General features: G+C 43.7%; 5 protein-coding genes across 10 annotated transcripts; 1 reads left to right on the forward strand and 4 right to left on the reverse strand.

Annotated features, from left to right (window-relative positions):
- Positions 1-1,974: 1,974 nt before the first annotated feature.
- On the reverse strand, positions 1,975-4,290 carry LOC110496207 (ladderlectin-like). Of its 2 annotated transcripts, none has more exons than XM_036952759.2 (7): positions 3,963-4,290; positions 3,760-3,838; positions 3,560-3,601; positions 3,239-3,366; positions 2,683-2,817; positions 2,378-2,489; positions 1,975-2,235 (listed from the first exon to the last, which is right to left on the reverse strand). In XM_036952759.2, exons 2-7 carry the CDS (start codon positions 3,818-3,820, stop codon positions 2,150-2,152), a joined length of 564 nt encoding a protein of 187 aa, XP_036808654.1. In that variant the 5' UTR covers positions 3,821-3,838; positions 3,963-4,290; the 3' UTR covers positions 1,975-2,149. The 2 variants fall into 2 exon arrangements, with proteins under 2 accessions (XP_036808654.1, XP_036808655.1); XM_036952760.2 differs by having other exon boundaries at positions 3,760-3,852; positions 3,963-4,095.
- Positions 4,291-6,944: 2,654 nt separating this feature from the next.
- LOC118941156 (ladderlectin-like) lies at positions 6,945-9,488 on the forward strand. Of its 2 annotated transcripts, none has more exons than XM_036952763.2 (6): positions 6,945-7,240; positions 7,365-7,443; positions 8,130-8,257; positions 8,679-8,813; positions 9,007-9,118; positions 9,277-9,488. In XM_036952763.2, the coding sequence occupies exons 2-6, from the start codon at positions 7,383-7,385 to the stop codon at positions 9,360-9,362; spliced, it is 522 nt and encodes a 173-aa protein (XP_036808658.1). In that variant the 5' UTR covers positions 6,945-7,240; positions 7,365-7,382; the 3' UTR covers positions 9,363-9,488. The 2 variants fall into 2 exon arrangements, with proteins under 2 accessions (XP_036808658.1, XP_036808659.1); XM_036952764.2 differs by having other exon boundaries at positions 7,075-7,240; positions 7,351-7,443.
- Positions 9,489-13,074: 3,586 nt separating this feature from the next.
- LOC110496208 (glycogen synthase kinase-3 beta) lies at positions 13,075-29,016 on the reverse strand. 2 transcript variants are annotated; one of them, XM_021571978.3, is made up of 10 exons: positions 28,565-29,016; positions 24,451-24,638; positions 19,942-20,025; positions 19,615-19,725; positions 19,269-19,399; positions 17,906-18,110; positions 17,475-17,570; positions 17,162-17,348; positions 16,779-16,850; positions 13,075-16,201 (listed from the first exon to the last, which is right to left on the reverse strand). In XM_021571978.3, the coding sequence occupies exons 1-10, from the start codon at positions 28,989-28,991 to the stop codon at positions 16,134-16,136; spliced, it is 1,569 nt and encodes a 522-aa protein (XP_021427653.2). In that variant the 5' UTR covers positions 28,992-29,016; the 3' UTR covers positions 13,075-16,133. The 2 variants fall into 2 exon arrangements, with proteins under 2 accessions (XP_021427653.2, XP_021427652.2); XM_021571977.3 differs by having other exon boundaries at positions 13,075-16,204.
- Positions 29,017-30,042: 1,026 nt separating this feature from the next.
- On the reverse strand, positions 30,043-73,505 carry cica (capicua transcriptional repressor a). Of its 3 annotated transcripts, none has more exons than XM_036952767.2 (20): positions 73,255-73,505; positions 66,042-69,971; positions 56,305-56,436; positions 55,649-55,817; positions 54,856-54,955; positions 54,378-54,560; positions 50,158-50,290; positions 49,382-49,557; positions 48,936-49,074; positions 46,580-46,662; positions 45,851-46,286; positions 40,452-40,591; positions 40,044-40,204; positions 37,827-38,374; positions 37,382-37,590; positions 37,042-37,187; positions 34,891-35,042; positions 33,516-33,659; positions 33,079-33,204; positions 30,043-32,848 (listed from the first exon to the last, which is right to left on the reverse strand). In XM_036952767.2, exons 2-20 carry the CDS (start codon positions 69,808-69,810, stop codon positions 32,562-32,564), a joined length of 7,233 nt encoding a protein of 2,410 aa, XP_036808662.2. In that variant the 5' UTR covers positions 69,811-69,971; positions 73,255-73,505; the 3' UTR covers positions 30,043-32,561. The 3 variants fall into 3 exon arrangements, with proteins under 3 accessions (XP_036808662.2, XP_036808661.2, XP_036808660.2); XM_036952766.2 differs by having other exon boundaries at positions 45,830-46,286; XM_036952765.2 differs by having other exon boundaries at positions 45,386-46,286.
- Positions 73,506-82,353: 8,848 nt separating this feature from the next.
- Positions 82,354-108,285, reverse strand: LOC110496209 (ETS domain-containing transcription factor ERF). The gene is made up of 5 exons (XM_021571979.3): positions 107,594-108,285; positions 90,462-90,696; positions 88,385-88,497; positions 86,531-87,417; positions 82,354-86,424 (listed from the first exon to the last, which is right to left on the reverse strand). The coding sequence occupies exons 1-5, from the start codon at positions 107,613-107,615 to the stop codon at positions 85,864-85,866; spliced, it is 1,818 nt and encodes a 605-aa protein (XP_021427654.1). The 5' UTR covers positions 107,616-108,285; the 3' UTR covers positions 82,354-85,863.
- Positions 108,286-136,450: the final 28,165 nt, after the last annotated feature.

The following is a 136,450-nucleotide window of genomic DNA, read 5'->3' on the forward strand; positions in this document are numbered from 1 at the left end:
GCCTGTCTCATTGTGGAGCTAGAGGAGTTAGACAGGGCTCTATGTTCATAGATAAGATGAAAGCACCCCTCCGGCTAGGATAGAGTCCGTTATTCCTCAGCAGGCCAGGCTTGGTCCTGTTTGTGGATGAGTCCCGGAAATCTTTTGAGAGGGGCAAAAAAACAGTTTTCAACCAACAATTGACTTGTGAGACTCTGCTGCAGAGCTCATCACTCCACCTAACTGGGAGGGGGCCAGAGACAATTACTCGATGCCGACACATCTTTCTAGCTAATTTATACGCTGTAGCTATGTTGTGCTTTGTGACCTCTCACTGTTTTATCCGAACATCATTGGTGTCGACGTGGATAACAATATCCCTATACTCTCTACACTCTCCAGTTCTAGACTTAGCCAGCACCTTCTTCAGATTAGCCTTAACGCCAGTAGCCCTGCCACCTGGTGAACAGTGTATGATTGCTGGATGATTATTTTAAGTCTAATACTGCAGGTAATGGAGTCGCCAATCACTCTTTTTTTTTTCTCAAATTGTCACAGCTAATGGTGAGAGGCTTCGGTGGCACAGTCCCTGTAACGGGTGGAGGAGAGATCAGAGAAGGCTCGGCCTCTGACTCCGACTTGTTGCTTAATGGGGAGAACTGGTTGAAAGTTTCTGTCGACTGAATGAGTGACACCGGTAGAGCATGCCGACAGCATTTAATTCCAGAAGCCTTGAGAAAATTGTCTGGCTGCGGGGACTGTGCAAGGGGAATTATACTACTATCTGCACTTACTGGTGGCACAGATGCTGTTTCATCCTTTCCTACACTAAAATGACCCTTGCCTAACGATTGCATCTCAAGCTGGGCTCGCAGCACGGCTATCCTGACGTGCAGCTACTGGTTGCCATAGACGAGCAGCTACTAATAGCTAGCTGGTGGCTATCTCTCCTTGTATTTATCCTGAAGTTGTTTGTATGTGTAACGATTCTCGTCTTCTTCTGATGAGGAGTAGCAAGGATCGGACCAAAATGCAGCGTGGTATGTATCCATAATGATTTAATGATTTAATGAATACAAAAGAACAAGCGAATCAACATGAAAACCGAAACAGTCCCGAATGGTGCAAACACTGAGACAGAAAAATAAACACCCACAACTAAAAAGTGAAACCAGGCTACCTAAGTATGATTCTCAATCAGGGACAACGATTGACAGCTGCCTCTGATTGAGAACCATACCTGGCCGAACACAGAAAATCCCAAATTATAGAAAAAAAGAACATAGACAACCCACCCAACTCACGCCCTGACCATACTAAAACAAAAGACATAATAAAATGACTAAGGTCAGAACGTGACAGTATGATTCTTTGTGAGCGCTGTTCAGATGAACTTTTAAGTTGGTTGGGTTTTCCCTTTTATCTCTGTTCCACACGCTGCCATCTCCTGACACTACATTTGCTTTTGCTACTCAAAACAATCCCATACAGCACTTTTCCTTTGTTCACACCTATGGTTCACATTTGGAGCTTGCCCTCGGATGTCTTCCCTGTTAGCTACGGATGGCTAGTGATAGTGATGCACAAGCCTATTTCAACCATTGCCATTTACTGGCAGCATTTACCCGTCAGATTCAGTAGCTTGAAAACCCCATTCGATTGTTGCCCGATGGAGGAAAGAAAACGAAAACTAAACAATTTATGATGCTTTTCATTTTATTTTGCAGTCAAAGACAATAGTTTCAGTATATTTTTTTAATTTTTGTAAATGTTTTTATTCAGTATTTTATTTCATTTATTAAATTGTTTATCCAAATTGCATTTTTATCTTAGTATCAGTTTTTGTTGACTGTAATAACCTTGAATCGACGGATGAATATCAAGAATTTAAATGACCATTGAGTAAACTCTGAGATCCTAGACTGTACCTTTAAGAATCCTCTTACAATTATGGCAGTATCATTCATGTTTAATAATGACTCTTAAGAGAGAACACAATGTCTACTCCCGTTTTATTGACAATAAACAACAAAAGCATCACTCAACATATATGAACAACCACTAACTCAAAGTTACAGTTGACAGAAACAACTCATCTTTACAAAAAATGTGACTTTGCCATAAAGAGTGTTCAGTTGGATGTTGGCACTATGGAGTATCATTGTTGGTTTCAGTTCTTCTGGATTTCACACATTCTTTTGGAGCACACCGAGGGAAAGCTGTTTCCACAGTTTATATCATTCCAGCGATATTCATCTTAAAAGGAAACACAGCACAGAAATGACCTCTCAAATAATCTCAGGTGTTCACACAACAATAGAATAGTGTGTTTGCGGTGTGTGTGTGTGTCAGCTTTATTTGATGAATGGATCAGTGAATGATACTGGGCCTACTGTACCTCCCCAGTTGATCACTATACATGGCTCTCTGCCACCGCTATTATTGGGATCTCCTTTCTTCCAGTTCTGGTAATCAAATTCAGAGCCGTCACTCCAAAACCATAGTCTGTCCTGTGGTGAAGAAGTGTGGTCTCAGTATCCCATGTTATCATTATAATAGTATGCCGATAGATACTGCAGTGACCTTTTTGTTGTTGTTGAGTACATCTATAAGATCTTGCAAACCGAGATCTGACTTTATCAGTGACCCTTGAGATATTGATTAGTTTACCAAAGATATTACTGATCTGTGAGTATACTCCACCTGAACAGCATCAAATCCTCCGATCCAGGGAGTTGAGAAACCGCCAGTCTTGCTCGCCACCACTTCCTGTAGAAATTGATACTCCGCAGAGCTGTGCACAGACGCCAGGTTTGCTCCAAGGGACACACAGTGGCGCTACAGTGAGAGGTAGACAGGGACAAAGACATTTCATAATGTAAGTATTAGTCAGTAGTCCAGTCTGTGATAACTTATCTTCTGGACTCTCACAATCAAATATTGTCCATCGCAATTAATGCTCCTTTAAAAAAATGCTCTAGGAGATATTAGATTATCTCTGTCTTAACCAATGTCCTACAGGTTTCAATATACAGTGTAGGCCTTAATTAACATAAATATATTTATGAATATGCCACGCTTAAAGAAAATTCCAATGAAACAATAACTTTAAAGGGGAGGTTCAGTATTTTACATGACACATGTGGTGCTTATACAAATATTAGGCCAAATCAACTCTAAGGGTAACCTCAAACCAAATAAGCAAGTTGATTTCGATCGAACTTTCCCTTTAATTCACAGTAGAGAGTAACCATAATACCTCTGCTAGGGGCCATGACCTTGCAGTCTCGACGAACATGAAGCAGCGCGATCCAAATTGGAACCAGCCTGTGGGGCATTGGTTCCTGTTCTCTGCTGCCACTACTCCCTCCTCTTCCCCCTTAGCTCCTGGAAGAAGGACAGACGGGCAGGAATTCAAATGGACAAGTCATAGCAATGTTGTTCACAAACAACCGCCCCTGCACACAACTGTTATTCTGATTAGTAGAATCATCAACCTGTGAGAGGTGTCTACCTAGTAGTACTGCGGATTAATCTACTGACATAAGTTTCATGGACAGAGATTAAAAACTACAATTACCCAGATGCAAAGCCTGCTCAAAGTCCTGGAACAGTTCTAAAACTGGAACACAAAATAGAGTGAAGGTAGGGCCTCAGCGCCCGGACAACAAAAACTTCAACAAGCTGGAGTTCCAGGGATCGACAGGAAAGGAGTGTTTTGTAAAGAATGCTGTAAAGTGTGAACTAAAGTGTATATTCTTGGTTTGCTGTGTGTCCTACCTGTTGCTCCATTCAGAGCAACGGCAGCACAGAGCAGCAGAGATATGGTCAACATTGCCATGGTGGTGATGATGGTCTCCTATAAACAAGGTACTGGAACAATCAGAGGGCAATAATGCTAGAAACATCCAGAATTCTCTGAAAAACAGCATAACAGCAAATTAAACAGTTTATTACGTAATGTACATGAATTGAGGTCTTACCTGTTAATGTGAATCACTGGTAAGTTCTGCAGGTTCTGTTCATCTGGAGAAAGAGGAGCACTTTTACACTGTCAGCTACAAATAAATAGCAATTTCAAACAACTGTTAGCTGGTAATGGTGTTCCATAGAGCTGATTTGAGGCGTGTTCAAATTCCAGATATGAATGGCTTTTCATGGCAATGTCCTTTGGAATGTTTACCTATCGTGTGAGCTATTAAAGATTATAAAAAAAATTAATGGTTACCTAGTAAATGGTTTTCCATGGAACTAGTATCCTGTTGAATAAAGTTCAAATGCCATATTCATGATAATGTTATTGGGAATAGTGTTGCATCCAGAGTTGGGTTCAACTAAAATAGAAAGTCTTGACATCAAATAAAATCAAGTCAAATTTGATTGGTCACATGCACATATTTAGCAGATGTTATTGCGGGTGTAGTGAAATGCTTGTGGTCCTAGCTCCACCAGTACAGTAATAAAATAACAATTCACAATAATACACACAAATCTAAAAGTAAAAGAATGGATTCAAGAAATATCTAAATATTAGGACGAGCAATGTCAGCGTGGCAATGACTAAAATACAGTATATACATATGAAATGAGTGAAGCAGTATGTAAACATTATTAAAGTGACCAGTGATTCCATGTCTATGTACATAGGGCAGCAGCCTCTAAGGTGCAGGGTTGAGTAACCGGGTGGTGGCCTTGGGATGTGGTGGCCCTGTTCCCTGATTTAAGAGGTGACGACCACTCCACTCCACTACCATTGTCAACTCTCTCCTGACATGAACTGAAGCCACGTCTCATGTGCCCGCTGATCCACTGACAAATTGAATGTTTCCTCTCCAAGTACTGTGAGTACCCCTATCAGTTTTCTCTCATTCCTGTATGTAGAGTCAATCACAAACACAATCACATGATGACACATCAATGATTTTACTCCTTGCTTGGACTAACTCATTCTTAGCTCTTTTGTCTAACTGTTTTGTGTGTTGTGTTATTGTTTTTTGTCTTCCCAGTCAAACCCTGTCCTGCACTGGCCAAGCCTCTGAACACCTCAACTCACGCCTCATACCCTCATTCAATCACTGCTGTGATCCCTTCCCAACACTATGTAAGTAACTCATAATATTGTAATTTAAATGTCTTTATTAAACTCTTTAGGTTAAAATAATTAGTCTTTGATGATTTTTGAAACACACTTTGTCGTCTCCGTGCGTTCCGTGCCTATACCCTGGGTCTCCCATCCTCCTCAATTTTTCAAGTCCCCAGCCTCCACTGGCCCAGTAATATGGTCAAGTGCCACAAAAAGGAAAATTACAGTTGGCCCAGAACAAAGCAGCTGGTCCTTAAAGCTCACATTAATAATATGCATGTCAATCTCTCTTGGCGCAAAGAAGAGGAGAGATTGACTTCATCACTACTTGTATTTGTGAGAAGTATTGACATGTTGAAAGCACTAAGCTGTCTGTTTAAATGACTAGCACACAGCTCAGACACCCATGCATACCCCACAAGATATGCCACCAGAGGTCTCTTCACAGTCCCCAAGTCCAGAACAGACTACCCGAAACACACAGTACTATATAGAGCCATGACTACATGCAACTCTATTCCACATCAAGTAACTCATACAAGCAGTCAAATCAGCTAAAAAACAGTTAAAACTACACCTTATGGAACAGTGCGGGCTGTGAAGAGACACACACACAGGCACAGACACACGCATAAGCACACACACTCTACCACATAAGGATTTTGTATTGTAGATATGTTGCAGTAGAGTAGTGTGTAACAATGTGTTGTGAAATGTAATGTTTTATTGTATGTAATTGCCTTAATGTCGCTGGACACTTGGAAGAGTAGCTGCTGCCTTGGCATAATGAAATAATAAATACAAATACAAGGCATTGGTCAACCTCCATCGGATTTAGCATCCCCACGCCGGACGCACATTGAACACATGGGACATGCCAGAGGAGAAGATCCTACTCTTCGCAACTGACAACGGGGCGAACATGGTCAAGGCTATTACAGTATAGACAAGAGAATACCTGTGATCAACAACAACCAGAACTGGCCTTCGCTTTGAACGGTGCGGCAGAAATGTCTGAATCTGAGTCGGACACCAACGATTATTCTTATAAGGCTAGGCACCACAGCCTCATTTTTCTCCCCTTTACCAGTTGGATGTAGACACAAATATCATACTTTATTGTATTGCAATGTTTCTGAAATATATTTAAAAAAAATATGCAAATAAAGTAATATCTCGTTAAATATGTGCATATTGTCATTTCGCGCAAAACCATTTTTCTTGACACTGGATGAAGTCAAGTCTATATTTTGGTTTCATTTTGTTAAGACACTCCAGGACCGGACTTGTCCAGAGAAGATTGTGGAGAAATCCTTTTTTTCATCTTTCTATCTGTTAAATACTAAAGACTTGCACGTGAATAGCATTTTTGGTGCATTTCCCCGCCCCCCCAAAAAAATGATCTACAATACCCTCCAGGATACCTACAGCACTCGATGGCACAAGAAGGCCAAAAAGTTAATCAAGGACATCAACCACCCAAGCCACAGCCTGTTCACCCCGCTATCATCCAGAAGACGAGGTCAATACAGGTGCATCAAAGCAGGGACCGAGAGGCTGAAAAACAGCTTCTATCTCAAGGCCATCAGACTGTTAAATAGCCTTCACTAGCCGGCTACCACCCGGTTACTCAACCCTGCACCTTAGAGGCTGCTGCCCTATGTACATAGACATGGAATCACTGGTCACTTCAATAATGTTTACATACTGTTTTACTAATTTCATATGTATATACTGTATTTTAGTCAATGCCACTCATCCTAATATTTAGATATTTCTTGAATCCATTTTTTTACTTTTAGATTTGTGTGTATTATTGTGAATTGTTATTTTATTACTGTACTGGTGGAGCTAGGACCACAAGCATTTCACTTCACCTGCAATTTGAACTTTATTCAACAGGATACTAGTTCCATGGAAAACCATTTACTAGGTAACCATTATTTTTTTTTATAATCTTTAATAGCTCACACGATAGGTAAACATTCCAAAGGACATTGCCATGAAAAGCCATTCATATCTGGAATTTGAACACGCCTGAAATCAGCTCTATGGAACACCATTACCAGCTAACAGTTGTTTGAAATGGCTATTTATTTGTAGCTGACAGTGTAAAAGTGCTCCTCTTTCTCCAGATGAACAGAACCTGCAGAACTTACCAGTGATTCACATTAACAGGTAAGACCTCAATTCATGTACATTACATAATAAACTGTTTAATTTGCCGTTATGCTGTTTTTCAGAGAATTCTGGATGTTTCTAGCATTATTGCCCTCTGATTGTTACAGTACCTTGTTTATAGGAGACCATCATCACCACCATGGCAATGTTGACCATATCTCTGCTGCTCTGTGCTGCCGTTGCTATGAATGGAGCAACAGGTAGGACAAGAATATACACTTTAGTTCACACTTTACAGCATTTTTTACAAAACACTAATTTCCTGTCGATCCCTGGAACTCCAGCTAGTTTAAGTTTTTGTTGTCCAGGTGCTGAGGCCCTACCTTCACATTTTTTTTGTGTACCAGTTCTTGTTTCAGAACCTTTGCTGGAGAAAAACACTGAGAAAAGTGTGTGCCTAGTTAGTTGCACTTGTATTGAATTTGGCCAGTACGATAGTAACTTTTTCACACTACTGAGTCGAGTCGAACTGCACTGGGCTGGCCTGGTTACGAATCCACCGTAGTTGCTGGGAAAGGCAATGTGAAAATAAAATATCTGAGCCAGCACATGACAGTTCGGGTCGGCAAAGGGTATAGAACAGTCCCATGAACTTTGCAAAGGCAGCGTTGATTTCATGTGTTTTCTTGTCTTTAACTGCATTCTCTATAGAGTCCCTTGAAAAGACAAATTACTTTGAGCAGGCTTTGCATCTGGGTAATTGTAGTTTTTAATCTCTGTCCATGAAACTTATGTCAGTAGATTAATCCGCAGTACTACTAGGTAGACACCTCTCACAGGTTGATGATTCTACTAATCAGAATAACAGTTGTGTGCAGGGGCGGTTGTTTGTGAACAACATTGCTATGACTTGTCCATTTGAATTCCTGCCTGTCTGTCCTTCCAGGAGCTAAGGGGGAAGATGAGAGAGTAGTGGCAGCAGAGAACAGGAACCAATGCCCCACAGGCTGGTTCCAATTTGGATCGCGCTGCTTCATGTTCGTCGAGACTGCAAGGTCATGGCCCCTAGCAGAGGTATTATGGTTACTCTCTACTGTGAATTAAAGGGAAAGTTCGATCGAAATCAACTCGCTTATTTGGTTTGAGGTTACCCTTAGAGTTGATTTGGCCTAATATTTGTATAAGCACCACATGTGTCATGTAAAATACCGAACCTCCCCTTAAAGTTATTGTTTCATTGGAATTTTTCTTTAAGCGTGGCATATTCATAAATATATTTATGTTAATTAAGGCCTACACTGTATATTGAAACCTGTAGGACATTGGTTAAGACAGAGATAATCTAATATCTCCTAGAGTATTTTTTTAAAGGAGCATTAATTGCGATGGACAATATTTGATTGTGAGAGTCCAGAAGATAAGTTATCACAGACTGGACTACTGACTAATACTTACATTATGAAATGTCTTTGTCCCTGTCTACCTCTCACTGTAGCGCCACTGTGTGTCCCTTGGAGCAAACCTGGCGTCTGTGCACAGCTCTGCGGAGTATCAATTTCTACAGGCAATTGCGGGGTGCAAGACTGGCGGTTTCTCAACTACCTGGATCGGAGGATTTGATGCTGTTCAGGTGGAGTATACTCACAGATCAGTAATATATTGGGTAAACTCATCAATATCTCAAGGGTCACTGATAAAGTCAGATCTCGGTTTGGAAGATCTTATAGATGTACTCAACAACAACAAAAAGGTCACTGCAGTATCTATCGGCATACTATTATAATGATAACATGGGATACTGAGACCACACTTCTTCACCACAGGACAGACTATGGTTTTGGAGTGACGGCTCTGAATTTGATTACCAGAACTGGAAGAAAGGAGAGCCCAATAATAGCGGTGGCAGAGAGCCATGTATAGTGATCAACTGGGGAGGTACAGTAGGCCCAGTATCATTCACTGATCCATTCATCAAATAAAGCTGACACACACACACACACACACACACACACACCGCAAACACACTATTCTATTGTTGTGTGAACACCTGAGATTATTTGAGAGGTCATTTCTGTGCCGTGTTTCCTTTTAAGATGAATATCGCTGGAACGATATGAACTGTGGAAACAGCTTTCCCTCGGTGTGCTCCAAAAGAATGTGTGAAATCCAGAAAAACTGAAACCAACAATGATCCTCCATAGTGCCAACATCCAACTGAACACTCTTTATGGTAAAGTCAAATATTCAGTAAAGATTATTTGTACTTGTTTTGTTGTTTATTGTCAATAAAACGGGAGTAGACATTGTGTTTTCTCTTTTGAGTCATTATTAAACATGAATGATACTGCCATAATTGTAAGAGGATTCTTAAATGTACAGTCTAGGATCTCAGAGTTTGTTCAAAGAATCATACAAACAATTTCAGTATAAATACCAGGTGAGATAGCCACCAGCTAGCTATTAGTAGCTGCACGTCAACCAGTAGCTGCACGTCAGGACAACCAACTTTAGCAGTTTGCATGAAAAGAGCAGAAACATAGCAACCATAGCAACCTCAAATGAGTTTGAAAAAAAGAGAAGAAGCACTGGTTAATTCATTCATCCAGTCTGAAAATTCCACGAGACTGCGATGAGCCAGCCTTCAGAAAATTCAACCGAACACTTGATACCAAATGTAAAACTCCTGCTGCTGTTAGAGCAAACGGCTTGATTGCTTCGCAAAACTATACCCCACCTCCATCAACCTCCATCAAGGAAATTGAGCAAGCTGAGGAGACTAAACTGCTCGGTGTAACCTTGGATTGTAAACTGTCGGGTCAAAACGTATTGATGCAAAGGTAGCTAAGATGGGCAGCGGTCTGTCCGTAATAAAGCGCTGCTCTGCTTTCTTGACAAGGCTATCAACAAAACAAGTCCTACAGGCCCTAGTTTTGTCACACCTGGACTACTGCCCAGTCCAGTGGAGGCTCTGCAGAAGAAGAATGAGAGGACCATCCTCCTCAGTCAAATTTAATTAAAAAAAAAAATAGTGAAACAATAAAGTTATCCTTTTTAGATTAAACTATACTAAATACATTCATATGTCAGCAAATAATTGATTAAAACACATTGTTTTGCAATGAAGGTCTATAGCAACAGTACTCTCTGGGGTAGCACCATGGTGTAGCCGGAGGACAGCTATCTTCTGTCCTCCTCTGGGTACATTGACTTCAATACAAAACCTAGGCGGCTCGTAGGCCTCAACCCCTTCAAGAGATATACATGGTAATTATGACCACTTCCGGAGGACGACCTCCATCCAGTCAAAGCTTTTGCAGTATGAACAGACATGCTGTTCATCCAATCATAGGATTAGAATTAGAGAATGAACCTAGTGTGTTGTATTTGGGTTGTGCCGAATACAGGAGATGGAAGAGGTAGATTATAAATTGTTTTCTTGGTTTTAGAACTTTATTTTTGTGTCCAGTTGGTTGAAATAAATTGCACTAACTGGTATCAAATGTATAGCTGGTTAACAGGGAGCCTTTCATCATGCAGCGTGCATTGCAGGACTTGCCTGCTTTTTGGAAAGTCTGAAACTTGGGCGAAAGGGGGGTACAGTGACCTGAAGTACATTGATCGTTAGGCTAAATGCCAAAACAAAATCATGGCGCATATAAATGCCCACATCAGATCTAAGCTGGGAAAAAGCTGAATCAATCATGACGAAGGTCTGCGTATTCAAACCTCGCAACACAACGGGAAAGTAAGAAGAAACAGGGATGTTGTCAAGCGGCATATCATAGCTGGAGTTCCAGGGATCGACAGGAAAGGAGTGTTTTGTAAAAAATGCTGTAAAGTGTGAACTAAAGTGTATATTCTTGGTTTGCTGTGTGCCCTACCTGTTGCTCCATTCAGAGCAAAGGCAGCACAGAGCAGCAGAGATATGGTCAACATTGCCATGGTGGTGTTGATGGTCTCCTAAAAACAAGGTACTAGAACAATCAGAGGGCAATAATGCTAGAAACATCCAGAATTCTCTGAAAAACAGCATAACGGCAAAGTAAACAGTTTATTTTGAAATGTACATGAATTGAGGTCTTACCTGTTAATGTGAATCACTGGTACGTTCTGCAGGTTCTGTTAATCTGGAGAAAGAGGAGCACTTTTACACTGTCAGCTACAAATAAATAGCAATTTCAAACAACTGTTAGCTGGTAATGGTGTTCCATAGAGCTGATTTCAGGCGTGTTCAAATTCCAGATATGAATGGCTTTTCATGGCAATGTCCTTTGGAATGTTTACCTATCGTGTGAGCTACAAAAGATTATCAATTTAAAAAAAATGATTAACTAGTATTGGTGTTCCATGGAACTACAGTAGTATTCTGTTGAACAAAGTTCAAATACCATGTTAATGGCAATGTTATTTGGAATGGTTTTGCATCCAGGGTTGGGGCCAACTAATATAGAAATCACTTATGAAGTGGAGATTTTACGTGGTATTCAATTTGAATTCCAACAAAAAATACATTAAAGGGGCAATCAAACAGTCGAAACAATAACAAAGCATCCTAACACTAACCTCAACCCTACCTTAACCCCTAACACCTAGCCTAGCTAATGTTAGCCACCTAGCTAATGTTAGCCACAAATAATAGGACCGATGAGTCAGAAGTATAACTTTTTTGGATGACATGGGTCCCATTATGTCTGGCGAAAACCAAACAGTGCATTCCACAGTGTCAACGGTCAAGCACGGTGGTGGTAGTGTGATGGTTGGCTTCCTCAGGACCTAGACGACTTAATAGAAGGAAGCATGAATTCTGCTCTGTGTCAGAGAATCTGATAAGAGAATGTCAGGCCAACAGTCTGTGAGCTGAAGCTAAAGCGCAGCTGGGTCATGCAGCAAGACAATGATCCAAAACACACAATCAAGTCTACATGAAAACGGCTAAAAAGCAACACATTTGAAGTTTTGGAATTGCCTAGTCCTAATTCCACTTGAGAGGTTGTGGCAGGACTTGAAATGAGCAGTTAATGCTTGAAAACCCACAAATGTCGCTGAGTTTAAGCAGTTCTGCATGTGAGAGACTGATCAACAACTACACAAAACGTTTGGTTGGAGTCATTGCAGCTAAAGGTGGCACAACCAGTTGAGTGTAAGGGGGCAATTACTTTTTCACACAGTGGCATTGGGTGTTGCATAACTTTGTTTATTAAATCAATTAAATAAGTATGTCATTGTTGTGTTATTTGTTCACTCAGGTTCCCTTTATCCAATATTAACTTTTGATTTGATAACATTCAGTATCAAAAGTATGCATAAGTAGAATTGCAAGACATTTGCTTTGCAACTGCACATTTCAATCTCAGCCTGATGTAAAACTCTAAAATTGCAGGAAATTTGTATTAAAACTGCAAATTCTCTCAGCCCCATGACAAAATGTGTAGAATTGCAGAAAATGTGCTTTAAAACAGCAAAACTATCACTGCGTCCAACAGGAGGACCTCAAAATAATTTGGTCGGCAAACGCACCATTGGCCACGGCCACCACCTAAGCCCCATTTCGATCCAGAATTTGAGTGTCCCAGATTTACATTTATGTCCACCCCTTCGTCGAGGTTGCAGCAAGAGTTGGTCCAAGTGGCTGCATAGCACGATTCCTAATAAACACTGTTCGATTGTTGGACCTCTGCACATGTGTAGTTGTTGACCAAAAACCACTAACTGATAATGAAATGGTACATAGGCAGAAATACACTGCCATTGGAGCTGCTGTCTTTTAACAATCAATACTTCTGGATTTGTAGGATATGTTTGTTCTTTTATCAAAAATGACCAAAAGGTGACATGTGAAAGTGATGTTTCAAACATGTTACTCAATCTGACACAATAACAACAAGGGCTCATAGGAGTTATCACTTTATTAAATGAGCTCATTTCATACAGACAAAAACAGACAGTTGGGTTCTCTCCCTCCTTCTCTCTCCTCCCTCTGTCCCAAAAGCACACCAGGTCTCCTGACCAGGAAGATACAAAGGATCGGATTGGAATGAAAAATTACTGATAACAATTTTACTCACAGAACATTAAAAAGTGACCTCACTTGGTTTGCTATACACAGAACAGGGTACTTCTAGTATAATTAGCTAGTAGCCTGATCCTGCTGAGATTTAGTTATGAAACCAGCAAACAGGCATGTACATCAACACACAGAAAAGGAGGGAGGGAGGGGGGTTGATAACTGGTTCGTACTGAAGTCGCTGCATTTTGTCCGTGGCTGACATTTTGAAAGCAGCAAGTCGGAATCGTCCGTGATGGGCGTAGGCAATGTCAGGGGAGGGAGGCTGGCTGCACCATCCGACCCCGTGTCACCATCAAGGCCCTCAGATTTACCCTTCACATCCAGCGGGTATTTTTAACATTTATTATGGCTTCTCTGCAGTACAACATGACACTTTCACACAATTTAAATCTCTTACATTGGGCGCCCATTGTAATAAATGGCTACAGGGGCCGTGCATTGGCCAAATGGTTGTCTGGTAAACTCACAGCCCACAATCACATTTCCCTGTCAAAAGGTCAGTACGTAGGTGACTTAAGGTAAAAAAATATATTAAAAAAAACAGGAAATGTATTAGTTGGAATCGTACCACAGATATAGTCTGATCAAATCTGGATATATCCAACCAAACATTTTCAGTCCAACTTTCCAAACATACCAATGTCGTGGGTTCCAAGTACAGTACATGTATTCTGGACCACTCTACATAATGCCCACAAAACAGTCGGTGCCTCAACCTCTCCCTACACGAGAACACCAAGTGAGGTAATAAATAAAGCCGAGAGACACAGTACAATCACACGTTATGGAGGCGCACGACCAGAGAGAGACGGAGAGAGAGACATCAACAAACAGGGAGGGAAAATGTGGTCTTTTTTTTGTGGGGGGGGGGGGGGGGGGGGGTATTTACATCTTGAAATCAGGCCATTGAAACTGATTGTATTTACAGACTTGAATGGAACTGAAAGTGGTCCGTGACGAGTTCAACAGGTAACGGAAAAATAAAACACTGTAATAAAAATAATGAGGGGAAATTAAAAGTTGGTGATATTTACAGGGCGGGAGAAGAAGAAAAAGAAGAAAAGGAATCCAAACCAATATGCTCCATTTCACACAGGAAGAAGATGGCTTCAGAGAGATAAGAGGAAAAATGTGTTCTTTAAATCAACGTCAGCACATATGACGGTTGTTTCTACAAGTGGGTGGTAGAGGTGGTACAATATCATAACACGCTTGCACTAGAAAGCTTTCAAGTGGTCAGTACTGAGAACTGATCTAAATCTACAACACTGGCTTTTCAAAACGGTGCAGATTGGATTCGGAGTACGATTATTCACATGGAACAACACATTATCATCACACACACATACACGCACACACACAAAAAAACTCTGCCATTCCCTCACCCGCTTCAATTTCTCACTCATTCTCATTCACTCCCACAAGCACAAGACTGTAGGGCTACTATGAACTCGCTATCGGCCACACTACACCAGTAACAGAGTACGCGTCTTCACACACACACACGACCTCGACTCCATTTGAGAATTAACAGAACGGAACTGGAATCATGGTCTGTTTCAAATGTCCAAACTGGAGTCAGCTACTCCATGTAGGATACATGTATGTGCACATGTCTGAACCCATAGTTGATAATCCCTTGGTCCTCTACAATCTAGATGGGTGCAACACTGACAAAGATTCTAACAAGTGTGCTGTGAAAGTCCACTTTCTATATACACGCCGTCAAGCACTGGAGAGTTCATGCTATGAATGCATGAGTGCCAAATTAGCCAGAACCAGATTTTGAAATCAAACATGTAACCTCACCATACAACATTTTTTATGGTATGCCATATATTGAAGCCAATAGGAAGGTGACATTTCACTACCACAGCAGTCTTGAATAGAGGAATGAAGGTCCTATAGATGGTTGTCTTCCCATGGACAGTAAAGGGAGGCTCAGTTTGGGACTGTCTGAGAGATGCTGCTACACAGATGTGAATCATGGATGTCTCAGTCTCCACACGAACACCACCAGCCTCACCATCTGTCAAACCCTTTCCTTCAGATCCTCAACACACACACTGGAAATTTGCTAGCAAGTATGGCTACCAATTATAAACTTGAACCCTCCCCTTTCCATGTAAAAATTCACAGTGCCTTCGAAGCAAAAAAATAAAATAAATGAAGAAAAAAAAATAAGCAGCTGTCATTTCATATTTTTAAATATAATTTTATAAAAAGTATTAAAACAAACACAGCATCTTCCTCCCTCCATCTGGCAACCAGAACCATTTTATCCCATTTGTCTACAAATGACTGTAACAGGGAAACACCTCAACTAGCTTGTAGAGACAAACTCCTGTAGAATTTGTGTGTAGTTGTGGCAGAACTCTTTATGAAGTCTTCAGTTAAATAAATACACAGAATAAAAAGACAAAAAAAAAAAAAACTTGATTTAAAAAAAAAAATAATCTAAAAATATTATAGAGAGAGGACCTGCCCCACCTACTGAACCTTCGAATGCCACCCTCAACAGCAGGAACATGAGTGTTATAAACAGGCAGAGAGAAAGAGGGAGCTGGGCCAAAGGAGATGCAGCCAGGGAGTGGAATAATACTTAAGGTGTCATCAATACATGAGAAAGTGTGTGTGTGTGTGAGAGAGTGTCGACCTCTGCCTGTAGTGCTGATCTAGTTTCAATTGAATGTAACAAAACTACCTTGTCAGCTAATGATACCCTCTAACGCTATAAATGGTTTGTTCAATGTATGTACAGTACAAAAAGGTATGTTTGTAACCAATGGGGAGAAATAACAAGCAGCGAAGTAGAAAGAAGCAATATAGTGTGTGTGTGCGGAGGGGGGGGGGGCTGGCAGACAGAGGGTTTGCAGGGATGTTTCAGGTGCTGTTGTTGAGTGATCCAGGTACGGAGCTGTGCTGAGAGGAGCCGTCTAACCCAGAGCCATCTACTGAGGGATAGAGGATAGAGAGGAACAGAAGTGGTAGAGAAGAGGACAGTGTTAGATATTTTGAACGGGTATAACAGATTGATTTTGCTAGTCAAGTATAAAGTGTAAACATATGCCATTACGCAGCCAAATTGTAGTAAGACCTCAACTAAAACGGATCAGAAAACATTTTCCAGATTTCCAGATAGAGACTAAACATTTACAATGCACAAAGGTGTGGTTACTAAAACATAAAAGGAGACAGACGTGTGGTTATCAGGCTAGTGCCCCTTTGGTTGGCTGCTGTCTTATACAGAAAGGATTACAATGACCAGAAACATGGACAAATAATATTTGAAGCGATAATGGAAGAGCCATTATTTTTGCCATTTGTAAGAGCAGTCATCTTACTATCCATTTCATGTGGATTTAGCCTAGAACTCCACCGAACCTATGTCTGCAAGCCAATTACTACTCCATGACGCTAGCTGCAGATACGGGAATGAATGATTGACAGCTACTCTATCCACTGTGTGGCACTGAAGTGACATGGGTAGCCAATTACTATGTTTGGGATTGGGGGGGGGGGTCGTACCAGATGAACTGGTCTGTGCACGGGCATGAGGAGGAATTAGGGTGGAGTTCAGTTGGGGCTGGATTGACAGCTCTGGAAGGATAGGAGAGAAAAAAAGCATTAGATTTATAAGAAAGAACTGGTACAAGACTGTGGCAATTTTAAACACCCCAACACATAGTTATACAACATTACACATGGAAAACAAACAAATATATTTAGAAACTTTATATTGTAGATATCCTAAAAGGACATGCAGAATATATGCATGGGTCACAAAACAAAGTTGGGGGTCAGGTCCATCTCAATTCGTGAATGGGAGTTTCAATTGATTCCCTGAATTTTAATTGAATCAACCACTTTTGGGTAACAAAAAGGTCAGGGGGTCAACATGGTGTACAGACCGGTGGTGCTGAAGTTGAAGAGCAGGGGCAGCTGTCGGCCGCTAGGCAGCCGGGCGTTGGGCTGGCGCAGCTCGTCGAAGAAGGCGTGAGCGCAGGCCTCCAGGGGTGAAAAGCGGGTGACCGGGGTGTACTCCAGCAGGCGCGAGCACAGGGCGACGGCCTCCGGAGGGGAGCGAGGCTTAAACACCTGCGAGAGGAGGTACAAGTACACACACAACATCAAACAGTTTCAGAAAAAAAATAAAGACATTACTTGAAAGACAAAAACATAACCTGGTTGACATAACTATTTATTTTTTTTAGAACCATTTACCTTTGTCCAGGGATGTGCTTTGATTTGGGGGAATTTGAACTCTGTGTAGTTGGGGTTCATTTCCCGGATCTGTTCCCGTGTCGGAGTTCCCAAAACCTAAGTAGCAGACATACAAGTACACAGTTAGTAGCGTACAATGGTTGTCATTTTGAATCTCCCCACGTCACTGATTATTATAAACTGGGTGGTTCCAGCCCTGAATGCTGATGCCCTGAATGCTGATTGGCTGACGGCCGTGGGGCTGTTCTTAGGCACGATGCAACGCGCGCCTTATTTCACTGATTATTACTCCCCTTGCTTTCCCCCACCACTCACACAAAACATTCTCATTAGTCAAATGCTCCTAATGTTGGTATGCAATCAGAATGGCAGGTATTTTGTCCCTGTTGTGTAAACCACATACAAAACACACATTCCTCCTATTTACTCACCTTGATGATCTCCACTAGCTGGTCCACTCCGCTGTCCCCGGGGAAGATGGGCTGTCCCAGTAGCAGTTCGGCCAGCACGCAGCCCGCCGACCAGATGTCGATGTTGGCCGTGTAGTCGGTGGCGCCAAAGATGAGCTCTGGGGCGCGGTAGTACCGCGAGCAGATGTACGACACATTGGGCTCCCCGCGAATCAGCTGCTTCGCGCTGAAGGTAGGGTAAACCGCAGAGGTTGAAGGTTAGACTAATAGTCTTCGAAGCTAAATCTAGGTTAGGCTAATACAGTCTTCTAAGCTAAGTCTAGGTTAGGCTAATACAGTCTCCTAAGCTAAGTCTAGGTTAATACAGTCTCCTAAGCTAAGTCTAGGTTAGGCTAATACAGTCTTCTAAGCTAAGTCAGGCTAATACCAAATACTTTTTATAACTAACCCAAGATAGAACAGAGCCTGTCGTTTCCAATGGGAGCAAATTAATCAGTGGGAAGAACAAGCAAGGAGATAGGCAGAGCCAAGCACGAGCTCGTGAGATCCTATTGGTGCGTTCTAGCATTTATTAGCATATTTGCATAAGGGAACACCTACTCTGTGAAGTGTGCTTGTGCAATAACTCAATTTGTCCTAAAACCCCAGCATTTTTTAAGGAAGCTTTGGCAAAGGCTAAGGTCTACAAAACGCAATCCACTCTGTTACAGATTCTAGTCCTAAATCTAGCTTAAGCTAATGCAGTCTTCTAAGCCGAGTCTAGGTTATTCTAATACAGCCGTGTTACAATACTTTCATCTCTACCCACTGCAACAGTTGTCGCTGGTAAGACAAGCAGTAGATGCTCAGCAGTAGAGGCTAATACTGAGCCCTGCAGGTCTAACCATGTGGTATAGGATTATACCCGACCACATGAGACCACCTGACCCATTGACATTTGGTGGAAACTGTGTTATACAGTGCTTGATAAACCCGATGAATGAGGGGTGGAGCTCACGCGTCTCAGTGTAAATTATTTTTTCAATGCTGAAGTAAATATCTTAAGTGAGATTTATACTTATCGATTTACAATTAAGACGGTCAAAGTATACTTTCTATAGAAAAGCAGCCCTGTGTCTGCACGGTAACAGCAATGGATGTAATATGTGCAAAATACACAATGAAAAGGGTGTGAGTAGGAGATTGTAACTAAGGATACAACTGGATCAGTGTTACAACCCCATTCACATTGTGTCTGGTTGAGCCCATTTATTCAACACATTCAGTCAGGACACATATGACCCAGGTTTACTTCAATATTTCGGTACCAGTCAGTCATTTCGGTTCAATAGTATATAAAACACTGTCTATGTGGAGGGAAATGGGAAATACCTGACCAGCTTACCTCCCAAAGTCACAGAGCTTTAGGATGGCAGTTTCAGGGTCCACCAGCAGGTTCTGGGGTTTGATGTCTCGATGGCAGACACCCTGGGAATGGATATAGGCCAGGCTGCGAAAAAGCTGGTACATGTACACCTAAGGAGACACAAAATGACCGACGTAGACCAATTAGAACCATAAACAAATCAATAACGTGGGTTATTTTGTGTCAATGCCAAGCCTGTTTGGGAGAGTAAAAAAAAAAAGTATAGTTCATAGTTGAATGACTTATACTAGACAATCAAAGTCTAATGAAAAGACGTTGAGGCAAGCGAAAGTTGGACAATGAAAGAGAAAGGGAGGGAGTTTACCTTGACGTAAATTATAGGAATGATGCTTTTGGCCTTGTTGAAATGCCGGGCCACCCTGTACACGGTCTCCGGGACAAAGTCCAGCACCAGGTTGAGATACACCTCATCCTTCTGTATAGGGGGGGGGGGGGAAGAACTGACAATCATTATACGCCAAATGACTGCACCAGTCATAACTCGATATGTACTCAAGTTATTCATGCGTTTTGAAAATCCCAACTTTGTAGTGGGAAGAATGACTCGTATGAAGAGGAAACAGACTGTTCAGGTCCTCAGCATTCTCATTTCTGCATTAAGGTGTGCCAAAAACAATGGATGGCAACCTACCTTTTCTCCACTAGAGTAGAAGAAGAAGCGCAGCCTCACGATATTGCAGTGGTCCAACTTTCGCATGATCTGTAGCTCTCGGTTCTGCATAGGAAAGGTATTAAACAAAAGAACAGTTCTGGAATTGAACAGTGGAAAAGGGTTTCTAATTGCCCTGTAAGTGAATTGATCTTTACAATGCGTGAGATATGTGTTTGTTCAGTAAGGTGATGGCAAAGTGTCCATTTCGGTCACAGAAAAACGTAGGCTAAAAATACAAATTTCCTCCCACAAAGTCATATGGAAATGTTTCTTCTAAAATGACAAAGGTGTGTCCTGTATTCAGAAAAACAAAGTAGCCTACTCATAACATTATAGGAATTTACGAGACCAATCCAAAAATTGATATTCCTCATCTCATGACATAAAGGATAAGACAATTTAGTGTTGCCATGATACAGTATCACGATACTACATTTTCTATGGCAATACCCACCAAAGCAGACTCAGAGTTATGGTCTGTTAAAAAACAGATTTATATAGAGTACCAGTCAAAAGTTAGGACACCTTCTCATTCAAGGGTTTTTCTTCATTTTTGTACTATTTTCCACATTGTAGAATAATGGCGAAGACATCAAAACTATGAAATAACACATATGGAATCATGTAATAACCCCCCCCCCCCAAAAAAAGTGTTAAACAAATCAAAATATATTTGAGATTCTTCAAAGGTAGCCACCCTTTGCCTTGACAGCTTTGCACACTTTTGGCATTCTCTCAACCAGCTTCACACGGAACACTTTTCTAACCATCTTGAAGGAGTTCCCACATACACTGAGCACTTGTTGACTGCTTTTCCTTCACTCTGTGGTCCAACTCATCCCAAACCATCTCAATTGGGTTGAGGTCGGGTGATTGTGGAGGCCAGGTCATCTGATGCAGCACTCCATCACTCTCCTTGGTCAAATAGCCCTTCCACAGCCTGGAGGTGTGTTTTGGGTCATTGTCCTGTTGAAAAACAAATGATAGTGGGACTAAGGGCAAACCAGATGGGATGGCGTATCGCTGCAGAATACTGTGATAGTCATGCTGGTTAAGTGTGCCTTGAATTCTAAATAAATCACTGACAGTGTCACCAGCAAAGCAACACACACCATCACACCTCCTCCGTGCTTCACGGTGGGAACCACACATGCGGAGATCATCTGTTCACCTACTCTGCGTCTCACAAAGACACGGTGGTTGGAACCAAAAATTTCAAATTTGGAGTCATCAGACCAAAAGGACAGGTTTCCACCTGTCTAACTAATGTCCATTCCTCGTGTTTCTTAGCACAAGCAAGTCTCTTCTTATTGGTGTCCTTTAGTAGTTGTTCATTTGCAGCAATTCGAACATGAAGGCCTGATTCACGCAGTCTCCTCTGAACAGTTGACGTCGAGATGTGTCTGTTACTTGAACTCTGCAGCATTAACTTTGGGCTGCAATTTCTGAGGCTGGTAACTCTAATGAACTTATCCTCTGCAGCAGAGGTAACTCTGGGTCTTTCCTGTGGCAGTCCTCGTGAGAGACAGTTTCATCATAGCGCTTGATGGTTTTTGCGACGGCACTTGAAGAAACTTTTTTTTTTAAATCTTGAAATTTTCCACATTGACTGACCTCCATGTCTTAAAGTAATGATACTGTCGTTTCTCTTTGCTTATTTGAACTGTTCTTGCCATAATAGGGCTATCTTCTGTGTACCACCTCTACCTTGTCACAGCACAACTGATTGGCTCAAACGCATTAAGGAAAGAAATTCCACAAATGACCTTTTAACAAGGCACATCTGTTCTTTGAAATGCATTTCAGGTGACTACCTCATGAAGCCGGTTGAGAGAATGCCAAGTGTGTGCAAAGCTGTCAAGGCAAAAGGTGGCTACTTTGAAGAATCAAACATATATTTGGATTTGTTTAACACTTTTGGTTACTACGTGATTCTGTGTGTTATTTCATAGTTTTGATGTCTTCACTATTCTACAATGTAGAAAATAGTACAAATAAAGAAAAACACTTGAATGAGTAGGTGTGTCCAAACTTTTGATATATACACATACACACTGACCCAAAATATAAACAACATGTAAAGTGTTGGTCCAATGTTTCAGGAGGTGAAATAAAATATCCTAGAAATGTTCCATACACACACACACAAAAAAAAAATCTCTAAAATGTTGTGCACAAATTTGTTTATACCTGTTAGTGAGCATTTTTCCTTCACCAAGACATACAGGTGTGCCATATCAAGAAACGGATTAAACAGCATGATCATGAAGTTGTCACAACATAATGCCAAAGATGTCGCAAGTTGAGGGAGCATGCAATTGGCATGCTGACTGCATTTATGTCCACTAGAGCTGCTGCCAGAGAATTGAATGTTCATTTCTCTATCATAAGCTGCCTCCAACATCGTTCTAGAAAATTTGGCAGACCACGTGTATGACGTCGTGCGGGCGAGTGGTTTGCTGATGTCATCGTTGTGAACAGAGTGCCCGGTGGAGTGACGGCATGGGCTACGGACAACGAACACAATTGCATTTTATTTTATGACAATTTGAATGCACAGAGATACCGTGACGAGATCCTGAGGCCCATTGTGCCCATGTTTCAGCATGATAATGCAGGTCCCCATGTTGCAAGGATCTGTACACAATGGACGCTATAAATGTCCCGGTTACCAATCTATTGCATCTTGCCTATGCCGCTCGGTCATCCATATGTACTGTTAGGTTCTAATTTTCAGACAAAAAAAAAAAAAAAACTCTATGGACACTACAGAAGCTTAACCAAGTTGATTCTTCCCAGAGGGTCCATACAGCTGCATTCAGACAATAACATGGTTTCACCTGAGGTAATATGCAAACCCCACTTTGATAAAGAGGAGACTCCCCCCGACTAAACATTGCATCATTATTGCGTATTAGGTAGTTGTGGAATTGTTAGATTACGTGTTAGATGGTACTGCACAGTCGGAACTAGAAGAATTTCACTACACTCACATTAACATCTGCTAACCATGTGTATGTGACCAATACAATTTTATTTGAGTTCTTCCATGGCCTGCATACTCACCAAACATGTCAGCCATTGCGCATGTTCGTGATGATCTGGATCGACAGCGTGTTCCAGTTCCCGCCAATATCCAACAACTTCGCACAACCATTGAAGAAGAGTGGGACAACATTCCACACTGGTATTTGGGGAGTGTCTCCCATTCTTCTCTGCAGATCCTCTCAAGCACTGTCAGGTTGGATGGGGAGTGTCGCTGCACAGCTATTTTCAGGTCTCCAGAGATGTTCGATGGGGTTCAAGTCCGGGCTCTGGCTGGGCCACAAAAGGACATTCAGAGATTTGTCCCGAAGCCACGCCTGCGTTGTCTTGGCTGTATGTTTAGGGCTGTTATCCTGTTGGAAGGTGAACCTTCACCCCAGTCAGACCCTCAGCACTCTGGAGCAGGTTTTCGTCAAGGATCTCTCCGTACTTTGCTCAGTTCATCTTTCCCTCGATTCTGACTCGTCTCCCAGTCCCTGCCGCTCAAAAAGATCCCAGCAGTATGATGCTGCCACCACCATGCTTCACCGTTGGAATGGTGCCAGGTTAAAGAGTTCAATCTTGGTTTCATCAGACCAGAGAATCTTGTTTCTCATTGTCTGAGAGTCCTTTAGGTGCCTTTTGGAAAACTCAGAGTGGGCTATCATGTGCCTTTTACTGAGGAATGGCTTCTGTCTGGCCACTCTACCATGAAAGGCCTGATTGGTGGAGTGTTGTAGACATGGTTGTCCTTCTGGAAGGTTCTCCCATCTCCACAGAGGAAGCTCTGGAGCTCTGTCAGAGCGACCATTGGGTTCTTGGTCACCTCTCTGACCAAGGCCCTTCTCCCTCGATTGCTCAGTTTGGCCGGGTGGCCAGCTCTAGGAAGACTCTTGGTGGTTCCAAACTTCTTCCAGAACGATGGAGATGATGAGGCCGCTGTGTTCCTGGGGCCCTTCAATGCTTGATAAAATCCTGTCTCAGAACTCTACGGACAATTTGTTCGACCTTGTGGCTTTTTGCTCTGACATGCATTGTCAACTGTGGGACCTTATATAGACAGGTGTGTGCCTTTCCAAATCATGTTCAATCAATTGAATATATGACAGGTGGACTCCAATCAAGTTGTAGAAACATCTCAAGCATGATCAATGGAAACAGGATGCACCTGAGCTCAATTTCGAGTCTCATAGCAAATGGTCTGAACACTTATGTAAATAAGGTGTTTCTGTTTTTTTAAAACAGTTTTCATTTGTCATTATGGGGTATTGTGTGTAAATGGAAGAGAAGAAAAAAAAACATTATTTAAAAAAAATAAGGCTGTAACATATCAAAATGTGGAAATGCAGGTGTCAGAATACTTTCCAAATGCATTGTAAATTATGTGCTACAGATTTAAAAATAAACAAATGTGACTCTGGGTGACAACACGGCTGTATTTCTCCAAGAGACTGGCCGCCATACCTTGAACCTCTTATCCTGCAGCACCTTCTTTATGGCCACCATCTCCTGGCTGTCGATGAGGCGTGCCTGGTACACCACACCGAAAGAGCCATTCCCGATCACCTTGATGTCCGTGTAGGACACCTCCTGTGGGCGGTCGGGACCCTGCCCAGATGTGGCCACCACCGTAGTCACCTTCCCACTGTCCCCTGGGAAACAAGGACACAAGTCGTGTCAAAAAAAATTGTCCTCTTTTTAGATTTGAAATAGAGGAGATTAAGAGGGTTTTGTTCAGTAGGTACAAAACTGAAGAAAACAGACCAAAACGGGGTTGTAGGCCTATTATCTGAACTCTAAGAAAAGCTGTTTTGCTACGGTGTGACATAATGAACATGACCAAGGACATTGTTGCTAATATATGGTTAATTTCTACGTAAACAAGGGCTCACGTGTATTGACATTTTTGGCCTGGGGTGGTGTAGTGGTTAACATCCCCGCCTTCAACAGCGTGACGGCATGGGTCGGAATGCTCTACCCACCGCTACTTTGTCACATACCCTCACTGACTTCCTTACTTCTAGACGCCCTGTCTCTTCAATAAAAAGTCTGAAAATGTCCTACTCTTAAAAAATATATATCTGAGGCTTATGGCATTGACAGCATTTAGGGCAAATGATAATAGGCCTTTACATAGCCAAAACAGGCAGAGTAAGCAATTGCTCAGCATAGAAAATAGGCCTACAGGGTCATGTTAAGTAAGGGAGAACATTTTTAAAAGTGGGTGAAATACCATCTAGACTTGTTTCAATAAATTATTTGTCGTTGAAAAATGAGTTACTGAATGTCCTACTGAACTCAACCCAGGGCTCGTGTTATTAACTACCTCTTGTTTGTGTAACCACTACAGTAGCCGCCTGCCTTGTTGGAGGACGAACAGGGCTATTTTGTGCTCCTTTGAACATCATTTGACCTAAGGAACACGAGACTTGCGATCCTCCAATAGGCCCATCATCGACCTCATCCAATACACTTGAACTCAAAACAACGGTTACCTACAGGCCACCTCAAACAACTGTGTGTTTGGTGGCCTGGGACAGAGAGTTCTGAGGCAGGCCTACTTCATGTGAGATTCATTCCCTGTATGAGGACAGTTGGCTGGTTGAACTGGAGAACTTAGCACTTTGCACGGAGAATGACCCCGCTCTAACTCTGCTCAGATCACTCAGCCTCCCACAAACAAATGATGTGTGTGTGTGCACAATCACCATGGTGATGACATAATACAGTGTGCTCCTGCAGAATGACATGTCCAGGTGTATCAATTCCACACCCTCGCGTGCAGAAATAGAGGGAGTTGTTTTTAAAGAAATGGTGGAATTTATGGACCTGTGAACTTGTGCCATAAATACCAGAGATCTGAGACAAAATTCGACTTTGGTTAATTTAGTCAAACGCAATCAACGGCTAGACCAGTAGCCTATATTCTTGCTAGTGTCAAATCCAAACCACAGAAATCTTAATGACTTGTCCCACATGAAGCATGAAAAAACCTGGACAAAAAAAGGAGACCGGTCATCATTTGGAACGCCACTTCATCATTTCAAAAGCATCAGCATGTCCTGTTGTCCACATCTTTGCTTAGTGTTTCACCAATATTGACTTATACCATTAGGTTTGAGCTCCAACTTTCATCATCACATATAATACGATGTGGCTGCAGATCAGACTTGCCCCAGAACTTGTTTCCTCCGGACTAAAGATCCCAAAGCTTCTGCGCATGTGTTTATTCTCTACTTTACACACACAGTCTCTGCTCTAGCCGTAGAGAACAGGCTACTTTGGCAAATGGAGGTCATTTATTTAATAAAATATGGATAAAAGCTGAATCAATGTCTGCAAGATCACACAATGATAGGTAGAATACTAACAGAACCTAATATTATAGCATAGTATAACGTTACTGTAAGACAGGCAAAATTCGCTCACTGTATATCACTCAAAACAACACTGCAGGCTACTGCGAAAATAACACTAACTCAGAAAGATCTAAACGCATACGGACATTTCACCAGTAAAACTTGAAAAATTATCATTCACCATTGACAGTGAGAAATGTGCAAGGGACCACAAATCTGTGCAGTAAAGACACACGTGCAGAACGTGATCTGCACATACGCTGAAGCTTCGAGACCTTTAGTCAGGGGGAAGAAGGTCTGGGAAAAGTCAGATCCACAGCCAACAAAATGTACTCTGCATGACAAACGTTGATCATCATGGTGGATAAAGCCATCCAATTCCAATGTGCACTACAAGGAACAAAGTGGAAACATGCTCTAAGAAAACAAAACGTGCAAAGGACACATGGAAGTTGTTGATGTGCAATGTAAGCAAGTATTTCAGCTGGTCATCTTCCTTCTGTATATCTACTAGCCTACTTCTTGGAGAATTACTAGCTCATGATATATTATACAGCTGGCTAGTAGTTACATGTTTCACCACTTTTTATCAAGTTCTGTCTCACCTGTTAACAGTCACTTTATAACTAGATATTTCTTTCTAGGCTGGTTACTTATCTGGGCTACTGGATAGATACGTATCCACTATCGACCTAATTTGAACAATAGGTAAGGGTGTGCTTAACATGAATCCGTGTTGGGAAGCACAAAGCTAGTTGTTTTCTGGCTAGCTTACTTGTCAGCCGTTATGAACAAACAATTAGGCTACCTTGCCTATGCCTACCAAGTCTGTGACAGCTAACGTTAGCCTGTCGTTTGTAGTGTCACATAACTAGCTCGTTAGGTAAAGAATTGTTTGAACTAGCTAGTTATCACTGATTCGTTTGATTGTTAAAACATAAAAAGCACTACTACTACTGTAGCTAACTAGATTGAATATCCTTGTAAACTAGTTAACGTTACCACATAGCCATCTAAAACCCATCTGGGATGCTAGTTATCCATCTGCTATAGCTGCTGCTTACAAGTTAGCTGGCATGCCTTAGCACACGTAGCTAAGGTTGTTTATGTTGCTAATGCTTTCTTTATATTTAGCTAGCGTTACAGTATGGTACCGCGAGGTCATTAATTAGCTAGCATGCTAATATACACGGAACAAAAATATAAACGCAACATGTAGTGTTGGTTCCATCTTTCATGGGCTGAAATAAAAGAGCCCCGAAATGTTTCATACAGACATCCTCAAATGTTGTGCACAACATGTGCTTACATCCCTGTTAGTGAGCATTTCTCCTTTCACCTGACCGGTGTGGCATATCATGATCCTGATTAAACAGCACGATCGGTACACAGGTGCACCTTGTGCTGGGGACAATAAAAGGCCAATGTACAGTTGTCTCAAGTTGAGAGAGCGTGCAATTGGCATGCTGACATGTCCACCAGAGATGTTGCCTGATAATGTATCTACTATAAGCAGCCTACAACTTCGATTTAGAGAATTCGACTGTTTGCCCAACTAGCCTCACATCCGCAGATCACGTGTATGGCGTCGTATGGGCAAGCAGTTTGCTGATGTCAATGTTGTGAACAGAGTGCCCCGTGGTGGTGGTGGGGTTATGGTATGTGCAGGCATAAGCTATGGACAACGAACACAATTACATGTTATCGATGGCAATTTGAATGCACAGAAATACCATGACAAGATCCTGAGGCCCATTTTTTAAAGGTATCTGTGACCAACAGATGCATATCTATATTCCCAGTCATGTGAAATCCATAGATTAGGGCCTATTGAATTTGTCAATTGACTGATTTCCTCAATCATATGAATTGCAGCTCAGTAAAATCTTTGACATTTTTACATTAATATTTTTTGTTTAGTATAACTAATCTAGACCTAGCAAGCTAGCTAGCTAACGCGAACTACTTAGTTTTTGTCGTGGGTTAGCAAGTTACAGTAACTAGTTTGCTAACTGACAACTCAACCGTTCAGACAACGACAGTTAATCAAGGCAGTTAACTAGCTAACTCGTTTTTTTAAACTAACGTTACAACAATGTTCGCCCTGGCAATCGTGCAAAATTGACCACATTCGCTACGACACTGGATTGTAGCTACAATGTGTGTCTTTCAATCATCCAAGGCAATATTTTTCAGAAAACACATCATAATAAACTTACTGGCCAGCTTTAAATTTGAGCATCCAGACGAACTGCTCCCCGAGGCCTGCTGGACCCCGGTCTTTCCTGTGCTGCTCCCCACCGCAGCGGCTGATCCGGTGGATGCTGCAGCGGCTCCGGGATTACCTTGTGGCTCAGCAAACGAGCTAGTTCTGGGCCGCCCGCTGCCGCTCATATCTCTGTGCAAGGGTAGCGGGCGGGGGGCTAGGGATTCACACCAAGTGAGTTTAAATGTTGCCTCTTTTGACTGCAAATGCAATAATCGTTGTAAAACAGACAGAATTGACACCGTTCCGATGAGTCCTCCCTTGCACTGCCTGTCTGAGCTCGTAGACAGTAGAAACTGACAAATTGCATTTTCTCCTGGGAAATGAAGTTCGATTTGGCTGTGGCTCACGACTGTTCCCTTGTCTTTGAAAATACCCATAGAACTACACTGCTAAAATAACAGTGTTGAGTTTCACCAGAGGTGGCGCTTCCGTCTGGGATTTCTTGATTTCTACCGTGACAGTAAAAATGATGTATACACGAAAGGGAGTACAGACATGAAAACTACAAATCCCATTATGTTTTAGATAAGAGGAGAGTAAGAATTTCACATAAAATAAGGGTCATTGCTTTCCGGCATCCTTTGGACGTCCCTACCCTAACTGCAACCATTTTTACATTTAAATGGGGTTATAGTTAAGGTTTCAATGGGGGGGGGTAAAGAATCCCAAATAGCAGATTTACAAAATAATCCTTAATATTTATTTCAATACCCTTCACATGCCTCTGGTGGCCTTACAGCAGAGCCCTCCCATTTCTCACACCATTGTAGCAAATTCTGGGGTTTCCTGACCTGGCCTTGAACCCAGGTGTCTGTTTCAGAGGCAAATACACAGTTCACAACAATGATGTCAGAAGTGGAAAGTGACTCAAATGTAGTGCCTGATGTCAACTAAAGGACAAGCAAATAGTGTCACCCAGGTATTGGTTCTTTAAATCAACACACTGCCCAAGATCTCTGAATGGTCTGGTACACCAAGTTTTGGATTGATGAGCATGAGATTGAGTTCATATCTCCACCTGCCTTGGCAGGAAGGATCTTGACATTGTAATTGCAGGTAATCCCACTTTAACATGACTGATGGACAGGTGTGACGTGTCTACTTGTGTATAGAAAATCAATCAACAAAGGGAATCTCAAAATACTGGGGATTTCACTTCGTGGAAGCAGCCATAGTCGACTGTGTGGGGGAGTCACAGGTTCGCGTTCTCTGAATTCAGATTCTCTTCCAGTCATCATTTCAAGTATCAGTACTCGCTCAACCTTCAGGCATAACATCTACATAGGATAAAGTAGTTATTTGTTATTACCGACCTTACAGGGGCACTTCCGTTAGAATCTTGGGTCAGTTGTACAGAGATGGATTCCATCAAACCAGCACACTCACATTCACTAATCTGACTCAGAACAAAGTCAAAGACCAAGGATATTGTGTTAGGTCTTTTAATATTTTCAATATTTAGTTGTTTATTTTGCTTAGAAATATTGCACATGGTCAACATGCCTGTTTATGAGCTCACACTCATCTCTCTCATTCTAAAATTCCTTCTCCAAGGTATGGACAGTTTATTTTAAGCACAATCATACAGTGTACACGCATTCGTGTGTGTGTGTGTGTGTGTGTATGTCTGTCTGTGTGTTTGCGTGCGCACATGCATGTTCACGGAATCATTTCAGGCCTCACCTTTGCAAGACTCAACAAATCTTTGATAAATTCTATGCGTTTGATCTTGGACTATCTCATTAATATAACAGTCAAGGTGGCATATAATAGTCCTGGTGACTGTAAAAAAAATACTGCCTCCAGTATATGTGAAGAACATATGATTGATAATGTCTTATTGTATGGTATGTGAAGGGTGTGGCCGAGTCCATACATGCATGTGCGCAAACACACACACAACATCTATATGCACATATGGAAATATAGATATTTTTCACACATCCAACTGTATACAGAGAAATAAAGGTACACCCATAACTACCCCAACTCTTCCCAAAACAAGTGAAGAGGCAAAAAGTGCTATTTGAATGTCTTTGACTTTAGTTAGTTAGCTATGCTCTATCTCTTCAAATATAGCAATCTCAGAGAGTTCTTCTTATGCCATAGTTGTTAGAATGGGTCTTCTGACTGTACTGTAAATATCTATGGCACAGACCCACATAACCCACCCATTCCAAATGTCCTATTGCACCATTTAATAAGGAAAAAAAATAAAGTGGCAGAGAGGGAAGAGAGAGGGCTCCAGAGAATGCCCTACGGGGCTGGTCTAGGATCTGTTTTCCCTGAACTAAACTCTAACCAGAGCCATCCTGAGCTACGTAACAGAACTGACCCTGGACCAGTGCTTAAGGGCACTTTCTAACAACACTTGGTTAGAGGGGCAGGGAAAGGAAGCAAGGGGGAAAGGGGCTCCAAATGGAAGAAGGGGGGGATTGATAACATTGAACAACAAGGTTATTTCTAAGAAACAATCTCTAAAAATAATACTTTCCTGATTTAAATTGCAGTCACAAGACCACACATTGTGCAAACACCTGATTTCAACGTTTAAAAACAAACTGCCTGCCCCCTCCACTATGTGTCTACTGAGCAGTCATGGGAGAGGGGGAATGGCCCAAAGTAAAATTTAGAAGAGGGGTTGCGTGGGCTGTTTCCAAACCCCTTTTATATAAGTTTACGCTGGAGAAACACCAATGAGAGCCACAAGAGAGAAAACAGGCCACAGAAAAAACGTGTTATTTCCACTGCAACAATACAAGATAAAGCAACATATCCACTGGGTGACTCCTAGACGTTGGTTATAAATCTACTTTTGCTTGTCAACTGTCACTTGGGAGCCAAGTGAGCCATGTCACATCATCTGCTTCCGGCTTCCTTGGTGGAATCCGCAGCCTCTTGAGTTGACCAATGAATGGACGATTTGTCTCGTTCAGCCTTTCTCTGTGCTCGTTTACAGCCAACCAATGTTGAGTTTGTTGCTTTGTCACGCATCACCCTTCAATCTTTACATATTTCATATCTCATAACGGCGTCCACAAGGGGGGAAACCTCAATATACAACATCCTCTCCAGCCAATAGGAACTCAGCCTGTCTGTGACGTTGATTACTGATTGGGCCAGGGATTGGTCAATGGTCACGCTGAGTCCAGCCTCCCTTTTTCGGGAGCCAATGGTTGACTCACTTTCTCCAATCTCTAAAAACTGTGCAGGCCAAAGGCTTGGTCAGGCGAGTGTTGAGTTGACTGGCAGACTGTGTGTGTGCAGTGTGTGTCCAGTTCAGTGCTGTCTGTTGTTGCAGCATAGAGGGGCTGTGGAATATCAGTGGATGTTACATTGGATACATCCCAACCACTGTGCTGAGGAGTGGAGGGAGGGAAGTCAATGGCAACAGAGGGCTGCAAACTGAATCCACACAAATTGTTACAAAGTGCCATTGTGTACATCTGTGTGACAGTGCTCGTGACTGCCACCCAAGAGTAACAGTCTGAGTTGGTGGGGTGTGTGTGCGCGAGAGAGAGACAGTAAGAATGTGTGTACCAGTGGAGGCTGGTGGGGGGGAGCTATAGGAGGACGGGCTCGTTGTAAGGGCTGGAGTGGAATAAATGGAACGGTATCAAACATATGGAAACCACGTGCTTGACTCCGTTCCTTTTATTCCATTCCAGCCATTACAATGAATCCATTCCAGCCATCCCCCTCTCCTATAGCTTCTCCCACCAGCCTCCACTGGTGTGTACCACAGAATGTTCTGTGTCAAACTACAAATGTGCTGAGGGTACAGCCAGTACAGATCTGTGCCGAAGTGAAACTGATGTCCTGTTACTACATGTACAAGGACATGCTGTGGGACACAACAACACTCCTCTCTCTCTTTTGACACTTTCTCTCCACCTTCTCTATTCTCTTACTTTTCTCCTTCTTTCCATCTCTCCTTCTTTCCATTTCTACAATTTGCCCACGTTCCTGGGCTCCTCGGGACTCCGCCCTCTTTCTCCTGGCTCTGTCCCTGTACCATCTCGAGTGTTGGTATTGGAGGAGCCGATGGCGGCCGAGGCGGAGTCCGTTGAACCCATGACCCCTGTTGTTGCCCCGCCGGGCTCAGAGATTCCGGGGGTTCCAGGTGTGGCTGTCTGCATGATCTTCTGCCTCACCTCCCTGATCTTCAGCTGCAGACACAGTTTGGTGGGGAAGGTGTCTGAGTATCGTGCCTGGAAGGCTGCAGTGGCCTGAGCTAGATGGGGGGGGGGGGGGGGGGGGCAGAGGACGAGAGGAGAGGGAAAGAAGATGAGCCCTCTCTGAAGAAAAATAATTGCAGTGCAACCTTTGCCTGGTTGTATCAGAGACTAGTTGGTTGTAATCTGGCCTTGCTCAACCACAAAATCAGTATACAAGGTGACCAATGACAGTCAACAATTTGGCTACATGAGCCAATGAGAGAAGCAGATGGTGCCGGGTGGTTACCTGAAGGGAAGAAGCCGTGTTCCTGGAAGAGCTGCATAACGAGAGCCCTGCGCTGGTCCAGAGTCCTCCGGAGAGAGGAGTACGGCACTTTGTCCATCTCCCCCAGGACATCCTCAGACTCAGCACCTACGGTAGAGAAATGACGGTGATTGAGAGAAGGGAGGGATGAGAGATAGTTGAGAAGCATGAATAATATGAAGAGAGAGTGAGAGGAGAGGGTGGTGATTGAGAGAAGAGAGGGATGAGAAGAATGGAGAAAAGAGGAGGCACCGAGGGGAATCCAAACTGATGAGTGAGAAAAGAATGTGAGGAGGAAGGGAAAACTAACTAAGGAAAACGCTACAGGGGCCTAGCCAAAAGTAGTGCACTGCATAAGGCACCATTTAGGACACAAGACATCACCTATAACAGACCTCCGTACACTCCACACTACATACCGGCTCTGTCGAAGGTGAAGATGTCCCCCTCACACTTGACCTCGCTCTTTGGTGTGTTGGGCTCCGAGCTGCAGCTGGAGAGACGGCTCCGAGCGGCAGCCTTCCTCCTGGGAGAGCTGGGGTCCTCTGCAGACGAGTCCAGGTCTGAAGGGGAGAAGGAGAAGAGGAGGAAGAACAAGAGAATGATACAGAAGAGGGGGAGGAGGAAGATACAGAGGAAAAGGAGATGGGAGTGAGTGAAGAAGGAGGCGGAGGATAGAGGATGAAGAGAAGGTGTTTTAACCACAGAATCCAATAGAACACGCAACCACAATACATCCTACCTCTGTTTTCAACGGAGGAAAGAAATCTGTTCAAATTCATTTTAGCGGCCGTGCTAGATTCTTAATACATTTTCTTTTGAATATGTTCGACAACTCTCTCCCCAGTCATGCTTGTTTCAGGATAAGGTTTAACCCGACAGTGCAGCTGAAAGCCTTAATCTTGAAACTGACCAAGACAGCAGGGAAGAGTATTGGCATGACACTTCCCTCCTCTCTCCAGTTCATTTTCCAGGAGACCGTCATCAGACAGGCCAGAAAGGTCATATCGGACCCCATACGCAGAGTTCCAGCTAATGCCAGCGATGAGGCGTTATATGGTGCCTAGATGCAGGCTGAACAGTTATAAACGTTAGTTTGTCCCCCTGTCAATAAAAGTGCTTAACAGCAGGGGAGACATAGAGGCAGACGGCAATGATGTACTGCAGCTGGCATGTACTTAAAGGGATACTTTGGGATTTTGGCAATGAATCTACTTCCACAAAGTCAGAAGTATGAAGGGAGTTACGTTTTGCGAGCTAATCCTAAATCTGTTTTTCATTTAACCCTGGCAAGTCAGTTTAAGAACAAATTCTTATTCACAATGACACCGGCCAAACCCGGACGACGCTGGGCTAATTGTGATACAGCCTGGATTCGAACCAGGTTCTCTTTAGTTACGCCTCGAGCACTGAGATGCAGGGGCCTGAGACCTCTGCGCCACTCGGGAGCCGCGAAACTGAAAGCGTTATACAGCGTTAGCGCAATGACTGGAAGTCTATGGGTATGTGCTAGCATTGCCAGAATCCCAAAGTATCTCTTTAATCGTGTGGAACTGCCACCTGGTCGCAGTCTTGTCTGACATGAACTTATGAGCTTTTTTGTGTGAGTGGGGTTGATGGGGTGTTCTTCAACTGATTCTATGTATTTATGTGGAAGCAGAAGCACTTTTTGAACATTTTGTTTGATTTAACCAGGCAAGTCAACTAAGAACAAATTCTTATTTACAATGACGGCCTACCAAGTGGCAAAATGTAGGACAAACCTCACAGCACGACAAAATCTCTCTCTCTCACCTGTGGAGTTCCTCCTCTTCTTCCGGTAGCTGCCCAGTATGGCTCGGGGGGAGGTGGCCAGACTCTGGAGGGTGGGAGAGGGCAGCACTTCTTCTGGCCTGAACTCTGGCAGCTCGGCAAAGCGCTCCTCGAAATAGGACCCCGACAGGACCCTGTACAGTTGAAATATAGTTTGATTTTATGACACCCATGTTGGGACCCAACCGTACCCGGTTCCACGAGTGGGCTAAAAAAAAGGGCTTGTGCACCTCAGTTTTATTTTCACTATATAAAAATAGTGTGACAGGTTGGGTCAAAAAAAAAGATGCATCTCCACTGTGGAGAGAGCGCCGCGGTGTGTGTAGGGGAGCTCTCGAAAGCCACTGGGGCGGTTAGGTATGACTCCTCTGGGTTTCCATAAAAAGCAGGGGGGAAAAACACTTCTCATCTTTGCGGTAAGCTAAGTAAATAATGTGATACGCCACCGCCTGTCATTTTTTGATTTATACTGTAAGGGCGGGTTCAAGTTTACCAGTCTGGCCCTGGTGAGGACGCCGTGTTGGAGACTGAACTATCTCCTTCCTGGTTCTCTCCTGTTCCTATAGGGGGGGGGGGCTCTGCAGGAGTGTCTCCGGAGCCTGGAGAGGATGTGCTCTGACCCTTTCCCCGGGAAAATGACTGCACCGCAATATGTTCCTGGGTGTGGCATGGAAGTTGTGTCACTGCTGGTCCGTCTGGAGACAACCCCAGTGTCCACTGTGCATCTTTCAGGAGAGAATGCTCCCTTAACTTGCTTCAACAAAGGCCCATGCGTGGAAGTTTGTGCCCCATCGCCAAAATATTAGTGGATTGTGTTTAGGGCCTGGGCAAAGTGTTCATCTGCCCAGGGGTCAACCATATGGAGTGTCATCCATACCATGTTGGTCAATATGCAGCATGTGTCCAGTGCTCACTTGGAATGTGCCATTCTGCCTCGCCGTCACATGTCCATTAGTTTGGGTAATGTGTGCGTTTAAAAGGGGGGGGGGGGGTAGAAATACTGAACCGTATTCATTTCAGTTGAAGGGAGACTGACCACTGCTACATCCTGGCAATGTTATTGAGGTTCCTGCCGACGTGGGAGGAACGTGTCTCGAGCATCATTTAAAAATGTTGAGACCAGAATAAGCAAAGACGCTGTATAGCCACGTCTCTCTCCACTATTAGAGCACTGACAGGGGCTAATTTGTGAGCACTATTTGTTTCATTGTGTCAATTGGTTGTCCCTGTTAATCAATGCTCCGCGAACTACATATATTCATCAGTGAAGTTACTTTTAACCCCGAAATATACTCGCAAAGTTACTTTTAATCCCAACATACTCCCCCATTAATTTAGGTTGGTTAAGGAAATGCGGATAAGACATTCAGTATAATACGGATTCATACCATTCTCCAAGTGGAAACGTTGTTTTGGAGAGCACACAAATGTTTGATTTACTTCATTGCATTTACCAGTTTCCTGTCCATTTCTCGTTCGGAGGGCATGCGTCCGGTTCCTCCGTCATGTTTAACGTTGTGTGAACGAGCGAGAACATGTGTGGCCAAATGTATTTAAGTGCCCGTACATTTGTAAATATCATCGTCATCTCCGAAACACCAGCGCTGTGTAAATAAATCCAACACTCATTTGCATTGCTACCTGCATGCCTCCTGCTGAATCGTTGTCCTTACGACTGCTAGAGGGGACCCTATTTGACGTTGATGCAGTGCAATGGAGAAAGGCTACCGATCGCGCCGACCGGTCACTTCAAAAGCCCTCAATGATCTCAGAGTCTCTGCATTTGAGCTTCATGTTTATTATGGTGCAGCATGATATAAACAGAATCCAACGTAATTCCAAATGCAAGAAACCCCCCCCCCCCCCCCCCCCCCCCCCTCCCCAAAATGCCAATTTCAACTGCCCCCTTAGTCACGTTATCCTGTCGCCGGGTCTGGATCGAACCCTCAACGCTAGTGATGTAAGCACCAAGCTCCAACCAACTGATTCCCTGGCTACAAATTATTCTCCACTTGATCTTAACTGTCAACTGTCAAAAATGTACCACATAGTGACCACAGAGAGAAGCAACGTGATGGTGATGTGTTTTCATATCCTCCCATTGCACCCATCCCCCCCATCCCTGTCACTCACTTTTCAATGGCGTCTGAGGGCTTTTTGAGCGGCGGGGGGCGGAATTTGGTCTTCTTGGCTGAGGGGGGCGCGTCCCTGTCAGTCTGTGGGGGAGGCGGAGGAGGGTCCAGTCCTGTGGTAGGGTGGAGAGGTTCCCTCGGTCCAGCCTGGAGAGAGAGAGAGAGAGAGAGAGAGAGAGAGAGAGAGAGAGAGAGAGAGAGAAAGCCTTGTCCTTGATAAGTGCTTGTGATAATTGTTTACATCGCAATAATCCAATTGTTTGCATTGCGTTTTGCAATCTCTACAGAAGTCATTGTTTTCGATGGGTGCTTAATCTTCAGCAAAACCCAGAGTCTCGTACCTCTTTGCTGTGGCCCCCATTGCCACTGTCCCCTTTGTTGTGGCCCTCATGGGGCCAATCCTCTGCCTCCCTGGACTCCTCTGGTTCAGGCGTCCCACTCTCCTTCTTTATCTCCCTCTCCCTCTCTCCATTCCCTCTGGCATAATCTCGGTCATCGTCCGTATTCTCTTCTTTCATGTGGCTGGCTCGACCACCGTCTTCTTCACTCCCTGCAGGAAAATGCACAATAGTGGCTCATGATTCCTAGTAATAATATATTGTAACATAGCTAGTTATAAAAGAGGCAACTATAGCAAAAGAGATGCACTGAAAGTACATTCAAAAAGGCCATAACCAGAGAAGGGAAGAGAGGGGAGGAGGAAGGAGAAATGGAGGCGATAGAGGAGGGGGGGGTGCAAAGGTACAGCGTGAAGGTGAGGGGAGGCGGACTACAGTTTCGACGTACCTGTTGGTATATTGCTGCTGGACATAGCCATTGAGTTAGCACCAGGTTTGCTATATGCCTCGACATCCTCCGTCGTATTCTCTTTCTTTATCTGAGCCTTGTTCTTCCGTTGGGCCTGGCCCTCCACCTGTGACTTTTGCTCCAACTCTGCAGTCAGGTGTGGCATTCCCTCTTCAAGTGACCGGGTAACGTCCTTTGAACCCTGCACGCCGACAGCCGAGGCTGATGATTGGCCAGACACTTCTTGAGCCAAATTGGGTGGCACGGAGGTCATGGCGACCACACCTGACGCTAGGGTGATGCTTGGGGCCGGGTAGATGGCGGTGAGGAGTTGACGTCCCGTCCCAGGGGCTCCAGGGGAAAGGGCTGGGGCTAGCAAGGGCGGTTGGCCCGCTACGAGAGGCTGCATCAGGGCTTGGCCGGCCGGAGCAATGGCGGTGAAGCCCAGAGACGTCAGGGACGACGGCAGGTAGGCGGGTCCTGGAGAGAGAGGGGCCTGGACCGTTGCTGTGGAGACCACTCCAGTGCTGGATTGGACATAAGTGATCCTAGAGTGAAGAAGAGACAAAAAGCAGATGGGTTAGCTATGAACACACTGTTCTGATGAAGGTCAATTGACCAGCCACAATAAACTAAAAGCAACTGCCATGTGAAAGTAATAGTGGGACATACAGTGCATTGGAAAGTATTCAGACCCATTGACTTTTTCCACATTTTGTTATGCTACAGCCTTACTCTAAAATTGATTAAATTGTTTCCCCCCCCCCCCCAATCTACATACAGTACCCCATAATGACAAAGGAAAAACAGTTTTTTTAGAAATTGAAATATCACATTTACATAAGTATTCAGATCCTTTACTCAGTACTTTGTTGAATCAGCTTTGGCAGCAATTAAAGCCCCGAGTCTTTTTGGGTATGGCACTACAAGCTTGGCACACCTGTATTTGGGGAGTTTCTCTCATTCTTCTCTGCAGATCCTCTCAAGCTCTGTCAGGTTGGATAGGGATCGTCGCTGCACAGCTATTTTCAGGTCTCTCCAGAGATGTTAGATCGGGTTCAAGTCCGGGCTGTGGCTGGGCCACTCAAGGACATTCAGAGACTTGACCCGAAACCACTCCTGCTTTGTCTTGGCTGCGTGCTTAGGGTTGTTGTCCTGTTGGAAGGTGGACCTTCGCCCCAGTCTGAGGTCCTGAACGCTCTGGAGCAGGCTTTCATCAAGGATCTCTCTGTACTTTGCTCCATTCATCTCTCCCTCGATCCTGTCTCCCAGTCCCTGCCTCTGAAAAACATCCCCACAGCATGATGCTGCCACCACCATGCTTCACCATAGGGATGATACCAGGTGTCCTCCAGACGTGACTCTTGGCATTCAGGCCCAAGAGTTCAATCGTGGTTTCATCAGACCAGAGAATCTTGTTTCTCATGGTCTGAGAGTTTTTAGGTGACTTTTGGCTCAAAGCAGGCTGTCATGTGCCTTTTACTGAGGAGTGGCTTCTGTCTGGCAACACCACCATAAAGGCCTGATTGCTGGTTGTCCTTCTGGAAGGTTCTCCCATCTCCACAGAGGAACTCTGGAGCTCTGTCAATGTGACCATTGCGCTCTTGGTCACCCCCTTCTCCCCCGATTGCTCAGTTTGACCGGGTGGTCAGCTCTAGGAATAGTCTTAGTGGTTCCAAACTTCTTCCATTTAAGAATAATGGAGGCCACTGTGTTCTTGGGGACCTTCAATGCTGCAGAAATGTTTTGGTACCCTTCCCCATATCCCCTATGCCTCGACAATCCTGCCTCGGAGCTCTACGGACAATTCCTTTGATGTCAAGGCTTGGGTATTGCTCTGACATGCACTGTCAACTGTGGGACCTAAATATAGACAGGTGTGTGCCTTTCCAAATCATGTCCAATCAATTGAATTTACCACAAGTGGACTCCAATCAAGTTGTAGAAACATTTCAAGGATGCTCAATGGAAACAGGATGCCCCAGAGCTCAATTTCAAGTCACATAGCAAAGAGTCTGAATACATTTGCAAACATTTCTAAACACCTGTTTTCACTTTGTCATTATGGGGCATTGTGTATAGATTGATGAGGACACTTTAAAAAAATCCAGTCTGTAACGTAACAAAATGTGGAAAAAGTCAAGGAGTCTGAATACTTTCCAAATGCACTGAACATACTGTATAATCAGACATTTATTGTAGGTTTAAAGTGAGTACCTTGTTGGAGGCGACGTCAGCAATACAGTCTGAGGGGGTTTGATGCCCGGAGTCATCACAGTGGCTGTTGCCATGGATACAGGGAAGGGACTCCCAGCATGCACTGCTCCAGCAGGGTGGACATTTGTCTGGACCATTGGCATGGGGGCGATGTGGATGATCTGTGCAGGACAACACACACACAGGTCAGCCAGGAGGCTAGTGGTCCACATGCATACTTGCACCATCAGAGTTGTGGTTTTATTCCCGCAGTAACAACAAATTGAACTGTAGATCATGTTTGCTTAATGCCTATATTGTGATCATCACAGTGTGTGCCTATGTATTTGACCAATGTTCAAGCCTTTTTTCCGGAAAGAGGTCTACAAGTTGCTGTTCTGTGGTATGCTTGTGTGTAATAACCACTACCTTGTTTCCTGGTAGAGCACCATTTTGCACAGGAAGGGGAGGGGCCACGTGGGAGATGGGCTGAGGAGGAGTAGAGCCTGTTCTCACTGTTGCCATGGGAACCAACATCTTGCTCTGCAAGACTGGAGACTGGGCTTGGGCTGATGAAAGAGAGAGAGAGAGAGAGAAAGAGAGAAAGAAAGAGAAACAGAGAGAGAGAAATTAAAGAGAGAAACAGAGAGACAGAGAGAGCAGTTGAGGTAAGACTGTTGACATGACAACTAATGACAATCATAAGGTGATGAATTCTCTCTCACTGAGTATGCAAATATTGGAGATAGTTAGATTAGCATAACAGTTTGATGAAAACATTTACATGCTTTGCAAGAAGAACGATTTCCCTAATAATCCTGTTCACACATGGACACATCTGAAATCAGGCTACCTGATGGCACTCTAATAAATGCAGGAAATCACCAATCAAAATAAAATGTTCAACCACAGCGAATCATTTGGTTTCACCTTTTGGTTCCACCATTTGGTTCCACCGCTGGAACGTCGATTAAGGTTTTAACATGTCCTAATCATTTGAAAGATTGTTCTGAAAACCAGCTGTTTTAATCTGTGTATGCTCACTTCTATGTTGACCTTATGCTGATGAAGATAAGCAGCCTAAAGTGTTGCATAATCTGTCTACTGCCATAATCCGATTAATATTGAATTATTTGGTTGCATGTAAATGTACTCACTTACAGGTAATATTAAAGAGCAGGGATATGCGAGACTAAATAGAAGGTTACACGTATTCTGGGATTGAAGGGGACTTCAACTAATTTCCCCCCCAAAAATAACACTTAGATAACACTTAGAACACTTAGATTTCAACATTCAGTTGAAGTCGGAAGTTTACATACACCTTAGCCAAATACATTTAAACTCAGTTTTTCACAATTCCTGACATTTAATCCAAGTAAAGATTCCCTGTTTTAGGTCAGTTAGGATCACCACTTTATTTTAAGAATGTGAAATGTCAGAATAATAGTAGAGAGAATGATTTATTTCAGCTTTTATTTATTTCATCACATTCCCAGTGGGTCAGAAGTCTACATACACTCAATTAGTATTTGGTGGCATTGCCTTTAAATTGTTTAACTTAGGTCAAACTTTTTGGGTAGCTTTCCACAAGCTTCCCACAATAAATTGGGTGAATTTTGGCCCGCTCCTCCTGACAGAGCTGGTGTAACTGAGTCAGGTTTCTAGGCCTCCTTGCTCACACACTCTTTTTCAATTCTGCCCACAAATGTTCTATAGGATTGAGGTCAGGGCTTTGTGATGGCCACTCCAATACCTTGACATTGTTGTCCTTAAGCCATTTTGCCACAACTTTGGAAGTATGTTTGGGGTCATTGTCCATTTGGAAGACCCATTTGCGACCAAGCTTTAACTTCCTGACTGATGTCTTGAGATGTTGCTTCAATATATCCACATCATTTTGCTTTCTCATGATGACATCTATTTTGTGAAGTGCACCAGACCCTCCTGCAGCAAAGCACCCCACAACATGATGCTGCCACCCCCGTGCTTCACGGTTGGGATGGTGTCTTCAGCTTGCAAGCCTCCCCCTTTTTCCTCCAAACATGACAATGGTCATTATGGCCAAACAGTTCTATTTTGGTTTCATCAGACCAGAGGAAATTTCTTTAAAAAGTACGATCTTTGTCCCCATGTGCAGTTGCAAACTGTAGTCTGGCTTTTTTATGGCGGTTTTGGAGCAGTGTCGATATAGGACTCGTTTTACTGTGGATATAGATACTTTTGTACCCGTTTCCTCCAGCATCTTCACAAGGTCCGTTGCTGTTGTTCTGGGATTGATTTGCACTTTTTGCACCAAAGTCCGTTCATCTCTAGGAGACAGAACGCGTCTCCTTCCTGAGCGGTATGACGGCTGCCATGGAGTTTATACTATTGTACTATTGTTTGTACAAATGAACGTGGTACCTTCAGGTGTTTGGAAAAAATGTTTCTGAGATGTTGGCTGATTTATTTTGATTTTCCCATAATGTCAAGCAAAGAGGCACTTAGCAAAGAAGGTAGGCCTTGAAATACATCCACAGGTACACCTCCAATTGACTCAAACTCAATTATCCTATCAGAACCTTCTAAAGCCATGACATAGTTTTCTGGAATTTTCCAAGCTGTTTAAAGGCACAGTCAATTTAGTGTATGTCAATTTCTGACCCACTGGAATTGTGATACAGTGAACTATAAGTTAAATAATCTGTCTGTAAACAATTGTTGGAAAAATGACTTGTGTCATGCACAAAGTAGATGTCCTAACCGACTTGCCAAAACTATAGTTTGTTAAATGCCGAGCTGTAGTCGATGACCAGCATTCTCACATAGGTATTCCTCTTGTCCAGATGGGTTAGGGCAGTGTGCAGTGTGGTTGAGATTGCATCGTCTGTGGACCTATTTGGGCGGTAAGCAAATTGGAGTGGGTCTAGGGTGTCAGTTAGGGTGGAGGTGATATGGTCCTTGACTAGTCTCTCAAAGCACTTCATGATGACGGAAGTGAGTGCTACGGGGTAGTCGTTTAGCTCAGTTCCCTTAGCTTTCTTGGGAACAGGAACAATGGTGGCCCTCTTGAAGCATGTGGGAACAACAGACTGGGATAGGGATTGATTGAATATGTCCGTAAACACACCAGCCAGCTGGTCTGCGCATGCTCTGAGGGCGCAGCTGGGGATGCCGTCTGGGCCTGCAGCCTTGCGAGGGTTGACACGTTTAAATGTTTTCCTCACGTCGGCTGCAGTGAAGGAGAGTCCGCATGTTTTAGTTGCGGGCCGTGTCAGTGGCACTGTATTGTCCTCAAAGCGGGCAAAAAAGGTCTTTAGAACCTTGCTTGATGATTCTACTGTGAAGTAGGGGGGAATGGGAGCTGAATGATTAAGAGGTCTGCCGGAGGTATTTGGACATAAATGATTAACCTTTAGCGTCGAGCAATCCCGTATCCGGGAGCGTAATCATAGCCTCAAGCTCATTACCATAACGCAACGTTTCCTATTCATGAAAATCGCAAATGAAATGAAATAAATATATTGAAACACAAGCTTAGCCTTTTGTTAACAACACTGTCATCTCAGATTTTCAAAATATGCTTTAACCAAAGCTACACAAGCATTTGTGTAAGAGTATTGATAGCCTAGCATAGCATTAAGCCTAGCATTCAGCAGGCAACATTTTCACAAAAACAAGAAAAGCATTCAAATAAAATAATTTTCCTTTGAAGAACTTCGGATGTTTTCAATGACGAGACTCTCAGTTAGATAGCAAATGTTAATTTTTTCCAAAAAGATTATTTGTGTAAGAGAAATAGCTCCGTTTTGTTCATCACGTTTGGCTAAGAAAAAAAATCGAAAATGCAAAACTTTTTTCCAAATTAGCTCCATAATATCGACAGAAGCATGGCAAACATGGTTTAGAATAAATCCTCAAGGTGTTTTTCACAATTCTATTTGATGAAAAATCATTCCTGGCAGTCGGTTTCTCATCAAAGGCAAACGGAAAAATACTGCAGCTGGAGATTACGCAATAATTGCGACGGAGGACACCAAGCGACCACCTGGTAGATGTAGTCTCTTATGGTCAATCTTCCAATGATATGCCTACAAATACGTCACAATGCTGCAGCCACCTTGGGGAAAACGTGGAAAACGTAAGCTGACTCCTAGCTCCTCCACAGCCATATAAGGAGTCATTGGAATGAAGCGGTTTCAAAAAATGTGGCACTTCCTGATTGGATTTTTATCTGGGTTTCGCCTGTAACATCAGTTCTGTGGCACTCACAGACAATATCTTTGCAGTTTTGGAAACGTCAGTGTTTTCTTTCCAAAGCTGTCAATTATATGCATAGTCGAGCATCTTTTCGTGACAAAATATCTTGTTTAAAACGGGAACGTTTTTCATCCAATAATTAAAAGAGCGCCCCCTATATCGAAGAAGTTAACTTTATCGAACAAATCAAACATTTATTGTGGAACTGGGATTCCTGGGAGTGCATTCTGATGAAGAGCATCAAAGGTAAGTGAATATTTATAATGCTATTTATGACTGTTGACTCCACAACATGGCGGATATCTGTATGGCTTGCTTTGTTGTCTGAGCGCCGTACTCAGATTATTGCATGGTGTGCTTTTTCGGTAAAGCTTTTTTGAAATCTGACACAGCGGTTGCATTAAGGAGAAGTGGATCTAAAATTCCACTTGTATCTTTTAGCAATGTTTATTTTGAGTATTTCTGTAAATTGATGTGGCTCTCTGCAAAATCACCGGATGTTTTGGAACTACTGAAAGTAACACGCCAATGTAAACTGAGATTTTTGGATATAAATATGAACTTTATCGAACAAAACATACATGTATTGTGTAACATGAAGTCCTATGAGTGTCATCTGATGAAGATCATCAATGGTTAGTGATTCATTTTATCTCTATTTCTGCTTTTTGTGACTGAAAAATGGCTGTGTTTTTCTGTGACTAGGTACTGACCTAACATAATCGTTTGGTGTGCTTTCGTCGTAAAGCCTTTTTGATATCGGACACTGTGGCTGGATTTACAACAAGTTTATCTTTAAAATGGTGTGAAATACTTGTTTGAGGAATTTTAATTATGGGATTTCTGTTGTTTTGAATTTGGCGCCCTGCACTTTCACTGGCTGTTGTTGAGGTGGGATGCTACCATCCCGAATATCCCAGAGAGGTTAACAAGAAATTTGTGGAGTGGTTGAAAAACGAGTTTTAATGACTCCAACCTAAGTGTATGTAAACTTCCGACTTCAACTGTATGAATCTTGGATGGTTGTAAGCATATCCCCTTGTATATAGCAAAGTACCCTCCCCTTTTCCATAGGTCCACCCCTTTTCCATCCCTGTCAGCCAATCACTCCTCTCTCTCACCTCTTGCTCCAGGACTGACCCCTCCCACTGCGGCATATCTTATTCCCGCTCCTGCCCCCGAATGTATTCCATTGGCCTGGAAGACATGGGTGGGCGGAGTGGAGGGCAGCGTGAGGACGCCGGTTGGCTGCTGGGTTAGCTGGGGGGAGGGGCTCTTGGGGTTGGCACTGACAGAAGACAGGATGGGCAGGATGTACTGCACCTGGGTGAGGCCAGGCTTGGCACCGCCAGCGGAGGTGAGAGAGGCGGCAGGAAGGAACTGGGGCTGCAGCAGGGGGAGGGGAAGTGGCAGGGTGCTGTGGGTGGGGCTTAAGAGATGCTGATGCGGGGCTATGAGCTGTATAGACTGGTTGGGGAAAGCTCCTCCCAGCACTAGACTGGTGACCTGCAGCCCCCCCGGCCCCACACTCACGGGATTGGGAGAGGACGAGGACAAGTACCCACCCCCTGCTGTGATAGGCCCACCTACTGCTCCCGGTCCACCAATCAGAAGCGTGGCTTTCTTCTCCCCAGGGAGGGCACTGAGGGCGATGGGGCCTTCCATTGGCTTGCTGGTGATAGGGATGGGCGTGCTGGCGATGGGGCATACCACATTGGTCACCATGGTGGGGGCCATCCGGACTGCACCGAGCACCTGGGTGAGTCCATAACCCAGAGCGGCGGTCGAGGTGAAGGGCACCGATCCAGGGATGGAATTAGAGGGAACCTGCCCCCCTCCACCTCCTCTTTTGGATTCTCCACTTCCCTCTTCTCCTCCCTCCATCCCTCGTTTTCTCTTCCTCTCAGAGCTCTCTCCAGTGCTCCCCCCTGTGTTCCCCTTGGTAGAGTCGGAGTGAGAGTCGGCGTGGGAGGTGCTGGTGGCATAGGGGAGAGAGGAGCGGACCACTGGCTGGAAGACTCGCTGGACGGGGAGAGATCAAAGAGAAACATTAACTAAGGTCCCTCCTCAATTAAGTCTCTCAGTGCACCAGTGTAGAATTCAAAACTGGTGGGGGAATGAAACGGATCAGACTCAAACCATCTTAGCATGGGTGGGAGGAAAGAGTGGGAATTGAATATATATCTGTTCAAATTCAGTATGGCTATGCTACTTCATTTGGCAGTTCCATTACCCATGAAATCTAAATTGTAGCTAGTTCATAGCACCTACAGTCCAAAGGTCTAAGAGGCTATACGGCTAAACGTGTAGGGTACCTGTCCATCCGGCTCATCCTCGTCACTGTCAGTCACTCTCTCTTTACACTTGAGGTCTATGGATCCCTCAGGGCACGAGTCCTCTGGAAATAAAGAGGATCCGATAGGTCCAATCAGACATGATAGGACAGTAAAGACATGGAAATAAAACAATAGTGAATGTGCCATTAAAAACGGACCAATATGAAACAGACAAGCAACACAGCAGCTATATGAGTTGTCTCTAGGATAGTTACTGTAGTAAAACATATAGATACTAAATGTGCAAGACATTGAGTTGCCACAGAACAGCTATAGAGCAGCATTAAGACCATATACAGTGCATTCGGTAAGTATTCAGACCCCTTGACTTTTTCCACATTTTGTTAGGCTACAGCCTTATTCTAAAATGGATTATCAATCTACACCCAATACCCCATAATGACAAAGCAAAAACTGTTTTTTTATATATATATATATAGTGGCATATATATATATATATATATATATATATATATATATATATACATTTTCATAAGTACTCAGACCATTTACTCAGTACTTTGTTGAAGCACCTTTGGCAGCGATTACAGCCTCGAGTCTTCTTGTGTATGACGCTACAAGCTTGGCACACCAGTATTTGGGGAGTTTCTCCCATTCTTATATATTAATTATTTTCTCCCATTCTTCTTCTTTTTTTTTTTTTTTTTTTTTTTAACCTTTATTTAACCAGGCAAGTCAGTTAAGAACAAATTCTTATTTTCAATGACGGCCTGGGAACAGTGGGTTAACTGCCTGTTCAGGGGCAGAACGACAGACCTTGTCAGCTCGGGGGTTTGAACTCGCAACCTTCCGGTTACTAGTCCAACGCTCTAACCACTAGGCTACCCTGCCGCCTTCTCTTCTCTCAAGCGCTGTCAGGTGGGATGGGAAGCGTCACTGCACAGCTATTTTCAGGTCTCTCCACAGATGTTCAATCGGGTTCAATTCCGGGCTGTGGCTGGGCCACTCAAGGACATTCAGAGACTTGTCACTCCTGCCACTCCTGGGTTGTCTTCGCTGTGTGCTTAGGGTTGTTGTCCTGTTGGAAGGTGAAACTTTGCTCCAGTCTGAAGTCCTCAGCAAGTTTTCAGCAAATATCTTGCTGTACTTTGCTAAGTTCATCTTTCCCTCGATCCTGACTAGCCTCCCAGTCCCTGCCCAGGCCAAAGAGTTCAATCTTGGTTTCATCAGACCAGAGTATCTTGTTTCTCATTGTCTGAGAGTCCTTTAGGTGCCTTTTGGCAAACTCCAAGCGGGCTGTCATATGTGCGTTTTACTGAGGAATGGCTTCTGTCTCCAACTGCACCATAAAGGCCTGATTGGAAGAGTGCTGCAGAGATGGTTGTTCTTCTGGAAGGTTCTCCCATCTCCACAGAGAAACTCTGGAGATCTCTTAGAGATCTCGCTTACTCCAAGCGGGCTGTCATATGTGCGTTTTACTGAGGAATGGCTTCTGTCTCCAACTGCACCATAAAGGCCTGATTGGAAGAGTGCTGCAGAGATGGTTGTTGAGATGGTTGTGGTTGTTGGTTGTTGAGACCATCAGGTTCTTGGTCACCTCCCTGACCAAAGCGCTTCTCTCCCAATTGCTCAGTTTAGACGGGCAGCCAGCTGTAGGAAGAGTCTTGGTGGTTCCAAACTTCTTCCATTTAAGAATTATGGAGGCCAGTGTTTTGGGGGACCTTCAATGCTGCAGAAATGGTAGATCTGTGCCTTGACATAATCCTGTCTTGGAGCTCTACGGACAATTCCTTCAACCTCATGGCTTGGTTTTTGCTCTGATATGCACTGTCAACTGTGGGACCTAAATATAATCATGTCCAATCAATTGAATTTACCACAGGTGGACTCCAATCAAGTTGTCAAAACAGGATGCACCTGGGGTCAATTTTGAGTCTCATAGCAAAGGGTCTGAATACTTATGTCAATAACTTTTTATTTTATTTGAAAAATTTTATAATTTGAAAAAATATATAAAAAAACAGTTTTATAAACAAAAATAATATTATTCCATTTTAGAATAAGGCTGAATAGTTTCAGAATGCAGTGTAAATAGAATAGGGAATCTACTACTTTATTTCAGAGAATGAGACAGTGGGCACCCAGAGTAGTCACCATAGAGATCCTATTAAATTACTAGAAAGGCTATGTCATTAACCTTCCAAGTTCCAAAATGGAACGATAACGGAGGCCATTTCGGTCAGGGAGAAATCCAAACCAGTCTAATTGAAATGAATGGCGGTAGAGGCATAGGTGATGCATTTCCTGCTTTTATTTTTTTTAATTCTACTTCCTAATTCTATGGTAGCCACACTAAATATGACTGCGACCTCACCCATGACATCATCGTCCCCCTCTTCCTCACAGATGACCATGCGCTCCTCGTCGCTGGTCACGTCCTCGCTGGCCCCACACTGTGTCAGGGAGAGAGTAGGGGGGCGGCTGCGGAATGAGCCTGCCCCATCTCGACACAACTGAGAGTGAAACACAGAGCTAGAAGTTAGCTCCACTGTGATAGAAGGTTTGGCTCAAAATAGCCGCCGTGCAGGACCTGGGTGTGGGTGCTAGACATTGGTGGTGAAGGTGAGGGAGTTTCCTATTTACTATGCTAAGTGCTTACAGATATAATGCAGTATTTTACTGGAAAACTATTACTAAACAGAGAGAGAAGAAAGATGGAGAAATAAGAAAAATGAAAGACAAGAAAAATGAAAGACAAGAAAATGGCGTACAAAACAGGTAGAACAGAAGAAAAAGTGATGCCACCAACTATATCAGTACCTTCTCCACATCTCTGGCCCGCTCCCTCCTCTCCAGGCTGTGTACTGCACTCTGGGAGAAGGCCCGGGGGCGAGGTAACTGACCACTGTAGGCCCCCGCATGACTCTCAGAGCCCCCAGGCCAGTCCGGGCCTGCCACACCCTTCGCCTCCATTCCCTGAGAGACTGACTCAGGCTCTACGGCGTAGGAGGGGGGTAAAATAGTCTTAGTAAAATCACATTAAACAGGGCTGTTCTCCCAGACACAGATTCACTCCTGGACTAAAAAGCACATTCAATGGAGATTTTCAAATGAGCTTGCCATTTAGTCCAGTGTCCGGGAAACAGGCCAATAGAATAGAGGACGTTGTATACAAGACATACCAAAATAGCAAATACACTCATACAAGCACACAATCACACAATTACACACAACCAAGAAGCTTAAAAATAGCTTGCACAAGCACAGGAAAAAACAAACCCACCCACATACATGCACCCTCAGAGGAGTGGAGCACGGAAATATACAAATAAGTATGTAACACTTTTCATCAAAGTGCTCTCATTACTATGTACATTTTCCTGTAAGTAAAGTGTAAGACCTTAAGATGATAAATAAGCACACACAAAACACACCTATAGTAAAAAGACATGCAAACACACACACGCACACACACAAAACACACACACACACACACACACAAAAGACACCTATAGTAAAAAGACATGCAAACACACACGCACACGCACACGCACACACATACACATACACACACGTTAACACACACGCACTCTGACCTGTGCTCTCCGACATGCTCCTCTCGCGTGCCTCTTTGGCCCCTGGGGTCTCTCGGCCCTCAGAGATGGACTTCCTCCTGTCCTTGTTGCACCACTTCCAGTCTGGGTGGGCCTTGAAGTGAGCCTCTTTCACCTGGGAGACAGTGAGGGAGGGAGGGAGAATGGAGGGAGAGAGAGAAAATGGAGTCAGACACGGAGTCATAACATGAAAAGGATAGAAGGAAGGATGGAAAGAAAACATAATATCCTATTCTCCGGTTTAGAGTCTTTGGGTGTATTGAAAGGCACAATAAACAATACAATCAATTGATATAAACATAATTATTATAGCCTGGTCCCAGATCTGTTTTTTTCTGTATGGTATACAGTGGAGCAAAAAAGTATTTAGTCAGCCACCAATTGTGCAAGTTCTCCCACTTAAAAAGATGAGCGAGGCCTGTAATTGTCATCATAGGTACACTTCAACTATGACAGACAAAATAAGAAAAAAAATCCAGAAAATCACATTGTAGGATTTTTAATGAATTTATTTGCAAATTATGGTAGAAAATAAGTATTTGGTCAATAACAAAAGTTTATCTCAATGCTTTTGATATACTCTTTGTTGGCAATGACAGAGGTCAAACGTTTTCTGTAAGTCTTCAGAAGGTTTTCACACACTGTTGCTGGTATTTTGGCTCATTCCTCCATGCAGATCTCCTCTAGAGCAGTGATGTTTTGGGGCTGTTGCTGGGCAACACGGACTTTCAACTCCCTCCAATAATTTTCTATGGGGTTGAGATCTGGAGACTGGCTAGGCCACTCCAGGACCTTGAAATGCTTCTTACGAAGCCACTCCTTCGTTGCCCGGGCGGTGTGTTTGGGATCATTGTCATCCTGAAAGACCCAGCCACGTTTCATCTTCAATGCCCTTGTTGATGGAAGGAGGTTTTCACTCAAAATCTCACGATACATGGCCCCATTCATTCTTTCCTTTACACGGATCAGTTGTCCTGGTCCCTTTGCAGAAAAACAGCCCCAAAGCATGATGTTTCCACCCCCATGCTTCACAGTAGGTATGGTGTTCTTTGGATGCAACTCAGCATTCTTTGTCCTCCAAACACGACGAGTTGAGTTTTTACCAAAAAGTTATATTTTGGTTTCATCTGATCATATGACATTCTCCCAATCTTCTTCTGGATCATCCAAATGCTCTCTAGCAAACTTCAGACGGGCCTGGACATGTACTGGCTTAAGCAGGGGGACACGTCTGGCACTGCAGGAATTGAGTCCCTGGCGGCGTAGTGTGTTATTGATGGTAGGCTTTGTTACTTTGGTCCCAGCTCTCTGTAGGTCATTCACTAGGTCCCCCCGTGTGGTTCTGGGATTTTTGCTCACCGTTCTTGTGATCATTTTGACCCCACGGGGTGAGATCTTGCGTGGAGCCCCAGATCGAGGGAGATTATCAGTGGTCTTGTATGTCTTCCATTTCCTAATAATTGCTCCCACAGTTGATTTCCTCAAACTAAACTGCTTACCTATTGCAGATTCAGTCTTCCCAGCCTGGTGCAGGTCTACAATTTTGTTTCTGGTGTCCTTTGACAGCTCTTTGGTCTTGGCCATGGTGGAGTTTGGAGTGTGACTGTTTGAGGTTGTGGACAGGTGTCTTTTATACTGCTAACAAGTTCAAACAGGTGCCATTAATACAGGTAACGAGTGGAGGACAGAGGAGCCTCTTAAAGAAGAAGTTACAGGTCTGTGAGAGCCATAAATCTTGCTTGTTTGTAGGTGACCAAATACTTATTTTCCACCATAATTTGCAAATAAATTCATAAAAAATCCTAAAATGTGATTTTTTTCTCATTTTGTCTGTCATAGTTGAAGTGTACCTATGATGAATATTACAGGCCTCTCTCATCTTTTTAAGTGGGAGAACTTGCACAATTGGTGGCTGACTAAATACTTTTTTGCCCCACTGTATGTATGAGAGGTCGACCGACCGGCATGGCCGATTAATTAGGGCCGATTTCATAACAGTTGGTAATCTGCCGTTTTGGACACCGATTATCGCCGATTACATTGCAATCCACAAGGAGACGCAGGTGTGTGGCAGGCTGACCACCTGTTACGCGAGTGCAGCATCAAAAGGACTTGTGGCTGCAAGGAGTCAAGGTAAGGTGCTAGCTAGCATTAAACGTATCTTATAAAAAACAATCAATCTTCACGTAATTCCTAGTTAACTACACATGGTTGATATTACTAGGTTAACTAGCTTGTCCTGCGTTGCATATAATGAATGCGGTGCCTGTTAATTTATTATCGAATCAGCCTACTTCAATTTCGCCAAACAGGTGATGATTTAACAAAAGCGCATTTGCGAAAAAAAAGCCCAATCGTTGCACAAATGTACCTAACCATAAACACCAATGCCTTTCTTAAAATCAATACACAGAAGTATATTTTTTTAACTTGCATATTTCGTTAAAATAAATTAGCAGGCAATATTAACTAGGGAAATTGTGTCAGTTCTTTGCGTTCAGTGCAAGCAGAGTCAGGGTATATGCAACAGTTTGGGCCGCCTGGCTCGTGTGAAGACCATTTCTTCCTAACAAAGACCGTAATTAATTTGCCAGAATTTTACATAATTATGACATAACATTGAAGGCTGTGCAATGTAACAGCAATATTTAGACTTAGGGATGCCACCCGTTAGATAAAATACGGAACAGTTCCGAATTTCACTGAAAGAATAAACATTTTGTTTTCAAAGTTTCCGGATTTGACCATATTAATGACCAAAGGCTCGTATTTATGTGTGTTTATTATATTATAATTAAGTCTATGATTTGATAGAGCAATCTGACTGAGGGGTGGTAGGCAGCAGCAGGCTCGTAAGCATTCATTCAAACAGCACTTTACTGCGTTTGCCAGCAGCTTTTAGCAATGCTTGAAGCACAGCTCTGTTTATGACTTCCAACCTATCAACTCCAGAGATTAGGCTGGCAATACTAAAGTGCCTATAAGAACATCCAATAGACAAAGATATACGAAATACAAATGGTATAGAGAGAAACAGTCGACGCATCATAATTCATAGATTAACTTGCGGCGAAACATTTAAGGAGTTCATATTTTAATAAATCCACTCTGCAAAAAAAAAAAAAAATATTATATTTAGCCAATATTGATCAGAGTTACCGTGTCCTATGGATATCTACACAGTTATCAAACTGGCAAGGTGGTGTAAGCCTACACAAATCACAGACCTTATTTGAAGTGAATCTAAAAATATCCTATGGAATAAATGAATGAAGGAGAACGGCTTTTCAGATTTTGCTGGAAGGTGCCATGGGAATTATGAGTCACACTTTGGTAGGCAATTCTTACCATACCCATTATTAAAATAAGATTTCCTGCATATTGAAATGACAGTTTTTGTTTTCAACATTCATCACAGGTAACTTAAACTCTAGTTTTTTTATTATTCAAACAGTTGAGAGTATTTGTGTCTCCTAAGCAGACTCTTCAGTATCATTGTCACGTCAGAGAGCTGTGTGTGTGTGTGTGTGTGTGTGTACGATTATATTCATTTTACAGATGGCTGAGAAAAGCAGAGCACCAGTGTGGGACTATTTCATTGAATTGGCACCAGGGAAAGCCATGTGTCTTATTTGTGATAACTGTCATAATTACAAATGTATATATAAAAACCGGCCAATTAATCGGTATCTGCTTTTTTGGGGTCCTAGAATAATCGGTATCGGCATTGACATATCATAATCGGTCGACCTCTAATATGTACCAATGATGTATATTAACCCTGGATTGCTTGCTGATGCTTTGTATTGGCCACTGAGAGGCTTTGAAGACACCGGTCGGCCATATTGGCACTCCCCAGTAGGAGCAGTCCATAGTAATTAAAGGAATTGTACAGTATTTCAAATAAATGTTTCAAGGACAAAATTACATGTATTTAGTTTTTTTTTTGTATTGGGGACAGTAACATTAGTACTCTCAAATCAATCATTGAATATATTTTTATTAGATTAATGTTTAGTTAACATAATTTAATTTGCATTAAGGTGTCTGTAACAGAAGATGAATGTAGACCTTAATAAATGCATTTCTATAGCTATCAAAATCGTTTTCACAATGGAGGAGTACCAAGATGGCTGTGCGGTGGCTTCAATACAGAGCCCCCTGTCAGTCAGCCAGGCTTTATATACATCATTGGTATGTACCTGGAAGGCGAGGTCGTGGTACTTCTGCTTCTCTTTGGGCCCCAGGGCGTACCACCACTCGCCCAGGATCTTGCTGACCGTGCGGTTGTCCTGGTTGGGGTGCCTCTGATGAACCAGTGCCCGGTGACGCTTGCTGAAAATCATGAACGCGTTCATCGGCCGCCGAATGTGGTCTTTTTCCCTCTAAGAGAGAGAGAGAGACAGATACATGTGATAAGGGGGTGCATGGAAGGGATGAGCCACAAGGAGTAGGTCGAATTTGCCCCTAATCACTGATACAGGGTCAGTTATTATTTTGCCCCCTAATGGTAAGATTGGGGGTCAGATAATCTGATCCTCGATCTGTAGATAATGGCAATTTCTAGTTTGAGCTAATAGCACACAGAGAAGGACACATAATGTATGTGAGTGGGAGATATTGGACTGAGAGACACAGATAAGAAAATAAAAGCCAGAGACAGACAAGCAGAGAGCTCACCTTTCTGTCTCCATCTTTGGGAAGGGCGCTGAGGGACTGAGTGCGCCTCTTGATAGGGCCCGTAGACGGGGCAGGATCATTGGCTACACCCGGAAAAAACCTGCCAATCAGAAACTCAATGTGATAGCGGCCTGCCAATCAGAAAGTCTGTGTGAATATGGCCTGCCAATCAGAAACTTAATGTGAATATGGCCTGCCAATCAGAAACTTAATGTGAATATGGCCTGCCAATCAGAAACGTAATGTGAATAAGGCCTGCCAATCAGAAACGTAATGTGAATATGGCCTGCCAATCAGAAACATTTAATAATGTATGAATGTGTAGGACAGATTTTCAAATCATCTTCAATTCTGTGCTAATAGCTATTTCTTCAAGAGAATATGCCATTAGTAACATACTGTACCTGGATAAAGAGAAGTTGTATTGTAAAAAAATGTATTGTACAAGAAAGCTTGTATCCCTCTTCATCACTTAAATACCAAGCTAATTTTGTGGTATTAAGTGGTACATTCTATGGTATACAAACACAACTATGACACTTTCTCTATGTAGGTCTCTCCATCAAACTAAGATAATTCAACAATCAATGACGCCAGGGCAATTGAAAGGAACTGGTCTTTCCTACTGCAATGCAAGCATTTGTGATGGACTGTTCTAGAAAGCCATAGTGGGGCTGTCAAAGACTACAGACAACATTATTTCCTTTGACATCCCACTCGTAGTGTGTCACCTGCAATTACAACAGTCGACACACCTTCGAACGACCATTAAACAACCTAGAAAAAAACATACGGGTCGTCTGCATCGCTCTCCGTCTCGCTGTCGGCTCCACCTCTTTCTGCTCTTCCAGCTGGGGGGTCGTTGTCATTGGAGGAGGGTGGTGGGCGGGATGGAGACCCTTGCTCTGCGTCTGGTGGACCCACCCATCCATCACTCACTACGGCCACCCCACAACGGGGCTCTGAGACAAGTGAGAAGGGACTTAGTTGGTGGACGCTGGTTGTTTTTCATCACTCTGCTCCGTGTCGTGGCACCCACCTTCTGCACAGTGCATTACTTCCAGAGAACGCATAGCCCCTAGTTGATTATCCCTTACAATAAGAAGCTAAAATGGTTTAATAGAGAAATTATGATTATTGGACGCAATAATCAACCCAATGTAACCCAATGTAACTAGATCTCAAAGTAATTGCAAAAACATGCAGGTCGAATGTCACCAACATAAATGTATTTAAAAAAAATTGTACTGAGAGTTATTTATTTTTGTTCAGTTATTTAAGTTATTTATTTATGAAGTGATGCAGCAAATAGTGAAAGATGCAATACGGTATACTGTACACTAAATATCTTTACAAAATAAGTAAGTACAACACATGAGTTGTGTATGCAACCTGACTAGAATAGGCCTATTTATTTCAACACGAGTGAAGTGTTAAACAAATCCTCACCTTTGCTCTGATTGACAAGCTGTTGGCCATCAGCGGGCTGGGCAGCCGCACTCGATTGGCTGGGCTCCAGGAAAGGGACCAATGAATGCCAAGGAAACACTGGCACTGAACGAGGCTCCACATTGGTCCATACTGTGGGAGGAAAAGGCAGATTCGGAAGGAAAATATTAAGAATAGTTGGTGATTTATTTTAAGTCTCAAATAGTGAGGGTTAACTGCAGTGGTTCCCAAACGTCTTTGTGCAGTGACGGCGTGACCATACTGAATTCTCCGCCACTTGAATTCTCTTGTGACCCTTAAGAAAAACAAAATATTTCCTGTCTGAGCAGTATTTAGTCATGCCCCTCTCAGCCCCATTGGGAATTGACCCACCATTTTGGAAAACACACACTCTTAGAAAAAAAGGGTTCCAAAAGGGTTCTTCGGCTGTCCCCATAGGAGAACCCTTTTTGGTTTCAGATAAAACTATTTTGGGTTCCATGTAGAACCCTCTCTGTAAAGGTTTCTACGTGGAACTCAAAAGGGTTCTACCTGGAACCAGAAAGGGTTCTCCAAAAGGTTCTCCGATGGGGATAGCCAAAGAACCCTTTTAGGTTCTGGATAGAACCTTTTTTTCTAAGAGTACACTGGTTAATACAGTCAAACAGTTCAAGGGAAAACTAATTGGAAAAGCAACATAGGTTGCTAGGTTGATTAGTATATATATGCTTCCATTATTTTAGATATTTAGGAAGTACATAATTGAGATCAAATTCTCTTTTACATTGACAACCTAGTTGGTCAAGAACAACGTATACTTATATGGGCTTTTGCACATTGCACATTGCTGCTTAAGATTTTTTATTAATTTTTTTCTCCCCAATTTCGACCCACCATTTTGGAAAACACACACTCTTAGAAAAAAAGGGTTCCAAAAGGGTTCTTCGGCTGTCCCCATAGGAGAACCCTTTTTGGTTTCAGATAAAACTATTTTGGGTTCCATGTAGAACCCTCTCTGTAAAGGTTTCTACGTGGAACTCAAAAGGGTTCTACCTGGAACCAGAAAGGGTTTACTCTTAGAAAAAAGTGTACTCTTAGAAAAAAAGGTTCTATCCAGAACCTAAAAGGGTTCTTTGGCTATCCCCATCGGAGAACCTTTTGGAGAACCCTTTCTGGTTCCAGGTAGAACCCTTTTGAGTTCCACGTAAAAAAGATAAAAAATCTTAAGCAGCAATGTGCAATGTGCAAAAGCCCATATAAGTATACGTTGTTCTTGACCAACTAGGTTGTCAATGTAAAAGAGAATTTGATCTCAATTATGTACTTCCTAAATATCTAAATCTAAATATCTAAAATAATGGAAGCATATATATACTAATCAACCTATGTTGCTTTTCCAATTAGTTTTCCCTTGAACTGTTTGTCCGATACACAACCCAACCAGCCGTACTGCTTCTTAACACAGCGCGCATCCAACCCGGAAGCCAGCCGCACCAATGTGTCGGAGGCTACACCGTGCACCTGGCAACCTTGGTTGGGGCACACTGCGCCCAGCCCGCCACAGGAGTTGCTGGTGCGCGATGAGACAAGGAGATCCCTACCGACCAATCCCTCCCTAAACCGGACGACGCTAGGCCAATTTAGCGTCGCCCCACGGACCTCCCGGTCGCGGCCGGTTACGACAGAGCCTGGGCGCGAACCCAGGGACTCTGATGGCACAGCTGGCGCTGCAGTACAGCGCCCTTAACCACTGCGCCACCCGGGAGGCCCTGCTTAAGATTTTTGAGTCACATTGAGATTGATCCCTTGACATTTTCATATCACCAAGGATCTATTATGGTCCACACATACAGTACCAACACAGTCACGAAAGGGCACGATAACACCTCTTCCCCCTCAGGAGGCTGAAAAGATTTGGCATGGGTCCTCAGATCTTCAAAAGGTTCTATAGCTGCACCATTGAGAGCATCTTGACTGGCCGCATCACCGCTTGGTATGGCAACTGCTTGGCATCCGACCACAAGGCGATACAGAGGGTAGTGCATACAGCCCAGTACATCACCGGGGCAGAGCTCCCTGCCATCCGGGACCTCTATACCAGGCGGTGTCAGTTCTCTCTGCTACAGCACGGCATGTTCCAAGTCTGGAACCAACAGGACCCTGAACAGCTTCTACCCCCATTCAGTCACAAGCACTTTAGTGAGGTCGGGCACTGATGTTGGGCGATTAGGCCTGGATCGCAGTCTGTTTCAATTCATCACAAAGGTGTTCGATGGGGTTGAGGTCAGGGCTTTGTGCAGGCCAGTCAAGTTCTTCCACACTGATCTCGACAAACCATTTCTGTATGGACCTTGCGTTGTGAACGGGGGAATTGTCATGCTGAAACATGAAAGGGCCTTCGCCAAACTGTTTCCAAAAACTTGGAAGCACAGTATCGTCTAGAATGTCATTGTTTGCTGTAGCGATAAGATTTCCCTTCACTGGAACTAAGGGGCCTTGACCAAATCATGAAAAACAGCCCCAGACGATTATTCCTCCTCCACCAAACTTTACAGTTCAAATTCAATTTTATCGTTCAAATACACATATTTAGCAGATGTTATTGTGGGTGTAGCGAAATGCTTGGCACTATACATTGGGGCAGGTAGCGTCCTCCTGGCATCCGCCAAACCCAGATTCTTTCAGTCGGACTGCCAGATGGTGAAGCGTGATTTATCACTCCAGTGAACGCATTTCCACTGCTCCAAAGTCCAATGGCGGCGAGCTTAACACCACTCCAGCCAATGCTTGGCATTGCACATGGGGATCTTAGGCTTGTGTGCAGTTGACTGGCCCTGGAAACCCATTTCATGAAGCTTCAGACGAACAGTTATTGTGTTGACGTTGCTTCCAGTGGCCTACCACTTCGCGGCTAAGCCGTTGTTGACCGGGGCAGTTGACAGGGGCAACTCTACCAGGGCAGAAATTTGACAAACTGACTTGATGGAAAGGTGGCATCCTATGACGGTACCACGTTGAAAGTCACTAAGCTCTTCAGTAAGGCCATTCTACTGACAAATGTTTGTCTATGGAGATTGCATGGCTGTGTGCTTGACCTTACCTGTCAGCAACGGGTGTGGCTGAAATAGCCAAATCCACTAATTTGAAGGGTTGTCCACATACTTTTGTATATATAGTGTATCTACCTCAATTACCTCATACCTATATATAGCCAAGTTGTCGTTACTCATTGTGCATCTATTATTTAGTGTTTGACTTATTATTCTATTATTTCTCTATTTTCTTTCTCTCTGCATTGATAGGAAGGGCCCCCTAAGTAAGCATTCCACTGTTAGTCTACACCTGTTGTGTATGTGACAAATAACATTAGATTTAATTTGATGTTGGCCAGGTGAGATACTGTACATGACGAAGGATGACTGAGTTGCCTTTAGGGGATAGAGGGGTTTCTTCTCAGAAGTGTTTGAAGTCTTGAACTTGCAAGCCCTCCTCGGGTAATTTCATGACATATGGGAGGGTCATGGCGGAGCACATTACTTCATGCACACACGCTGAGACTACTGCTCTAGACAGGGCTAGCTTTAAACATTCACTTCATCTCCCATTGACTTCAACGGGACCAAGTGAACCCCCCCCGTAGAGTATAACGTGACAGAATGGTGGAGAGAAGCACGATCCAATAAGCAAAGAGAGCTGCACTAATTCCATCGAGAGACAAATTATCCATGACAACACTGTAATACTTTTGGTCCTTCCCATTTCGGTGGGATAAAATAAAACCACTGGACTTGCCCTTGGTTACTCTGCCCGGGGTTGTGTATCGTCTGCTATACTGGGCTCTGTGTGTTTGTTTGTGTGAGTCCTCCCTGCTCTCAACAGCCTTGCATGTTGAGACACGTCCCTTTTTCAAAGTTGAACTGAAACTGAAGCACACAGACCCACACCCCTTATCGCACACTCATTGACCCCCCTCCCTGCCCCACCACACACACACACAGACCCACACCCCTTATCGCACACTCGTTGACCCCCCCCTGCCCCACCACACACACACACACACACACACACACACACAGACCCACACCCCTTATCACACACTCGTTGACCCCCCCCTGCCCCACCACACACACAGACCCACACCCCTTATCACACACTCGTTGACCCCCCCTGCCCCACCACACACACACCCACACCCCTTATCGCACACTCATTGACCTCCCCTTCCCCACCACACACACACACACACACACAGACCCACACCCCTTATCGCATACTCGTTGACCACCCCTGCCCCACCACACACACACACACACACACACACACAGACCCACACCACTTATCGCACACCCGTTGACCCCCCCCTGCCCCACCACACACACAGACCCACACCCCTTATCACACACTTGTTGACCCCCCCTTCCCCACCACACACACACACACACACACACACACACACACACACACACACACACACACACACACACACACCCCTTATCGCATACTCGTTGACCACCCCTGCCCCACCACACACACACACACACACACACAGACCCACACCACTTATCGCACACCCGTTGAACCCCCCCTGCCCCACCACACACACACACACACACACACACACACACACACAGACCCACACCCCTTATCGCACACTTGTTGACCCCCCCTGCACCACCACACACACACACACACACACACACACACACACACTGAGCCACACCCCTACAAACATTCTGAAAGACATAACAGACGACTGAACCACAAAACGTTATGCTACCTTACTTCTGACACAGCACTCTTGCGGCCATGTTGCACCATTTCACCACACTCAAATGTACAATTATTGTCGCTGAAGTCACTCATTTTTAAACATACGTAACTGCCAAAAAAAAAGAAAACACTTGAGTAAATGAGGGTTCTGGTGCCTCTGCTATGGTGTGGGGGTGCATTTTCTTGGCATGGTTGAGTTCCACACAACCCCTTAGAGGGCAAGGTAAACGGCAAGAAATACACAGCCCTTCTGAGTGATCACCTTCAACCTGTGGTGAATCGTTTCTACCCTGATAGGAGTAGTCTCACTCTCTTCCAGGTTGACAATGCCCCCATCTACAGGGCACGAGTGGTCACTGAATGGTCTGATGAGCATGAAAACGATGTAAACCATATGCTGTGGCTGTCTCAGTCACCAGATCTCTACCCAATTGAACACTTATGGGAGATTCTGGAGCAGCGCCTGAGTGAGCTTTTTCCACCGCAGTCAACAAAACACCAACTGATGTAATTTATTGTGGAAGAATGATGTCGCATAACTGCAATAATAACTCTTCCCATTTCCCTTATCACTGATGTATGTTACTATGATGTCTATATACCCTAACCTCTATAGACCTCTATATACTAACCTATATACACCTTATATACTAACCACTATACACCTCTATATACTAACCCCTATACACCTCTATATACTAACCTCTGTACACCCTTATATACTAACCCCTATACACCTCTATATTCTAACCTCTATACACTCTTATATACTAACCCCTATACACCGCTATATACTAACCCCTATACACCTCTATATACTAACCCCTATACACCCTTATATACTAACCCCTATACACCTCTATATACTAACACTTATACACCTCTATATACTAACCCCTATACACCTCTATATACTAACCTCTATACACCCTTATATACTAACCCCTATACACCTCTATATACTAACCTCTATACACCTCTATATACTAACCCCTATACACCTCTATATACTAACCTCTATAGACCCTTATATACTAACCCCTATACACCTCTATATACTAACCCCTATACACCTCTATATACTAACCTCTATACACCCTTATATACTAACCCCTATACACCTCTATATACTAACCCTTATACACCTCTATATACTAACCCCTATACACCTCTATATACTAACCTCTATAGACCCTTATATACTAACCCCTATACACCTCTATCTACTAACCCCTATACACCTCTATATACTAACCCTTATAAACCTCTATATACTAACCCCTATACACCTCTATATACTAACCTCTATACACCCTTATATACTAACCCCTATACACCTCTATATACTAACCTCTATACACCCTTATATACTAACCCCTATACGCCTCTATATACTAACCTCTATACACCCTTATATACTAACCCCTATACACCTCTATATACTAACCTCTATACACCCTTATATACTAACCCCTATACACCTCTATATTCTAACCTCTATACACTCTTATATACTAACCCCTATACACCGCTATATACTAACCCCTATACACATCGAAATACTAACCCCTATACACCTCTATTAACTAACCCATATACACCTCTATATACTAACCCCTATACACCTCTATAGTCCTCTATATACTAACCTCTATAGACCGCTATATACTAACCCCTATACACCTCTATATACTAACCTCTATACACCCTTATATACTAACCCCTATACACCTCTATATACTAACCTCTATAGACCTCTATATACTAACCCCTATACACCTCTATATACTAACCCCTATACACCTCTATATACTAACCTCTATAGACCTCTACATACTAACCCCTATACACATCGAAATACTAACCCCTATACACCTCTATTAACTAACCCCTATACACCTCTATATACTAACCCCTAAACACCTCTATATACTAACCCCTTTACACCTCTACAGACCGCTAAATACTAACCCCTATACACCCCTATATACTAATCCTATACACCTCTATATACTAACCCCTATACACCTCTATAGATCTCTATATACTTAACCCCTATACACCTCTATATACTAACCCCTATAAACCTGTTTAGACCTCTATATACTAACCCCTATACACCTCTATAGACCTCTATATACTAACTCCTATACACCTCTCTATACTAACCCCTATACACCTCTATATACTAACCCCTATACACCTCTATATACTAACCCCTATACACCTCTATAGACCTCTATATACTAACTCCTATACACCTCTATATACTAAGTCTATATACTAATCCCTATACACCTCTATATACTAACCTCTATGCACCTTATATACTAAACCCTATACACCTCTATATACTAACCCCTATACACCTCTATACACTAACCCCATATACACCTCTATATACTAACCTCTATAGACCTCTATATACTAATCCCTATACACCTCTATATACTAACCCCTATATACTAACCTCTATAGACCTCTACATACTAACCCCTATACACATCGAAATACTAACCCCTATACACCTCTATATACTAACCCCTATACACCTCTATATACTAACCCCTAAACACCTCTATATACTAACCCCTTTACACCTCTATAGACCGCTAAATACTAACCCCAATACACCTCTCTATACTAACCCCTATACACCTCTATATATTAACCCCTATACACCTCTATATACTAACCCCTATACACCTCTATATACTAACCCCTGAACACCTCTATATACTAACCCCTTTACACCTCTATATACTAACCTCTATACACCCTTATATACTAACCCCTATACACCTCTATATACTAACCCTTATACACCTCTATATACTAACCCCTATACACCTCTATATACTAACCCCTTTACACCTCTATATACTAACCTCTATACACCCTTATATACTAACCCCTATACACCTCTATATACTAACCCTTATACACCTCTATATACTAACCCCTATACACCTCTATATACTAACCTCTATACACCCTTATATACTAACCCCTATACACCTCTATATACTAACCCTTATACACCTCTATATACTAACCCCTATACACCTCTATATACTAACCTCTATAGACCCTTATATACTAACCCCTATACACCTCTATATACTAACCCCTATACACCTCTATATACTAACCCTTATACACCTCTATATACTAACCCCTATACACCTCTATATACTAACCTCTATACACCCTTATATACTAACCCCTATACACCTCTATATACTAACCTCTATACACCCTTATATACTAACCCCTATACACCTCTATATACTAACCCTTATACACCTCTATATACTAACCCCTGTACACCTCTATATACTAACCTCTATACACCCTTATATACTAACCCCTATACACCTCTATATACTAACCTCTATACACCCTTATATACTAACCCCTATACACCTCTATATACTAACCTCTATACACCCTTATATACTAACCCCTATACACCTCTATATTCTAACCTCTATACACTCTTATATACTAACCCCTATACACCGCTATATACTAACCCCTATACACATCGAAATACTAACCCCTATACACCTCTATTAACTAACCCCTATACACCTCTATATACTAACCCCTATACACCTCTATAGTCCTCTATATACTAACCTCTATAGACCGCTATATACTAACCCCTATACACCTCTATATACTAACCTCTATACACCCTTATATACTAACCCCTATACACCTCTATATACTAACCCCTATACACCTCTATATACTAACCCCTAAACACCTCTATATACTAACCCCTTTACACCTCTATAGACCGCTAAATACTAACCCCTATACACCTCTATATACTAACCCCTATACACCTCTATATATTAACCCCTATACACCTCTATATACTAACCCCTATACACCTCTATTTACTAACCCCTAAACACCTCTATATACTAACCCCTTTACACCTCTATAGACCGCTAAATACTAACCCCTATACACCTCTATATACTAACCCCTATACACCTCTATATATTAACCCCTATACACCTCTATATACTAACCCCTATACATCTCTATATACTAACCTCTATAGACCTCTATATACTAACCCCTATACACCCCTATATACTAACCCTTATACACCTCTATATACTAATCCTATACACCTCTATAGACCTCTATATACTAACCCCTATACACCTCTATATACTAACCCCTATACACCTCTATAGACCTCTATATACTAACCCCTATACACCTCTATATACTAACCCCTATACACCTCTATAGACCTCTATATACTAACCCCTATACACCTCTATATATTAACCCCTATACACCTCTCTATACTAACCCCTATACACCTCTATATACTAACCCCTATACACCTATATATACTAACCCCTATACACCTAGATATACTAACCTCTATACACCTCTATATACTAACCCCTATACACCTCTATTAACTAACCCCTATACACCTCTATATACTAACCCCTATACACCTCTATATACTAACCCCATATACACCTCTATATACTAACCTCTATAGACCTCTATATACTAACCCCTATACGCCTCTATATACTAACCTCTATAGACCTCTACATACTAACCCCTATACACATCAAAATACTAACCCCTATACACCTCTATTAACTAACCCCTATACACCTCTATATACTAACCCCTATACACCTCTATATACTAACCCCTAAACACCTCTATATACTAACCCCTTTACACCTCTATAGACCGCTAAATACTAACCCCTATACACCTCTATATACTAACCCCTATACACTTCTATATACTAACCCCTATACATCTCTATATACTAACCTCTATAGACCTCTATATACTAACCCCTATACACCCCTATATACTAACCCTTATACACCTCTATATACTAACCCCTAAACATCTCTATATACTAACCCCTATCCTATACACCTCTATATACTAACCCCTATACACCCCAATAATAATTGTTGTCTTACCTGTCCCGGGTCGTCCAATGATGATGTCCTTGCGGGGTGTAGGGTGAGGGGACTCAGCTGGTAGGATGAGGGGCAGCAGGGCGGTTGGAGAGGGGTGGCAGGCTACCGGCTGGGGCAATGCCCCTCCAATGGAGTCCTGGTGCCCGCCGGGCTTCCTCTCCCACTCCCTACCTCCTGATCCAGAGCTGGAGAGGGCGGAGCCAGTCGAGGAGATGGAGGCGGAGCCACCACTGAGGGTGGGGCTGGAGTGGGCAGGGTGTCCGGCGACGGCTGGGGTCAGGGACTGGGAGGATGTTACAAGGACAAGGGTGGAGGCGGGGTTTCGCAGGAGGACTGCGCCATTGGTGGCGGCGCCGTTGATGGGCACGGGTGCTTGGAGGCCGGTGGCAAGGTGCAGGGGCTGGCTGTGCTCTCTGGAGGAGCGGCCTCCTCCTCCCCTCCTCACCAGGGGTCCATCTGTGAACTTGGCCAGGGGGACGTCGGGGTTCCGCACGATGACGGGGGAGTCTCGCAGGGGCACGACGCGGCGGGGGCTGGGGTCCTGGGGAAGGGGGGAGGGAGGGGTGGGAGACACCAGCATTGGCGGGGGGGTGGAGGCGGCGGAGGACGGGGGGCGGCTGGTGGCGCTCCGGGGCCGGGGGAAGGAGAGGGAGGAGGGGGTGGTGGGCTGGCTCTGAGGAGAGAGCACCCTGAAGGCGGCTGGGCTTAGGCCTATATTCTCCCCTAACTGCTGGTCGGGCTTGGAGTAATCCTGGGCAGAGAGGGGCACGGGCGGAGGAAGGGCATCAAGTTTCCGCTTGCTGGGGCTCATGGGCACAGTGAAGGTGAGGTTGGTCTGGAAGGTGGGTATGATGCCCGTCAGGTGGCGCTCGCGCTCCGAGCCCGGCGTACCCACCTTAGTGCCGCTCAGGTGGCGGTGGCGGCGAGGGGTGAGCGAAGGCGGCGCCGTGATGGGGCTGAAGGTGGCTGGGCGGAAGACGAAAAGCGGGGAAGGCGAGGGCGACGGTGTGGGCGAGAAGGGCGACTGGTTGGAGATGGGAGAGAAGGAAGGCGTGCCCGAGCGGGAGCTGCCCAGAGATACCAGCATTGTGGCCGCCTCGCACTCATCAAAGTCGAAGCGTGATAAGTCCTGGGGCAGGAGCGAGGGCAGGACCAGGCGGGGTCGTGAATCCCCTCCCCTACTGCTCGCTTCGCTGCTGTCTCGCGACGTGTTGTCCCAGTCGAACTCTGAACTGGTCCGGCCGCCGCCCAGCCTCAGGTCTGAAGGGGTTAGGGTGCCCGTACTGCTGGCCCCGCCACGGTCTCTGCCCCCTCCGCTGGCCTCCATCTCTTTAGTTCTCATGGAGAGATGACGCGAGCAGTAGCCTCTTCTCTGGGACTCCTTAGAGCAGCCCTCTCTGGAGCACAGCCTCCTCCACTGCTTGCCGTTGAACTTCTTGCGGATGCCCGTGGGGGTACACACCACGTCGCCCTTCTTGTACTTCTGCTGGGCCGCCGTGAGCGGGGTGCGAGAGCGCGACGAGGAAGTCGAACCCGAGCACGAGCCTCCACCCCCTCCAGATGCGCCGTGGGAGTTGGAGTTTGAAGAGGGCGGCTTATCCAGGGAGCCGCGGGAGGATGAGGAGGACAGAGGAGGGAGCTGAGGGGTGGCGATGACGGCCGCCCCTGCTGCCAGCGCTCCCGACTCAAGCCCCAGTAGCACCGTGGGGGAGGGAGGGGGGTGGGGGTTGAGGGCCAGGTGGGGGCCCACCAGTGGGGTGCCTCCGAGGCTCCGGACCACGGACAGGTGGGGGCTGAGGTAGCCCGGGGGCGGCTTGGAGAGTATGTGCCTGTGTTGGGACACCGCCAGTGTGCCTGTGTTGACCGCCCCCGCCGCCCCCATGGGCACCATGCTGAAGTGGGACACCTCTATGTCCTCCTCGGGGGTCAGGGGCATGAAGTGGTGGTGCTGCTTGGCCCTCTCTCGGTTATCTCTCTCTTGTTTCCTCTGGAGCTCCCGCTCTCTCTCCACCAGGTCCTTCTCTCGCTCCCAGTCTCTTCCGGGCACCAGACTCAGCACCGAGGCGGGGGTGACGGGGGAGCTCACAGTGGAGGAAGACGAGGAGGCGGGGGCCGTTCCAGGGTATGAAAGCCTCCCCAACACGGACCCAGCCACAGTCGCGCTGAGCCCCATCCCACGGCTGAGGCGACACAGCTCCTGCTCCACCTCTATCTCATCCCTGTCCTCTTTTTCTCTCTCCCTCTCTCGCCCTCTCTTGGCGGCGGCATCGCTTTCCTCTCGCCCCCCTCCGCAGGGTCCCAGGTCCAGGTCCCAGGGGGGCACCAGCAGGCGGAGGCTCTGACGGGACACCCACACAGCGGTCGGAGTGCCCACCCTGCCATCCCCTTCCTCATCCCCTGGGGGCATTCTATCCTCTAACAACACTCTATAGGGGTAGGACACAGCCGGGTGGGAGTCCACCTGGGTGACCAGGCCCTCTCGGTACCACTGGCGCTGGGCCTCTGTGGTGCCTCCGTCCTCGTTGCCTCCAAAGGGCACGCACACAGGGGTGCCGATGGGGACGGCTTGGGAGCCGGGCGGTGGGGCGTCCATGATAATGTCCACGGGTCCCTGGGCGCCCTCACGGAACGGGTAGCGGTAAAGCTCCTTCTCACCATTCAGCTGCACCTCCAGGCTGCCGTGCTCGCCGCTCACCCGCCGCACCACGCCCGCTCTGAACACTGAGTCCATGCTCTCCCTCCCCCCTCCTCCGTTCTCCTCTTCCCCCTTTCCAGTCCTCCTCCGAGCCTGCCTGGCTAGCACCCGCTGGTTCTTCAGACCTTTGGCCAGGGCGTCGGCTAGCGCGTCCGACAGGCTCTGTGGGGTCGGAGTTTGCGGGGTGCTACGTTGCACCAGGGCCAGGGTGTGTGCTTCGGGGGTGGGGTTGGCGTGGTGAGAGTTGGAGCGGTGTGGCTCGCTCACGTCCAGGTCGTGTTCGCTGGCCGTGTCTGTAGAGGAGCAGCGGACAGGGCTGGGGGAGATTTCTCTTCCTCCCTCTGGGCCTCTCCTGTCTCTGTCCCCTGTGGGAGGGGGTCCAGGTGTGTTGTCCCTGTCCTGTGGTGGAGCTATAATGGTAATGTAGTCCTCCACTGGTCTCCTGGTCTGACTGTTGATGTCAGTGAGCGAACCGCCCTCCCTCACCGCCGACCCGGGCCCCGAAGACAAGCTCGACAACTGACTTCCGGCGTTACTGTCACTGTGAGCACTATTTCTGTTCAGTGGAGGCGCGCCGATGTTGCCGGGGCTTCCGTGGTTGGCAGCGGCAGCGGCGGCGGCAGCACAGTGCTCAGAGGTGTACTTCTTCTTGGGGACGCGGGCCTTGAAGGTGGCCGTCTTGCGGTTGGACGAGGGGTTGGGGCTGTTGGCAGCGCTGGTGGCGCTGCTGCTGCTGTCTGTGCTGTGGGCGCTCAGCGATTTGACGCTCCCCGGGAGGGAGTCCTCCGACTTCCCAGGGAGGGACCCTGCTGCTGCGGCCGCTGTCTCTGGGAGCCGGGGCCCCTCTCTGTGGCCCTCCCTCTCTGGCGTGGCCATCGTTGTGAGTGTCACCGACTCCTCCTGAGAAGACTCTGAGTGAGATGAGGTTTGGGGTGAGGTCTGTCTTTTGGGGGATCGGTCTCTGTTCTCGTCCGAGTCTCTTTTCTCTCCACTGTCCCCTGTCCCCCGTCTCTTCCCCCCTTTGGCTCGGGTCGACGGGGGCGAGCGCCTTCCTTGCTTTTTAATCGGCTTCATCTCTGCATTGGGAGTTTTCTTGACTATTTACAGTGGCTTAATTTTCCAGAATCTTTGTTCCTCTCTCCTCCCTCTATTTCCCTGCTCTTCCAGCTCCTCTCTCTCTTCTCCCGCCCTTTCCTCTTTCTGTTTCTCCAGCTCTTTCCACCTTATTCCAGACCCTGAAACAGAGCAGAGCGTAACAAAGGATGGATTATTCATGTGGCGAATGCATTGTGACATTATACAAATCATATTCACCAGGTAAGGTAGCGGTGGGGAGAAGTGGTCGTCAAAGAAGAACTGGGCCCAGTTTGACCAAATAATTTCAAATACAGACCTATTCTATAAAGCAATGTATTTTGTGTCCTTGGTAATGCATTCATTCTTGATATGAACGATGTATCATTCAACTCAAGAAGTAATGGGTATTACCATTTTATCACAAAATCATTGTACATGAAGTGTACAAAATATTAGGGAAAACTTTACATAGACTGACCACATTACATAGACTGACCACATGAATCCAGGTGAAAGCTAAGTCTTGATACAACTGAGACACGGATTGTGTGTGTGTGTGTGTGTGTGTGTGTGTGTGTGTGTGTGTGTGTGTGTGTGTGTGTGTGTGTGGGCAAGAGAAAATATTTAAGTAATTATACACATAACACTGTGTGAATACAAATGAAACCATAATGAAGCAATCTTATATAGTGTGTAAAGTAATATAACAATATAGCAGAATAGTGGCGAGCACATTTGGAAGTGCTTGTCCAGACAAGTCTGCACCCACACACACACACACACACACACACACAGAGGCACACACACTCTCTCTATCTCTCTCTCTGGTTTCTTGGCTATGACAGTTAAGGAGGGGGAATTCCTTCTTGTTCACTCGCATTTCTCTCTTTCTCTTACTCACTCGTTCTTTCTCTCTCTCTCTGGTTCTCGGTGGTGACCTTCATCTATTTCGTAGCTGAACCAATCCGCCCCTACAATCCACACTTCCTGTCATGGACCATTACCTAACTTCCTGCTACTTCATTATCCTCTCTCTTTAGCCCTCTCTTTCTCCTTAGATTTCATACCAACAACCACTCTCTCATTTAGAGGCATTTTTCACTGCCAGGGAAAACATCGATGTTGCTCGAATGCTGACAAATTTGGTTGACAGAGACGAACTGAAAACCAACAGGTTTGGTTGGGGGTTTTCTATTGAAACAGGCAGCGCCATGTGTTGTAGGCCTATCATGCTTACATTCTGGGTCGTTTGTTCCAGCACACAGTTCCCGTCCGCCTCAGAGTTTCAGACAACACAACGCCGTGATTCAACAAAAAGTCTATCTAATCCTCTAACAAAGCAGGACCAAAGACAAACATCAAAGTCTAGACAAAATGATATTGTGGAGTATGAGTTTGCTTTCATCACGTTATGATTGAATGCTGCATGTCATGGAGAAATGATATTTATTGAATATTAGGTTGTTACAATGTCATGTACGTCTAGTAATTTAATTATTTTTGCTGTACAGAACTCCAGGGCATCTATCTACTTGTAATGAGAAACTACAGACCTGAGTTGTTGTGACCACACCACACGTAAACTGCTGTTTGATAATACACGCAGTTACAAACCAGTACCTGTGTTATGCAATTTATATTTGGAAGACTTGCGATTGCTTTCAAAGAACTGCCATCATGGTGTCATTTGTTGCCTCACTTTTTTCAAGTTAGAAGTGTGCACATTGTTTACTCAATAGTGCACACCTGGCAAGTATGTGGGTGAGTGTCATAATTATAACAATTTCGATAAATGAAGGTACAACGCATTTCCCTTCTAAATGTATGAGCCTTATCCATTTATCAATATTGCATCAACGTTCACTCGGGCTCCAGAGTGGCGCAGCGGTCTAAGACACTGGATTTCAGTGCTAGAGGCGTCACTAGTTCGAATCTCTGGTTTGAATCCAGGCTGTTTCACAACCGGCCGTGATTGGGAGTCCCATAGGGAGGGCGTCGCACAAATGGCCCAGCGTCGTCCGGGTTTGGGCGGTGTAGGCCGTCATTGTACATAAGAATTTGTTCTTAGTTAAATACAGGTTACAAAAATATATTTTGCCCATATCTATGCTGTATAAACCCTAGCATGTTGAACTATTACCATGTTATAGCATTGTCATTGGTCACCATTGGAGAACTTGTGGTAATATCCTATGTGAGCATAATGAAAATCAATGTTCACATAACATCCCAATGTGCACAGACGTCAATTCTACGTTGGTTAAACGTAATGTAATTTAAACGAAGTGGGGGGAAAAAAACGTTGATTCAACCGGTGTGTGCACAGTGGGATGAATTTCCACCTCTACAATTTCGATACATAACTATAAAGCGATGAGAACTACTGGAGAATATTGACCTATAGTGCAACTACCGGAAAATTTACAAACTTCACGTAGGGCCTGCCTACCAAAGTACTTAGGCTGAATGTAGATCAAAAACAAGCAACAACCCTAAACTGAAGTACTGTTAAATGCAAACGAATGCAAGAACGGCGGAACTGTTACTTTTGCTGAATAGTAACGTTACCGTGCGGTATATGTGTCAACCACTCTTATTGGTCGTAGTGCTTTTGCGATTACTATCAGCTTACTACACAACAGGGCCGTGAAGTCCAGTGACGCAGGTCTAACAACACAAGGCCGCTTAGCAAAATCTTCTTCGTGGAACATTTAACACGGGACATTAAACACTTAAAGGCCTAGTAATTCCAAAATATGGTGCTGTGGAACAACTCATCAAAAGGTATTGACAAACAGATTTAGGCTTACTTAAATCGAACAATATGTCATGAACGTTACATCGTGCGACAGCAGCCAAAGTAATTATGCTGCGAATTCATTCGTGACAACCGTTGTCAAATGTGGACACTACTGGATGCAACTTAGGAACTAATTTACCGGCGAGTGCAAACTGCAACGTTGTACATTAAGTTACAATAAAAAGTAAAAAATTGTGGACACAACGCAGAAACGCGGCCCACAAGCCTGCAGGCGAAGGACAGATTCAAATAGACATTTTGTATCACGAATAGTAGCCTAGGTAGAGATAATAACGCTAATAACTATGTGGTTTATGCAGATAGCTTCGATGTTTGCTTTCAATCGCAACCTAAGAAAAACACTTCTAGGAAGTCTTAATAATGGCAGTTATGGCGTTGAATATTTTCTGGGGGAAAAGTTTTAGGCTGACAATCCACCCGCACCGCTCCCTTTTCATTAAGTGTGGCATCCAATCCTCTCTTTACTTCTCTCCGTAGAGTATTATAAAAAAATATATATATAATTGTGTTAGTAGTTACAGAGGGTGCTTATTAATGGCAACGTCTACAACGTAGCAGGTCGACAAAGCAAAACAGGCTACTGCAGCGCTGCAGAAGAAAGATTTGTAGGTTTTACTCACCACAAAATGATTTTCAATGCAGATATTTATCGAGTCAGTAGCGAATATAGTAGGCCTATAGTCGGATATCCAGGGTTGACATTTAACAGACTGTCACATTATCTTTCTTCTGTAAAGCAACTTAAAGGAGGAAAAACTACTGACTGCTCTGTACATTCTACTCTACAGTCGCAAAATGGTGAATGAAGCCCAAAGCCTTGACACTAGTCCATCTAGCCAATCAGAGGACACATTTGAGTACAGTAGCCAGTAGATTTCATGAATCCAAGGAACTACATAGCCATGTATATTTGATTGACACCGTGTTTAGTCGAATCGTGCTGTGGCAAAACACCAAACAGCTGTTTAGGACAGGGCTGCGGCATCCAATAGTGCTTTAGGGGAGGTCTGCTGACAGGGAGTAGGCGGGCGAATGGAATAAAAATAACACTCCTCACCAATCTACAAACGCATACAGCGGAGATAACAGTCCTATAAAAATTGGAATTTGGGACCTGATGTTCTTTAACGCTCGTGTTTTGCAGTTGTGGTAATATAAGGACATCTGTTGTAAAATAATAATAATTAAAAAAACATTTAACCTGTAGCTTACATGACCAGTATAGAAGAGGCAAGTGACGTTCAACCAGCAAGTAAATGGGGAGGGGAATGGGATAGAAAAAAAGTTTAGAGCTGTTTATTTTCGCTGATCAATGCGCTCAAGCAAGTGACATCGAAAACCTAGACATTATGAATGTCAATTTTTGCTATTTATTTCGAATATATGTTTTTTTAACCGTCGTTTTTCCCCTATTGTATCCTTTGATATTTTCATTCTTCTCCTTTACATTAGCCAGTCTAGCCAATCACAGCGCTCTATATACTATCGTTGACGTCAGTGCGCGCTTTGTCCCGCCTCCCCATCCAACCGATAGACTGTAAAGCTAACGTCACCAAATCAATCTACGATTGGCCAAATGATAGAGGGTCTCTAGGCCAATGACCAAGTACTGTGATGAGGTCATCATGCTTGTTGCCATCAGCTGAGCCAAACAGGAAGGGTCCAGAGTAAATGAGTCTAAACCTAGGATTACTGTTCCTAAGGGAATGAGCCATATATATTCCTCTATAACATTTCATAATGATGATAGGTATCATGTTCGGGTGGATTGGTTTGTAGCAGTGCAACACACTGTGTACTGTTTCCTGCATGTACAGACAGTGAACGGACTGGTCTTGGTCAACACTATAGTTCTGCTTACTGAGGCAATGAAGTGGGTTTGTCACGCACATACCATGTAGTTATAACATGTTAGGGTGTTACGTAACCCTTGTGCGTGGAAGTGCACACACACACGCACACACAGAGCAGGTTCATACACACATACATGCATGCATAGATGCGCATACACACATGCCAAGCTCGTACACATATATGCGCATGCATAGGCCTACATACCAGGCTCATACACACATACTGCACATGCACACACACACGCTGTACGTGCACGCACACACACACACACACAGAAGGTGCACAGACATACACGCACACACACACACACAGGGATATGCAAGCCGTTCCACGCCTTGATGGGTAGAGCACTGCAGTCTCTCAGCAGTCTGTGTTCATTCACAGTGTCTACGCATCATCAGAAATGTAGGACAACAGAATACGAGAGAAGTAACTTTGAGAAAGGATTTCGTAAGCCGGTGACATAGAGATGCAAACATCATACAGAATCTCTCGTTTTTGAATGAGCTCGTTGAGTAATCTAGTAACCTTTTACCTACAGTAAAGCCTGGTTTATAACTCTGAATAAAAACATTACAATGACTTATAATAAGGCTTATATTATTTCATACTATTTTAAAATAATTCTAAAAAGCAATTTGTCAAAAATCATTATGTGATGATTATAAGACTTTTACAAGGGGACTATGCGTGGGCATGACAAGTCTTACAATGTATTATAGCTGCATCATAACCCATTTCACCTAATCCTGTTCTTATCTCAGAGCCCTTTTTAGGAGCATGATAAATTCTCCATGTAGGAAAGCAAAAATCTTATATCCACATTACATAAAAGCATTCCTATGTGGGAACGCTCAATCCCTCTGTGACACTGGCTCACTGAGGATATCTGCGTGGACAGAGAGGAGACAGCACACAGTAAACATGCACTAACACGCAATGCTGATACTGTGGGCAGAGTTCAAGTGGTGAGTCTGGTCAGGTTTGAAAAGTAGCTCTCCCATTAACATGACACACTGGTAATGAATCCCGATCACAGGGATCTGGCTCACATGCTGTCCAGGCCAATCTCTCCCTAACTACACAAACACACATACACACACACACACACACGCAAGCATACTCCTGCACACACGTATGCTCTCACACACACAATAGCTCTTGGGCTTTGAGTTTCTGTTTTCAAAAGGGGCTTGATGCAGTCTGTGTCTCCAATTGGTTGCAAGGACCCTGGAATAAAAGTACTTTCACTGTAAACTGTACATTGAACATGCTTTGTACTCCAAGGTTAGGCTTACCTTGGGTCCATGCAACCAGCACCTTATGTTCAGAAAATGATTATAATGGAGGTCTCCTCGAAAAATAGCAGAGAACAATATGTGTTGTAAACCAATGTAAACAAAGGCAAGGACAAGTGTACACTATGTAACCCATGATACAATAAGCTGGAGTTCTATAGATGCATACCATCTGAAGCCTATAGACCTGCACAAAGCAGACAAGGCCCACAGTTCTATTGATATAACTTTATTTCACAGCACATAGTTGCATATTGACTACAAAATGTTAATTACATTTTAATAACCTTTGAATAACTTATTTGTTTCTGCTAATTATAAATAAATTATGTTAACGTTACGTAGTTACCAATTGTGTAGAATTATTTTTTTTATTTTTAGAAAACTACCATAAAAAAAAAATGTAAGTGCTACCATTCTATCAACTAGTTTCCTCAATCACAGAAAAGTTCTGTCAAATAAATCATTTCAATATTTTTTGCACAAAATAAACAATTTGCTATACCCACTAGTTGACACACAACATTATCTGTCTGTGTTGAGTTAGTGAGAGTATAAAACAGTGGGTTACTACGGCGACGCACACAACTGAGGATAATTAGCCGTCTTTGTGATCTTGTTCTTCGGGCCCGGCCTCCATCTCTTCTCAAAATGTTGACCTCTGCCCTCAGCCTAGGGCCAGGCAACAAACCCTCCCAGCGGGCAGCTCAAAGTCTCAAAGTGTCCTGTCAATCAACTTTTGTGGAACGGAGCCCCCTGGTGAGCTGCTCTGCATAAGATTTGATGAAAGTTAGACTGGCAAATGTAGAGCAGGGAGAGATCACCTGATGACATTCACTCCAATGAGAGGTGACAGTGAGAAACGATGATGGAGGAGGAGTCTGATAAGGCGATAAAAGCAGAGAGGAGAGATACATTTACATGTTGTTGGGACAGGTCCTAAAGCATGAGGAACTGTCAGGGATAATAGAGGGAGTGTTAAACACTGCAAGGTATCAAAGGGTGATCTTCTGCAATGTTTTTGGAGTGATATAATATCCAATATTCCTAAGGCTAGGGGGTCGGGTGAGGTTTTGGGTAGTTTTGTCGTGACCATCTTCTGGTTCTCTGAATAACCTGCAAAAGGTCCTTCAAAAAAGCATGTTAACACATCCATGTTCAAGACAGGCCATTTCCCCTCAGATACATTTTGGCAATGCAGCATCTTTTATGTAATTGTCCAATCATAAAAGCCTTTTTATCTTAAGATTTTAAACGTGTATGTCTGTCCCTAAATGCCTCTTGGTACGTGTTTTTGAGTGGCAGACTTGTTAATATTTAGTCAAGTTAAAGTAACAAGCAATGCGTTGTAGCTTTTATATCATTTTAAGCACTTACATGTCTCTCGGATTAAAGGATAAATATCACAAATAAGGAACGTAAAAAGTGGATGTTTTAAAGTCCGGAATGGTCCCCTCTTACCCTTTGCCTCAATGAACATGGAGTGGCCACCTGACCTCTCTCTAGGACAACTAAACTAGGCTTTATGATCTTAATTGAGGACATTTTTCCTCTTATTAGGACATATCTTCATTTTTAAAGGACACTTTTTGTACATTTCTGTACTCAAACAGCCCCCTTCTCCCCATTTTGAGGACAGCATATCTGTATGCAAAATCTGTATGTGCATACATCATTTAACAAGGACTGTTAGCCCTAACAATGTATTTTGCAGTCCTATTTCGTATTTACTATAGAAATATATACTAGTTATAATTACATAACCATCATAAACCATCATTACCATCTGTAAAACAATTAAATATTATTTTGTATTCAACGATATAGTTCTGATATTTCCTATCGTATCCGTCTCCTGCGTACGTTACTGGTTGGAGACACTGACACAGTAACACTACTGAACTTGTCTCAAAGCAGGACCGTAAATGACCAGCAGAGGGGGGGGTAGTCTCCAAGTTAAGGAAAGCCATGGGAAAATCCCAGGTCAGTTACTGCATCTTTCAGTGCAGCCTACTTCTCCGTTAAGGAGTTTGGTTGGTCGTGATGTTCACTGGCCTTCAACAACAAGAGCTAGTTGGTCGTGATATTTACTAGCTTTCAAGTTGAAAAAATATATATATTTTAGCACAGCAATAAGAGTCCAGTTATGGATGGGTTTGAACATGTCACAGAATCAAGGGGATGGAATCTGAATAGTGAAGGATGTATAATGACACCCAAGACAGATAGAATATGGAATAACACCATACAAAAGGATTTAAACAAACAGTTACACTCTTCAAAGAAACACACATACATGCACACTCAATTCCTGTCTGAGTACTTCCATTACACTGGCCACAGTGCCTTTAGAAAATATTCATACCCCTTAAATTATTCTACATTTTGTTGTGTTACAACCTGAATTCAAAATGGATTCAATATTTTCTATCACCCATCTAAACACAATAGTCCATAATGACATTGAAAACATGTTTAAAAGTTTAGCAAATGTAGTGAAAATGTAATGCAGAAATATCTCATTTACATAAGTATTCACACCCCTTTGCTTTGACACTTCAAATTGGGCTCAGGTGCATCCAATTTCCTTTGGTCATCCTTGAGATGTCGCTAAAACTTGATTGGCGTCCACCTGTGGCCAATTCAATTGTTTGGACATGATTTAGAAAGAAACACACCCGTCAGTCCCACAGTTGACAGTGCATGTCAAAGCAGAAACTATACCGTGAACTCCAAGGAACTGTCCGTAGATCTCCAAGATAGAATTGTGATGAGGCATATATCTGTGGAAGGGTATAACACTTGCCAGAGTGTTGAAAGTTTCCAAAAGCACAGTGGTCTCAATCATTGGGAAATTGAAAAAATACTGAACTACACAGACTCTGCCTAGAGCTGGACATCCGACCAAACTGAAAAACCAGGCAAGAAGAACTTTGTTCAGGAAGGTGACCAAGAACCCAATGACCACTCTGACAGAACTACAGAAGTTCCTTGGCTGAGATGGGAGAACCGGCCAAAAGTACAACATTCTCTACAACACTTCACCGATCTGGGGTTTATGGGAGACTGGCCAGACAGAAGCCACTCCTGAGAAAAAGGCACGACGGATCTGTTGGGGCGTTATACAAATTGGAGTGGGTCTAGGGTGTCCGGGAGGATGCTGTTGATGTGAGCCATGACCAGCCTTTCAAAGCACTTCATGGCTACTGATGTGAGTGCCACAGGGAGGTCATCATTTAGGCAGGTTACCTTCGGTTCCTTTGGGCACAGGGACTATGGTGGTCTGCTTGAAACATGTAGGTATTACAGACTCGGTCAGGGAGAGGTTGAAAATATCAGTGAAGACACTTGACAGTTGGTCTACGCTTTGAGTACACGTCCTGGTAATCCCTCGGGCACAGCGGCTTTGTGAATGTTGACCTGTTTAATGGTTTTGTTTACATCGGCTACCGAGAGTGTTATCACACAGTCATCCAGAACAGCTGGTGCTATCATGCATGCTTCAGTGCTGCTTGCCTCGAATCGAGCACTGAAAAAAAAGGCATTTAGCTCTGGTAGGCTCGTGTCACTGGGCAGCTCGTGTCTGGGTTTCCCTTTGGGTTTCCCTTTGTAATAGTTTTCAAGCCCTGCCACATCCGAAGAGCATCAGAGCCGGTGTAGTAGGATTCAATCTTAATCCTGTATTGACACTCTGCTTGTTTGATTGTTTGTCTGAGGGCATAGCAGGATTTCTTATAAGTGTCCGGATTAGTCTCCCGCTCCTTGAAAGCGGCAGCTCTAGCCTTTAGCTCGATCCAGATGTTGACTTCTGGTTGGGATATGTACATCCAGTCACTGTGGGGACGACGTAGTCGATGCACTTATTGATGAAGCCGATGACTAAGGTGGTGTACTCGTCAATGCCATTGGATGAATCCCGGAACATATTCCAGTCTGTGCTAGCAAAACAGTCCTGTAGTGCAGCATCTGTCCACTTCCGTATTGAGCTAGTCACTGGTACTGCCTGCTTTAGTCTGATACTTACAACACCAGTCAAAAGTTTTAGAACAGTTTTAGAACAAGGGTTTTTCCTTATTTGTACTATTTTCTACATTATAGAATAATATTGAAGACATTAAAACTATAAATTAACACATATGGAATCATGTAGTAACCAAAAAAGTGTTAAACAAATCAAAATATATTTTATATATTTGAGATTCTTCAAATAGCCACCCTTTGCCTTCATGACAGCTTTGCACACTCTTGGCATTCTCTCAACCAGCTTAATGAGGTAGTCACCTGGAATGCATTTCAATTAACAGGTGTGCCTTCTTAAAAAGTACATTTGTGGAATTTCTTTCCTTAATGCGTTTGAGCCAATCAGTTGTGGTGTGACAAGGTTGGGGTGGTATACAGAAGATAGCCCTATTATGGCAAGAACAGCTCAAATAAGCAAAGAGAAACGACAGTCCATCATTACTTTATTAGGTCAGTCAATACGGAACATTAAGAACTTTGAAAGTTTCTTCAAGTGCAGTCGCAAAAACCATCAAGAGCTATGATGAAACTGGCTCTCATGACGACCGCCACAGGAATGGAAGACCCAGAGTTACTTCTGCTGCAGAGGATAAGTTCATTAAAGTTACCAGCCTCAGAAATTGCAGCCCAAATAAATGCTTCACAGAGTTCATGTAACAGACACATCTCAACATCAACTGTTCAGAGGAGACTGCGTGAATCAGGACTTCATGGTCGAATTGCTTCAAAGAAACCACTACTAAAGGACCCCAATAATAAGAAGAGACTTGCTTGGGCCAATAAAATGAGCAATGGACATTAGACCGGTGTATATTTGTTCTTTGGTCTGGAGTCCAAATTGAAGATTTTTGGTTCCATTCGCTGTGTCTTTCTGAGACGCGCTGTGGGTGAACAGTTCTCTGCATGTGTATTTCCCACCGTAAATCATGGCGGTGGTGTTATGGTGTGGGGGTGCGTTGCTGGTGACACCGTCTGTGATTTATTTGCAATAAGGCACACTTAACCAGCATGGCTACCACAGCATTCTGGTTTGGGCTTTGTGGGACTATCATTTGTTTTTCAACAGGCCGTGTAAGGCTATTTTACCAAGAAGGAGAGTGATGGAGTGCTGCATCAGATGACCTGGCCTCCACAATCCCCCGACCTCAACCAAATTGAGATAGTTTGGGCTGAGTCGGACCCGTAGAGTGAAGGAAAAGCAGGCAACAAGTGCTCAGCATGTGGGAACTCCTTCAAGACTGTTGGAAAAGCATTCCAGGTGAAGCTGGTTGAGAGAATTCCAAGAGTCTGCAAAGCTGTCATCAAGGCAAAAAGTAGCTATTTGAAGAATCTCAAACATAAAATTTATTTTGATTTGTTTAAGCCTTTTTTTGGTCACTACACGATTCCATGTGTTATTTCATAGTTGATGTCTTCACTATTATTCTACAATGTAGAAAATTGAAAAATAAAGCAAAACTCTTGAACGAGTAATGTTCTTAAACCTTTGACAGGTAGTGTATGTAGATGAGATATTTCTGTATTTCATTTTCAATAAATCTGCTAACGTTTCTAAAAACACATTTTCACTTTGACATTATGGGGTATTGTGTGTAGAAAACTTTCAAGTCCATAACATAACACCACCATGAAGCACATCAGCAAACCGCTCGCCCACACGATGCCATACACGCTGTCTGCCATCTGCCTGGTACAGTTGAAACCGGGACTCAGCCATGGAGAGCAAACGTCTCAAGCATGCCAGTGGCCATCGAAGGTGAGCATTTGCCCACTGAAGTCGGTTACGACGCCGTACTGCAGTCAGGTCAAGACCATGGGGAGGACAACGAACATGCAGATGAGCTTCCCCGAGACAGTTGAAATTCTTCAGTTGCACAAACCCACAGTTTCATCGCTTGTCCGGGTGCCTGGTCTTAAGATGATCCTGCAGGTGAAGAAGACTGATTTGGAGGCCCTGGGCTGGCGTGGTTACACATGGTCTGTGGTTGTGACGGCGGTTGGACGTACTGCCAAATTCTCAAAAACAACATTGGAGGCGGCTTGTGGTAGAGAAATGAACATTCAATTCTCTGGCAACAGCTCTGGTGGACATTCCTGCAGTCAGCATGCCAATTGCATGCTCCCTCAACTTGAGATATATGTGGCATTGTGTTGTGTGACAAAACTGCACATTTTAGAGTGGCCTTTTATTGTCCCTAGCACAATGTGCACCTGTGTAATGATCATACTGTTTAATCAGCTTCTTAATAATCCAGCCACCTAACAGGTGTGGCATATCTTGGCAAATGAGAAATTCTCACTAACAGGGATTTAAATGAATTAGTGCACAACATTTGAGAGAAATAAGCTTTTTGTGCATATGGACAACTTCTGGGATCTTTTATTTCAGCTCCTGAAACATGGGACCAACACTTTACATGTTGCGTTTATATTTTTGTTCAGTCTATATCTATGACTAACACATTCACAGGTACAAAGGCATTGCCCTGGACTAACTAATGTAATAAACTCACGTGTAAGTCCTCTATTAAAAAACACAGACACTTGTCAATTTTTACCTGTTTTAATGAACCCTGATTACAATTTAATTACAAATAAGGGGTGAAAAATACAAGAGAAACAGAAGGTATGCTTCCTCAAGGCATGGAGTCTCATCTCTCAGTTTGAGTGTTAAATAACCGCTGAGAAGAGTGAACGAAGAGAGAGAGGGAGGATAGAGGGAGAGAGATGGTCACCTTTCAAATAATACAATATCTTTTTCCTCACAGAGTCCTCCCAAAAGTGAAAAATAATATATATACACAAGACCAAAAAATATATTTCAAAACGAAGGTAATGTGATAGGATTATGTGAGCCCCTCTTTTCCATGTGTCCACAATTACAAATACAACCAGCTTAGTTGAAGTTTTAACTACTATTTTAGTTCAGATAAGTGTAAGATGGAGGAGTTGTCATTGTTTGGAAAATACATACTGAAAAATAAAACACAACTCATGAGAGATTCAAATAGCCATGGAAAAGAGGTAGGCCCAGGGTACAAAATAATCAAATAGTAAATCATGTTAATAATAATAATAATAATAATAATAATGACAGTAATAATATATTTTGAAAAATAAACAGCAATGATGATATTGAGGGAAAAGTATAGTAGGGAAAAAATGGTGATTTAATGTTTCTTTCTAAGCAACAATTAAGGCAGCTGTCAGTTACAATGCAAGGTGGGACAAAAGACTAGCTGGGTGGCTAAAGGCATCAGCATGCTTCTGTTTGACTGGTCCCGAACCGAATGACTGTGTTCGCAAAACTCCCTTAAAGACATTCGCTTGAAAAACAAGAAAAAAAAGTGGCAATAGTACGGTTTGTCCATTTTGAGATGCCGTAGCCAGTATACACTTCCTCAAAGTAGTCAGAATAACTCAAGAAATATGTAATTAATTGAAGTTTTTGCAGAGAAGATCTTAGTCGCGCAATTTTAAACCTAACTAAGTGGGTGCAGTATTTCTAAACAAAAAAAAATGTGCATGAAAATGAGTCGTCTCTCCTTGAATGACAACTAAGACTTTATTGAAGAATCCATACTGTTGACCAATCACCGAAGGGGCATAGACTTCAGCTACTGACGTCGGTTTCCTTCTAGAAAAAATATAATGTGCCCAAACAGCCGAAAAAACCTTACCGAAGTCCAAAATGTAACAAAATGTTAGCATAATAAATCCACAAACTCTTCTGAACGGTTTCTGCTGGGAAGCATGCGGACGCCTTAAGGCAACACCAACAGCTGCTTAGACACCCACTCACGCCACACTAGCGCTATGAACAAACTCTGGGCAAGTCTTATTTTGGCCTGGATCTTGTTATGTTACCCAGCTGGAGGGGCATATACACAGTAGATGGCACCTGCAAAGCGTTTTCTCAGATTACGGGAAGTCCCTCTCCGAGGTTTTGTGATGTCACCTTCCTTTTACTCTAGGTTAGCCGCATTTACGCATTTCCACCCCTCTCAGCAGACCAGGTCTACCTCACATGTGTACACACAGGTGGTGGAGTGTTGCTGATGCATTCTCCTAGTATAGTTCATGGTCCAAGACAAAAGGCAGGTTCAGTAGACCTCTAGTCCCTGTGTTCCCAGGAGCATTTGGGATGTCGAGAAGGGGTGAGCCTGGTCGTAAAAGCTGAGGTTCAGGGTCCAAGATCTAACATTTCTCCATTATTTGTTCATTTACTGTCCCTTTACACTCACCATCCTTCAACCCCTAAACAGAATACTTGTTTTTATAGTACAAACAGAACCGTGTTCCGATTCCTCTTGCACAAGGACCCTTTTCAATGCAGTTCCACAGTCAAGAGGGGCAAGGAGAGAAGAGGGCTCCCTCATATATGCCCAACATATAGTTACCATTACAATTCCTGATTCATAATCAAATTATACGTTTTTTGGAAATATAACATTTGTATTTAATATATTCAAATAAAATGTGTAGTATTGGTTTAAGTTATTCAGCATCTGTTTCTTAAATGGTATAAAACAAATAAGGCAAAGTGGCAATCAGTGTATGCGGTCTGTTCCCACGCCACACCAACTCATTTCAGTACGGTATGCTCTTGAGGCTTCTACAGAAGTGTGTGTGTGTGTGTGTGTTTGTGGGGAGGTACCATGTGAGTTAACAATGAGATTTTTTTTTTTTTACACGAGTGTGAACGCCAGGGAACAACATTGTGTCTGTGTGTGGGAGAGTGTGAGCACATTATTTGGCAGGGGTAATTCCTTTAAGTCACCTGTCAGTTTAAAAAAAAGGCACAATCTCAATTTGTCCGGTTTGTTCATTAAAACGGGCAAAGTTCAAATGTCACTAAAAAGGCTTTGTGAAGTTGCCTGATATCACCTCGGTACTCGCATTCATGGTATACTTTCTTGGGGCGGGAGGGGAAAATCTATTAATTTCAGTCTCGGTTCAAGAACATTGTATATACAGAGGTACTTCTAACCCTCCGTTCACTGCAAATGCCCCACCGCATCTCCCCAAATACGGTCCTTTTTTTTTGTTTTTTGAGGCACCCTCTATGGGAGAAACAGGAGCGGCTTAAACGAGGGGAAAGGAGACCTTTAAGATAATATTTCAACAACATTTCAAGCGCGGACTAACTACCCATTTCCTCGATCCGCTCTTCTTAGAAGATTGTGCAAAAGTCTTGTAGGGTCCCCAAAAGCTGTCCATTAAGGCCTGGTTGGGTTGGGTACTGCATTGTTGCCATGGTAGGTGTCAATCAACACTTGAGTGACAGGAAGGCCATAAGAGACAAGGGGGGGGGGTCTCCAGTCAGTCCGTCCACGTCCTCTATAGATCTGCACGCCATTATGGTTTTTGTCCCTATGCTCAAGTCTGGGGAGAGACGATTATCAAAGAGCGTCTGGTGAAAAGGAGGGCTCACTCAGACAAATTCAGTCTTAAGTCTGTCCCTGTCGAAGAGGTCTGACATACGCGGACAAGGAGGTCTCTGTTTTGAATCCTGAGATCCCTTCCCAGTCATAAAAGGTGATGGAACAGTTGACAAGAGTTGGTAGGCGGTCCCCGTCAAGACAAGCACTTCTGTAATCTCTTTTCAAGTCTGTTGAAGGTAGAAGGCATTGTCGTGATGTCACCCCCCCCCCCAGTGTCAGCAATATTAAGGTTCTTCTGGGAGAGTGGGTCTGAAGGGACTCTTTCCCATCTGTTTTGATGCAACATAAAAGGCTAAGGAGCTAAGGGCGTTACTGGGAGGAGATGTTGAGGGGAGATGGAGGCACCTTAAGGCAGCGTACAGGTCTAAGGGATGGATCCTGGAACTAGGCCCGTTTAGAGGGGATATCTAATGGCCAGCCTTAGTTTCTCAGTCACAGCATGTTGAGCTGTGTGTTAATGTTCACTATTAAATCAGTTCAAAATGAGAGTAAAAAAAGCCTTCCGCACAGGCACTTGTGTATATGCGTAAGCTTGGTTATATGAGCGAGTGTGTATGTAGGTATGGGCATGAGATCGTCTCTCTCTCTCTGTGTGTGTGTGTGTATCCCTGCCTCAACATGCTCCGTGGTTCTCCAGAGACAGCTGGGCTGTGGCTCTCTGCAGCTCGGAGCTGGCCCTGCGCTGGGCCGGAGGAGCCCCCAGACTCATGGACGGGCTTCTCCTTGGCCCCTCCCCATTCTCTGACTCCCTCCTTGCCGGCTCCTCCACCACCTCCTTCTCCGCCCGCACTTTCTTATCCTCGGCCTCCTCGCGCTCGCCATAGGCCTCCATCTTCTGGTCCTCGCTCCAGCGGCGTTTGAAGCGCAGCTTGAGGGGGATACAGAGGGTGCCGCCGGGGCTGATGGGAGGTCCCTGGCCTGGCTCGCTCTTGAGGCCCAGCAGGGAGGGAGTCAGAGGGCCCATGGGAGGGGCGGCGGGGGTCTTGAACACATCCTCATCCAGGTCGTCAGCGGCGATGGCACCCAGGTTGGTAATGGCGGTAGGGGCGGTTCCGTTGGTGGGATGAGGGGGGGTGAAGACGTCGCCCTCGTAGTCGTCGAGCAGCTCGTCCTCCTCGCTGATGTCGGTCACCTCCACTTCCTCATCGGACTCAATGTCAGAGACGGGCTCCACCTAGGCAACAAGAGTCAACAGAGGAGTCATTGATGAACACATCTCTTTTTACATTAAACTAGGGGTTAGTCAGGCAAACCTTGATTCTGGTTAGTGATTGGCTCACCTTGATTTTGGGAGGGCCCACTGAGGAGGAGTTAGAGAGCAGCCCTAAAGCAGCGTAGGAGGAGCCTAGGCTGGAGGAGGACCCACCGGTAGAGGAGGCGGAGCAGTCCCTCTGTTTACGCCCCAGTGGAGGCGGCTGCAGCTTGAACTTGAAGGGCGAGGGGTGCTGCTCCTCCCCTTGATGGTGGTGCAGCGAATGGGAGTGGGGCATGGGCGGGGCATGGTGGTGGGCTGTTATGGGCTTGTCAGGGGCGGCAGAAGGCCTGTGGGGCTGGGGGACCACGATGTTGGGGTAGTGGAAGAAGGCTCTGGGGCTGAGGTGGTAGTTGTAGACACTCTGGTGGTGGGCCTGCAGGTAGCGCTTCATGTCGTCCGGGTTGAAGGAGAAGTGGGAGCCCAGCATGGGGCTGAGGGAGGGGGACGGGGTGTAGGGCAGGTGGGAGCCAGGGGTCATGGACAGGGCTGGGGACAGAGTGGACCCCAGGAGGCCCCCAGGGCCCGGCAGTGGGGACACAGGGAACGGAGACATGGGGTCACCGTGGACCCTGTGGCCGGGCGGGGGACGGCCTAGCCCGCCGGGTCCCCCATAGGCACGAAACAGCGAGTCATGGGAGAGGCGGGGGTGGAGGAGGCCGCGGAACGCCCGTTCGGGGCCCACGCCGCCACGATCTTCACCCCCCACGCCTTCCTCCAGCTCAGAATTGGTGGAGGTGCCATCGCTGCAGTCGGAGACAGAGCCGCGGCCCATACGGCGGGCCACGCTGCTGAACACGCCCGGGCTGCGCAGGTCCTCATTGGGGGAGAGCACTTCGGACGGGGTGGAGGGGGGGAAGCGGAAGTGGCTGCCCCCGGTCGGCACGGGAGGGGCGCTCTGGGGGACTCCCCTACCTGGAGACAGAGAACAGGACAAGTGAGTTAGAGGGTAGGAATGAAAGAGAGACAGAGACAGAGAGCGAGCAGTTAGTGTGAGGCAATGGGTGACTGATTCTCCTTCTGAGTCAAAGTGAAACCAAGTCAGAAAAAGCAGATGAGTGAGAGTAAAAGTTACTGTACACAGAATCACAGACCGAGACAGAGAGAGAAAACCCACTGCTCACGTGTTACATTCCCCTTTTCTGCCCTGCGATACCAAATTGTGGCGCACAACAAGTTCTTGGCATCCTCGCCCGTGCCAAAATTAAATATTGGAAAGTCATTCTTTTTGCCATCACAAACACGAGTCGGGCTGCTCCATTTTCCTAAAACCGCTGAGTGAGTTAACGTCGGAGAGGCATGGGTGTGTGTGACCACTATATCAAAACATGTCAAAACCCAGACCACATCACATAGGGAGTATAATAAAAACTCCATGCAAAACGCTATGTCACGTGGTATCAGGCTTCGAGTGTGCCATATTTACACTGTGTGGCTGTGATTACTGCCCCGGGGCCTAAAAAAAAAGAGGAAACACTTGATATGAAGCATTTAAACAAATATGCAATATGCAAACATCGCTCCACTACATAAACCTGACGGGAGATGGAAGAGTATTTTAAGCATTTAGTCCACGTCATTACCTGTCAGTCATTGTAGCCGCTTCCACAACAAAATGGCGCTAGTACGTGTTAGGCTCTCGGGCACATTAGGGCTCTGTATTGGCGTAGCTAGCCTTTAAAACCGTTTATAACTGGACAGACACAGAAATCAAATCTCCCAACGATCAGACGTCAGTAAATGCATATGAGGACTTTGTGGAAGTGCTTTAAGACTTCCAAATGATGGACATTTACAACGTATTCATCTATAGTATCTTTAAAACTGTGCCAGTGATGGTCTCCCGGTGGATTTTCAACCAGACTAGAGACAGAGTACTGACCAGAGCCCATGTCGATGAAGGGGTAGTTGACCAGCACCAGCTTGTTGAAGTTGAACTTGTAGGTGAACCTCTTCCCTTTGGTCTTGTGGAGGATTCTCTTGTTGTAGTAATATCTGCGGGGTCAAGGTTTACACGGTTACTCGCTATTTGTTCAATTTGCACGGTTAAATAAGGATGAAATAGATTTGATGGCACACAAAGACACCACATTATGTGGTCCTACTGAGTGTGATACGCAGAACACCCCCCAAAAAAAGACATAGATAATGCATTACTATGTAATTGTATTACAATGTAATTGTATTGCTATTTATCTAAGGCAAGGGTTTCCAACCCTGTTTCCTACAGAGTTACCCTCCTCCAACCTGGTTCAGCTTATCAACCAGACGACTGCAATCAGGTGGGCTCGATGAGGGTTGGAGTGAAAACCTACAGGACGGTAGCTCTCCAGCAACGGGGTTGGAGGGCCCTGATCTAAGGGTATCATTAGGTGCGGTAACCATGACAATACGAAACGTAATGAGCGCACACACACACACACTGGAGAATAGTAGAATGTTTCACCTCAATGAGACAAACCTTTACAAACAATGGCCAAATGAACACGCATGGACTCAGTCTAAGGACTTCAGTTGCACTAGGAGTGGAAGGAAGTCCTCAGCCATTGTGGCCGGTGAACCAAAGGTAGCTAGCTCGTCTCACTGCTGAACCTCCCGCGCCGGCACAGTGAGGACTCAATGGATGAAGGGCCTCTCCCGATTGCAGCGGCTACCACTATGACTAGAGGGCTCCCACCTACACACGCTAAATGGCAGTAATAGTAGGAGGCTTCCTAGTGCTTACTTTGATATAGATGTGAAGTGGAGACAGGTTTGGACTGGAACGTAAATGTTCACAGGCGCAGAGAGAGAGAGAGCACTCGAACACGTGGGGGAAAGGCCAGGAAGACACACACACACACACGTGATACGGTGAATGACTTTACTGGAGTTGACACACGCAAGCAAGCAAGCACACACACACACACACACACACACACAAGCAGAGAGAGCTGGGAGAAACATGCGGACACACAAGGGCTCAAGCTTGCTCTACGGTGCTTTGAAGAACAATTGAACTCACTTCAAACAAAGAGCTAACGTTACTACTGCCTCTATGACACAGCTTTAAAGTACATTCTAAACACTAACACACACACACACTTCGCAGCCCAAGCAGCCCCTAATCCAATCCTAAACCCTAATGAGGGAAGAACATTGCCATGTTTCAATTACTTCAGAATTTAAAAAGCTCCTTTCATTGCAGAGTTTTATGACAGAAGAAAGTACCATAGACGTTAGGTCAGACCGGTCGAGGAGACTGGTACACCATAGAAACAAACCGACAAGGCGCAGATGGGATGGAGGAGGACTGGCAGAGAAAGCAGCTGTGATGAGTTATCGGTAGGATGAGCACTATCTGACCCACACCAACCTACGACATGAAGGTGACGCTGACAAGCCAGTGTGTGGCAGCCAGAGATATGCGTGTGGTGTGTGTGTGTGTGTGTGAAATTGAGTGAGCGAAAAAAAGAGAGCGAGAACAGACTGCCGACTAAATAAAAGCTCTCGGCTTCCCACGTGTGCTCTGCAGCGTGTGTTTCTAAAGACAAGGTTGTCTAAATGAGCGGTCACGTTAAAACGAGGGACCTTGACGTACATCCGAGATCAACAAGTCGTGATGAACCGCGCTCCCACTTTCTCCTCTGTTCTCCTCCCTTTCTCTTTGAAAAACAAACAGGGGGGGGGGGGCACTCCAGAGCTCTCATTGTTCTGGCCCGTCTTAAATCAGCTAAAAACAGTATTTTAATAACAGCTATTAGTTGAGTCCGGTGCGTTAGAGCTAGGCTGGAGTAAAAGGTTAAACACACTGTAGCCCACTATGACTACAGATTCCCCCCCACTTCAGGTCTGTATTTACATAGGTTTGTTACACTTAGATTAAATCTATTTTGCAAGAGAGACCCGTTTACTTCATTTCTTCATCCTACAATACCCAGAATCCCTAAGTCGAGTCGATAGTTGTTCCCCTTTCTTACCTAAGCGCTCTGCTCAGCTTGTCGTAGTTCATCTGCGGTTTGCACTTGCGGGCACCCCACAGTCGGGCCACCTCTTCGGGGTCCTTGATGACAAACTCTCCGTAGTCGCCCTGCCAAGCGATGACTTCATGGTACTCCTCCTTCCGCAGCAGCTCCAGGATGAAGCACCAGAGCTGAATCTGTCGCGAGCCGGGGCTCGACTCGGGTTTGTAGGCCCAGTCGGGGAAGGCAAACCCTGGGGAGGGGGGGGAGGAGGGGAAAGGGGGTTATATGGAGGTGTAGTGTTCAAATGCTGGGGATGAAGGAGCGAAGAACAAAGGCAACAGGGAAAGGCTGGTAGTGGAGAGTCGACAAAGGGTTTGTGAGTCGTGGGTTTGATCTCCAGGTGACAGGTCACATGTAGATTATTGACCAAGTCACCTTGGATAAAACAAAGTATTACAGAGCTGTACTGGGGGATCAGTGTTCAAACCCCCCCAAAAATGTTGTTTTTTTGGGGCGGGTAACTTTGTTTGAGTTTAAAATCCAAGCTGTACAGGCCTGGTGCTTTCGTATCAGTTCCATGTTTATCGTTAATCAAAACGGCCTTGAGTATGAAGACAAAATAAAAGCTATAACGAGCATTAGACACACGTGAGAACAGGGAGCGCAAGTATGTGTTTTAGAGATGTAGGTTGTGCTTAAAGACTCAACACCACTTCAACACAAGGCCAGGCAGAGACATAAACCCCCCCCCCGCACACAAACACACACACCTCATTAGGACCAGATGTGCTCTAGGAAGCAGGCCGAGAAATCGCCCTCAGAGAACCACATGGGCACAGCGCAACAGATAAAACCACACCACGGCGTACATACCAGAGGCATTTATGTTATAATAGAAAACAGAAGGACATCATATCTAGAATACTAGAGTAAACACTGAGATAAGAACACAAACAGCAATACCGACAACTGGTACCCTATTGCCCCATTGAACCACCTGTTGAGCCAAAGTCCACAATTGTCACTATAAACCTTCATTCCAGGTCAAATGCTGCTGCACCAGAGGGACTTCGATGCCCTTTGTCACACACAAAAAAAAAAAAACTCTTTGTATGAAGGAAGGAAGATTCGATTTTGCGAGTGGCCCAGATAAAAGCCTATGACACGTGACTCACAAAGTAATTGGATAGGGATAACAGGCTAAACCGTTGAACTACTTCAATTGTCTCGTCTGAATTGGACAGAACAGTGAATGGTTCTGATGGCAAGCCGACGCTTCACAGCTCCTAAAGCATAAGCGTATAATTCCCACAACGACGACAAGAGCGGCCAGATCAATGGAGGCACTTTAAGGTCTGTGCCACTTGGGCAGATGCTGGGAAGCTGGTGGCAAAGCACATGTAAAGCCCGGCAGGGGCATATAAAATGAGAGCGAGTGAGCAAACTGAACAAACACACACACACACACACATGTTCAGAAAAGGTAAAGTGGGTGCATGCGTGGGAGAAGAGTGCTCACACATACAAATAGCAGCAATGCCCACAGAGTGCGTCAGTGCTGACTCATGGCCTCTTCTTGTTTGTCATTCAGTTTTCACATGGAGCGCGCCTTTCCCCTCCGCGCTGCCATCCCTTTCTTTCCCTCGCTCCCTCTGACACCATTGCTTAGCAACAGGACATTTTAGCTCTATAAATAAAACACCAGAAACACACTGAACATAAAACTGTAATTCAATTAAAAAAAGGTATCTAAAGTTCAGAGAGTGTTTGGGGGGGGGGGGGCAAAGTGGTAAAAGACTAAATGAGCGAGGGAGGACCGAGAGAAGGAGGCATCACAGGAAAAGAGAACTTGTCATCTGTGGTTTCACTGATGAAAGGTCGCGGTCCTGCTCTGCTGTCCCTTAGCCGACATTCACTGTCGTGTCCGTCACATACTACAAATCTCTTAACTCAAATCACTGACACTCACAACGCTGCTCCTCTCTAGACAGATGCGGGAGCTCACACACACACACACAGCATAACAGCCATTACAAGCCCGTCTCCTGCTCTGCTGTGCTCACTACCAGTGGTCCTGGTGGGACTGCTGCTGATCCTGCGGGTGACAGTAACTATGACAGGAATTACACACGGATAAACACAACCCTGGTTACGCGCCATAATAACACACATCACTTCCCATGTGTGGTGTGCTGATACCTGGGAGAGTCATGTAGCGGGGCCATAATGATCCGACGAACATCAGGTGTATGAGGTCAGTAAGACGAAACAGTTGTCCAACCATTTCCCCTGGGTCTCTAAAGGAAATAACTGAAGGAGTAGGGACAAAAAAGTGCATTTTTATGGTTACCACAAGAGTGTGAGACCATTATTCGAGGCACCCTAATTTCCCTTCCAACAGAAATATACGATCTCTAAACGAGAACCATTTTTCATACGAGGATTTCAATACGGCTACTTGATGTTAGCGGCCGTATGACGTCATGTGTTTATAATAGTAGCTTTAAATAACAGATAGTCATCTCGTGCATTGTCCTGAACGCCTGCTGGTCTGAGACCAGGGGCTCCATCGCCTCTTTTTCACCCTGTTCCCTCCATCAATCCCCCCCCCCATTTTCCCTCCCTTCCTCCTATTCTTTGCTGGCTCTATATTTAGCTGGAGGAAAAGGTCAGCCTCCGTCTGCTAGTGACGGCTGCCTGGACACAGAGGGAGGTAGGAGGGGGCACGGACTTGTTCTCTGAGTGAGTAGTCCATCACCACTGGACTACCCTCCATTGAACTTCAATGGGGACATGCCACGGTGCATTGAGAGGGTGAACACACACAAATAAAAAAACAAGGTAAGCGCTAAAACGTCTTGTAGCTAAAAAAAAAAGGTGGATGCTAACATTGACTCATGCTAGCCTGAGGGCTAATAGCTCCCTATCCTAAAGACATTGCCATCAACACCAACTCATTAAAGGTTGCTAGATCGAATCCCCGAGCAGACAAGGTAAATCTGTCGTTCTGCCCCTGAACAAGGCAGAACCCACTGTTCCTAGGCTGTCATTGTAAATAAGAATGTTCTTAAACTGACTTGCCTATTTAAATAAAATGAAAAAATGTCAGAGTCCCGGGGCGAAGCATTAATAGTGAGACAAGGAAGGGTAACTTAAAAACCCAGGAAGACAGAAAAAAACAGATCGAGTGTAGGAGGGGCTAAGGACCCAGACAGGAAAAACACCCCACCCCGATGTAGATCAAAGAGGCCAGTCAGAGCTGCAGGTGCACCACATGAACTTTCACCCCTCTCCCGATTCTAGAAGTCAACTGTTCCATAAGAGAGAGAGAGTGGAGGCATGAAAAACTCAAATCAGCACAGAGTACTGTGAAAGAGACTAGAAGAGAGATCGGAAAATCTCTCACTGGCTCTTAATAAGTACATTATAAAAATGTTTAAAAAAAAGGCATATTAGGCTGTGTGACCTTTCCAAAGATATAAGGCGCAAAGGGAATAAGCTATACATTGGTTGTGTTTGCTGTGTGCGATTGGCCCCCTATGCACTAAGCTCTGGGATGTTTATGCATCCAGCAGCCACCATGCAGGTGCACCAGACCCCAAGCAATGTAGCAGCCCAAAACAAAAAAAAAGACAGGGCTGTGTGGTGTTGTCATGGCAGTACCGTCACAAAGACGCGACTCCACACGGCAGACCCTCGATATGTTACCTTCATCTTTACATCAACAATTGCCAATGTCAACGCCACCGAGACGAAATCAAGTTGGAGCATGACGGTGGTTGGACAGTCGTAGGGACTGGACTGCGACGGTGTAATGGATCCCGGGGCGCGACGGCCAACTCTGCCCAGACAGAAACCAGACGCGTCTTGGAGAGTTCCGTGCAGTGCAAGCTGTGATTAAAAAAAAAAAAATCAGCCTTAGATGGTTAGACAGGGCGCGTGTTTGCGCCAATTTTCCTGCTATGTGAGGACTGTCGAGTATGAGTGCAGGCCTTGTCCCGTGCAGAGAGGACACAGAGCCAGTGTTTATGAGCACGCCTGTGCAGGCCCTCAACGCTCAGCAATAGTTCCCTGGGACAGACATCCTAAATACTAGTCTTGGAAACCTGAGGTTAGGAAATGGAGTTGATCTCCATAATAAACTTGATTTGTGCGTATATTATTAGCAACTAATAGAACACTCATAATTCACTATAAAGTATTTGTTAGAATCTTTGATAAACATCAACCAATTTGAAGACTTGAGTAGGAATTGCTTGACCGAGCTTGACCCTTAACACTAGAAACGCTAAAGCAGTCATTTGGACTTCATGAATTTAAAAAAATGTATTACTCTGGCACTTGTAAAGTCATGCCCCCTTCCGTCCTTTAATTCTCCTAAATAAGTCTATATAACACACGGTCATTGTTAGAATCTTAATTAATATCACAAACAGAACTAGAGTTACAACCAGTTTTAGGATGGCATGTCAATTTTTTTATGATTTTCCCGTTGCCCCTCCTCCTCCCAACAGTAGGGCCTGCTCTCCTTCTCCTGGAAAACGAAACGGAACGGAACCAAAACTAAATTTCACACATAACAGATTAAATAAATGAAGTAAAGTATGATGGGGGAAAGGGGGGAGAATAGGTGAGTTGAAGAGTGAGGAGAAGCGAACGATGTAATTATGTAATCACTAATTGTGAATGAAGAACAGGCCATTCTATTGTATTGACCTACTCCACTTATAATCTCTAAAATGGTATGAACCCTATATCAGTCCACTGAATCTAAGCAGCCTTAACAGTATTCTCGGAGTACACAGTGAGAGCGTGCGTCATTTACAATGGCAAGAAGACTAAGACAAATGGATGCAGATGCTCAGTTATAGAGGTGCTACAAAATCGAAATGAAAATGCTCAGAGGGTGGGGAAGGAACGAATCATGACATCCCTGATGATTATTCTTCTGATTCTGAGCCTCAGCCTGAACCGACACCAGAGGTGGCGCGCGCAAAAAAAAACTTTAAAAAAAAAAAACACCTGAACGGTGCACACTGAGCAGGCCTCAAATTTCCTGGCGGCATCGCCCGACAAGGCCGTGGATGCAACTTTGTGTGGCCGCAAGGCCCCCTAAAACAATTCCATGTCTTGTGGCCAAATTGGCCATTAATGCCCTTGGCCTGAATATAATAATTATAATTCCCATTTCCTGGCTGCCAATCGTTGTGCTCCGAAGCTACCTCTCACTTACATTGCGCTCTCAGGTATCTCAATCCTTATAAGGCAATGCCATGAGAAGGACACGATTCTCGGGCATCGCAGCTCCGAAGTACAAGACAGACACATTGGGACGCACAAGCGCGTCTTTCTTATCGAATTCCCGGGGTGCACATTGATGTTAGAAGAACTGTCCACATTTACTTTTCCTCAGCCAACAAGATGAGTAACGGACAGCAAAAGCACTTGCGCCCCCCCCGATAGTACAAACGTTTAGTTATCCTACCTATTCCATTGGTCAGCTTGTCGTTCGTTACATGACAAAAAAATAAAGATCCCAAACAGACTCTGGGTACATTGCGGGACGATAGATCCCAAACTCATACAACCACTGTACATCAAACAAACTTGATGTCGTCCGATGTAACATATCAGAACGTTTAGTTTGAAATGTTGATAAACTATATTACTTCTTCACATTATAAGCACAGCAATGCGCACACGGCAGTAGGCGACACACGCAAATGTTCCAAAATGCAATTAGCGAGAAAACGCGGTTCTCAAAAAGCCCACCGCAAATACGAGCGGTTTTATGCGACAGAGACTAAAAAAAATAGACATTTAGAAAAAGAGGGAAGACCTACGGATGTAACGACTAGCACGTGTTGCTAATATGACTAGGATTGACCATGGCTGCTGGACAACAAAATAAAGTTATTTGAAAACCAATAGAACGTGAGAGAAATAGCCTACTGGTTTCAATGGCACTTGAGGAAGTGTTTCTAAAATAAATTCCCTTGACATTCCTATGTTTGGAATTTGACTAATCTACTTTGAAACAAGGTAAGACATGCCTCACAAAATGACAACAACAAAAAACACCCAGGTTTTAAACAATTACATTTATGGTTAAATAGTTTCAACATGTTTTCTGCCTCCGCTCATACCGCAAGGTGTGTGATTTTGTGCGCAACAGGCACGGGCCTTTCTCTCCTAACAAAGAGTGACCAGTAGGTCAATGCGGGGTGCTACTGCGGCTGCTACTACTACAAACCCTAACCACCAAATCAATTCGGCCCACGCCCCTGGGCTTATGTCATCAGAATCCTTCCTTTAGAAGTTAACTGGCGTTAAGCATATACAGTGCCTTGCGAAAGTATTCGGCCCCCTTGAACTTTGCGACCTTTTGCCGCATTTCAGGCTTCAAACATAAAGATATAAAACTGTATTTTTGTGTGAAGAATCAACAACAAGTGGGACACAATCATGAAGTGGAACGACATTTATTGGATATTTCAAACTTTTTTAACAAATCAAAAACTGAAAAATTGGGCGTGCAAAATTATTCAGCCCCTTTACTTTCAGTGCAGCAAACTCTCTCCAGAAGTTCAGTGAGGATCTCTGAATGATCCAATGTTGACCTAAATGACTAATGATGAATACAATCCACCTGTGTGTAATCAAGTCTCCGTATAAATGCACCTGCACCGTGATAGTCTCAGAGGTCCGTTAAAAGCTCAGAGAGCATCATGAAGACCAAGGAACACACCAGGCAGGTCCGAGATACTGTTGTGAAGAAGTTTAAAGCCGGATTTGGATACAAAAAGATTTCCCAAGCTTTAAACATCCCAAGGAGCACTGTGCAAGCGATAATATTGAAATGGAAGGAGTATCAGACCACTGCAAATCTACCAAGACCTGGCCGTCCCTCTACACTTTCAGCTCATACAAGGAGAAGACTGATCAGAGATGCAGCCAAGAGGCCCATGATCACTCTGGATGAACTGCAGAGATCTACAGCTGAGGTGGGAGACTCTGTCCATAGGACAACAATCAGTCGTATATTGGCCTTTATGGAAGTGGCAAGAAGAAAGCCATTTCTTAAAGATATCCATAAAAAGTGTTGTTTAAAGTTTGCCACAAGCCACCTGGGAGACACACCAAACATGTGGAAGAAGGTGCTCTGGTCAGATGAAACCAAAATTTAACTTTTTGGCAACAATGCAAAACGTTATGTTTGGCGTAAAAGCAACACAGCTGAACACACCATCCCCACTGTCAAACATGGTAGTGGCAGCATCATGGTTTGGGCCTGCTTTTCTTCAGCAGGGACAGGGAAGATGGTTAAAATTGATGGGAAGATGGATCGAGCCAAATACAGGACCATTCTGGAAGAAAACCTGATGGAGTCTGCAAAAGACCTGAGACTGGGACGGAGATTTGTCTTCCAACAAGACAATGATCCAAAACATAAAGCAAAATCTACAATGGAATGGTTCAAAAATAAACATATCCAGGTGTTAGAATGGCCAAGTCAAAGTCCAGACCTGAATCCAATCGAGAATCTGTGGAAAGAACTGAAAACTGCTGTTCACAAATGCTCTCCATCCAACCTCACTGAGCTCGAGCTGTTTTGCAAGGAGGAATGGGAAAAAATGCCAGTCTCTCGATGTGCAAAACTGATAGAGACATACCCCAAGCGACTTACAGCTGTAATCGCAGCAAAAGGTGGCGCTACAAAGTATTAACTTAAGGGGGCTGAATAATTTTGCACGCCCACTTTTTCAGTTTTTGATTTGTTAAAAAAGTTTGAAATATCCAATAAATGTCGTTCCACTTCATGATTGTGTCCCACTTGTTGTTGATTCTTCACAAAAAAATACAGTTTTATATCTTTATGTTTGAAGCCTGAAATGTGGCAAAAGGTCGCAAAGTTCAAGGGGGCCGAATACTTTCGCAAGGCACTGTATATATATATATAAAATGAAAAGTCTGACTACATTTTCTGGCGCCTCCCTCATGTCCACACCAATGCTGACATGTGAGGCTATAGCCATTATGCATTTATCACCTACACTTTGACAGGCAAATTATTTATCTACATACGTTTTTTAAAGTTGTTTTTAAAAACAGATTAGCTAGTGTTTTTAAAATATATTTAAATTGGCTATTTTGGTTAAAGGCCTTGGTGCCAGATTGGGCACCTCTTGAAGGCCAAATAGCCTTGCCCCTAAAATCTCAAAATTCCACCATCAAATGAAACGCCACCACCAGCTTTGGTTGTTTATGTGGCATGCTCCAACTGATGCTATTGCGTGAAGATGCTTTACTTGGCTGACAAGCTGACAATAATTGACTTTGTTTGACTGCTGCCATAATCAACACATTCATTATGATGCCATTATTGCTTTTGTGCTGATTTTCAGTATTTATCAAGCACACTTGGCGCTTATAATGATGTTTAGGCTGAATGAGGTTGTAATCATTTGACCACGTGTCAAATAGCACATTTCTTGGTGGCTGTTATTATATATTTTTTTATAACAAAAAGCTCTTACCGCATTCCAACACATATGCTTTCTGTTTCATAGTTGTAACAATGGCACTGCACCAATTAAATGTATTTTACACTTTATTTGTGCAAAGCAGTCATCAAGGCAAAGGGTGTCTACTTTGAAGAATCTCAAATATATTTTGATTTCTTTAACACTTTTTTGTTTACTACATGATTCCATATGTGTTATTTCATAGTTTTGATGTCTTCACTAGTATTCAACAATGTATAAAATACTAAAAAATAAAATAAAAACCCTTGAATGAGTAGGTGTATCCAAACTTCTAACAGGTACTGTATATATTTATAAACTGGGTGGTTCGAGCCCTGAATGCTGATTGGCTGACAGCCGTGGCATACCACAGGTATGGCAAATCATTTATTTTTTACTGCTCTAATTAAGTTGGTAACCATTTTATAATAGCAATAAGGCACGTCAGGGGTTTGTGGCATATGGCCAATATAGCATGGCTAAGGGCTCTGTCCAGGCACTCAGCTTTGCGTCGTGCCTAAGAACAGCCCTTAGCCATGCTATATTGGCCATATACCACACCCACCCGTGCCTTATTGTTTAAATATATATAGCCTACAGTAACATACTAATGAAAATGCTATTGTGTTATTTAACTTTTTTATTTATTTTTAAATACAATATTGCCAAAGAACTTTAGAAACACAGGCAAATTATTATTTTTGCAATAGCATATATGAAATGTATTAATTACACTGTTAGAATGTTGTAAGTCAGAACGAGGGGGGGGGGGGGGGGGGGTGGCTCGAGAGCCAGCGGTTCTAGTGTTAAGAGGATGGTAGAATATAAATAAATAAAAATTCCACTTGAGAGGTATTTGCACATCCTTAATCTAAGCTTTATCATCCCATCGACCGTTAAGCCCGCTGTGAACCATGTGACTGAGTAGAGAGTAGAGGCAGTGACCTGAAGAAGACCTGGAAGTGATCAGAGGGGACATGGAGGGGTCGGTTGGGTGAGCCGGGCTTAGCGCAGGCTTTTCCCTCCATGCTCTGGGATGGTACTAACAGGGTAATGTGCAAGACCCCTGGACAAAATCAGGTCATGTCCAAGTGAGAGGACGACCATGTGTTGTCTAAATCCCCACTACTCCAGAGAGTAACTCTGCCTATGGAAAGTGGGGCATGCTGTTGAAAGAAGTCAGCTCTGATTGGCTTTTTCCTCATAGACAAGCATCCTTGCTGTGACTTGGAAATGAGTCTATCCAGAGGGCAGTGGTCTGAAAGTGGGTTCTGACTGGTCAGTCCAGACAGCCTCCCAGTGGGGTGGACCCAGATCGGCCCGTTCGCACAGTTGGTCCTTTCAGCCCCCTGTGGGTGACAGACAGAGTCAGTCATCTGGGCCCAAGTCACTGGTGGTGCTACAGGGGCCTGGCTTCTGGTGCGGGATATTTGGTGGCAGACTAGGGATCACAAGCATTCCATGGGGAGAAATGCAAGTAAGTTCCACTGTCTTAACTCTTCGCTCATCTCAGTCTGTTATATCTTATCCCCTGCTCCCCTGTTATTTGTCCTATAATTTGAGGCACACAGTTTATCTCCTGGCTCTCTTCAGATTCTTATTCTGTGAAGGAGGGAGGGGGGTGCACTAAAAGTTCTCTTCTGAACTCAGGGGGATCCAGGCATAGCCGTGGGAAGTAGGGGTACTGAGGGTGCTGCACCCCCTGAAAAAAGAAAATTGGAATAAAAATGTAATATTTTGTTTTTGTTTAGAAAGATCTCCCAAAAGTAGCGCACTGGGCCTTTACTAGTCCTGTATTAGCGGACCTATAAAGCCGTCTGTAGGGCGGGCAAAGTTTTTTCCCCCCTTGCACCCCTCCTCCCAAAGTCTGCAACAAAAAAAAACGCAGCACCCCCACCCCCAAACATATTCCCGCGGCTATGCATCCAGGCAGCACAGATTAGAGGTCTGGCCTGTGCTCTGTTGGAGGCAGACAGGACTTTGGCCTCTGTAGACAGCAGCAGTGTCTGGCTTCTTCTAAGCCAATTCTGTCTCTTCGATTCGTCAGACGGCACACGCAACAAACTTCACTCAAAGACGTATGAAATCTCAGGTTTGTGAGTTCACAAAAACACCAAGACTTGCAGGATGATGGGAGAGATTCTGGGAAAGTAACAGCAAACAGAGCAGGAGAAAGTGAGGGGGAGTGAGAAAGGTGACATGGAAGAGAGGACAAGGAGCTAACATTGAGACATTCAGAAAGTCGGTGAGAGAAAGATGAAGACGTAGGCCTAGACAGAGCAGAAGATCAAGGAAATGCAAGCGATAAAAAAAATACGTGGTCAGGGTGGGTTAACGCAGTGGAAAGGGGGCTGGAAACGGGAGGAAGAATCAGAGAAACGGATAGATTGCCCAGTTTTACAAAGTTCTGTGTTGAGGTTAGGTCTCCAGACAGTCTTTACTTTCATTTCTCTCCACAACCACAGACAGCGGCTGACGACAACTTGGTGGCTCCAGCTGTGAGATTAGCGCACAGTCGACATCAGGGCTCCCTCCACCACAGCCCAGAATAAACCACCAAACCAAGGGAACGAGATAAATCAGTCAGAACTGAAGCTGCCAATCTCTCCACTGACGGCTAATGCATCTTTAAATGTTCCATATTTCCATAGAGACAAAAAAAAGTTTCATATTCATAGTCATTAGTGATAGTAGAGTCTTGGTGGCAGTACAGTGCTTCCACTCAGGCCTCTCATGATCTAGAACTAGCTTCAAATTGACTTGATACTAATACCCAACAGATTAGGTTATATGGAAGCATTTTGCTGTAATTTATTTGCCGTGATCAATATCAGGGCATCATTAAGGATGTTTACACAAATCGGTCTCAGGCAGCCTGCATATAGGGGTAACTGTAATGTTATCACGTTGTAAAGTCCATGTTTCAGCAGAAACAAACTCAATGGCACCAAAGCCCGGCCGTCCCGTCTACAGTCAGCTGTCAATATCAGGGCATCATTAATGATGTTTACACAGATCGGTCTCAGGCAGCCTGCATACAGGCTTACTGCAACGTGTAACGGCGTCACGTTGTAGAGTCCATGTTTCAGCAGAAACAAACTCATTGGCACCGAAGTCCAGCCGTCCTGTCTTCAGTAAGCTGCTCGTTCCATCCACCCACCGAAAAAAAAAAGAAAGTATTTTAATCTGATGAAGGTCTTCCCCCGTAACCGCCGGTTACACGGTCATTGTGCCAGCCCTAAATGTAGGCTGTACGCAAATCAGAAACTTCAGGAAAGCTACATGGTTTATTTTAGTGGGGCATGCAACACATCTACTTGTTTGTGATTGATGATAGGATGTATGCAAAAACACTGGGCCTGAGGTGGCCATTTTAACCATCTCGGTGTTCACATTTTCCTAATTTGGTTAAATCCAAGTCCTATTGCATTAGCACTGGATCCTCCTCAGACTAAATCGGGTGCGTAGAAATATAAGAGAGAGTCAATGTGGCGTCACCACAAAGATGGCAACCAACATCAGCACTAGCGTGAGAATTGAGAGTGTGCTGCGTGTGTCTGTGTAGTGGGTCTGTGTATGTAATGCAACACAGACGTCAGCATTTTAACTGGTATGTGGGGGGTCCGGCCCCCGTAATAAACTGTTGTGTGAGAGTGTGTGTGTGTGTTCAGCATAGAACACATAAATGCAGAGTAAATCTTCATTACCCTGAGTCTAGCTCTTGTAAGTACAATCAGTCTGATAGAAGGGGGGGGGGGGGGGTTCTCAGTCGAGTCAGGGAAAATAACAAATGTGCCGCTTACTTAACTCTGAGCTGTGGTCTCTGGCTGTAAAGCTTACCAACTGGAGAGGAGACGGAGGGAGAAAACAGACACACTGAAGGAGTTTCAAACCTCCCCTGATAAGATGGAACCATTTGATGACTAACAGGAACAGGGCTGAGATTCCCTTCTGTTCTGTCACAGCCTGTAAACAGGCTTCCCCTTCAGCTTTCTCCTTCTTCACACCTTACCTGCTTTGATCTTGCTCTGGTGAAGAATCGGGTGCAAGTTGTCATGTTGTGTGAAGTAGCGTGAGAAAGGAGGGGTCCACACAGCAGCGTTCTCACCAGTTCAGCCTTCACACACGCCCATGTTCACAGAGACGCACTTTAGAATATCACAGAGTACACCACTAACACAAACATTAGTTTGAAGTAAAACACACTACCACACACTCATGTGGAAAAGCCAAAGCCGCAGGGATTCAGAGCGAGTTCTGACAGACACAGGCGAGACAAAACCTCAGGGTTCCCACCAAACCCAGGGCTGGAGCAGACAAAACACCCAGGCTGCTCCCCTCCGTCCACAAGCCACAGGACAGAGCAACCTGCACTTTTGACAGCTTGGCTAAACACTGGGACACAGATGGCCATGGGTGAATGACGTGATGTGTTAATATTTTGTCCAAACAGTACTTTCGCATTTAAAAACATTTTACTAGAAAAATGTACCAATGTACAGATCTGTTAAACACCAAATATGATACTTTGTAACTGATATGTCAGATATTTTAGTCCCTTTGACACAGTGACTAACACAACCGTACCATCTGATTAAGTGAAGCCCAACGGCATTGATGGTAACATTCCAGCTCAGAAGAGAAAAGTTAGCATATCTATGCTAAATATTCAATTCTGTATTTTAGATTAGGGGTTTGGTAATGATTTTGAAGATTTTAAAAACCTTCTACATAATCTGTCCTTAAACCTTGTGTCATAGTACAGGACAAAGTTGATCTTTCACTGATAAGGCCTGTTTGATTTAGGCTAGACTTAAACCTTCGGAATGTCAGTTGAAGACCTAATGTCTAGATTTGAAAGCAAAAAAAACAAAACAGTCTGTTCAACAGATTTCAAATGGGGGAGAAAAGCACAAAACATAAGCACAAGAATTCATGTCATTCTAGAAAAATATGCTTATCATCGAGAGTAAAATGGACCCAAGTTGACTTAAATTGGTTTGGTCACATCAAGCTCCTTCTTGGAGTTTGTGAAGAAGCCGGAACCTCTGCATCCTGTCAGGTGTTCACAGATAGAGACCCTGACATGTTATCTGCTCAGCGGCCCGACTATTTTTTGGTTCCACTTGGGCTACCCTGGCGTTTCATCTACACTGCAGGAGCCTTTCAAGCGTGGAGCCGAGTGGGGGAGCAACCCTACTGTAGTAGTACAAATAGTCTACTGTATTCAGTGGGTAATGAACTATGGCGCGTGCCTTTGTTTTACCAGTATTACCTGGGACTGGTGTGCTTTCTTTTCCTCACGAGAGGGGTAATAACTAAAGCACATTTCCAGGAAAAAAAATTATCTTCCCATCATCACGGGTCAGAGTACGGAGTTCACTTGCGATGGTGCAGGTTTCCAATCTGACGACACCATCATAACCTGCTTATTAAGGGTTTTCAATAACATTGATCCATTACTTGGTCAGCTTGGCCTAGTCAACATGTTGGGAATATGCTGTTGAGAAAGCCTCTCTTTTAGAGCCTAGGACAATTTCAACCCACTATGCTTACTAATTTGCTTTCCTGACATTCATGTCGTTTAAATGCAGACGGGAACCATGTTGAATATTCCCACTGACAAACATGAGCACCCCCAGCAGTCACTTGCAGTGGCCTATGCAGGCTAATTCCTCGTGTATGGGTCCTTTCACTTCGTACACTGGGGAAGACAACAAAAAGTGCCCGGCTACAGCTGTGACGTCGCACATGTGGCGGTTTGTTGATATAATGAGTAACACAAGTGGAAAATTAGGAGCTAGCAGCCCAGACTGCTTGCATCCTGGTCGGATGCGGTGTGGAGTGTGACCCATAGAACTGGAATCCCAGTGCTGTTGACAGATGCCAAGGCACCTTTGAGCTGTTTCACCTGGGCCAGAGTCAGCCGGGAGCGTGCAATGTTCAGAATGGAACAGACAGATGTACTATAGACCTATGCATTGGACTTCAGTCTCTATCATGTGGATTCGAGAGCCATGTAAGCCTATGTGACATTCTATAATCTACAACATAAATACGTGCCTGAATACCATTGCCTATTTAGAAACAAATTCATGCTAATGATATTTTCCTGGAATGTTGGCATCAGTCTCCATTACAATACTAATGAAGAGTAGCACAAAGTAACTCCCATACAGCATAACGATCCAGTTATTAGACAAGAGTTGCTACACAAAGATGTGGGAGGACAGCGGCTTAGCCTACAAGATGGATTCCCGAGATTTGAAACATTCGGGAACAAATTGAACCAATGAGTGCAGATGAGTGAACGCCATGAAACTACTTAGGGACACTAAATCTGCCCCGGGGGGGGGGGGGGGGGACTGCTCCTCCCACAATGTCTCTTTTCAGAGGAGTAAGAGATACCTGGATTCCTGCATGTTAGAGGATCCTGGGTGGGGTGCTGACTGAAGGCCCAGGGCCACAATACCATTTGGTGTATGAAAACAAAATCCCCATTTTACATTGACCCTTCAGCTTCCCAGTTCCCACATCCCGTATGTAGGATACCTCGCAACCGGTGTCCATACTCCTCAAAATATCATGTAATATTTGCTGTGTGACAGGATGAGTTTGTGTTGTGGCAAACATAAAGCAACATCTCCTAGAATTCCAAATAGGCCTCATTTAAATCCCAACATTTTCTGGCTCATTAGACGCTACAGGACAACTCAGAAATGTGGGCATTCTATTTATGGGAAAATAGTATGTGATCAAGCATAAATGTTTTTTTGCAAGTGTGAGACCAACTGTAAGCCATGTCCCAAATGAGAGGTGTAGCTCAAATGAGGTGGGGGAAAAGGTACACCTACATAGAGCCAACTCGTATGGAAAACAGTCCCATACTCTAAATAAGTTATTTCATGTGTGGGTGTACCCGAGACTGGGGGAGGGGAATGGAATAATCCGCTAATGGTTTAATGCATGTGAACATGATTTCGCTGGCAATGCACTTATTTCTATTCGACCAGAGAGAGGGGAATCGATCTTGCCAACTAGACCTACTCAGTGTGATTGCGGAATGCAATTCCGGGCGTTCTTTATACTTCTATTGGTGTTAATGCACCATAATGGTGGATGCCAACCATCGATAAACCCCACAGAAGAAGAAGAGATGAAACAGACAGGGGTGACACCAGTAGCTAGCTAGGACACCGGTAGACAGTGTCATTCGACGAGTACTGCTTTCCCGTAGTTATGTTAACATTACAGCGAGGGCAGGTGCTGGCAGCAAGTACTAACGTTACTAAGTACACTGGTAACTAATTACTAGGACACCAGTAGACAGTGACCCCCCCCCCCCCCCCTCCTATAAAAGTTGTGCCTGAGTTGGGACGGCAGGTAGCCTAGTGGTTAGAGCTTTGGGCCAGTAACCGAAAGGTTGCTATTTCTAATCCCCGAGCTGACAATCTGTCGTTCTGCCCCTGAACAAGGCAGTTAACCCACTGTTCCTAGGCCGTCATTGTAAATAAGAATTTGTTAACTAATTAAATAAAAGCAAATATGAATTCAACCTCATTCATTATATCCAGCACCATATCAGTGTCTACTACATATGTGAAAATTGCACGTTTATATGATGTGGTTTAAAAAGATAAAGATCCTAAAAAAATGTTTCTCTGACATCACAGGGTAGGATTAAAAGTTAAGAAAAAAGGTGATTTTCAAAACCTGCAACGTTTTTAGTCAGAGGGTGGGTATTTATTTTCCCCAACGTCATCGCGAATCTGGGTTTAACTTTTGATGTAATCGGCTAGAATTTTTATTTTATTTTTTAACATTATATCTTTCTACAAAACGTAGAAATGTGCCGTTCACACATTATGTAGACATTGATTTTGTGCTGGAAATAATTAAATGACGTTGAAAAGCGGTGGTTAAATGTCGAATGAGTTTCCTGGCATGCCCAACTAGCAACCCTGGTAAATAGTTAAGTAATGGAGAACTAAACAAATAAACAAACTGTTTATTAACAGGTCTGTGTCCGTTTGATAGCGTAAGCAGGGTTACGTTAGCTAACACCAAATGTTACTCGCCAGGAATGTCCATTTTGGGGGGAATTGGTTAGCTAGCTAGTCAAATGTGGAAGTTGGAGAGTTGGTTAGCTAACTAGTTGGAATAATAGCCAAGTAAACTTAGCTATCAGACACTGACACAGTAAGCTGTTTGCTAACTAATACACAGTGGTGTGAGCAAATGGTTTTGCGTGGTTATTTTACAAACTTTCCACGCCGAGTTAGCTAGCTCTGCTTGGACTCGAGTAGGAAATTGCGGCAATCAGCTAGCTAATTAGCCTAGCGCCCTAGCCTGTCTGGGTTTTTCAACGTCTCATTACGCAGAGTTCTTAAATCAGTAGTTATTTACGATAACCATTGGTCATTGCGATCACACAAGGGTACATAATTACAAGTTGATCATTTTGCCATTACCAAATGATCCAGTTGTGATTGTGTTGTTACGTGAAACAATAACAACCGCCAGTCGAGCGCCATAAAGTATCAAGCACTTCCAGTGGACAACAACAGGAACACAGAGTTCCATTCGGACAATAGTTGGTCCGCGAACATGATCGTAACTTACCCGTGTCCCCGGGGGTTTTCATGGTGACTCTGGTCAATTCAGAAAGTTTCCCGTTTGGTTGTTAGTTAGCGTGGTATTGGACACCCAGCCTTCGTTGTTCTTGACAAATTAAAATCGAAAAATTCCTCGCTGGCTTGAAAACTTTTCCGTTTCTAAGCTTAGCCTAAACCCCTCTGTTCTCATGCGCTCTAACCCCCCAGGCCCCCTACTGTTCCCTAGTTACTTCTGAGCTCCTAACTTTATTTTGTATTTTCTTTTTCACAAACCGTAGAGACGAATGTTGCTCTAGCTTGGTATAAACCCACTCGTCAGCACTGAATGGCGTTGAACTTTGAGTCCGTCGTGCTGATAGTGGGGGAATGCCTTGTTATAATTCTTTAGCTAATCAGTTTAGCCGCATTAAAATGTTGCAATGGTCGAATCTTCCACATCGTCATTGCAGCAGTCAAAACATCGCATGAAAAACTCTCAATCTGAGTATGGAACCACGTTTTTTTTTCTCTTTCTACAGACTTTTATTTTTCCACTCACTCCGTATTCTCAACCCCCAGCCCCCCCCCCCCCCTTCCTCTCTAGGGGTGTCGTGTTTCGCTCTCCCTACCACACGGGGCCGCCCACGCGGACCTGGGAAGGAGCTTACGCCTACTTGCCATTCGCCTGGTTGGCGTCACTACACCACACGGCGTTGCTGTGGAGACCCACCGCCGCCGGTAATGTTGATGTATCCCGTTTGCCGCGAATATGTAACCGCATCAAATCATAGTCAGTGGTTATTTGATACTCTTCCCACTTAGTTTACTGCAGGGTTGCCAGGTCTAGCTAAAATGTGTAGGCCAAAACATGCCGACAAGGCCTAAGAACTAGCCAAAATGTTTCGCAGTAAGAGAGGAGCTGCCAATTTAGCCAAATCAATTATTTTTCCATAAAGTTATCGAGGGAATTATAAAGGAATCTCGATTTAACTTCTAACGACCTAAGAAGCAAAATTCGTTTTTTTTCTCCAGAAAAATAGGAATTATTGCGAGCTAGTGTGACTAATAAAGGAATTTGAATGTGTCGCAAGAGAAAATATCATTCGCCATTTTTATGAATGTTAGGATATTTTCTGGCAATTTTGTCGTTATTATGTGGAGGATGTTAAAACCACAATCCGTTATAAATGGCATATTTACGAGATTGACTTGTCGTTTCAATAGGCATAGGCTAGGCCTACGGACTCAAATCTGGGTTTATGATTGTAATTAAATGTTGCCATGGTTTGGTTAGCGAGATGCAGGTAGCCTATAGCCCTTTTAGGCCGAATGCAGTTTACTTAGTTCAAATTGACAGACTCATTTATCCAACATGAACAGCGAGGCGATTTCGAGGTAAGAAGTGCTTCCTTTGCCCAATATAGCCATTTGGAACAGGCTATGCTTGCATATGCTTGTCAATGGGCTATTTGTTGTTGCCTATAGCCTACTCCGACTGACTGTTACCTAATAAAAATGTATTTGAAATGATTTGATTTCTAACAACAGTTGATCAGCAATTGCGATAGAACTGTGACCATGATCACAATTGATAACTTCCAATTTAATTAACTAAACATGGCCCTTAATAACTGCATTAATAAAACAAGACTACAACAATAAACTGAAGCTATATGCTATTTATTAAATCAGTTTGCCAGCTCTAGGTAGGCTAAACAAGTGGCACAAATTGATATGCAATGACTCCAGTGATATCGTCATTTCAACATATTTAGTGTATAAAATGGTAGGCTACAGTAGCCTACATAGGTATGTAAATTAATAGGCTAATTGATGGCCAACAGATGCAAATGTTTCATTCGCCACATTCAATGTCAGTTTCATTGTGGATTTTTCCATATAACAGAAGCACACAAGGGAGTTCCATAACTTCCATTTCAAAATTCCACTCGTGCAGCGCTCGAGACACAATACATTAGAATGCAGTTTAAACCACCCCGAGCGAATTTTTCTAGTGCGCTCTAAGAGCCCCTTGAGTCATTTTCCTGTGCTTTCTTGCCGTTGTTTATTAATGCCCATCAGTTCTAGAACGTTAATATGTTGTATGGAAAAAAAGGGTTGGAAATAGGTGTCACCATAATGACAATCTAAATAGCTTGCCAACAACTGGTAAAAATTTGTCAAAACGTGCGCGCGTGCCTCTGTCTCCTCTCACGCCTCGACACACTAAAAGGGTTTTTGCATTTTGGGACACCACAAGTACATTCATTTCCAATGGAACGCAGCGTTTGCCTTGTTGCATTGCGTTGCAGAGGCAGTTGCAATGCGTTCTGTGTGGTGCATATGTTGGCTTTATCGAAGTACGAGTCAAACTGTATGGGTAGACGGCTTGACAGAAATGGTAGCAGAAGGTGAATGTTGAAATTGTGAGGACACATAGCTGCAAAAAACACTCAAACTGGACAGTTTTATCTTAATCTCGTCATTCAAAGACTCAAAAGTGGACGCTTACTGACAGTTGTGGCTGCTTTGTGTGATGTATTGTTGTCTCTACCTTCGTGACCTTTTGTGCTGTTGTCTGTGCCCAATAATGTTTGTACCATGTTTTGTGCTGCTACCATGTTGTGTTGCTACCATGTTGTTGTCATGTTGTGTTGCTACCATGCTGTGTTGTCATGTGTTGCTGCATTGCTATGTTGTTGTCTTAGGTCTCTCTTTATGTAGTGTTGTGTTGTCTCTTGTCGTGATGTGTGTTTTGTTCTATATTTATTATTTTTTTATTTTGAATCCCAGCCCCGTCCCCACAGGAGGCCTTTTGCCTTTTGGTTGGCCATCATTGTAAATAATAATTTCTTCTTAAACTGACTTGCCTAGTTACATAAAGGTTCAATCAAATAAAAAAAATAGCCAGATGATGCTGCAAAATATTTTGAGCGTGATCAAGGCGTCATTCATGAGACTCTGCTGCCTACTTACTACAAGCGCTCAGTCTCAACCCACACACCACTCAGGTCCTCCCCACCACTCACTAAATTCAATTCGAAGGGCTTTATTGGCAAGAGAAACATATGTTAACATTGCCAAAGCAAGTGAAATAGATAATAAACTAAAGTGAAATAAACAATCTAAAATAAACAGTAAACATTACACACACAAAAATTCCAAAGGAGTAGAGACATTTCAAATGTCAGATTATGGCTATATACAGTACAATGTTGTAAGGATGTGCAAATAATTAAAGTACAAAAGGGAAAATAAATAAACATAAATATGGGTTTAATTTACAATGGGGTTTGTTCTTCACTGGTTGGCCTTTTCTTGTGGCAACAGGTCACACATCTTGCTGCTGTGATGGCACACTGATATTTCACCCAATAGATATGGGAGTTTATCAAAATTGGATTTGTTTTCGAATTCTTTGTGGGTCTGTATAATCTGAGGGAAATATGTGTCTCTAATTGGTCATACATTTAGCAGGAGGTTAGGAAGTGCAGCTCAGTTTCCACCTTCTTTTGTGGGCGGTGCGCACATAGCATGTCTTCTCTTGAGAGCCAGGTCTGCCTATGGCAGCCTCTCTCTATAACAAGGCTATGCTTATGTAACAGTGTAGCTTCCGTCCCTCTCCTTGCCCCTACCTGGGCTCAAACCAGGAACCCTCTGCAAACATAGACAACAGCCACCCTCTACGCATTGTTACACAAAAGCCATGGCCCTTGCTGAGCAAGGGAAACAACTACTTCAAGGTCTCAGAGCGAGTGACGTCACTGATTGAAACGCTATTAGCGTGCACCCTGCTAACTAGCTAGCCATTTCACACCGGTTACACTCCCCCCTTTTGACCTCCTCCTTTTCCGCAACAACCAGTGATCCGGGTCAACAGCGTCAATGTAACAGTATAGCTTCATTCCTTCTCCTCGCCCCTACCTGGGCTCGAACCAGGGACCCTCTGCACACGTAGACAACGGCCACCCTCAAAGCATCATTAACCATCACTCCACAAAAGCAGCAGCCCTTGCAGAGCAAGGGAAACAACTACTTCAAGGTCTCAGAGCGAGTGACGTCACCAATTGAAACGCTATTAGCGCGCACCCCGCTAACTAGCTAGCCATTTTACACCGGTTACACTCACTGAGTCTGTACATAGTCAAACCTTTCCTTCATTTTGGGTCTGTCAGTGTACTCACTGTTTAGGACCAAATAGCATTCTAGATTGCTCTGTTTTTTTTGTTAATTATTTCCATTGTGTCAAATAAAGATCTTTTTGTTTTCTGATAATTTGGTTGGGTCTAATTGTGTTGCTGTCCTGTGGCTCTGGGGGGGGGGGGGGGGTCTGTTTGTGTTTGTGAACAGAGCCCCAGGACCAACTGCTTATGGGACTCTTCTCCAGGTTCATCTCTCTGTAAGTGATGGCTTTGTTTGGGAATCTCTTCCGTTTAGGTGGTTGTAGAATTGAACGTCTCTTTTCTGGATTTTGATAATTAGCGGGCATCGGCCTAATTATGCTCTGCATGCATTATTTGGTGTTTTACATTGAACACTGAGGATATGTTTGCAGAATTCTGCATGCAGTGTCTCAATTTAGTGTTTGTCCCATTTTGTGAATTATTGGCTGGTGTGTGGACCCCAGACCTCACAACCATGAAGATCAATGGGTTCTATAACTGATTCAAGTATTTTTAGCCAGATCCTAATTAGTATGTTACATTTTATGTTCCTTTTGTTGGCGCAGAAGGCCCTTCTTGCCTTGTCTCCCATATCATTGACAGCTTTGTGGAAGTTACCTGTGATGCTGATGTTTAGGCCGAGGTATGTATAGATTTTTGTGTGCTCTAGGACAACGGTGTCTAGATAGAACTTGTATTTGTGGAACACCATTATTATTATTAGGGCCCAGGTCTGACAGATTCTGTGCAGAAAATCTAGGTGCTGATGTAGGCCCTGCTTGGTTGGGGACAGAATCACCAGGTCATCAGCAAACAGTAGACATTTGACTTCGGATTCTAGTAGGGTGAGGCCGGGTGCTGCAGACTGTTCTAGCGCCCTTGCCAATTCGCTGATATATATGTTGAAGAGGGTGAGGCTCAAGCTGCATCCCTGTCTCACTCCACGGCCCTGTGGAAAGAAATGTGTGTGTTTTCTGCCAATTTTAATCGCAATTTGTGTACATGGGTTTTATAATGTCGTATGTTTTTCCCCAAACACTGCTTTCCATCAATTTTTATAGCAGGCCCTCATGCCAAATTGAGTCAAAAGTTTTTTTGAAATCAACAAAGCATGAGAAGACTGCCTTTGTTTGTCAATTAGGGTGTGCAGGGTGAATAGGTGGTCTGTCGTACAGTCATTTGGTAAAAAGCCAATTTGACATTTGCTCAGTACATTGTTTTCAATTAGGAAATGTATGAGTCTGCTGTTAGTGATAATGCAGGGGATCTTCCCAAGGTTGCTGTTGATGCATATCCCACGGTAGTTATTAGGGTCAAATTTGTCTCCACTTTTGTGGATTGGGGTGATCAGTCCTTGGTTCCAAATATTGGGGAAGATGCCAGAGCTGAGGATGATGTATAGTCAATTGGAATTTTGTCTGTATATTTTATCATTTCATTTAGGATATCATCAACACCGCTGTCCTTTTTGGGTTGGTGTCACGTCCTGACCTTAGTTCCTTTTGTATTTTTTTATTTTAGGTTGGTCACGGGGTGGGCATTCAATGTTTTTCTTCTATGTTTGGGTATTTCTATGTGTTTGGCCTGGTATGGTTCCCAATCAGAGGCAGCTGTCAATCGTTGTCTCTGATTGAGAACCATACTTAGGTAGCCTGTTTTCCCACTCTTGTTTGTGGGTGGTTGTTTTCTGTTTAGTGTATGTCACCTTGCAGAACTGTTTCATTTCTTCCATTTACTTTGTTATTTTGTTTTGTGTGTTCAGTTAATAAATTAACATGGACACTTACCACGCTGCGCATTGGTCCGATATTTCATACTCGTCGTCAGACAACGAAGAGATCCGTTACAGTTGGAGGGTTTGTATTTTGTCCTGTAGTTCATTCAATGTAATTGTAGGTTCTAGTGGGTTCTGGTAGTCTTTAATAGTTGGTTCTAAGATTTGTATTTCATCATGTATATGTTTTTTTGCTGTTTGTTCTTTGTTATAGAGCCAAAAAGATTGGAGAAGTGGTTTATCCATACATCTTCATTTTGGATACATAACTCTTTGTGTTGTTGTTTGTTTAGATTAGATGATTTCTGATGTGCTTTTCCTTTTTCTGTAGTGTGTTTCTGTATTGTTTTAGTGATTCACCATAGTGAAGGCTCAAGTTTTCTGGGTCTCTATGTTTTTGGTTGGATCTGTTTCTCAATTTCGTTCTTAGGTTTTTATATTCTTCATCAAACCATTTGTCATTGTTGTTAATTTTCGTAGGTTGTCTGCTTGAAATGTTTAGCAGAGAGGTCAAATATACTGTCTAGGTTTTCTACTGCCAAGTTTACACCTTCACTATTACAGGGAAACATTTAGTCCAGGAAGTTATCTAAAAGGGATTGAATGTGTTTTTTAATTTTTTTAAATGTTTTTTATTTTGTTTGTTTAGGGGGTAGATAAGCTTTAATTTTGCAGATTGTTGCTTCCATCAATGTAATTGTCTGCATAATTTCCAATCCACCATATATATTTTTTGTAAATATATACAGTACCAGTCAAAAGTTTGGACACATACTCAGTCAATGGTTTTTATTTATTTGTACTATTTTCTACATTATAGAATAAAAGTGAAGACATCAAAACTATGAAATAACACATGGAATCATGTAGTAACCAAAAAAGTAAAATATATTTTTGATTATTCAAAGTAGCCACCCTTTGCCTTGATGACAGTTTTGCATTCTCTCAACCAGCTCCATGTGGTATTCACCTGGAATGCTTTCCCCACAGTCTTGAAGGAGTTCCCACATATGCTGAGCACTTGTTGCCTGCTTTTCCATCACTCTCTGGTCCTACTCATAAAAATCCCCCATCTCAATTGTTGAGGTCGGATGATTGTGGAGGCCATGTCATATGATGCAGCACTCATCACTCTCCTTCTTCGTCAAATAGCCCTTACACAGCCTGGAAGTGTTTTGGGTCATAGTCCTGTTGAAAAATAAATGTCCCACTAAGCGCAATCCAGATGGGATGGCATATCACTGCAGAATGCTGTGGTTGCCATGCTTGTTAAGTGTGCCTTGAATAAATAAAAAAATCACAGACATTGTCACCAGCAAAGCACCCGCACACTATCACATCTCTTCCTCCATGCTTCATGGTTGGAACCACACATCAGATACCATCTGTTCACCTACTCTGCGTCTCACAAAGCCACGGCTGTTGGAACGAAAAATCGCAATTTTGTACTCATCAGACCAAATGACAGATTTCCACCCTTCTAATGTCCATTGCTCATGTTTCTTTGTCCAAGCAAGTCTCTTCTCCTTGTTGGTGTCCTTTAGTAGTGGTTTCTTTGCAGCAATTAACCCATGAAGGCCTGATTCGCCATAGTCTCCTCTGAACAGTGTCACGACTTCCGCCAAAGTCGGTCCCACCCTTGCTCGGGTGACGTTCGGCGGTCGACGTCACCGGCTTTCTAGCAATTGCCGATCCACTTTTCATTTTCCATTTGTTTTGTCTTTTTTCTACACACCTGGTTTATATTCCACAATTACATGTTCATTATTTACCCCTCTGTTTCCCCCATGTTTGTGTGCGTGTTTGTATATAATGTTCAGGTCGTTACTTGTTGTCTGGTATTGTTTGCCGGGTTCGTTATTACTCCGGTAATTTGACCGGTAATTTCACGCACCTGTAGTATTTGTTTTATACTGGTGCTGTTCATGGAATAAATTACCTTCTACACTCATCTCTGCTCTCCTGCTCCTAATTCCATGCACCAGTTACCCACAGCCTGACAAACAGTTGATGTTGAGATGTGTCTGTTACTTCAACTCTGTGAGGTGAAATTTGAGGTGCAGTTAATTGCCGATATCTGAGGCTGTTAACTCTAATGAACTTATCCTCTGCAGCAGAGGTAACTCTGGGTCTTCATTTCCTGTGACGGTCCTCATGAGAGCTAGTTTCATCATAACGCTTGATGGTTTTTGTGAATGCACTTTCAAAGTTATTGAAATTTTCCGGATTGACTGACCTTCATGTCTTAAAGTAATGAGGGACTGTCGTTTCTCTTTGCTTATTTGAGCTGTTCCTGCCATAAAATGGACTTGGTCTTTTACCAAATTGGGTTATCTTCTGTATACCACCCCTACCGTGTCACAACACAACTGATTGGCTCAAACGCATGAAGAAGGAAAAAAATTCCACAAATTAACTTGTAGGCACAAGGCACACCTGTTAATTGAAATGCATTCCAGGTGACTACCTCATGAAGCTGGTTGAGAGAATGCCAAGAGCTGTCATCAAGGCAAGGGGTGGCTACTTGAAGAATTGTTCTACAATGTAGAAACTTTTGACTGGTAGTGTCTATATTTTAAAAGAAACATGGATCATCATTATTTGGACCGTATAGATTCATTAACCAAATCTGTTTCTGGTCCAATAACATATATTTTTTAAAACATCTACCTTGTGGGTCTGTTTGAACAATTTGCACATTCAGTCCTTTCTTCACACAGTTTCATCTGTAAAATTGTTGAATGAGTTTTCTGTAAACAATAGATATTATATTTTTCTCTCTTAAAGCCATGTAAATACTGATAGTATTTTCTTATTATCTGCTAAGCCATTACAATTATAACTGTGAATACTATTTTCACCATTTACCATAGATTAAATTCTATTTATAATATACAGTGCATTCGGAAAGTTTTCAGATCCCTTGACTTTTTTCACATTTTGTTACGTTACAGCCTTAATCTAAAATTGATTCAATTGTTTCCCCCCCTCAATCTACACACAATAGCCCATAATTACAAAGCAAAAACAGGTTTTTAGAATTTTTTTCAAATTTATTACAAATAAAAAAAACTGAAATATCACATTTTCATAAGTATTCAGACCCTTTAACTCAATACTTTGTTGAAGCACCTTTAGCAGCGATTACAGCCTCGAGTCTTCTTGGGTATGACGCTACAAGCTTGGTACACCTGTATTTGGGGAGTTTCTCCAAGTCTTCTCTGCAGATCCTCTCAAGCTCTGTCAGGTTGGATGGGGAGCATCCCTGCACAGCTATTTTTAGGTCACCAGAGATATTAGATCGGGTTCAGGTCTGGGCTCTGGCTGGGCCACTCAAGGACATTCAGAGTCCCGAAGTCACTCCTACATTGTCTTGGCTGTGTGCTTAGGGTCGTTGTCCTGTTGGAAGGTGAACTTTTGCCACAGTCTGAGGTCCTGAGCACTCTGGAGCATGTTTTCATCAATGATCTCTCTGTACTTTGCTCGGTTCATCTTTCCCTGTCCCCGCCACTGAAAAACATCCCCACAGCATGATGCTGCCACCACCATGCTTCACCATAGGGATGGTGACAGGATTCCTCCAGACTTGATGCTTGGCTATCAGGCCAAAGAGTTACATTTTGGTTTCATTAGACCAGACAATCTTGTTTCTCATGGTCTGAGAGTCTCATGGTCTGAGAGTCTCATGGTCTGAAATGCCTTTTGGCAAACTCCAAGCGAGCTGTCATGTGATTTGTACTGATTAGTGGCTTCCATCTGGCCACTCTGCCATAAAGGCCTGATTGGTGGAGTGCTGCAGAGATGGTTGTCCTTCTGGAAGGTTATCCCATCTCCACAGAGGAACTCTGGAGCTCTGTCAGAGTGACTATCAGGTTGTTGGTCACCTCCCTGATCAAGGCAATTCTCCTCCGATTGCTCAGTTTAGCCAGGCAGCCAGCCCTAGGAAGAGTCTTGGTGGTTCCAAACTTCTTCCATTTAAGAATGATGGAGGCCACTATGTTCTTGGGGACCTTCAATGCTGCAGAAATGTTTTGGTACCCTTCCTCAGATCTGTGCCTCGACAGAATGCTGTCTCGGATGGCTTGGTTTCTGCTCTGACATGCACTGTCAACTGTGGGACCTTATATAGACAGGTGCATGCCTTTCCAAATCATGTATAATCAATTTAATTTACCACAGGTGGACTCCAATCAAGTTGTAGAAACATCTCAAGGATGCTCAATGGAAACAGGATGCAACTGAGCTCAATTTCGAGTCTCATAGCAAAGAGTCTGAATACTTGTGTTTTTTATTTGTAATAATTTGAAAAGATTTCAGAAAGAAAATGTTGCTTTTCATTATGGGGTATCTTGTGTAGATTAATGAACATTTTTATTTAATCAATTTTAGAATAAGACTGTAATGTAACAAAATATTTAAAAAAGTTGTTGGGTCTGAATACTTTCCGAATGCACTGTATGTAGAGAACAGTTTGGTTGTAAAAAGCACCATAATGATTGAGTGTCCATATAGCTGTTCCATGGTATTTGCACTGCTACTGAGTAAAGCTCCACTTATTCTCCACTATTCCACCCGCTAAAACCTCCCCCAATCCCAAATTGGATTGTCGTCCCATTGACTGGGAGACCACCCATGTCCACCTGTGTCCTAGGGCCTTTGAGAGATTGGGACCCATCCTTTAAAAAGAGCACACAGTGCCACCCACAGAACTGAAGCAGATTCACTGCCGAAAGCATTTCCAATGCACTCACCACAATTGTATTGTATACAGTTATATATATATATATTTATACAACTGTATACAATACAATGTATATATATATATACACATACACACAGTGGGGCAAAAAAGTATTTAGTCAGCCACCAATTGTCAAGTTCTCCCACTTAAAAATATGAGAGGCCTGTAATTTTCATCATAGGTACACTTCAACTATGACAGACAAAATGAGGGAAAAAATATCCAGAAAATCACATTGTAGGATTTTTAATGAATTTATTTGCATATTATGGTGGAAAATAAGTCTTGAGATGTTGCTTCAATATATCCACGTAATTTTCCTTTCACATGTTGCCATCTATTTTGTGAAGTGCACCAGTCCCTCCTGCAGCAAAGCACTCCCACAACAAGATCCTGCCACCCCCGTGCTTCACGGTTGGGAAGGTGTTCTTCTGCTTGCAAGCCTCTCCCTTTTTCCTCCAAACATGACGATGGTCATTATGGCCAAACAGTTCTATTTTTGTTTCATCAGACCAGAGGACATTTCTCCAAAAAGTACGATCTTTGTCCCCAAGTGCAGCTGCAAACCGTAGTCTGGCTTTTTATGGCGGTTTTGGAGCAGTGGCTTGTTGCTGAGTGGCCTTTCTGGTTATGTAGATAGAGTACTATTTTTACTGTGAATATAGATACTTTTGTACCTGTTTCCTTCAGCATCTGTACCTGTTGTTCTGGGATTGATTTGCACTTTTCGCACCAAAGTACGTTCATATCTAGGAGACAGAACGCGTCTCCTTCCTGAGCGGTATGACGGCTGCGTGGTTCCATGGTGTTTATACTTGCGTACTATTGTTTGTACAGATGAACGTGGTACCTTCAGGCGTTTGGATATTGCTCCCAAGGATGAACCAGACTTGTGGAGGTCTACAATTTATTTTCTGAGGTCTTGGCTGATTTCTTATGATTTTCTCATGATGTCAAGCAAAGAGGCACTGTGCTTGAAGGTAGGCCTTGAAATACATCCACAGGTACACCTCCAATTGACTCAAATTATGTCAATTAGCCTATCAGAAGCTTCTAAAACCATGACATTTTCTGGAATTTTCCAAGCTGTTTAAAGGCACAGTCAACTTAGTGTATGTACACTTCTAACCCACTGGAATTGTGATACAGTGAATTATAAGTCAAATAATCTGTCTGTAAACAATTGTTGGAAAAATTACATGTGTCATGCACAAAGTAGATGTCCTCACCGACTTGCCAAAACTATAGTTTGTTAACAAGAGATGTGTGGAGTGGTTGAAAAACAAGTTTTAATGACTCCAACCTAAGTGTATGTAAACTTCAACTGTATATAAACAAATCTTGCATATCTTAATTTATTTCCACAATTTACAAATAATATGCATAATAATGTTGACAGTTCATACGAAGGATTGTTTCCCATAACCAGGATTGGCATTACAAAAATGAAATTTTTTGCAAGCAACTCTTATTTAGGCAACAATTTGTGATCCACCCTATATTGTCCCTAACGTCATTACCCCATAGCAACAGATGTGGGATACACACACACACACAGACAGATTCCCCACCCTTCCCCCACAAACAACCACAAGCTCAGATGTTCAACATCAAGAGAAGACTTGATGTGTGAATGCATATACAGCTGTAGCTGTTTGAGAAGGCATACAAATTGAGCAAGAATGGGGAGATTTGATTAACCAATGTCAGGTCCCAGCTGATGGCACCCAGATACACCCCCCCAACCCTGAAACACAGACATGCTGGTTCCCCGTTATGACCATTTTTCAAGCATCTCTGTGCAGTCAGACCTTTTGATTATTTTGTGCCACCAGGGCCACAATAATTTGCCCCCTCTCTGTTTGTCTGAGTGTGACCCCCTCCCCATGGGTTACATTTGTTGTTGCCTAATCTGTTGAGATAATTTCCTTATTAATTTCCAGCCAGATGTAAAATGTTCATGTTTTGACTAATTGAATAGAGTGGGTTAGGTCTGCTCTATACTAAATTAGCATAACCCCTGTGTTCCATAGGGTCTAGTGTTGTTTTTGTGTGGTTTAGGCTCAGACCATTTCAGTAGGTGTGAGCAGAAACAGGCTCCCTCACTTCCTGACAGTTGGCAGCAGCAGGTCACAGTGAAATATATATATATATGTAAACTTAGCAAAAACAGAAACGCCCTGTAACAAAAAAATCTCAACGCCCTGTAACACACAGCGTTGAGATCACCTGCAATGACAACAAGCTTAGTCTGATGATGCTGTGACACACCGCCCCAGACCATGATGGACCCTCCACCTCCAAAACGATCCCGCTCCAGAGTACAGGCCTCGGTGTAACGCTCATTCCTTCAACAAAAAACATGAATTCGACCTTCACCCCTGGTGAGACAAAACCACAACTCGTCAGTAAAGAGCACTTTTTGCCAGTCCTTTCTGGTCCAGCGACGGTGGGTTTGTGCCCATAGGCAACGTTATTGCCGGTGATGTCTGGTGAGGACCTGCCTTACAACAGGCCTACAAGCCCTCAGTCCAGCCTCTCTCAGCCTATTGCGGAGAGTCTAAGCACTGATGGAGGGATTGTCTGTTCCTGGTGTAACTCTGGCAGTTGTTGTTGCCATCCTGTACTTGTCCCGCAGGTGTGATGTTCGGATGTACCGATCCTGTGCAGGTGTTACACGTGGTCTGCCACTGCGAGGACGATCAGATGTCCGTCCTGTCTCCCTGTGGCGCTTTTCACAGTTTTCATAACTGTGACCTTAATTGCATACCGTCTGTAAGCTGTTAGTGTCTTAACGACCGTTCCACAGGTGCATGTTCATTAATTGTTTATGGTTCATTGAACAAGCATGGGAAACAGTGCTTAAACCCTTTACAATGAAGATCTGCAAAGTTATTTGGATTTTTACAAATTATCTTTGAAAGACAGGGTCCTGATAAAGGCCGTTTTTTTGTTGTTGCTGAGGTTATTGTAAGATATTGGCATGGCAGCCGCGGTGCAATTTCAAATCAAATCAAATGTCACATACACATGGTTAGCAGATGTTAATGCGAGTGTAGTGAAATGCTTGTGCTTCTAGTTCCCGACTATGCAGTAAAATCTAACAAGTAATCTAACAAATTCACAACAACTACCTAATACACACACATGTAAAGGGATGAATAAGAATATGTACATATAAATATATGGATGAGCGATGGCCGTACGGCATAGGCAAGATGCAGTAGATGGTATAGAGTACAGTATATACATATGAGATGAGAAATGTAGGATATGTAAAACATTATTAAAGTGACATTATTTAAAGTGACTAGCGATAGCTTTATTAAGTCAGTTTATTTAAGTGGTCAGAGATCTGAGTCTGTATGTTGGCAGCAGCCTCTCTATGTTAGTGATGGCTGTTTAACAGTCTGATTGCCTTGAGATAGAAGCTGTTTTTCAGCCTGTCGGTCCCAGCTTTGATGCACCCATACTGACCTCGCCTTCTGGATGATAGGAAGTAGCCCAAAATCCAACAACCAATACATTTTCACCTGCGACATCGTTTTTAAAATAGGCCAATTGCGAGAAACAAACATGAAACCAGGAAAGCAGCAGAAAGTAATCACCCCCCAACAAATAAAAGTAAGCATCAACAAACTTGACATACAGGATTGACCACAGTTGTTATTATTTTGTTTGACCCTTTTCTGTTTCCATCTACACAGGCCTCCACCTGTCTGTCACTGGGCCATGACTCCTGCGGACCTACTCTCACTCTGGTTCAAAGCCAGGCCCCTGGTATTTTTCAGCTGTAATTTACATAACACTGGCTAACTGTGAATTTTACCCACAAGGTCTTACTGATGTGCAATGTTCCCTCTAATCTGCGCAGGACTGCCGCGCAGAGCTTAGAAGAAATATCAGCCCCACAGAGAGAAGCATGAGATTGAACTTCACTCAACTTTCTAGAGTTTTCCCTCTTAGTTATTAACACTATCAACGTTTCCCTTTTGCTGTGGCAATTCAAATCAAATCTGATTTGTCATATGCGCTGAAGACCTTACAGTCAAATACTTCCTTACAAGCCCTTAACCAACAATGCAGTTAAGAACAATAAGTGTTAGAATTAACAAATAATTAGCAGTAAAAAAATAATCAGCAGTAAAATAATAGTAGCGATGCTATATACAAGGGGTACCTGTACAGAGTCAACGTGCGGGGGCACCGGTTAGTCGAGGTAATATGTACATGTAGGTAGAGTTAAAGTGACTATGCATAGATAATAAGCAGAGAGTAGCAGCAGTGTAAAAAGTGTGGGGGGGGGGGGGGGCAATGCATATAGTCTGAATAACCATTTGATTAGCTGTTCAGGAGTCTTATGGCTTGGGGCTGGAAGCTGTTAAAATGAAGAAGCGTTTTGGACCTAGACTTGGTGCTCTGGCACCGCTTGCCGTGCAGTAGCAGAGAGAACAGTCTATGGCTGGAGTCTTTGAATTTTTTCGGGGCCTTCCTCTGACACCAGCTGGTATAGAGGTCCTGGATGGCAGGAAGCTTGGCCCCTGTGATGTACTGGGCCGTACGCACTACCCTCTGTAGTGCCTTGCGGTAGGAGGCCGAGCAGTTGCCATACCAGGCAGTGATGCAACCAGTCAGGATACTCTCGATGGTGCAGCTGTAGGATCTGAGGACCCATGCCAAATCTTTTTACTCTCATGAGAGGGAATAGGCTTTGTCATGCCCTCTTCACGACTGTCTTGGTGTGTTTGGACTATGATAGGTTGTTGGTGATGTGGACACCAAGGAACTTAAAGCGCTCAACCTGCTCCACTGCAGCTCCGTCGATGAGAATGGACGCGTGCTTGCTCCTCCTTTTCCTGTAGTCCACAATCATCTCCTTTTGTCTTCATCACGTTGAGGGAGTATCAGGAATCAAGGTAAGACCCAAGTGCAGACTGTGTGAAGTAACAATGCTTATTGTAACCACAGGGGCAGGCAAACAACAGTTTAAGGCAGGCAGGGGTCGATAATCCAGAGCACAGGCCAAGGTACAGGATGGCAGGCAGGCTCAGGTCAGGCAGAGGTCGGTAATCCAGAGGTGGAGCAAAGGTACAGGGGCAAGCAGGCTCAGGGTCAGAGACAGGCACCGGTCAGGCGGGCCGGTACAGGGTCAGGACAGGCAAAGGTCAAAAACCAGGAGGATGAGGAAAACGAGAGACTAGGGAAAAACGAGCAGAGGAGCAGAGACAAAATGCTGGTAGGCTTGAACAAAGAAGACAAACTGGCAAAAGACAGAAAGAAAACACCGGTATAAATACCCAGGGGATAATGGGGAAGATGGGCGACACCTGGAGGGGAGTGGAGACGAGCACAAGGACAGGTGAAACAGATCAGGGCGTGACAGGGAGAGGTTGTTATCCTGGCACCACATGGCCAGGTCTCTGACCTCCTCCCTACAGGCTGTCTCATCGTTGTCGGTGATCAGGCATACTACTGTTGTGTCACGGCAAACTTTTATTTTATTTTATTTAACCTTTATTTAACTAGGCAAGGCAGTTAAGAACAAATTCTAATTTACAATGACGGCCTACCCCGGCCAAACCTAGACTACACTGGGCCAATTGTGCACCGCCCTATGGGACTCCCAATTACGGCTGGATGTGATACAGCCTGGATTCAAACCAGAGAATGTAGTGACGCCTCTTGCACTGAGATGCAGTGCTTTAGACCGCTGCGCCACTCGGGAGCCCAAACTTAATGATGGTGTTGGAGTCGTGCCTGGGCATGCAGTCATGAGTGAACAGGGAGTACAGGAGGGGACAGAGTACGCACCCCTGAGGGGCCCCCGTGTTGAGGATCAGTGGCGGATGTGTTCTTACCTACCCTTACCACCTGGGGGCAGCCCGTCAGGAAGTCCCGGATCCAGTTGCAGAGGGAGGTGTTTAGTCCCAGGGTCCTTAACTTAGTGACGAGCTTCGGTGTTAAACTTTGGTGTTGAACAATGAGCTGTAGTCAATGAATAGCATTCTCTATTGTGATTGAGTCAACGCAATATTAGCCACGTTCCACTTTCCACATACCAAAACAAAACAAACTATGCAAGAGATTTTGTTGTAGGCAGACCGCATCGGAGCAGGATTCTATTGGGCACGACTCTACACAGATCGGTGCGGCATAACCAATCAGAGCTGCAGTAGGCCAATATGCAAATAGACCCTTACAATTGTGGCCGTGAGTAGATGCACTTGTTTTGAGATCAAAGCAAGATCTGCATGAAGCCACATTTTGTTCATATCCTTTACTAGTTAGTAAGTTATTATCCCAGTCATAGATCATTTGTAGTCGTCAATAGGGGAGTGATTGCTTCCTACAAGAGCATGAAACGTCCACATTTCTAGACATCTTTAAAAAGCAAGTCAGGTAAAGAGTTTTTTTGTCTTAAAGGGGCAGTGTTGTATTTTGAGACCGGCTTGAATAACATAGTAGAAAATAGGCAGAGGGTAGAATAATTTGTCTGATTTTTCTGTAATAATGGTATAATAATAATAATAATAATACATTTTATTTTGTAAAGTGATTTCTTGCATCAAACAACAAAACAACATTTTCAGTCACCTCTTGAAGGATAAGTAGATAAACAGGTTAATGTCAAGCCCTGCATGTTTTTTTTTCAAAAGTCTCATGGAATGTAGGCCCACATTGAGTCCCACACATTGGCAGCTACTGTAGGCTGAATGATAGAACAGCTATTTCCATGTTAGAATGTTATGCAATGCATTTTCTCCATTGTTTTTGATGGTAGGCCACTCTGGTAGGCCTACATTGGCCACTGTTAAAACTGTTTGCGCTCAGCAGACCTGAAATTTGCTCAGTGCCGACAAAAATTTGATATAACATTGCTGATGGGTCTTTCTCTTAAAGGGGAACTTCCCGATTTAGCCTTGGTTTCAATTCTCCTCATTAGGAAATGCAACTGAGAATGAGATTTGGGTCTTGGAGGCGTGCTTTTGTGTGTGTGTAGGTGTGTGTTCAAAGAAGAGGAGGCTGGTGGGATGAGCTATAGGAGGACAGACTCATTGTGATGGCAGGAATGGAATGATGGAACAGAATCATACATGTAGTTTCCATATGTTTGATAGATACCCTTCCGTTAATTCCATTCCAGCCTCCTCTGGTTTGAACGTGTGAACAGTTTGTACTTTCACTCTGCCAAAACAGTACACAGTTAGTCACTCACCCTAGATAACTTGAAAGTCTAAACAAATCTTGTGTCTTGAAGTAGCCTACACTAGCTAGCAAGCTAGCCAACTTCCTTCACTAATTAGCTTCAGCTGCCAATGAGCAACCATGGCAAAATTGGTTTAACTTTGGATAGCCTATCTCTGGGAATGTTGCACGACTTTTAGTTGTCTCATTAAATGTGTTCAATATTTGTATATTAATTACTACAATTTATAGTCTGTTTTTAAGTCATTGAAATTTGGAGCTTTTGACATTTTTAAAATGTACATTGTGTAATATACTGATAGTCCCTAACTAGCCCCATAGGGATATCAAATGTCAAACCAAATTGACCATGTGCTTCGAATTGACGATTACTTGAGTGCTGCCAGCAGTTTTGAAATAAACCCAAACCAAGGAAAACTGTTACGCTACCCTTCATTTTGTGACATACCATTTTTTCCTAATTATCTCACGAATCTCAGTTTTGAACAAGACTGACTTTATGACCAAAATGATCTTATTTATACTTTGTACTCAATTGACACGAATACATTCTTCGGACTGATATTGATGCCACATTGGCTGTTTTCTACCAAATAAGTTGTTTTTAATTGCACTCCTTTTTATTCAGTTTATCCTTTCAACCTTTTTGTTATAAGAGTATTTCTTTAAAGATCCAGGAGAGAACATACTGTAAATGAAGTTACAAGAGAAATTAGAAGTTGATGAGGCCCAAGGGGAGGGTTGGAGAGCAGATTAAATATGCAGAGTTGAAGAAACGGATGGAGGGAAATTGAAGTGGGGAACATGAGGGGATCGTGTAGTGCATTCGGAAAGTATTCAGACCCCTTCACTTTTTACCACATTTTGTTACGTTACAGCCTTATTCTGTATGTGGCATTCTCTTTCTTTTCATCCAACTCTCCCTCTGTCTCTCCCTCCCCTGCTCTTGTTTCCTCTAATTGGTTGTGTGTGGATACTGAAGGGAAGTAGATGACATTTCATAAGCTGTCACACACAGGGACCCGAGTAACAGAACAGTTTTAATACCACCCTTCTACCAAACCAAACCTCAATCCATATTCCTTTATTCTTTTCATCCCTCACTCCCATTCTTTCTCCAAAGAGTGTGAAGAGACTGTGACCCCCAGTAGCCAACTTGTCTAGGGTGAAGTAACAGCTCTGCAATGCTCTAGCTCCTGTCTCATTGATCTTCAACAATGACTGACAAAGCCATCAATCACATGACACCATTCATTCCTGTGTAAAGACTCAAGGAGCAACGAAGCCAAATTAAGTCGGTTAAAATGGAGTCTCACGGACACAACATCAGAGACTGAAGAGGAAGCGAGACACCCCACTAGCTGTTTTTTTTTTTTTATGGTTCAATGAAAGTCAATTAACTAAGTAGACCAGACCCAGCGACTATTGCATTGATGTCTGTGGGTCACCCACGCTGTTAAGTAGACCGGAACTGACAATAAAAAATAAAAAATGGTAAATGGCCTGAGTAAACTATCTTTATTTATCCACCATCTTTGCATAACATGCACAGTTTTAGGTACTCCAGGAAGTGACATAGCAGGCTAGCTCAGTGTTGCCCCCTCTCATTGATTAAAGGCCTCAGCGTGCTTCAGTTCGTGGCCATTTTGAGACGCCATAGGCAGTATGCACCTCAAAAAGACAACTAAAGAAATCTGTCATTCATTTTGACGTTTTTGCAGAGAAGATCTCAGTCACGCAAATTTGCATCTGACTAGGATGTTTGGTGCAGTATTTCTCAAGTGAACAAATGTGCACGAGGACGAGTTGTCTCTCGTTGAATGACAAATAAGAATTTGTTCTTAACTGACTTGCCTGGTTAAATAAAGGTAAAAATAAAAAATAAAAAAACAGTTTACCAACTTCGGCATACATCAAGATAAAATGTTGTGTGGCCGAACAGCCAAAATAACGAGAGAGATAAACGCCACAAAATGTCCTCATGATATATGCATGAACTGCGAAGCATGCGGACGTCTTAATTCAAGTTGAAGGCCCACTGGGATACTAAAGGATGCCATTAGCAACTAAATTATCCTTAGAACGTTTTCTTTGTGTGATTTTAAAATAATAGTTCAACGACATACATCTGGTATATAGAATGAATTATTGGTACCACGATTGTCTTGGATTTTAATGTTTTTTTTATTTACATGAAGACTGACCTCAAAGATTGCCATTTTCCCATTCACTTTAATAGGGGATCACTCCTGTTTTCTGCAAACAATGACTGCAGTACCACGGTCTGCCTTGATATGCCACGGCTTCAACAAGAGGGAGCACTCATTTTCCCCTGATCTTGAGCCATTGATAGTCATGTTTGGACTTGTCCTTCCATAAAACCTTTTCTGAACCTTAGTGCAATGATAAGCCCTGGTTGAGTTTGAGACGATTAATCAGAACGTTAGAAGAACGTTAAGGGTTCTTCTCCTCCTTTGTGGGGTGACCTTGGCGTCCCTAATCAGAGTGACAGACAGACGCTGGGGGGGCGGGGGGGGGGGACAGAGAGACAGGGCATATTTTCAGGACCAACAGCGCCTTCAGAAACTATTCATACCCCTTGACTTATTTCACATTTTTGTTGTTTTACAGCCTGAATTAAAAATGTGTTTGTATATATATATATATATATATATATATATATATATATACAACTAATCTCACCCATCTACACACATTACCTCATAATGACAAAGTGAAAACATGTTTTTAGAAATGTTAGCAAATTTATTGAAAATGAAATACAGAAATATCTCATTTACATGAGTATTCACACCCCTGAGTCAATACTTTGTAGAATCACCTTTTTCAGCAATTACAGCTGTGAATCCTTCTGGGTATGTCTCTAAGAGTGGTCTCAGGCACTGCATCTCAGTGCAAGAGGCATCACTACAGTCCCTGGGTTGAATCCAGGCTGTATCACATCCGGACGTTATTGGGAGTCTCATAGGGCGGCGCACAATTGGCCCAGCGTCGTTCGGGTTTGGCCGGAGTAGGCCGTCATTGTAAATTAGAATTGGTTCTTAACTGACTTGCCTAGTTAAATACAAAAGAGCTTTCCACACCTGGATTGGGCAACACTTGCCATTATTATTTTCAAAATGATTCAAGCTTTGTCTAATTAGTTGTTAATCATTGCTAGATAAAAAATGTCATGTCTAGCCATAGATTTTCAAGTAGATTTAAGTCAAAACTCATGGACATTCACTGTCTTCTTGGTAAGCAACTCCAGTGTAGATTTGGCTTTGTGTTTTAGATTATTGTCCTGCTGAAAGGTGAATTAGTCTCCCAGTGTCTGGTGAAAAGCGGCTAAACCAGCTTTTCCTCTGGGATTTTGCCTGTGCTTAGCTCCATTCCATTTCTTTTTTATCTTGAACAACTCCCCAGTCCTTAACGATTACAAGCATACCCATAACATGATGCATCACCGCTATGCTTGAAAATATGGAGAGTGTTACTCTGGATTTGTCCCAAACATAACACTTTGTATTCAGGACTAAAAGCTTTGCCACACTTTTTGCCGTATTACTTAAGTGCCTTGTTGCAAGCAGGATGCATGTTTTGGAATATTTTTTAAAATTGTTTTCACTCTTTCATTTAGGTTAGTATTGTGAAGGACCTAGAATTGACAATGTTGTTGATCCATCCTCAGTTTTCTCCTATCACAGCCATTAAACTCTGAAACTGTTTTAAAGTCACCATTTTAGTAAATACTTTAGTAAACACTTATTTTTCTTAAAACTGCATTGTTGGTTAAGGGCACTGTAAGGTCTCTAAACCTGTTGTACTCGATGCCAGTGACACATTTAAAAAAAAAAAGCCATTTTAAATTCAGGCTGTAACACAACAAAATAGTTCACAACGGTTAATCAATGTTAGTCTATCCATATTGTGAGATTTGAAATATAGGGTAAGCAACCTGATGTTTTAGCTAAGGTTATATAATCTGACCAGAGGTTACATCAAATGTATTATTTTAAACCACAGTATTGTAATGAGGTGATCTCTTTTCCTTTTCTAAGTGGTGCTGAGGGAATCACAATGAACAACAGAACACACAAGTGCCGACACTGATATGGGGAGAGACCAGTTCACACCAACACATCTGCATTCATTTAAAAAACAAATAGGCATACACAAAAGAGCCATTGAGTAGGGGATGAAGGAGAGTTAAGTGAGGATGGCATTTGTCACTCACTACCATTTGAGTGTCAATGATGTTATGACGATGAAGATATTTTCAGTGTCACAGTCTCCTCAACACTCTACAGCTCTCTTTCCCCCACGAGATGATAAGGGGCACACATATCTTCAAGGCTTTTTCAAAGCCCAAAGACAATATGAACTGAGGCCCTCAAGTCATACAAGTGACAGACACACAGCTGAGGCACAGCTCCTTAGGAAAAGAGGGGTGAGATGGAGGGAAGAGAGGGAGGAAGGGTTTTAAAGGAGGAAAGGGGATTAAGAAAGAGAAGGGTCCGGGGGAGAGAGGGAAAGTGGAGATTTAATGGCGAGAGTAGCAAGGGTAAGTGGAAGGCCTAGGACGGAGGGGGGAGGGGGAGAAGCAGAGAGCGAGAGAGGGAGACGGAGTGAATAGGGCCTTTGTGATCAAAAGGCTTGTTTATTTTCTTGGCGCTTGAACTCTTCAGGAAACACATTGGGTCTGTCTCTGCTGTCTGGCGTCCTCACCTTACAAACCCTTCCCAAGCTAACCTCTACTGTGCCTGCCTGTGCCCTGTCGTCTCTTACCAGCACTGAAATACTTCCAACAGTAGATTACATACTTTAGACTGGAGAAAGGGGAGACAGACACCCGTACTATATAGACACACACATGGTTCATTTTCTCCTCTTCCCGCTCCTTCCCAGCTGGTATTCACACATGTGTAATGGGATTACTACGCTCTTGCCCTGGGGAAAGAGGGGACCGAAATGGAAGAAGAGGGGATGACGAGGCCATGGAAGATAAGAGCCGGGGGCGGAAGAGGCAAGGGAGGTTATAAAGGGGACGGTTCAGGAGGGGGAGAGAGGGGTTTATGAAAAGGCAAACAAAGGTCTAGATTCTAGAAGGAGAATACAAAGACAGAGGGGCAAGAAAGACCCTCAAATGATCCCGTTATTAGACTGTTGGAAGTTCATTGGAGGAAATCGGATAGTTTCACAAATGAATTTCTAGCCCAGCTTTACATTTTAGAGGTTCTAATATGCACGATATCTGCACATTGCAAACAAACACGTCTCTGTGAAGCTGCTCTATGCATATAATTACAATTTCTATTCAAATTGTTTGGCTATAGTAAGCATTTCTAAAGCGGCACACATATAAAATAACTCAAACACGTACCCTCCCAAGGAAGTTTAAATAAAGTACTGTGGAACCTCAAAGAGAGAGACAGGCCACACTGAATCCTTGAGGAAGAGAAACTGCAGAGAGGAATGTGAGAGAGATAGTTGACCTATTTTTCTGGCTGTGCGCCAAATCTATAATGTACAGAAGTGTAGAGAGAGAGAGAGAGAGAGAGAGAGATTAACAGTATGGGAGAGGGAAAGTTTACGAGAGGAATAGGAGGGGAGAGTGGGGGGGAAAAGTTACGGGAAAGTGTGTGTGTGTGTATATGACAGTGTGAGAGGGCTGGAGAAAGGGGGAGGGAGAGTGAGAGAGGCAGAAGTCAGAGGTATGCGTGGAACGATGTCAGTCTATATTGAGTTCAGTGTGTATGTGAGGACAGGGTCTCCTGTATCTCACGAGGAACTTCCCCTTCCTATTCCGATTGGCAACATGCACACCACTTCCCACTTCTCTCTCTCTCTCTGCCCTCGCTCTTTCTCTACCCTCTCTCTCTACCCTTACTCTATCGTCGTTTTACGCCTGCCATCTCTTGCTTTCTGTAAACTAGGTCTGAAATCAGACTGAATTTCAACACACCCACTATTTACATAGGATAAAAAAAACCTGGACTGGGGAACAGAAACTTCTGCCTCAACCTTAAATTGCAGCTCTGGGAGGTTTCGTCGTTTTTCGGCTAGGGTGGAGTCTACATGCGATGGCTCCCTTTGGGCACATAAGGAAAATAAGCATGGCGGTTGGCACAGAGTGCCAGGACTACTGAGCGGAGAACCAGCCAGCCGGCGGTCCAGGGGCGAGCGCCAACTTCAACCATGTGTGGTCGCACACTGAGCAGACAGACAGTTGCGTCATCCGGGACTACGCGTGTCTACAAGAGATGACACATGGAGAGGGTGGCAGTCGTCAAAAGACATAGAGCAGCTCATCCTCGGGTCCCAAAGGTGATCATCCTGATCAGGAAAGAATCAGGAGGATAGTTATAGCCATAGTTTATACTAGGGCCCTGAGCTTTTCCCGGAAGTGTAGCAGTCTTATTTGATTTTATTCTGGGTCAGGTCATGTTAAGAGAGGAAGTCTTCTCTGTAACTAGCTGACTCAACTGTGTAAATGATTACAGTGGTATTTGTTGTGATAGTTATTTGTGACAGGCAGAAATTAAGTAGACTACAGGTCAATATAGGTCCTCTGCATGTGATTCATTCATTATCACAATGAAACTTCCTACACATAAACGTGTGATTCATCCATTAACACAGTGGAAATCCTTTGTTAGTTCCCACCGGAATACACTTACCGGTATATGGCATTTATCATGCAGCTGCAGGATATCTTTCAAACAGGAAGAAGTCAAACTGGCCCTTTCTTATTCACGTCAGAATCGAACCAAACCGTACACATTTGCACGTTTAGGCATAACATTTAAAGAAGTGAATTGTTCCTCCTCAGTACACAGTGTTTCCTGCACAAATACTTGTGTTTACCTCTAATTCAAATATGTATTCAAATGAGCTTAAACCCGCATGACGCGTCTGTACAGGTTGACGCTACCAGTTATTCTCAAGTCAGGAATGCAAAGTACTCAACTTCCAGTACATTTGTTTTATTTGTCATTCAGAAGGCCCTGCTCTGATTTTCAAGGAAAAGTTTTATACTCCGTTCTATATTGGTCTGAATAAAAGATTAGGTCCCCTTCAAAATCATACATGAAAAACACTTTTGTATATGTTAAATCGGCAGCAGTACATGGGTGCCATGATTGACTGTTCCTACACATAGCTCAGCCAGGCCTTCTCAAAGCATGTTTTCTCATTCTTGTGTAGGTGTCCATCTAGTGGTGGCTCTTATTAGTAGGCTGATGTATCAGACGTCAGAGCAATTGCCAATAACAACGCAGAATGTGTTGGGCCATGCCACGCTCCATTATACATTTAAATGGGCCAGTGTGGGCATGAATGTGGCATTTCACTAAGCCCACACCAGTCTATGTGGTGTCTGTTGGTGAATTTGAGACACACTGGCAATAAACATTAGTAGAGAAATAGCCAATAGTCTCAACTGTGTATTACGGGGGGGGGGGGGGGGGGGGGGACTCTCTCACCTCACTAGGCAGTGGAACGTGTGTGCATGCCCAACACACACAGACGCCCTCTACAACAGCCCGGCAGGCTCTCCATTCGTTACTAGCCCTTGATGGATTCCTCGGCTAACACATGTAGGATAAACAAGACTTCCCAGAAGAGAGGAAGAAGGACTGGGACTGACTGGAAAGATCCCTCGTCGGTTCTCCCTCCCTCCCTCCCTCCTACACTACTAGGCCACCCAGATCCACCACACCAGACCAAAAGCATCAGGAGTTTGTTACCATTCACCACACCAGACCAAAAGCATCGGGAGATTGTTACCCGCATTAACTCTCAGACAGACACTACGCAGTCTTGTGAAAGGATGATTTAAAGTGAGTTTTGTCACTCGATTAAGATGACGCAAGTCTGTTTGGTTTTGGTTACTTGGTAATCGCCCTCTGTGGGATCTACCCCTGTTATTGTCATATACTGAAAAGAAGGATGATATTTTCCAATTCATGTCATGTGTGAGCCGTAAGGCTTCTTCCATGATTCTGGGAAGCAGCAACAGTCTAATCTCAATTAATTAATGTATCCATCATGTAGGATGAGTATTGTATATCAATCCCAGACGATCCACGATATCCTCGATTAAAACTGAAAAACACTATGCCACCCACTAATTTACTAGAAAGACTGCACAAAGTCTGACCAAACTCTAAACCCCAGTGTAGGTATAGCATACTATAGCTGAATTTGGGTTAATCATGATGATATTATAAAATTATACCTGAATAACTTACACCTATTTCAAAATAAAGTAAGAATAGCGTGCATGACTGAACAGTGGAAAGAGGTTAAAAATATATATACATACGTGGAGGCTACTCAGAGGAGGAAGGGGAGGACCATCCTTTTCAGTGAATTTCATAAAAATAAATGTTTTAAAACATTTAAAAAGTTATCCTTTTTAGATAAAACTATACTAAATATAATCACGTCACCAAAAAATGTATTTAAACACACTGTTTTGCAATGAAGATCTACAGGATCCTCAACAGCACTCTGTAGGGTAGCACCATGGTGTAGTCGGAGGACAGCTAGCTTCCATCCTCCTCTGGGTACATTAACTTCAATACAAAACCTAGGAGGCTCATGGTTCTCACCCCCTTCCATAGACTTACACAGTAATAAATGACAACTTCCAAAGGATGTCCTCCAACCTATCAGAGCTCTTGCAGCACGAACTAACATGTTGTCCACCCAATCAAAGGATCAGATAACTAATCTAGTACTGAAAGCATAAGCTACAGCTAGCTAGCACTGCAGTGCATACAATGTGGTGAGTAGTTGACTCAAAGAGAAAGAAAGACAACAGTTGAAGAGTTTTGAGAAATAGAGTGTCATTTTTTTTCTTCTCACTTTCAGTTGCACTTACTTAGCTAGAAAATGCAGCTAGCTGGTTCAGCCTACAGAGGGATGCTATGCTAGCTAGCTGGCTATGACTATACTGACTGTTTACTGTAACATTACTGCATGTTTGTAGCGGGTTTACTAAAGCATTAATTCTATTAGCTATGCTGACTATGACGTTACTTTAGATGGTGACAGCGAAGTAGACTGTGTGTAGCGGTTAGGCTTGGAAAGTTTTTTTCGCTTGGTGACATACAGTTGATGTGAAGTGCATTAAAGTACACAAGCAATGGGAAGAGGTGAGAGCGCATAGATGCGAGAAGGAATACAACTTGACTACTATGAAAGTGAACTGTGTTTACGCGTGATCAGGGATGTATTTATTCCGCTGATTCTGTTGAAAAATGTTTCCTAAACGGGACAAAACGAGAATAAACATACCTGAATTTGTCCAATAGAAGTTCTTGTTTGCAACTGTTGGACCAACGATTACACCATAGATCAGCTAGATGCAGGCAAGTGTGTGCACGGTGGTATTGAATGTCACCATCAGTCCATGTGTCACTGTCTGTCACCTCAAATTTGTCTCTCGACCTGTGTGCACCTATGTTGCAAACTTTCATTCATAGGCTAGTTTGTAGCAACCTCACGATGAGTATAGGGAAAATGTGAGTATCCTGTAGTAGCCTAAACCTATCCATGTTACATTGAACTGAGTGAATGCAATATGAATGACAGTCATCCAATGTAATAGAAATAAGGCCATGTTCATGAAAAAATATTGTCCTCCCTCATCTTAAATGGCACTGATTATTTATATAATATATATATACAAAGTATGTGGACACCCCTTCAAATTAGTGGATTCAGCTATTTCAGCCACACCTGTTGCTGACAGGTGTAGAAAAACGAGCACACGGCCATGCAATCTCAATAGACAAACATTGGCAGTAGAATGGCCTTACTGAAGAGCTCAGTGACTTTCAACGTGGCACCGTCATAGGATGCCACCTTTCCAACAAGTCAGTTATTCACATTTCTGCCCTGCTAGAGCTGCCCCAGTCAATTATAAGTACTGGTATTGTGAAGTGGAAACGTCTAGGAGCAACACCGGCTCAGCCGCGAAGTGGTAGGCCACACAAGCTCACAGAACAGGACTGCCGAGTGCTGAAGCGCGCAACTCACTACAGAGTTCCACACTGCCTCTGGAAGCAACGTCAGCACAATAACTGTTTGTCGGGAGCTTCATTGGGAGCTTCATGGCCGAGCAGCTACACACAAGCCTATGATCAACATGCGCAATGCTAAGCATCGGCTGGAGTGGTGTAAAGCTTGCCATCATTGGAATCTGGAGCAGTGGAAACACTTTCTCTGGCGTGACGAATCACACATCACCATTTGGCAATCTGATGGACGAATCTGGGTTTGGTGGATAACCAAGAGAACACTTCCTGCCCCAAAGCATAGTGCTAACTGTACAGTTTGGTGGAGGAGGAATAATGGTCTGAGGCTGTTTTCCATGGTTCGGTGCTAGGCCCCTTAGTTCCAGTGAAGGGAAATCTTAACGCTACAGCATACTGTATGACATTCTAGACGATACTGTGCTTCCAACTTTGTGGCAACAGTTTGGGGAAGGCCCTTTCCTGTTTCAGCATGACAATGCCCCCGTTCACAAAGAAAGGTCCATACAGAAATGGTTTGTTGAGATTGGTGCGGAAGAACTTGACTGGGCTGCACGGAGCCCCCATCGAACACCTTTGGGATGAATAGTGAGCCAGGCGTAATTGCCGGACCTCACTAATGCTCGTGTGGCTGAATGGAAGCAAGTGCCCGCAACAATGTTCCAACAGCTTTCCCAGAAGAGTGGAGGGTATTATCGCAGCAAAGAGGGGACAAACGCCATATTAATGCCCATGATTTTGTAATGAGATGTTCGGAGAGGCAGGTGTCCACATACTGTTGGTCATGTAGTGTATCTAGACTAGAGACATTGGACCTCTAACCTACTTTTCTTTGTGTATCTACTCTTATCAAGGACTCTATTTTGCATATAGACAGTTATTCATGAGTTCACCGACTTAGGGCTTTCTTGACCAAAACCGGTAATAGGGTTTCAGGGAGAAGACAATATACTTTATT

Source organism: Oncorhynchus mykiss, chromosome 18, assembly GCF_057628025.1.
Source record: "Oncorhynchus mykiss isolate SJ-2025 chromosome 18, ASM5762802v1, whole genome shotgun sequence".
NCBI classification, from domain to species: Eukaryota; Metazoa; Chordata; class Actinopteri; order Salmoniformes; family Salmonidae; genus Oncorhynchus; species Oncorhynchus mykiss.

Bases quoted from the DNA above. Each gene is read 5' to 3' on its own strand.
- LOC110496207 (XM_036952759.2), bottom strand. From the start codon at position 3,820: ATGGCAATGTTGACCATATCTCTGCTGCTCTGTGCTGCCGTTGCTCTG. The intron at 2,818-3,238 runs GTATTATGGTTA...CTCTCACTGTAG, and splicing joins GGTCATGGCCCCTAGCAGAG to CGCCACTGTGTGTCCCTTGG. The intron at 2,236-2,377 runs GTACAGTAGGCC...TTTCCTTTTAAG, and splicing joins TATAGTGATCAACTGGGGAG to ATGAATATCGCTGGAATGAT.
- cica (XM_036952765.2), bottom strand. From the start codon at position 69,810: ATGAAGCCGATTAAAAAGCAAGGAAGGCGCTCGCCCCCGTCGACCCGA. The intron at 49,558-50,157 runs GTCAGAGTGCGT...CCTACGCCGTAG, and splicing joins GAGCATGTCGGAGAGCACAG to AGCCTGAGTCAGTCTCTCAG. The intron at 40,205-40,451 runs GTAGTGGTTATT...TGTCCTGCACAG, and splicing joins GTGCTCTACCAGGAAACAAG to ATCATCCACATCGCCCCCAT.
- LOC110496208 (XM_021571977.3), bottom strand. From the start codon at position 28,991: ATGGGTATTTTCAAAGACAAGGGAACAGTCGTGAGCCACAGCCAAATC. The intron at 24,639-28,564 runs GTAAGTTTATTA...CTTGTTTCCCAG, and splicing joins CTCAAATTTAAAGCTGGCCA to GGGACAGTGGGAAGGTGACT. The intron at 19,400-19,614 runs GTAAACTCCCTC...GTGTCTCCTTAG, and splicing joins TTCCTATAATTTACGTCAAG to GTGTACATGTACCAGCTTTT.
- LOC118941156 (XM_036952763.2), top strand. From the start codon at position 7,383: ATGGCAATGTTGACCATATCTCTGCTGCTCTGTGCTGCCGTTGCTATG. The intron at 7,444-8,129 runs GTAGGACAAGAA...CTGTCCTTCCAG, and splicing joins TGCTATGAATGGAGCAACAG to GAGCTAAGGGGGAAGATGAG. The intron at 8,258-8,678 runs GTATTATGGTTA...CTCTCACTGTAG, and splicing joins GGTCATGGCCCCTAGCAGAG to CGCCACTGTGTGTCCCTTGG.
- LOC110496209 (XM_021571979.3), bottom strand. From the start codon at position 107,615: ATGAAAACCCCCGGGGACACGG. The intron at 90,697-107,593 runs GTAAGTTACGAT...CCCCCTCCCCAG, and splicing joins GAAAACCCCCGGGGACACGG to GGTTTGCCTTCCCCGACTGG. The intron at 87,418-88,384 runs GTCAGTACTCTG...CTCTGTCTCCAG, and splicing joins CTTCATCGACATGGGCTCTG to GTAGGGGAGTCCCCCAGAGC.